The sequence below is a fragment of the Heterodontus francisci genome, chromosome 19 (genome assembly GCF_036365525.1).
Source record: "Heterodontus francisci isolate sHetFra1 chromosome 19, sHetFra1.hap1, whole genome shotgun sequence".
NCBI classification, from domain to species: domain Eukaryota; kingdom Metazoa; phylum Chordata; class Chondrichthyes; order Heterodontiformes; family Heterodontidae; genus Heterodontus; species Heterodontus francisci.
The window spans coordinates 88,900,404-89,044,582 of NC_090389.1; the positions used below are offsets into that span (position 1 = coordinate 88,900,404).

Consider the following 144,179-nt stretch of genomic DNA (forward strand, 5'->3'; position numbering starts at 1 on the left):
TTACTCCCGATGGAGTCTGACCGTAACTGAACACAGTTACTCCCGATGGGGTCTGACCGGAACTGAACACAGTTACTCCCGATGGAGTCTGACCAGAACTGAACACAGTTACTCCCGATGGAGTCTGACCAGAACTGAACACAGTTACTCCCGATGGAGTCTGACCGTAACTGAACACAGTTACTCCCGATGGGGTCTGACCGGAACTGAACACAGTTACTCCCGATGGAGTCTGACCAGAACTGAACACAGTTACTCCCGATGGAGTCTGACCGTAACTGAACACAGTTACTCCCGATGGGGTCTGACCGGAACTGAACACAGTTACTCCCGATGGAGTCTGACCAGAACTGAACACAGTTACTCCCGATGGGGTCTGATCAGAACTGAACACAGTTACTCCCGATGGGGTCTGTCCAGAACTGAACACAGTTACTCCCGATGGGGTCTGACCAGAACTGAACACAGTTACTCCCGATGGGGTCTGACCAGAACCGAACACAGTTACTCCCGATGGGGTCTGACCAGAACTGAACACAGTTACTACCGATGGAGTCTGACCGGAACTGAACACAGTTACTCCCGATGGGGTCTGGCCGGAACTGAACACAGTTACTCCCGATGGAGACTGACCAGAACTGAACACAGTTACTCCCGATGGGGTCTGACTGGAACTGAACGCAGTTACTCCCGATGGAGTCTGATCAGAACTGAACACAGTTACTCCCGACGGAGTCTGATCAGAACTGAACACAGATACTCCCGATGGGGTCTGTCCAGAACTGAACACAGTTACTCCCGATGGGGTCTGACCGGAACTGAACACAGTTACTCCCGCTGGGGTCTGACTGGAACTGAACGCAGTTACACCCGATGGAGTCTGATCAGAACTGAACACAGTTACTCCCGACGGAGTCTGATCAGAACTGAACACAGATACTCCCGATGGGGTCTGTCCAGAACTGAACACAGTTACTCCCAATGAGGTCTGACCGGAACTGAACACAGTTACTCCCAATGGAGTCTGACCAGAACTGAACACAGTTACTCCCGATGGGGTCTGACCAGAACTGAACACAGTTACTCCCGATGGGGTCTGACCAGAACTGAACACAGTTACTCCTGATGGAGTCTGACCAGAACTGAACACAGTTACTCCCGATGGAGTCTGACCAGAACTGAACACAGTTACTCCCGATGGAGTCTGACCAGAACTGAACACAGGTACTCCCGATGGGGTCTGACCGGAACTGAACACAGTTACTCCCGATGGAGTCTGACCAGAACTGAACACAGTTACTCCCGATGGGGTCTGACCAGAACTGAACACAGTTACTCCCGATGGAGTCTGACCAGAACTGAACACAGTTACTCCCGATGGGGTCTGACCAGAACTGAACACAGTTACTCCCGATGGGGTCTGACCAGAACCGAACACAGTTACTCCCGATGGAGTCTGACCTGAACTGAACAGTTACTCCCGATGGAGTCTGACCGGAACTGAACACAGTTACTCCCGATGGGGTCTGGCCAGAACTGAACACAGTTACTCCCGATGGAGTCTGACCGGAACTGAACACAGTTACTCCCGATGGGGTCTGACTGGAACTGAACGCAGTTACTCCCGATGGAGTCTGACCAGAACTGAACACAGTTACTCCCGACGGAGTCTGATCAGAACTGAACACAGTTACTCCCGGTGGGGTCTGACCAGAACTGAACACAGTTACTCCTGACGGAGTCTGATCAGAACTGAACACAGTTACTCCCGACGGGGTCTGACCAGAACTGAACACAGTTACGCCCGACAGGGTCTGATCAGAACAGAACACAGTTACTCCCGATGGGGTCTGACCAGAACTGAACACAGTTACTCCCGATGGGGTCTGTCCAGAACTGAACACAGTTACTCCCGATGGGGTCTGACCAGAACTGAACACAGTTACTCCCGATGGGGTCTGACCAGAACTGAACACAGTTACTCCCGATGGGATCTGACCAGAACTGAACACAGTTACTCCCGATGGAGTCTGATCAGAAATGAACACAGTTACTCCCGATGGGGTCTGACCAGAACTGCACAGTTACTCCCGATGGAGTCTGACCAGAACTGAACACAGTTACTCCCGATGGGGTCTGACCAGAACTGAACACAGTTACTCCCGATGGAGTCTGATCAGAACTGAACACAGTTACGCCCGATGGGGTCTGACTGGAACTGAACGCAGTTACTCCCTATGGAGTCTGACCAGAACTGAACACAGTTACTCCCGACGGAGTCTGATCAGAACTGAACACAGTTACTCCCGATGGGGTCTGACCAGAACTGAACACAGTTACTCCCGATGGAGTCTGATCAGAACTGAACACAGTTACTCCCGACGGGGTCTGACCAGAACTGAACACAGTTACTCCCGACGGGGTCTGATCAGAACTGAACACAGATACTCCCGATGGGGTCTCTCCACAACTGAACACAGTTACTCCCGATGGGGTCTGACCAGAACTGAACACAGTTACTCCCGACGGGGTCTGACCAGAACTGAACGCAGTTACTCCCGATGGGGTCTGACCAGAACTGAACACAGTTACTCCCGATGGAGTCTGACCAGAACTGAACACAGTTACTCCTGATGGGGTCTGACCAGAACTGAACACAGTTACTCCCGATGGAGTCTGATCAGAACTCAACACAGTTACTCCCGATGGGGTCAGGCCGGAACTGAACACAGTTACTCCCGATGGAGTCTGACCAGAACTGAACACATTTACTCCCGATGGGATCTGACCAGAATTGAACACAGTTACTCCCGATGGAGTCTGACCAGAACTGAACACAGTTACACCCGATGGAGTCTGACCAGAACTGAACACATTTACTCCCGATGGGATCTGACCAGAATTGAACACAGTTACTCCCGATGGAGTCTGACCAGAACTGAACACAGTTACTCCCGATGGGGTCTGACCGGAACTGAACACAGTTACTCCCGATGGGGTCTGACCAGAACTGAACACAGTTACTCCCGATGGGGTCTGACCAGAACTGAACACAGTTACTCCCGATGGAGTCTGACCAGAACTGAACACAGTTACTCCCGATGGAGTCTGACCAGAACTGAACACAGTTACTCCCGATGGAGTCTGACCAGAAATGAACACAGTTACTCCCGATGGAGTATGACCAGAACTGAACACAGTTACTCCCGATGGGGTCTGACCAGAACTGAACACATTTACTCCCGATGGGGTCTGACCAGAATTGAACACAGTTACTCCCGATGGAGTCTGACCAGAACTGAACACATTTACTCCCGATGGGGTCTGACCAGAACTGAACACAGTTACTCCCGATGGAGTCTGACCAGAACTGGACACAGTTGCTCCATATGGGGTCTGACCAGAACTGAACACAGTTACTCCCGATGGAGTCTGACCAGAACTGGACACAGTTGCTCCATATGGAATCTGACCAGGGCTCTGTGCAACTGAAGCATCACTTCCTCACTATTGTATTCAATCCCTTTGAGATAAAGGACAACATTCCATTGGTCTCTTTGATTATTTTCTGTACCTGTGCACTGGCTCTTCGTGATTTGTGTACATGGAAACCCAAATCTCTCTGCTCCTGCACAGCTCCTGGTCACTCACCATTCGGAAAATATTCCGATCTGTCTTTCTCAGATCCACAGTGGATGATCTCACACTTCCCCAGTAGCATCTGCCGCAGCTTTGTAACTTCCTGCTTCCAGCTACACAACTTCCTGTTGCTCCTTAGTGTCATCTGTAATTGCAGATATCAAACTCTCTATTCCTTCCTCCAATTCATTATCAATATGGTGAAAAGTTAAGGTCCCAGAACAGATCACTGAGAACATCACTGTCACATCCCACCAATCACAGAGCGGATCCTTTATCCATCTCTCTGTCTCCTGTTATCAACTCATCACAAGATCGCCTCCAATTCCACACACTCTGATTTTTACTAATAACCTCCTGAGTGGAATCTTCCCAAAAACCGACTGGAAATCCAAATTGATAACATCCAGAGATGATCTGCTATCCACAAGACCTCAAAATATTCAACTGGATTAGTCAGACATGATCTACACTTCACAAATTCACGCTGACTCTCTTTGATCAGCTGATATCTACCACAACTGCTCGGTCACACAGACCCTGAGGAGAGATTCCAGTAACAGGAGTAAGTAACTATCAAGAATGAACAGATTTATTGGGTCTTCTGACCTCAATGTTCGTTCAAACTTCCATATTTCAAATGTGGAATTTGTTCAGACTTTCACCTCTGGGTGAATAGATCTTGTGAATGATGCAGTATCTGGGAGTTTGTTACCCGAAATGTCCCCATAAGTTCTCCTTCCTATGAGAAGCTCTCTCCGAACCTGGTTCATTCTCTGGGTCTCTGATCCATGTACACAGGGATTGTAATACAAGGTCACTTCAGACTGCGGGAAATATCTGGTGTTTTTTTCAGCCCAGTTTGATTCCTCTCAGAGCTTTCTCTGACCCCAGTAGTCCATGAGGCAACTGCCCTTATTAAAGGTTGTCCTGGCCTCTCCCTGTTATTGCACCACAAAATATAGGAAGCATATTATTATTGGCCTTGACTTGCATGACTGAGATGATTTCGAATATCAGGAATTTGAGGTCGGGGGAAAGGTTGCCTTTGTTTTCTTTGAACAAGAAGAAGCTTCAGTGTGACCTCATTGAGAGTTTCCAGATTTATGAAGTCAGTCCAAGTAAATAGTTCTCTGCGGCAAAGGATTCACATCACTCGCCCAGCTCGTCAGCACAAGGAAGAGCAAGAAGGGAAGCCCACAGCAAGTTTTTCACCCCAAGCAATAAGTTTGTCGGGCAGGTCATTGAGCTAGGTATTATTAGAGATAAATGTACTACTGGAGAGAGAAGGGATTGAAGAAAATTAGCAGGTGGGGTTGAGGGACATTATGACAAGTGTGGGAACTGTGTACAGATAATCCCCATAACCAACTCTCCAGAAAGTCCCACGAACCCACTCTGTACAATAATCCCCATAACCAACTCACCGGATAGACCCACTAACCCACTCTGTACAGATAATCCCCATAACCAACTCACCGGATAGACCCACTAACCCACTCTGTACAATAATCCCCATAACCAACTCTCCAGATAGGCCCACTAACCCACTCTGTACAGATAATCCCCATAACCAACTCACCGGATAGACCCACTAACCCACTCTGTACAATAATCCCCATAATCAACTCTCCAGATAGGCCCACTAACCCACTCTGTACAGATAATCCCCATAACCAACTCACCGGATAGACCCACTAACCCACTCTGTACAGATAATCCCCATAACCAACTCTCCAGATAGTCCCACTAACCCACTCTGTACAGATAATCCCCATAACCAACTCACCGGATAGACCCACTAACCCACTCTGTACAATAATCCCCATAACCAACTCACCGGATAGACCCACTAACCAACTCTGTACAGATAATCCCCATAACCAACTCTCCAGATAGACCCACTAACCCACTCTGTACAATAATCCCCATAACCAACTCTCCAGATAGGCCCACTAACCCACTCTGTACAATAATCCCCATAACCAACTCTCCAGATAGACCCACTAACCCACTCTGTACAATAATCCCCATAACCAACTCTCCAGATAGGCCCACTAACCCACTCTGTACAGATAATCCCCATAACCAACTCACCGGATAGACCCACTAACCCACTCTGTACAGATAATCCCCATAACCAACTCACCGGATAGACCCACTAACCAACTCTGTACAGATAATCCCCATAACCAACTCTCCAGATAGTCCCACTAACCAACTCTGTACAGATAATCCCCATAACCAACTCTCCAGATAGTCCCACTAACCAACTCTGTACAGATAATCCCCACAAACAACTCTGTGCAGATAATCCCCATAACCAACTCTCCAGATAGTCCCACTAACCCACTCTGTACAGATAATCCCCATAAACAACTCTCCAGATAGGCCCACTAACCCACTCTGTACAGATAATCCCCATAACCAACTCACCGGATAGACCCACTAACCCACTCTGTACAGATAATCCCCATAAACAACTCTCCAGATAGGCCCACTAACCCACTCTGTACAGATAATCCCCATAACCAACTCACCGGATAGACCCACTAACCCACTCTGTACAGATAATCCCCATAAACAACTCTCCAGATAGGCCCACTAACCCACTCTGTACAGATAATCCCCATAACCAACTCACCGGATAGACCCACTAACCCACTCTGTACAGATAATCCCCATAACCAACTCTCCAGATAATCCCCATAAGCAACTCTATACAGATAGTCCCCACTAATCAACTCTATACAGATAATCCCCACTAACCCACTCTATACAGATAATCCCCACTAACCCACTCTATACAGATAATCCCCATTGAGCAACTCTATACAGATAATCCCCTCTAACCCACTCTATACAGATAATCCCCACAAACAACTCTGTGCAGATAATCCCCATAACCAACTCTATACAGATAATTCCCATAACCAACTCTATACAGATAATCCACACTAACCAACTCTATACAGATAACAAAAACAAGAAATGCTGGAAATCTGAAACAAAAACAAGAAATGCTGGAATCACTCAGCAGGTCTGGCAGCATCTGTGGAAAGATAAGCAGAGTTAACGTTTCGGGTCAGTGACCCTTCTTCGGAACTGACAAATATTAGAAAAGTCACAGATTATAAACAGATAATCCCCACTAACCCACTCTATACAGATAATCCCCACTAACCCACTCTATACAGATAATCCCCATAACCAACTCTATACAGATAATCCCCTCTAACCCACTCTATACAGATAATCCCCATTGAGCAACTCTATACAGATAATCCCCTCTAACCCACTCTATACAGATAATCGCCACTAACCCACTCTATACAGATAGTCCCCACTAATCAACTCTATACAGATAATCCCCATAACCAACTCTATATAGATAATCCCCACTAACCCACTCTGTACAGATAATCCCCATAACCAACTCTATACAGATAGTCCCCACTAATCAACTCTATACAGATAATCCCCATAACCAACTCTATATAGATAATCCCCACTAACCCACTCTATATAGATAATCCCCATAACCAACTCTATACAGATAGTCCCCACTAATCAACTCTATACAGATAATCCCCATAACCAACTGTATATAGATAATCCCCACTAACCCACTCTATATAGATAATCCCCATAACCAACTCGATACAGATAATCCCGACTAACCCACTCTATACAGATAATCCCGACTAACCCACTCTATACAGATAATCCCGACTAACCAACTCTATACAGATAATTCCCATAACCAACTCTATACAGATAAACCCCATAACCCACTCTATACAGATAATCCCGACTAACCCACTCTATACAGATAATCCCCATAACCAACTCTATACAGATAATCCCCATAACCAACTCTATACAGATAATCCCCATAACCAACTCTATACAGATAATCCCCATAACCCACTCTATACAGATAATCCCCTCTAACCCACTCTATACAGATAATCCCCATAACCAACTCTATACAGATAATCCCCATAACCCACTCTATACAGATAATCCCCATAACCAACTCTATACAGATAATCCCCATAACCCACTCTATACAGATAATCCCCTCTAACCCACTCTATACAGATAATCCCCATAACCAACTCTATACAGATAATCCCCATAACCCACTCTATACAGATAATCCCAACTCACCCACTCTATACAGATAATCCCCATAACCAACTCTATACAGATAATCCCGACTAACCCACTCTATACAGATAATCCCCATAACCAACTCTATACAGATAATCCCCATAACCAACTCTATACAGATAATCCCCATAACCAACTCTATACAGATAATCCCCATAACCCACTCTATACAGATAATCCCCTCTAACCCACTCTATACAGATAATCCCCATAACCAACTCTATACAGATAATCCCCATAACCCACTCTATACAGATAATCCCAACTCACCCACTCTATACAGATAATCCCCATAACCAACTCTATACAGATAATCCCGACTAACCCACTCTATACAGATAATCCCCATAACCCACTCTATACAGATAATCCCCTCTAACCCACTCTATACAGATAATCCCCATAACCAACTCTATACAGATAATCCCCATAACCCACTCTATACAGATAATCCCCATAACCAACTCTATACAGATAATCCCCATAACCCACTCTATACAGATAATCCCCTCTAACCCACTCTATACAGATAATTCCCATAACCAAATCTATACAGATAATCCCCACTAACCAACTCTATACAGATAATCCCCATAACCCACTCTATACAGATAATCCCGACTAACCAACTCTATACAGATAATCCCAACTCACCCACTCTATACAGATAATCCCCATAACCCACTCTATACAGATAATCCCAACTCACCCACTCTATACAGATAATCCCCATAACCAACTCTATACAGATAATCCCAACTCACCCACTCTATACAGATAATCCCCATAACCCACTCTATACAGATAATCCCCTCTAACCCACTCTATACAGATAATTCCCATAACCAAATCTATACAGATAATCCCCACTAACCAACTCTATACAGATAATCCCCATAACCCACTCTATACAGATAATCCCGACTAACCAACTCTATACAGATAATCCCAACTCACCCACTCTATACAGATAATCCCCATAACCCACTCTATACAGATAATCCCAACTCACCCACTCTATACAGATAATCCCCATAACCAACTCTATACAGATAATCCCAACTCACCCACTCTATACAGATAATCCCCATAACCAACTCTATACAGATAATCCCAACTCACCCACTCTATACAGATAATTCCCATAACCAAATCTATACAGATAATCCCCTCTAACCCACTCTATACAGATAATCCCCATAACCCACTCTATACAGATAATCCCGACTAACCCACTCTATACAGATAATCCCCATAACCAACTCTATACAGATAATCCCCATAACCAACTCTATACAGATAATCCCCATAACCAACTCTATACAGATAATCCCCATAACCCACTCTATACAGATAATCCCCTCTAACCCACTCTATACAGATAATCCCCATAACCAACTCTATACAGATAATCCCCATAACCCACTCTATACAGATAATCCCGACTAACCAACTCTATACAGATAATCCCAACTCACCCACTCTATACAGATAATCCCCATAACCAACTCTATACAGATAATCCCGACTAACCCACTCTATACAGATAATCCCCATAACCAACTCTATACAGATAATCCCAACTCACCCACTCTATACAGATAATTCCCATAACCAAATCTATACAGATAATCCCCACTAACCAACTCTATACAGATAATCCCCATAACCCACTCTATACAGATAATCCCGACTAACCAACTCTATACAGATAATCCCAACTCACCCACTCTATACAGATAATCCCCATAACCCACTCTATACAGATAATCCCAACTCACCCACTCTATACAGATAATCCCCATAACCAACTCTATACAGATAATCCCAACTCACCCACTCTATACAGATAATTCCCATAACCAAATCTATACAGATAATCCCCTCTAACCCACTCTATACAGATAATCCCCACTAACCCACTCTATACAGATAATCCCCTCTAACCCACTCTATACAGATAATCCCCACTAACCCACTCTATACAGATAATCCCCTCTAACCCACTCTATACAGATAATTCCCATAACCAAATCTATACAGATAATCCCCTCTAACCCACTCTATACAGATAATCCCCTCTAACCCACTCTATACAGATAATCCCCACTAACCCACTCTACACAGATAATCACCATAACCAACTCTATACAGATAATCCCCACTAATCCATTCTGCACAGATAATTCCCACAACTAACTCTCCAGATAGTCCCCACTAACCCAGTCTGCACAGATAATCCCCATAACCAACTCACCAGATAGTCTCCACTAACCCACTCTGTACAGATAATCCCCATAACCAACTCGCCAGATAGTCCCCACTAACCCACTCTGTACAGATAATCCCCATAACCAACTCGCCAGATAGTCCCACTAACCCACTCTGTACAGATAATCCCCATAACCAACTCGCCAGATAGTCCCACTAACCAACTCTGCACAGATAATCCCCATAACCAACTCTCCAGATAGTCTCCACTAACACACTCTGTGCAGATAATCCCCATAACCAACTCTCCAGATAGTCCCACTAACCAACTCTGCACAGATAATCCCCATAACCAACTCTCCAGATAGTCCCACTAACCAACTCTGCACAGATAATCCCCATAACCAACTCTCCAGATAGTCTCCACTAACACACTCTGTGCAGATAATCCCCATAACCAACTCTCCAGATAGTCCCACTAACCAACTCTGCACAGATAATCCCCATAACCAACTCTCCAGATAGTCCCACTAACCAACTCTGCACAGATAATCCCCATAACCAACTCTCCAGATAGTCTCCACTAACACACTCTGTGCAGATAATCCCCATAACCAACTCTCCAGATAGTCCCACTAACCAACTCTGCACAGATAATCCCCATAACCAACTCTCCAGATAGTCCCACTAACCAACTCTGCACAGATAATCCCCATAACCAACTCTCCAGATAGTCCCACTAACCAACTCTGCACAGATAATCCCCATAACCAACTCTCCAGATAGTCTCCACTAACACACTCTGTGCAGATAATCCCCATAACCAACTCTCCAGATAGTCCCACTAACCAACTCTGCACAGATAATCCCCATAACCAACTCTCCAGATAGTCCCACTAACCAACTCTGTACAGATAATCCCCATAACCAACTCTCCAGATAGTCTCCACTAACACACTCTGTGCAGATAATCCCCATAACCAACTCTCCAGATAGTCCCACTAACCAACTCTGCACAGATAATCCCCATAACCAACTCTCCAGATAGTCTCCACTAACACACTCTGTGCAGATAATCCCCATAACCAACTCGCCAGATAGTCTCCACTAACACACTCTGTGCAGATAATCCCCATAACCAACTCTCCAGATAGTCTCCACTAACACACTCTGTGCAGATAATCCCCATAACCAACTCGCCAGATAGTCTCCACTAACCCACTCTGTACAGATAATCCCCATAACCAACTCTCCAGATAGTCCCACTAACCAACTCTGTACAGATAATCCCCATAACCAACTCTCCAGATAGTCTCCACTAACACACTCTGTGCAGATAATCCCCATAACCAACTCGCCAGATAATCCCCACAACCAACTCTTTTCAGATAATCCCCAGAAACAACTCGATGCAGATAATCCCCACTAACCACTCTGTATGATAATCCCCACTAACCCATTCTATACAGATAATCCCCACTAACCAACTCTGCACAGATAATCCCCACGAACCCACTGTATACAGATAATCTGCTATTCCCTCACACAGTGATGGGACAGCATCAATAAAATAATAATGGGAAGATTTAAACTGTCTTGTCAATTCTCCATCACCCATTTCATACTGACTCACAGTTTCAGAATTATCCCCTTTATCTCTAAAATTAATGGCCTGACAACAGAAGTACAACCTCAGAAATTAAGCTTCAAAATCACACATTGTCCTAAATTGCTTAACAGGCCATTCATTACAGAATAAAGAGGTACTCTTCGTCTTTAAGCCCTCAGTCCCTGTGGTTCCATAATTAGCCCTATTTTAAGGAGGCCTTTAATTCGCTGTTTGGATCGCACGGAGTCCTTATAGTATCTATTGGACTTTTACTGGAGAGCAAGAGGAGAGGGAATTTCAACAAAATTTGAAATCTGGTTAAAAAATCTGGAAATAAAATGCAGATGTCAGTAAAACTCGCCATGAAGCTGTTGGATTGTCATAAAAACCTAACTGCTTTACTAATCTCCTTTTCGGGAAGGAAACCTGCTGTCCATACCCAATCTGGGCCTATGTGTGACTCCAGGCCCACACCAAGGTGGTTAACTCTTAACTGCCCTTTGAATTGGGTTTACTGCTGCCCTTTAAGAAGTAAGTTTAAGGTTTAAAAAGCATTCCCATTACCAACTTTTCAGGACAACTAGGTGATCGATCATAAACAAACAACACCCACATCTCAGATGGTAGCCTGAGGACTGAGGTTAAGGAGTAATGGGTTTCCCTGAGGTCACAGGTGAAGGGGCAGGAAGAGGCACCCTGACTGGATGGTGAATAGCACTGGCACAGATTACTGGATCGAGGGAGTGATTCTACAGTGCAGTCATCTGATCCAAGGAACAGAAAGCTCCCCCAAGATTAGATTCACCCTCTGAACCACCTCTTGCTGTTTGACAAACACAAACTATTCTGTTTATGTTTGTGCATGGGTTTTATTCCATGTTTATTTCCTGAGGTGCCTGACTCTTGCTGTATCCGATTACTAGTGCCACTCCGATCCCTTGCTATTCTTCAGCTGTGAGCCCGGACTGTGAGTGTCAGGCGGATAGTTAACCACGAGCAGCATCACAGCCAAGACCATTACCCAGTCTGGCCTGTATATGACTTTGGTCCCACACTCTATGGTTCCTTCTTAATGCCCACATAGCAAGTAAACATGGGCCTTGCCTACATTTCCCACATCCCGAGAACAAATATGAAGATCAGGGAACAAAAAAATGTCAGACAGAAAAAATTCAGCAGTTTTTACTACGGTCACAAAATCATCTTATTATCCAACATGTCTGGCAGCATCTGTGGAAAGAGAAGCAGAGTTAACGTTTCGGGTCAGTGACCCTTCTTCGGGTCACTGACCCGAAACGTTAACTCTGCTTCTCTTTCCACAGATGCTGCCAGACCTGCTGAGTGAATCCAGCATTTCTTGTTTTTGTTTCAGATTTCCAGCATCCGCAGTATTTTGCTTTTATTATTATCCAACATGTTGGCCAGCCCTCACAGTTTTCCAATCGAATCAGTGCAATATCTATCCCTCGACAAATACCACTACGAATAACAGATTATTTATCACATTTTTGCTTGTGGGACCTTGCTGTCTGCAAATTGACTGCCACGTCTCCCCACCTTACAACAATGACTACATTTCAAAAGGACTTCAACGGCTGTCAAACACTTTGGGACATCCTGAAGTTGTGAAAGGCGCTATATAAATGCAAATTGTTTGTTTCTTTTTTCCTTTAAGTTTTCCTTTCCCTACCCTTGGGGCACATAGTCCCACTTGCCAACACCTGGTTCAGATCAGCTTACGCAGCACAAAACAGAGACTCAACGTAAAACCTGTGGTCTGTGTGATACACTGATCAGTGACTCCATTTGCTAAGCTCTGGTGAGGGGAAGGCAGGGGGGTGCGGGGAGGATAATATTTTGATTTTGATGTTTGAAGGAATGGTGACTATTACATGGTACAAAATTTCTCTCCTCTTCATCACATTTTATTTCTTCACATGATCTTAATTTATTAATGGATAAGCAGGGTCAGAAACTGCTCCCTTTCAACATTTACTAATTTATTGCAGAAAAGCACAAACAAGTCAGAAAGAAGTGTCAAACGATCTGAAGGTGCAGTTCGAATGGACATAATCCTCTCATTAAAAGAGACCTGTCCGTCTGGAAAGCTGCCACTATGGGGGAGTTTCCGTTCACTCTGCTGTTAAGTAATATTGTGGTAAGCTGGTTGAGAAAAACATCAACAGTGCTCAAGAACTCGGCAGATTTCTGTAGTCATCGAACCATCTTTACCAGGATCTGTATCACAGACCAATGCATCATGGTCAATATATGATCAATATAAGATGGTCAATACAGGATCAATATAGCATCAATACACCACAGCCAATCATAGTCAACACATGGTGATCAAGTTATCACTTTCAATAAATGATCAATACACATGGGTGACCTATTGCTCCAGCATGGACACATAAAGGTAACTTCTAACATCAGAGGAACAGGAAGGTTTTATGGAATAGAGAAAGGCCATTTAGTTCAAGCCGCTTGTATTGATTTTTCTTGACTCCACTTTCTCCCAAAATGCTTCCATCCCTTCTCACTCCAGAAATGCATTCACAGTTGCTTCTTAAATAAAAACAGAAAGTGCTGGAAATAGCAGGTCTGGCAGCATCTGTGGAGAGAAAGAGAGTTAACGTTTCATGTCAGTGACCTCTCATCAGAACTGGCAAAGGTTATAAATGTAATAGGCTTTGAGCCAGTGAAAGGGCGGAAGGGGGAAGAAGAACAAAAGGGAAAATGCGTGATAGGGTGGCGGGCAGGAGAGACGAAATGACAGAGATGTCATGGGATAAAGGCAAAGGGAGTGTCAATGGTTATAAAAAAAGACAAAGCGTTAGTCCAGAGAGAGTGTTAATGTCAGAATAATGAACAACTCTGTCCAAAAGCAAAAACATGAAAAACAAGATTAAGACAGGCACATTGTTCAAAAATAAAACAAAATTAAATTAAATTAAATTAAAAAAGGCAGTCACCGGAAGTATGCAGAGCAGGCAGATCTTGCGCAAGCAACTGGAGGACCGAGCGGAGGTGTTCCACAAAGTGATCAATCTGCTTTTGGTCTTCCCAATGTAGGGACAGCCACACCATGAGCAGCGAATACAGTATACTAAATTGAAAGAAGTACAAGTAAATCACTGCTTCACCTGGAAGGAGTGCTTGGGGCCTTGGATAGTGAGGAGAGAGGATAAAAAGGGTAGGCATTACACTCCAGCGATTGCATGGGAAGGTGTCGTGGGAAAAGGACGAGGTGTTGGGGGTGAAGGAGGTGTGGGCCCCTTCCCCTCCCTCTCAGAACCGCAACAGAGTTCCCCTTGCATTCACTTTCCACCCCACCAGCCTCCACATCCAAAGAATCATTCTCTGCCATTTTCCCCAACTCCAGTGTGATGCCACTACCAAACACATCTCCCCCTCCCCTCCCCTCAGCATTCCAAAGGGACTGTTCCCTCTGCAAAATCCCGGTCCACTCCTCCATCACAAACATGACCCCAAGCGTCCTGTTGCTTGCCATTTTAATTCATCACCCTGCTCCCAAGCCCACATTTCTGTCCTGGGCCTGCTGCAGAAACATAGAAACATAGAAAATAGGAGCAGGAGTAGGCCATTTGGCCCTTCAGCCCTGCTCCGCCATTCAAAAAAGATCATGGCTGATCGTCTAATTCAGTACCCTGTTCCCGCTTTCTCCCCATATCCCTTGATCCCTTTGGCATTAAGAAATATATCTATCTCCTTCTTGAATATATTTAATGACTTGGCCTCCACTGCCTTCTGCGGTAGAGAATTCCACAGGTTCACCACCCTCTGAGTGAAGAAATTTCTCCTCATCTCTGTTCTAAATAGCATACCCCGTATCCTGAGACTGTGACCCCTGGTACTGGACTCCCCAGCCATCGGGAACATCCTCCCTGTATCCAGCCTGTCTAGTCCCGTTAGAATTTTATAGGTTTCTATGAGATCCCCTCTCATTCTTCTAAACTCTAGTGAATATAGGCCTAGTCGACCCAATCTCTCCTCATACGTCAATCCTACCATCCCAGGAATCAGCCTAGTAAATCTTCTTTGCACTCCCTCCATGGCAAGAACATCCTTCCTCAGATAAGGAGACCAAAACTGCACACAATACTCCAGATGTGGTCTCACCAAGGCCCTGTATAACTGCAGTAAGACATCCCTGCTCCTGTACTCACTGTACACTGCAGTGTTCCAGTGAACCTCAACGCAAGCTCGAGGAACAGCACCTCATCTTCCGATTAGGCACTCTACAGCCTTCTGGACTCAACATTGAGTTCAACAATTTCAGAGCATGACTGCCTTTTTAAATTTTGATTTTATTGTTTAACCATGCACTTGTCTTAATTTTGTTTTACATGTTTCTGTTTTCGGACTGAGCTGTTCATTATTCTGCCGTTAACATTCTCTCTGGACTAATGCTTTGTATTTTACTATAACTATCAGCACTCCCTTTGCCTTTGTTTCATGACATCTTTGTCATTTAACCTCTCCTGCCCATCACACACCTTCCTTTTTGTTCTTCTTCCCCCCTTCCCCTTTCACTTGCTCAAAACCTATTACATTTCCAACCTCTGCCAGTTCTGAAGGGTCACAGATCTGAAACGTTAACTCTGTTTTTCACCCTCCACAGATGCTGCCCGCCCTGCTGAGTATTTCCAGCATTTTGTTTTTATTTCAGATCTCCAGCATCTGCAACATTTTGCTTGTATTTATATAGCATCTTTAACACAGTAAAAGCTCCCAAAAAGCACTTCACAGGAGTGATTATCAAACATATGACACTGAGCCAAAAAAAGACATGTTAGGACAGGTGGCCAAAAGCTTGATCAAGGAGACAGGTTTTAAAGAGCATCTTAAAGGAGAATAGAGAATTTAGGGAGGAAAGTCCAGAGTTTTGGGCTCAGGCGGCTGAAGGCCCAGCTGCCAATGGCGGAGTGATGGAAATTGGGGAATGCTCAAGAGGCCAGAATTGGAGGAGTGCAGATATCTCGCAGGGTTGTGAGGCTGCAAAGATAGGGAGGGGCGAAGCCTTGGAAGGATTTGAAAACAAGCATAAGAAATTTTAAAATGAAGGGTTTGCTTAAACGGGAGCCAATGTAGGTCAGTGAGCACAGGGATGATCTGCAAATGAAACTGGATAGGAGTTAGGGCACGAGCAGCAGAGTTTTGAATGAGCTTAAGTTTATGGAGGTCAGAATATGGGAGGCTGGCCAGGAGCGTGTTGTAATAGTCAAGTCTAGAGGTAACAAAGGCATGAATGAGGGGTTCAGCAAATGATGAGCTGAGGCAGTGGCAGAGTCGGGTTGCTATGGAGGTGGAAATAGATGGTCTTAGTGATGGCATGGATATTTGGTCAAAAGCCCATCTTCAGGTCATGAATGACAACAAGGCTGTGAACAATCTGGTTCAGCCTCAGACAGTTGCCAGGGAGAGGGATGGAGTCACTAGCTGGGGAACAAAGTTTGTGGCAGGAATTGGTCTTCCCAATATTTAATTGGAGAAAATTTCTGCTCATCCAGAACATGATATTAGACGTAGTCTGACAAATCAGTGATAGCGGAGGGAGAGGTGGTGGTGAGGTAGAGCTGGGTGTTGTCAGTGTACATGTGAAAACTAACACTGTGCTTTTGGATGATGTCACCGAGGGGCAGCTTGTAGATGAGAAATAGGACGGGACCAAGGATAGATCCTTGAGGGACACCAGAGGTAACGGTGCGGGAGCAGGAACAGAAGTCATTGCAAGTGATTCTCTGACTACGATTAGAAAGATAAGAATGGAACCGGGTGAGAGCAGTCCCACTCAGCTGGACAACAGTGGAGAGGTGTTGGAGGAGGATGGTTTGGTCAACCGTGTCAAAGGCTGAAGAAAGGTAGAGAAGGGCGAGGAGGGAATGTTTACCTTTGTCACAGTCACATAGATGTCATTTCAGTACTGAGGGGGTACAGAAACCTGATTGGAGGGATTTAAGTATGGAGCAAGCTCCCACAAACAGCATCAAGATAAATAACCAGATAATTTGTTATAGTGATGTTGGTTGAGGGAGAAACCTTAGCCGGGACACTGGAAAAAATTCCCTACTTTTCTTCAAAATAATGTTATGGAATATTGCATGATCACCCAAGTGAGCTGATGGGATTTTCAGTTTAATACCTTATCCGAAAGATAGCCCTACGCACAGTGTGGCACTCTCCGAGTACTGACAATGGAAGTGCCAGCCTAAGATTTTGTGCTTACATCTCTGCTACAGGACTTGAACCCATAACCTTGGACTCAGAGGTAAGAATGTACTACTCACTGAGCCACAGCTAACTAAGTCACTAATCCCTCCCTCACTCAGTAATGGTTTAAGCAGCAAAGTACACACTTGTAGTTTTCAAACGGGAACGGGATCAGATCAACCTAGTATGGTTGAATGGTCAAGTTGCTTGAGTGAGATAGTGCATGGCATCCAGTGTCTATGGGTCAGTGGCTTAAAGAGAGAAGGGAAAGAATTTCCATCATGAGGCGTATTTTTGTCTGGATTGTATTGGATGAAATCCTGGGACCAGCCCTTTGGTCTTGATACAATGTCATGAGATAGATTTCTCAGTAACGCAGGGAAACATGGTTGAAAACACTCAAAAGGATTTTGTTAATGAATACACAATGACATTTTAAAAATAAAGATAAAATAAAAATAGGGTTCTCTCTTAAAAGTTAATGCCCCGGTACTATCTGCTGGTTGCAAGGATTTTCCGTGAAATGCTGAAGTGTTGGGTGGAAATTTCAGCTGAATCAGGAACCAACCTGTTGACATCCTGAAATTCATCGAATACCAGCCAACCATCCCCTGCCAGCCTCACATCTCAGCAAGTAATACCTGCACTTCAGGGCAAAAGTTGAGTTTTGGGGACAAGAGGTGGAGCAAAGCTTTGAGTGCTGGATTGTTCTGACCCTCTGAGCTGAAGGCTTTGCTCTCCCCTGAATTTTGGAGGGGATGTCGTTTGTAAGAGCTCCCTTCGCACGCAGGCTGGCTCACCAGTCCCATACAAGCTCCGCACTGCATGCAGAGGGGCCAGCCTTCTTCGCCAGGCCCGGTGCTACTGAATGGTGAATGTGATGGGTGGCTGTCACTACTCACAGAGCTGTCACATGGTGCACACGTTGTGAATTCAGAAATACCAGCATCAACTAAAGCAGACAAGTTGGGTGGAGAATGGTTTCGATCAAAGAGTTGACAACAGAACCACAGACTGAAACACTTGATGCGAAGAAAAGAAAGAAAACATGTTCAAATCTGAAGGTCAATCTCAATTACTGGAAAACAATGGATTAGAAAGTACTTAACAGGAAACCGTTATACAGATTCAGTTCTTTGTAGAAGGTTCGTAAGTCAGGCAAAGGATGAATTACTGGTTGAAGATTAAATATTGAAAGTGTTGGAAAACCAAAAAACAAAATCAGATATAAAAGCAAGAAATGCTGGAAATACTCAGCAGGTCTGGCTGCATCTGTGGAGAGAGAAGCAGAGTTAACGTTTCAGGTCAGTGACCTTTCATCAGAACTGGCAAATATTAGAAAGGTAATAGGTTTTAAGCAAATAAAGCAGGGGTGGGGCAAAAGGTAATCAAAGTGAAGGTGTTGATAGGACAAGGTCACAGAGAATAACTGACCAGAAGGTCATGGAACAAGGCAAACGTTATGTAAATGATGTGTTGAAAGACAAAGCGAGAGTACAGAGAGGGTGTTAATGGCCAGAAAAATGAACAGAAATAAAAACAAGAAATGCTGGAACCACTCAGCAGGTCTGGCAGCATCTGTGGAAAGAGAAGCAGAGTTCACGTTTCGGGTCAGTGACCCTTCATCGGAACTGACAAATATTAGAAAAGTCACAGGTTATAAGCAAGTGAGGTCGGGGTGGGGCAAGAGATAACAAAGGAGGTCTAGATTGGACCAGGCCACATAGCTGACCAAAAGGTCACGGAGCAAAGGCAAACAATATGTTAATGGTGTGTTGAAAGACAAAGCATTAGTACAGATTAGGTGTAAATACACTGAATATTGAACAGCAGCAAGTGCAAACCTGAAAAAAAACAGTGGGTAAGTAAACTGAACAAACTAAGATGAAATGAAATAAATGCAAAAAAAAGGATTGTAAAAAATGTAAAAAAGAATGTAAAAAAAAAGGAAGAAAAAATAACTAAAAGTAAAAATAAAAAGGGGGGCCCGTCATGCTCAGAAATTATTGAACTCAATGTTCAGTCCGGCAGGCTGTAGTGTGCCTAATCGGTAAATGAGATGCTGTTCCTCGAGCTTGTGTTGATGTTCACTGGAACACTGCAGCAATCCCAGGACAGAGATGTGAGCATGAGAGCAGGGGGGAGTGTTGAAATGGCAAACAACTGGTAGCTCAGGGTCCTGCTTTCGGACTGAGCAGAGGTGTTCCGCAAAGCGGTCACCCAATCTGCATTTGGTCTCCCCAGTGTAGAGGAGACCACATTGTGAGCAGTGAATACAGTATACTACATTGAAAGAATTTAATTTATTAATTTTTAAAAAAAATTTAGAGATACAGCACTGAAACAGGCCCTTCGGCCCACCGAGTCTGTGCCGACCATCAACCACCCACTTATACTAATCCTACACTAATCCCATATCCCTACCACATCCCCACCTGTCCCTATATTTCCCTACCACCTACCTATACTAGGGGCAATTTATAATGGCCAATTAACCTATCAACCTGCAAGTCTTTGGCTTGTGGGAGGAAACCGGAGCACCCGGAGGAAACCCACGCAGACACAGGGAGAACTTGCAAACTCCACACAGGCAGTACCCAGAATCGAACCCAGGTCGCTGGAGCTGTGAGGCTGCGGTGCTAACCACTGTGCTGCTGTGCCGTAAATCGCTGCTTCACCTGAAAGGAGTTTTTGGGGCCTGGGATAGTGAGGAGAGAGGAGGTAAATGGGCAGGTATTACACCTCCTGCGATTGCAGGGGAAGATGCCATGGGAAGGGGATGAGATGTTGGGGGTAATGGAGGAGGGAACGATCCCTTCAGAATGCTGACAGGGGAGGGGAGGGGAAGATGCGTTTGTTCATGGCATCACGCTGGAGGTGGCGGAAATGGCGGAGGATGATCCTTTGGATGTGGAGGCTGGTGTGGTGGAAAGTGAAGACAAGGGGAACCCTCTCGCAGTTCTGGGAGGGAGGGGAAGGGGTGAGGGTAGAGGTGCGGGGAATGGGACGGACACGGTTGAGGGCCTTGTCAACCACAGTGGGGCGGAATCCTCGGTTGAGGAAAAAGGAAGACATATCAGAAGCGCTGTCGTGGAAGGTAGCATCATCAGAGCAGATGCTTCGGAGACGGAGAAACTGGGAGAATGGAATGGAGTCCTTACAGGAGGCAGGGTGTGAAGAAGTGTAGTCGAGGTAGCCTTGGGAGTCGGTGGGCTTATAATGAATATTAGTAGACAGCCTATCCCCAGAGATGGAAACAGAGAAGTCGAGGAAGGGAAGGGAAGTGTTGGAGATGGACCATGTAAAGGTTAGAGAAGGGTGGAAATTAGAAGCAAAGTTGATAAAGTTTTCCAGTTCGGGGCGAGAGCAGGAAACGGCACTGATACAGTCATCAATGTACCGGAAAAGGAGTTGGGGGAAGGGGCCTGAGTAGGACTGGAACAAGGAATGTTCGACATATCCCACAAAAAGACAGGCATAACTAAGACGCATGTGGGTACATATAGCAACACCTTTTACTTGAAGGAAGTGAGTGGAGTTGAAAGAAGTGATGTTCAATGTGAGAGCAAGGTCAGCCAGACGGAGGAGGGTGGTGGTGGATGGGGACTGGTTGGGCCTCTGTTCAAGGAAGAAGTGGAGAGCCCTCAAACCGTCCTGGTGGGGGATGGAGGTGTCGAGAAATTGGACGTCCATAGTGAAAAGGAGGCGATTGGGGCCAGGAAACCGGAAATTGTCAAAATGATGTAGCGCGTCAGAAGAGTCACGGATGTAGGTGGGAAGAGACTGGACCACAAATAGAGTCAAAATAGGAAGAAATAAGTTCAGTGGGGCAGGAACAGGCTGAAACAATGGGTCTGCCGGGACAGTCCTGTTTGTGGATTTTGGGAAGGTGGTAGAAGCGGGCTGTCCGGGGTTGCGGGACTATGAGGTTTGAAACTGTAGAGGGAAGATCTCCAGATGTGATGAGGTTAGTGACAGTCCTGTGGACAGTAGCTTGATGCTTGGTGGTGGGGTCATGATCCAGGGAGAAGTAGGAAGAAGTGTCTGAGAGTTGGCGCTGAGCCTGTACAAGGTAGAGGTCGATACGCCAACAACAGCACCACCCTTGTCTGCAGGTTTGATGACAATGTTGGGGTTAGACCTGAGAGAACAGAGTGTAGCAAGTTCAGAGGGGGACAGGTTAGAGTGAGTGAGGGGGGTGGAGAAATTGAGACAGCCCATGTCTCGCTGACAGTTTTCAATGAAAAAATCGAGCAGCTAAGAGACCAGAGGGAGGGGTCCAGATGGAGGGAGAATGCTGGAGGCGAGTGAATGGGTCTGCTGGTCGGGAGGGAGAACTCCCGGTCAAAGAAGTGAGCTCAGAGGCAAAGGCGACGGAAGAAGAGCTCAACGTCATGCAGATCATGAAATTCATTGAGGTGGGGGTGTAAGGGGAACAAAATCAGATACTGGGTCAACTTATCTCACCAATCTTTTCACCCCCTTCAAATGTGTTATTCACATCAGGGTTTGTTTCCACAGACAACAAGGGGCCACCAACATGAGGCACCACTGTCAGGAGAGGAGACAAGCCAGAATTTTTTTTTTAAAAAGCGAATAATATATTTGCAGGAGCTGCTTCCGATTTGTCCAAGCAAAGTGAGGTGAGATTGGGATATGGCACAACACTGAGATTTGGTTAAGGCATAGGTTGCATCCCACCATGCTGGATGGATCTGCTATATGTGATGTGGCAGGAAATTTTCTGCCTTTGGAGAAGGAAGTTTTGCTGCTGTGATACCAAGCCCTGCTTAGACCACATCTGAAATATTGTGTACAGTCCTGGGCACTGCATCTTAGGAAGGGTATATTGGCGTTGGAAGGAGTGTAGTGTAGATTTACTAGACTGTAACCAGAGCTCCAAGAATTAGATTATGAGGAGAGATTCCAAAAACTAGGCTTGTATTCCCTGGAATATAGAAAGTTGTGGGATAATTTGGTTATTTGGCTAGAGCTAAGGTACAAAAATGGTGGAATTACATTTCTCAGTGTAGCCACCAAGTTGTGGAAAGGATGAAGAGGAACAAATTTGCAAGGAAATTACAGAGAGATGCAACAATTATAGAGTAGTTATAATGGAGCAATTTAATTATCCAAACATAAACTGCGATAGTAGTGTGAAGGTCAGAGAAGGGCAAGAGTTCCCATAGTGTGGTCAGGAAAAATTTTCTACAGCAGTATGTTGCTCTTCCAATGAGAAAGGAGGCACTGCTAGACCTGGTTCTTGGGAATGAGCTGGGCCAAGCGGATCAAGTATTAGTAGGAGAACATTTAGAGGACACTGATCATTGTATCACAAAGTTTAGGTTAATTATGTATAAGGACAAAAAACAATCAGAGTAAGAATAACTAACTGGGGGAAAGTCAACTTCAATAGGGTAAGAATGGATCTGGGTAAATAAATTGGAATCAAAAGTTGGCAGGAAAACCAGTAGCTGAACAATGGGCTACCTTCAAAGAAGAGGTAGTTCGGGCACAGTCAAGGTATATTCTCTTGAAGGGGAAAGGTAGGGCAAATAAATCCAGAGCTCCCTGGATGACAAAAAAGATTGAGATGAAGAGGAAGCTGAAGAAGAAAAAGTGTGCATATGACAGATGTCAGGTAGATAATACAATGGATAATCAGGCTGAGTATAGAAGACTCAGGGGGGAAGTGGCAAATAAGAGAAGCAAAGAGAGAGTATGGCAGCTAAAATAAAAGGGAATCCCAAGGTCTTCTATGGGAATATAAATAGTAAAAAGGTGATAAAAGGTGGAGTCGGCCGATTCGGAACCAAATGGGGGATTTACGCATGGAGGCAGGGGGAATAGCTGAGGTATTAAATGAATACTTTGCAAGGAGGTTATGTTGAACTTGTATAAGACACTAGTTCGGCCTCAGTTGGAGTACTGCGTCCAATTCTGGGCGCCACACTTTAGGAAAGACGTGAGGGCGTTGGAGAGAGTGCAGAAAAGATTCAGGAGAATGGTTCCAGTGATGAGGAATTTCAGTTATGAAGATAGATTGGAGAAGTTAAGACTGTTTTCCTTGGAGAAGAGAAGGCTGAGAGGTGATTTGACAGAGGTATTCAAAACCATGAGGGGTCTGGACAGAGTAGACAGAGAGAAACTATTCCCATTGTGAACGGATTGAGAACGAGAGAGCACAGATTTAAAGTATTTGATAAGAGAAGCAAAAATGACATGAGAAAAAACTTTTTCACACAGCGAATGGTTAAGATCTGGAATGTGCTGCCTGAGAGTGGGTGTGGGCCCACACCATCCAATCTAATCTAATCAGCTTGGTGCGGCTGGTATGGGAATGTGAGATGTCTCATTGGCAAAAAAGGGTTAATGCACATCATTGGTACAAAGTAGAGGGAGTTTTTAACTCTCTATCTAACCCTGTTTTTTTTTCCTCTCCACTCTCCTCTCCAGTTCCAGCTCCCACAACCTGCTCAGGTTCACCTGATTCACCTAATTGCACACAGGAATTGCTCCAAACTCTTCAGCCAAACCCATTTTTCTAACCCCCTTTTATGTATCTAAACCCGTTTTTTTTAAAAGGTGGCCTTTATACCCCAGGCCCCTTTTATTATTTTTGTTGAGAGGACCTTTATTCCTCAGGCCCCCTTTATATCCATTTTATAAAATAACTATTAAAACCAGATAGATAAACAAAAACTCAAAATTCCATTTTCGGCATCGACAATGCACTCCAGCCTGTGGTGCCCACCGGTCGTGGAAGGCCTCAAGCGTGCCGGCAGACACCGCATGCTCCCTCTCCAGGGACACCCGGGCGCGAACGTAACCGCGGAAGAGGGGCAGGCAATCAGGGCAGACGCACCCCCCGACGGCCCACAGCCTGGATCTGTGAATTGCCACCTTGGCCAGGCCCAGGAGCAGACCGATGAGGAGATCCTCCTCCCGGCCCGTGCCCCTCCGCACTGGGTGCCCAAAGATCAGGAGAATGGGGCAGATGTGCAGCCAAAACTTGAGGAGCAGCCCCTTGAAATATGCAAACAGGGCCTGCCACCTCACACACTCCGTATATATGTGGAACATGGTCTCGTCCAGGCCACAGAAATTACATGCGGCCTGGGAGTCCATGAACCTGCTTAAGATTCTATTCCACAGGACTGCCCTGTGCAGCACCCTCCACCCCAGGTCCCCGATGTAAAGGGGGAAGACTCCCACGTAGAGAGACCCTCGCCGACAGATGGCAACATGAACCTCCAGGGTGTGCCCGGCCGGCTGATGAGGACAAGAAAGTGGAGAGTGCACAAAAACAGCCCGTACAGGAAACCCCTCCATGCCATGTGGAATGGCACAGAGGGCATTTCCGAGAGGATGCTCAGGTTGTGCGGAACCAGCTCCCGAGGAGGGTTTTGGGGCCTGGGTCCGATGAGCAGTTCCAGCCAAGCGGGGGTCAGCTCAGCTCGAAGAGCTCGGCATTCCTGAGCCCCCTCATCACCAGCGGGGAGGGGTGTCCCAGGGGTTTCGGCTACTCCTCCGCCCATCGGTCTGTCCCCAGAGGCGGCCGCCTGGACAGCTGAGGTGCTCTCCTCCGCAGGTCAATGGGATCTGTGACCGCAAGGAGCATGTCATCAGTGTAAGCCGAGAGGACAACCCGCTTGGCCGGCCTGCGCAAAGCCAAACCTGTCAACCTCCTGCGAAGCAGGCACAGGAAGGGCTCCACGCAGATGGTATACAATTGACCGGACATGCGGCATCCCTGACGCACTCCTCTCCCAAAGCGAAGGGCCGCCGTCAAGGACACATTAACTTTGACTAGACACTCTGCGGCGGCGTATAAAAAATGCGGCCCGAGTCCAAATGCGCGCAGAGTCCCGAAAAGGTATTTGTGATCCACCCTGTCGAACGTCTTCTCCTGATTGAGGGAGAGAAAGGCGACCGACTGACCAGTCCTCTGGGAAAGATGGATCAGGCCCCGGACCAGGTGGATGTTGTCCTGGATGGACCGGCCCGGGACCGTGTAGGACTGGTTGGGGTGGATCATGTGGGCCAGCACGGAGCCCAGGCGGGTAGACATAGCCCGGGCAAAGATCTTATAATCCGTGCTGAGGAGGGAGACCAGATGCCAGTTCTTAAGCAAGCGGAGATTGCCCCTTTTAGGCAGCAGGACGATGCCCGCCCTGCGCCACGAGAGGGGCATCTCCCCGGTCGCCAGGCTTTCCCCCAGGACCCGCGTGTAATCGTCCCCCATGACATCCCAGAACGCCCTGAGGAACTCCACAGTCAGCCCATCCATCCCTGGGGATTTGCCCCTCGAGAGCTGGTGGAGGGCGCCGGTCAGCTCCGCCAATGTGAGCGGAGTCTCCAATCCTTTGGCACCCTCCAGGCTGACCAGCAGCAGGTCCTCCCACAAAACTCCACGCGCGTCCTTGCTGGACAAATCCGGGTGAACAAAGCACGGTAATAAGTACGGACCAGGAGGCCCATTCCCTCCGGATCCGTGATGGAGGATCCGTCGTCGGCCAGCAGCTCGATGATCAGCTTACGTACAACTTACGTACCCCCCTCCATTTGTCCAGCGAGTAGGAGGGTGAGGCGCGGTCCAAATCTTCTGGGATCTGAATCCGCGACCTCACGTACACGCCTCAGGACCTATGAGCTGCAGGTCCCTCAACGCGCCCTTCTTTTTGCATGCCTGCCACAGGGCCGAGTCCGCGACGGCATGACCGAGGTGGGACACAAGTCGAGCACCTCCCTCTCTAGGTGCCCGATCTCGCCTTCCCACCTGTTGGTCGACCTCTTCGTGTAGTCCTGACAGAAGACACAGATGTGAGTCTTGCCCACATCCCAATATAGCCTCAAGGAGTTAAAGCCCCCCGGCGTCCGTCTCCGGTCAGCCCAGAATCAATGGAACGAGTTTCGGTATTGCTCGTCCTCCAGCAGCCGGTTGTTATAGTGCCAGTACGTGGACCCCGCCTGTGTGTGGAGCGGAGTGAATTCCGCCAATACCAGGTGGTGCTACAAGCACGGCACCAACCGCATGGAAGCCGCCGAGACACGGGAAAAGTATGCCTGCGAAATGTTGGCTATGACAGATTGGGAAACGTTACTTAAGGGAATGATGGTGGATAGACAATGGCAAACATTTAAAGAGTGCATGGATGAACTGCAACAATTGTTTATTCCTGTCTGGCGCAAAAGTAAAAGGGGAAAGGTAGCCAAACCATGGCTTACAAGGGAAATTAGAGATAGCATTAGATCCAAGGAAGAGCCATATAAATCTGCCAGAAAAAACAACAGACCTGAGGATTGGGAGCAGTTTAGAATTCAGCAAAGGAGGACCAAGGGATTGATTAAGAAGGGGAAAATAGAGTACGAGAGCAAGCTTGTGGGGAATATAAAAACTGACTGTAAAAGTTTCTATAGGTATGTAAAGAGAAAAAGATTGGTGAAGACAAATGTAGGTCCCTTACAGTCAGAAACGGGAATTTATTATGGGGAACAAAGAAATGGCTGACCAACTAAATGCATACTTTGGTTCTGTCTTCACAAAGGAGGACACAAATATCATACCAGAAATGTTGGGGAACACAGGGCTTAGTGAGAAGGAGGAACTGAAGGAAATCAGTATTAGTAGAGAAATGGTGTTGGGGAAATTGATGGGATTGAAGGCTGATAAATCCCCAGGGCCTGATGGTATGCATCCCAGAGTACTTAAAGAAGTGGCCCTAGAAATAGTGGATACATTGGTGGTCATCTTCCAAGATTCTATAGACTCTGAAACAGTTCCTACAGATTGGAGGGTAGCTAATGTAACCCCATTTTTAAAAAGGGAGGTAGAGAGAAAACAGGGAATTATAGACCAGTCAGCCTGACGTCGGTAGTGGGGAAAATTCGAGAGTCTATTATCAAAGATTTTATATCAGAGCACTTGGAGAACAGTGGTAGAATCGGACAGAGTCAGCATGGATTTACGAAAGGGAAATCATGCTTGACAAATCTACTAGAATTCTTCGAGGATGTAACTAGTAGAGTTGATGAGGGGGAGCCAGTGGATGTGGTTTATTTGGACTTTCAGAAGGCTTTCGACAAAGTCCCACATAAGAGATTAGTGTGTAAAATTAAAGTGCATGGGATTGGGGGTAGTGTATTGCGATGGATAGAAAATTGGTTGGCGGACAGGAAACAAAGAGTAGGAATAAATGGGTCTTTTTCCGAATGGCAGGCAGTGACTAGTGGGGTACTGCAGGGATCGGTGCTAGGACCCCAGCTATTCACAATATATATTAATGATTTAGATGAGGGAACTTTTTTTTTAGAGATACAGCACTGAAACAGGCCCTTCGGCCCACCGAGTCTGTGTCGACCATCGACCACCCATTTATACTAATCCTATACTAATTCCATATTCCTACCACATCCCCACCAGTCCCTATATTTCCCTACCACCTACCTATCCTAGGGGTAATTTATAATGGCCAATTTACCTATCAACCTGCAAGTCTTTGGCATGTGGGAGGAAACCGGAGCACCCGGAGGAAACCCACACAGACACAGGGAGAACTTGCAAACTCCACACAGGCAGTACCCAGAATTGAACCCAGGTCGCTGGAGCTGTGAGGCTGCGGTACTAACCACTGCGCCACTGTGCCGCCCCCCTAAATGTAATATCTCCAAATTTGCAGATGACACAAAACTGGATGGGAGGGTGAGTTGTGAGGAGGATGCAGAGAAGCTCCAGTGTGATTTGGACAGGTTGAGTGAGTGGGCAAATACATGGCAGATGCAGTATAATGTGGATAAATGTGAGGTTATCCACTTTGGTAGCAAAAACAGGAAGGCAGATTATTATCTGAACGGCTACAAACTGAGAGAGGAGAATATGCAGCGAGACCTGGGTGTTCTCGTACACCAGTCGCTGAAGGTAAGCATGCAGGTGCAACAGGCGGTAAAAAAGGCAAATGGTATGTTGGCCTTCATAGCGAGAGGATTCGAGTACAGGAGCAGGGATGTCTTGCTGCAATTATACAGGGCCTTGGTGAGGCCACACCTGGAATATTGCGTGCAGTTTTGGTCTCCTTATCTGAGGAAGGATGTTCTTGCTCTAGAGGGAGTGCAACGAAGGTTTACCAGACTGATTCCTGGGATGGCGGGACTGACGTATGAGGAGAGATTGAGTCGGTTAGGATTATATTTGCTGGAGTTCAGAAGAGTGAGGGGGGATCTCATAGAAACCTATAAAATTCTAACAGGACTTGACAGGGTAGATGCAGGAAGGATGTTCCCGATGTTGGGGGGAGTCCAGAACCAGGGGTCACAGTCTAAGGATACGGGGTAAACCTTTCAGGACTGAGATGAGGAGAAATTTCTTCACCCAGAGAGTGGTGAGTCTGTGGAATTCACTACCACAGAAAGCAGTTGAGGCCAAAACATTGCATGTTTTCAAGAAGGAGTTAGATATAGCTCTTGGGTCGAAAGGGATCAAAGGGTATGGGAATAAAGCGGGAACAGGTTACTGAGTTGGATGATCAGCCATGATCATAATGAATGGCGGAACAGGCTCATAGGGCTGAATGGCCTACTCCTGCTCCTAGATTCTAAATTTCTATGTAGAGGCAGTCGATTCGGGACTCTCCTCCTCCAGATCTCCATGTGAAGGCGCTGGAGTCAGGATGGAGATTCCGCCAGACGTCCACCAAGTTGAGGGAGCTGATCAGTTCCCTCAACTTCTCCACCGATGATTGGCTGCGCTGGGGACCGGAGCGATCCCCCACCTCGAGGGTACAGTTAAAATCCCACCCAAGGATGATGCACTTGCCACTGTCAAGAGAGCGGACACTTCTTCAAAGAAGCGCGCTTGCAACGCGCCGGGCCTGGGTGCATACACGTTCACAAAATGCAGCGGCACGCCAGCCAGGCGAACGGCGAGGTGGAGCAAGCGACCCGGCACAAGCTCCTTGACCCTCAAGATCTCTGGCTGAAAAGTCGGGGCCAACACGATAGCCATCCCACTAGAAAAAGGGGTGAGGTGACTCATGTAGACCCCACCCTACCACTCCAGGAGCCAGGTGGCTTCGTCTCCCGGAACGGTGTGGGTTTCCTGCAGAAAGCTCACCGTATATCTCCCTTCCCTGAGGACTGAGAGATTGTGAAATCTGTGGTGAGACCCCCTGCTGCCGTTGATGTTGAGACTGGCTATGGTTATCTTCATGTCAAAGGTACTTAAAAACCGTCACCGACACCTCACTGTGAGGAGGGAGTGGAAGTGCACCTCGCCTTCCACTCCTCCAGCAACCCATTGTGGAATACATTAAATCGGCGCCTCTCAACCAGTTTCAGGCCGCGCCCTTTCCCGCTTTCTTGAGGGCGGCACAAATGGACTGGATGATCAGCACCAGATTCGACCAACGGCCGAGTGCCAGCTGAACTTTATTGCGGCAACCCCTGCAAGCTGCGAGGAAATCCTGGAGTTCCGCCGTGGGGATGAGAGGACACTCGGTGGGAGGCACGAGGGAGCCCACTGCCTCACTGGTGATGGATTCAAGATCATCCTCTGTGCCCCACACCGAGTCCCCATCCTCTTCCGGGTCGTCACTGCCAGCGGCCGACACACCCACCATACACTGTTGGGCGGACGTCCCGGCCACGCCTGCTGGTCCCGCCTCCTTCATGATCTCACCCCCAGGATCGATGGCAGGGGAGTCCTCTCTGGGTTCATGAATGGAACTGGAGCCTATAGGCGCCGGCGGTTCATGACCCCCCTCCACCTCCGTCCCCAGGTCAGTGCGAGGCCGAGGGAGACGGTAATTGCCAACTCCGGAAATCCAGCCGGAGCCGAGACCGGGGACAGAGAGAGGAGGCCATTTCCCGCTCCGCCGGCACCTGCAGGCCCAGCCGACCGGGCAGCATTTTCACCCGTAACTGGATCAGGTACATCATGGTTGGTGGTGGATTTTGGGTGGGAGGGTCAACCCATTGGGGCCTCGCCCTTCCCTCCATTCAGGGCACCCGACCCAGTGGCAGATGGGAATGCTTCTCCAGGAGCGTCCCCAGGCTCCCCCACCACAGGCAGGGCTCCACTTGCTCCCTCAGGAGGTTCCTCATGTACAGGGATCTCCCCATCCCCTCCATCCTGAGGGGTAGGGAGCTCCTGCCCAGATTTTACAGCCTTGATGGTGGTGGTAGCAGGGGGAACCTGGGGACAAGAACCAGGAGACAGCTCCCCTCCAACAGATGGGCCCTGCACCTCAGAACCCTGTGTTACCTCTGTGAAGGGGTGCCTTCTCCTCTTTTTCCCACTAGGGCGCAGAGGTTCAGAGATCTCCATGTCATCAGAGGCCTCCTCCTCCGCACCCTCCTTTTGTTTGGTTACCCTGAGCCTGAGCGCAGCCCTGGGGCAGGTGGTTTCCCCGGGAGCGAGCCTTGGGCTGAGCTCAGGCTCGGGTTGTGCTACTGTGTCCAAGGGATGCGCCTCTCAGTGTTTATTTTTTCTCCACCCTTCCTCCCCCCAACCCCCCACCGGAGACCGTGAAAACCACTGCCTCTAGAACCGACTAAACGGTATCTGGTGGACGTGTAGGGGGAGTGGGAGTAGGTGCTGTGGCGCCACCCTGGGCTGCCGAGGTGGAGTTGGCAGCCGGGAGGTTGGGGCAGTTCTTACTAACATGCCCCACCCCCTTGCAGACATGACACCGGACCCCATCTGAGGTCCAGAAGACACGGTAGGCCTTCCCCTGGAATTCCACACTGAAGTGGCCCTCCAAAACCTCCTCCCGCCCCAGCTGTATGAATAGCTGACGGCGGAAGGAGTAGACATATCGGAGGCTGTTTTCCCGAAGACCGAGCGGGACTGGGGTGAGCCCCGACCTCACCTCCCCCAGATGGTGCAGGTGGGGTAGGAGGAGCTCACCAGGAATGAAGGGCAGGACGTTGGATAGCATTACGTGCTGCAGTGGCCTCCAGAGGGTCCACTGGCAGGAAAGTCCCACCCACTGTGAGCACCTTACCCAGGGCCAGAGACATCGCCTGCTCGGTCTTCAGGAAGAACACAGCCCTCCCGTACATCTTTGAGGCTGCAACAATGGCCGAGGGGCCAACAACCTCGGCCATTGCCTTTACTCAGGCCTCTATAGACATGTTGGGGTGGGGATAGCTCTTTACCCATGGTTAGATGTTATTAATTTAAAGAGTGACGAGGTCACGTGGGTGGCCACAGAGGCTGCAGCCGCAGAGGTGTTTGAGGGCCCCGCCACCAGTGATGGAGGGCTTGCCATGGGTTCAACAGCCACGCTCACTCCCATTAGTAGGCCCACCAATTACGAAGGTTGCAAGAAAAGAAACAAAAAGCAATAATAATAAACTAAATAATAAATAAATAAATTAGGTGAGAGAATGTTGGTGTGCACGAAAAAGAGACAGGCTGGGAGCGATGGCTTTGCTATGGTATTGTGGTGAGCACAGAAAACAGTCTCTGAGAAACTTCCTGATTTTCTAGTCTTCTGTTCTTCCGATTATGGGAGGCATCTTCACCTGGGACAGCTGAAGGCTGTCGAGGCATTATCCTTCTTCTGTTCTTTCCTTAGCCAGGCAACTCTTGCTGACCCAGGCTGGGCAATTGGGGTGAGGAATGAACTTGCCTGTGTGCTTAGTGAACAATGCACAGCTCCTTTCGGAATTGGCAGGCCCACCCCTTGTTGTTCTGACCTCCAATACAAAGAAAGCTTCAGGTACTTCTCATCCACCTCCAAACACAGCCTGACTGTAAAGTCTCGCAGTAAAAGTTGTTGAAAAAACTGTCGCACTTGCTTGTCCTGTGGCAGCTGCTCTCCCCAGCAGCAGTTCCTCCAATTGACTGATTACAGCACTGTCAGCTCCACCTTGTTGCTGCCATCAGCACTCAGCAATCCAATTAGGCAGCAGTCAACCCAGTTCTGTACCTGTCCTGGGAGTGTTTTATGGGGACGTAGAGGGAGCTCTACACTGGGAAATTGTTCTATTCTGTATATGGACATTTTCACATTGAGGGCACAAATGTTGACAGTATTTTCAGAGAGTTTCTCTTTGTCCTCATTCTTATAATGGAAGGGTTATTTTTGATCACAGAAGGTAAAGCTCAATGTCAGGAGATGGAGCAAATTCTGGGGAAAAGGCCAAATTCTCACATGCAAATTGAATGAGGGGGCGGGTCTCCTGGACGAGGCAGTACTTGAGTAACCAGTCTGCATTCAGGAAATTCCTTGTTGCTGCTTCAGCACTGCCTCACTGGATGTGTGGCCTTCCCTAGCTGAATATCTTCACATGCTATGCAAGAATGCTGCAGTCCTTGTTGTGAAGGCGCTCCCAGGATATTGGCCCAGTGACAGTAAAGGCATAGCCAATATATGTCCAAATCAGGGTGGTGTGTGTGACTTGGAGGTGACAGTGTCCCAATGCACCTCCAACAGTGCAGCACTCCCTCAGTACTGTACTGACAATGTAGGCCTGCATTATGGGCTTTAGTCTCTGGAGCGGAACTCCAACCCATGGCCTTCGGAGGTAGAAGCAGGAGATAGTGTTATACAGTGAGCCACAGCTGCCTCACATTCCCTTGTTTTCTCTCACTGGACAGAAGGAGAGGGATCCAAATGTTGCATAAGCATGTTGTCCAAATATGCAGGATCTTAACACAGAGCAACGAGATTGATGAGTCCACAAGTGAAGCAATGGGAGTTGCTATAAGTTACAAGGAATAGGAGATAAACAAACAGATTTGTGCAGGCAGTAGCTTACATGAGGCCTTAACCAAAATGATGGAGTCAACGTTGAAGAGTTGTGCAACTGCCTTAGAGAGACCTTGGGTTGCTGATTGGTGAACTGAGGTCTCTAGGACCCTGAAGCTGCCCGTCGAGCAACAATGCACAGGAGCAGGAATTCTGTAGGGGTTTGTTGGAGGACAGGACTGCGAAAGGTCCCCAGGGTGGGAGGAGAGAACTGGGGGATGGGGTAGATTGACAGGAGGAACCCCAACTTTGAAAGGGAGAAAAAAAACAGCTCAAGTCAGACAACACAGCGACATGGTTATAAAAACAGAAAGTGCTGGAAATACTCAGCAGGCCAGGCAGCATCTGTGGAGAGAGAAACAGAGTTAAGGGGCTGGAGATTGGCAGCGAGGCAGGGGGGGCTGTCAATATAGCGTGGGAAGACGTTGGGAGGGGACCCTGACATATTCCTGCCACCATGGGATTTTGACAGTGGCGGGAACCTTAACAGCAAGGCGCCCACTAATTGAGTCATTTAAGTGGCCAATTAGGGGCAAATCCCCGCACCCGTGGGCATTTTGGCCACATCGGCAGGGAGGGCTGCCATGTGGGTTGACCGCCAAGTAGACCCTGGGGAGTCTCCCAGTTGGTTCTGGGAAGGAGAAGTGGGGGCGGGGCGGTGCAGTGCCCTCCTTCATGGGTGCTGCATAGTCCACAGTGGCGCCTCCTGGTGTCAATTGCCACCCCCGTGCCTAAATAGGCCACTGGTGCAGCACAAACACCCCCACCACAATCCCCACCACAATTACCGGAGCCTGCCTGCCCAGCCCTCGCTCCCCCCCCAACCACCCTCATCAGTCTTTGAGGGCACCTCAGCCATTAAGGCATCTCATCCTGGAGCTGCAGTGACCCTCAGCAGTGACCACCGCTAGCGTCCTTCACAACGGGGTCCTGCTTTCAACTCCGGTGGCAACACATCAGCCTCTGTATTCTGCCCACCGTTTCAGGTCAATGACCTTTCATCAGACCTGGGAAAAGTTAGAAATGTGATAGGTTTTGAGCAAGTGAGGGGGGAGGATGGGAAGAATAAAAGGGAAGCTCTGTGATAGGGTGGAGAACAGGAGAGATTAAATGACAAAAGCGTTGGTGATGCAAGGCCAAAGGGAGGGGTAATGGGACAAGTAACGAAACAAAAGATGTGTCTAGATGAGGTGTGAATTGCAGAATGATGAACAACTGCTATCAGAAAGCAGAAAACAAAAGAAAAACGAGAGAAAAACTGAAACCTGCAAAGAAAAAGGAAACAAAATTGGGGCAGAGATTACAATCTGAAATTGTTGAACTCAATGTTGAGTCCAGAAGGTTGTAAAGTGCCTAATCGAAAGGTGAGGTGCTGTTCCTCGAGCTTACATTGAGTTATGTTGGAACCCTGCAGGAGGCCGAGGACAGAGAGGTCAGAGCAGGAGCAAGGTGGAGAATTAAAATGATAGGCGACTGGAAGCACAGGGTCATGCTTGTGGACTGACCGGAAGCATTTTCTGTTTTTAATTTAGATTTCCACTGTGAAACGGTTTATTTATGACATAAAAACAAGAAACGCCGGAAATACTCAGCAGGTCTGGCAGCATCTGTGGAGAGAGAATCAGGTTTATTTATAAGTTGCTTTTGCTTAAAGGGAGGTGAAGGCTGAGATCAACAACAGTTGGAAACTCTAAACATGTTTGTACAACATCCCACCAAGGCTTATTTTTACACAGGTCCACACCCAATGATCTAAGGCTTGATCTGCTATTATCCAATACTCATATTCTATTATATTTGCTACATGATGGATTGTGTCAGCTTTGGCTGAGTACTCACATCTCTGAATCAGAAAGTCCCAATCCAGTGATTTCAGTGCATAATCCAGGCTGACACTTCTGGTGTTAGCTCTGAGGGAGTGCTGCACTGTTGGAGGTGCGATCTTTTGGGTGAGATGATAAATCTAGGCCCCGTTTGCCCTCTCAGGTGGGCATAAAAGATTTCACAGGCGTTATTTCAGAGAAGAGCAGGGGCGTTCTCCCTGATGTCCTGGCCAATATTTATCACTAAAACAGATTATCTGATCATTATCCTATTTTTATTTGTGGGAGCTTGCTGTGCGCAAACTGGCTGCTCCATTTCCTACGTTGCAAGAGTGAACGCACTTCAAAAATATTTCATTGCCTGTAAAGCATTTCAGGACGTCCTGATGTGTGAAAGGCTCGAGAGAAATACAAGTATTTCTTACTCAAACACAATCCTTCCTCAGACCACACACTGGGTGTTCACCCTTCCACCTATAAAAACCCAATCTTGGCGGCATCTCATTTGATTCACCTCATTCCCTCTGCTTGTCCCTTAAACTTTACTGTTGTACTGGCTCTTCACCTGGCTTTCTAAACAAACCCTAATCCTATCTCATAGAATCACATAACAGAGAAGGAGGCCATTTGGCCCATTGTAACTATGCTTGCCTTTCAAAGAGCTATCCAATTAATCCCACTCCCCCACTCTTTCCCCGTAGCCCTGCAAGTTTTTCCTTTTCAAGTATTTATTCAATTCCCTGGTTCAAGCTCCTGCCTGTTCACCTTATTCTGTAGTTATGGATAGATGGAGCCCAAATCACTCACTCTAAACTCCAGGGTTTTCACTGCTAAAAATGGACTGCTAGAAAATCTTGTTCCTTCAATTAATTTAAAACAGGCTAAGCTACTGCTGTCATAATAGCAGCCAGTTCCATTATATTGCCTCACTGTTGCTGAACAATATACTTATGTTACCATGTGGTCAGGGGAGCGAGTTCCGGTCTCCCGGGTAATGTTCCTGCTGCTGAGTTAGAGGGCTCTGGGCTTGAACCCCACTGCGATAATCCCGGAGTGGAGACTGGAGCTCCGATCAAAATTCCTGGTTGACATCCAGAGGGGTACTCGTGTCCTGTGGGTGTGAGTGACCCCCGCCCTCTATATAAGAGGAGTGGACACAATAAAACTCTTGTTTTGTAAAGGGCTAAGCCCCCCACCCACTATTAGCTGGTATACAGACAGCCACAGTCATGGAAGGAGCATTCACATGGAGGCCTGTCAGACTGTTAATCAGCCTGTGAATTCTTCCACTGCTCCACACTGTTCCTCGAGGGACGAAATGAAAACAGCAACAGTCTTCACATTCCTCTTACTGTACCTGACCCAGGATAAGTTATTGTATAACTAAAGCTCCATTCCATTCCCTGATTCTATTATCGCTTACCTTGATCAGGACGAAAGTTCTTTTCAAAAGTAAGAAAACAGTTTTACTAGAATTTTGAGAGTACTCGGGATGAGGGACTTCAGTTACGTGGAGAAGCTGGGATTGTTCTCCACAAAGCAGAGAACTTTAAAAGGAGATTTTAAAAAGGTGTTTGAAATTATGAGAGTTTTGATAGAGTAAATAAGGAGAAACTGCTTCCAGTGGCAGGAGGGTCAGTAACTGGAGGTCACAGATTTAAGATAATTGGCAAAAAAACAAAAGGAGGAGACAAGGAGAATTGTTTTTACACAGTGAGTTGTTGTGATCTGGAACGCGCTGCCTGAAAGGGTGGTGGAAGCAGATTCAATAGTAACTCTCAAAAGGGAATTAGATAAATACTCAAAGGGGCAGAGTTCATAGGAATATGGGGAGAGAGCAGGGGAGTGGGACTAATTGGATAGCTCTTTCAAAGAGCTGACACAGGCACAATGGGCCGAATGGTCTCCTGTGCTGCATGAGTCTCTGGGCTGTATTTTATGCAGCCTGCGGGGGATCAGGCACTGGGAAGGAAAGGCGAAGAGCACCCCACCTCGGCTGTTTCGGGGTCCCCTTGCTGTATTTAACGGTGCTCAGACAATTAACTGCCTGTCGTTGGGGTCCCTGTTCCTTTAAGGAAGGGGATCCTGCCTCCCAGAGCTGCCAGCCAATCAAAGGGCTGGAGCACAGCAGTCCCAGCAGTGGCACCAGGAGCGGGACTGCAGGAGGCCGGGGACCAGCGGCAGCCATGGAGACGCGGACTGGAGGTAAGTCCAGTCCTCTGGATATAAAGGCCAGTATTCCATTAGCCTTTTTCATTATTTTAATGATCTGTGTTACTGGACCCCCCCTCCCCCCCCCCCGCAAGTCTCTTTGGATCTCCACTGTTTCTAACTTTTTACTGTTGAGGAAGTTCCCTGTTCGATCCTTTTTGGGTCCAAACTGGATGACCTCACATTTGCCTTCATTGGGCAAAACTGTGGCAAATGGATTTCAATCACTTTATCAATATCTCTTTGTAATTTTGCATTTCCATCTACACTGCTTCCAATGCCGCCTATCTTTGGTCTGAATATTAAAGACCGCCTGATGTCAGGGGTCATGGTGGAGGGGGCCAAAAAATGCCTATGGGAGAGTCCTGCCACGGGCCTCGATGCCAGGAAGGCCTAGCCCAATATTGCCAGCGGCGGTGAGGCCTCATGATGGCCCCCCGTCGCTCGGCGACAGGAGCAAAATTTAAATATATTGAAATAAATGAATTAATTACTTACCCACTCCCACCATCCATTCTGGAGCGATATAGCTGCCAGTGGCCGATGCTCCTGCACCTCCGGATACCCATCCGGGAATCCAATGCTGGACACTGATGGGGACGGGGGCGCAGGTAAGTATTTCAGTGCAGGAGGTGGGGGAGTGGGATCAAACTCATCCGATTGGTGTACGGGATGGTGTAAAGTACATAGTTTATGAACTTTGAGGGAAAGTTCAGGTTCAAAAGGTAAGCATTTTGGGGGTTGGGGAAGAGGGCAAAGAATGAATTATCTGGTTATTGGGGGAGGGTGGTGGGAGAGGGGCTAGAAACATTTACTTAATTTTTTCAAATCTATTTTAAATCACAGTTCCTTTAAAAATATATATTGAGATGTGGGGCTTGAAGCTCTTTAACATTGGTGTCGGCACCTGCGTCATTGTTAGGGATGGACGGCCCGCCCCCTCCATGCCATTGGGAATGGTCGGCCCGCCCCCTCCATGTCATTGGGGATGGTCGGCCCGCCCCCTCCATGTCATTGGGAATGGTCGGCCCGCCCCCTCCATGTCATTGGGGATGGATGGCCCCGCCCCCTCTATGTCATTGGGGATGGACAGCCCCGCCCCCTCCATGTCATTGGGGATGGACGACCCCGCTCCTTGCATGTTATTGTGGATGGTCGGCCCCACCCCCTCCATGTCATTGGGGATGGACGACCCCTCCCCCTCCATCTCATTGTGGATGGACGACCCCGCCCCCTCCATGTCATTGGGGATGGACGACCCCGCCCCCTCCATGTCATTGGGGATGGACGGCCCCCCCCTCCATGTCATTGGGGATGGACGGCCCCGTCCCCTCCATGTCATTGGGGATGGACGACCCTGCCCCTCCAAGTCATTGAAGATGGACGGTCCCCCCTCCATGTTATTGGGGATGGACGACCCCGCCCCTCCATGTCATTGGGGATGGACGGTCCCGCCCCCTCCATGCAATTGGGGATGGACAGCCCCGCCCCTCCATGTCATTGGGGATGGACTGCCCCGCCCCCTCCATGTCATTGGGGATGGACGACTCCGCCCCCTCCATGTCATTGGGGATGGACGGCCCGCCCCCTCCATGTCATTGGGGATGGACGACCCCGCCCCCTCCATGTCATTGGGGATGGCCCGCCCCCTCCATGTCATTTGGGATGGACGGCCCGCCCCTCCATGTCATTGGGGAAGGATGGCCCGCCCCCTCCATGTCATTGGGGATGGACGGCCCGCCCCCTCCATGTCATTGGGGATGGATGGCCCGCCCCCTCCATGTCATTGGGGATGGATGGCCCCGCCCCCTCCATGTCATGTTAAATGAGCCCCCGCACTGAATATCGCAGAGCCCTGTGATGTGCAGTCCACACGGACAGACCGCAATTTTTGAAGCTCACCGCCGCTTATAAATTACAGCCCTTTGTGTCATCAGCAAATTTGGATATGTGGCTTTTTATCCCATCATCTAAGTTGTTAATAAGTACGGTGAATAGTTGAGACTAAAGGCCAACTCGAGTCTGCAAATGAAACCCGATTCGAGTCTGACAGTACCATACCCCACCCAAGCCTGACCCTGCCCGGGTCCTTTCATTTTTTACCATGCCCGACCTGCCCATCAGTTAACCTAGCTTCCGTTTTTCACTTTGTTGCTTATATGCACAAGCTTAAAAAAACTGTAACTAAACAAACTTTCAAGTCCAAAAGGTGCATTAACATTGGAGCCACTTAAAGGAGGTGGTGATAGAGTGTGTCTGACCCATCCCAACCTGACCCCGAATGCCGGAGCTGGAAGAGTGACCCAACCCGAACCCGACACATTGTCGGGTCCCATTGGGTTTGGGTCGGGTAGCCATGCTCTAGATGAGGCCCCAGCACAGATCTTCACAAGCACCATGCTGTCAATTAGAGTACCGACTCATTATCCCTACTCTCTGACTCCTGTTGCTAGGCAGTTTCCGAAGGAGGTCAATAATTTGCTTTCAATTCAAAGAGTTTCAACTTTAACCAACAGTCTCTGATAAGCGACTTTATTAAATGCCCTCTGGAAGTCCACATAAATAACATCCATAGACATTCCCCTGTCCACTATAGTCACCTCTCCAAAAATTCAGTCAGGTTCCACAAGTATGACATTCCCTTTCCAAATCCAAGCTGGCTTTCTCTGATCAGCTGACAATTTCAAAGTGTTCACTCGCCCTATCCTTAATTATAGACTCTAGTAATTTTCTGACAACAGATGTTAGGCTAACTGGTCTATAATTCCCTGGTTTCCCTCTCTCACCTTTCTTAAATCGTGCAGTGACATGTGTAATTTTCCAATCTAAAGGAACAGTTCCTGAATTGAGAGAACTTTGGAAGGTTATAATTAGGGTATCAGCAATGTTCTCACATCTTCCTTTAAACCCAGGGATGGAAACCATCTGGTCCTGGGGATTTATCACTCTTCAGTGTCATTACTGTTACTTTGATTATGTTAATTTGGGTGAGCCCCTGTCCCTGATTCAATATTAGTTTCCTGGGGATGTCTGACATGCTGATCTCCTCCAATACAAAGTAATTATTCAGCATGTCCACTGTTTTATTTTCATTGGCAATATCACCTAAATCAGTTTTCAAGGGGCCCACATTCCTCCTGACCTCCCTCTTTTGCTTAATATAATAGTAAAAAGTTGTTTGTGTTGATTTTGATATCCCTTGAAAGTTTCTTTTCATACTCCCATTTTGTAGCTCTTACTATCTGTCCATTTACTTAAAGAATATAGAGGCACTGGGGAAGGTGCAAAAAGAATTTACAAGGATTGTAACAGATCTGAGAAGTTAAAAGTATCAGGAAAGATTGGGCGAAAGAAAAAGTTGAGAGGTGATCTGATAGAGGTCTTTCAGAATATGAAAGATTTTGATAGGATAGATATAGAGAAGATGTTCCCACTTATGGGGAGTGCAAAACAGGGGACCATAAATATATAAAAGCAAAATACTGCGGATGCTGGAAATCTGAAACAAAAACAAGAAATGCTGGAATCACTCAGCAGGTCTGGCAGCATCTGTGGAAAGAGAAGCAGAGTTAACGTTTCGGGTCAGTGACCCTTCTTCGGAACTGACAAATATTAGAAAAGTCACAGATTATAAACAAGTGAGGTGGGGGTTGGGCAAGAGATAACAAAGGAGAAGGTGCAGATTGGACCAGGCCACATAGCTGACCAAAAGGTCACGGAGCAAAGGCAAACAATATGTTAATGGTGTGTTGAAAGACAAAGCATTAGTACAGATTAGGTGTGAATATACTGAATATTGAACAGCAGCAAGTGCAAACCTGAAGAAAAACAACCTGAAAAAAACAGTGGGTAAGCAAACTGAACAAACTAAGATGAAATGAAATAAATGCAAAAAAAATTGTAAAAAATGTAAAAAGGAATGCAAAAAAAAAGGAAGAAAAAATAACTAAAAATGAAAGTAAACTGGGGGGCTGTCATGCTCTGAAATTATTGAACTCAATGTTCAGTCCGGCAGGCTGTAGTGTGCCTAATCGGTAGATGAGATGCTGTTCCTCGAGCTTGCGTTGATGTTCACTGGAACACTGCAGCAATCCCAGGACAGAGATGTGAGCATGAGAGCAGGGGGGTGTGTTGAAATGGCAAGCAACCGGAAGCTCAGGGTTCTGCTTGCGGACTGAGCGGAGATGTTCTGCAAAGCGGTCACCCAGTCTGCGCTTGGTCTCCCCAATGTAGAGGAGACCACACTGTGAGCAGCGAATACAGTATACTACATTGAAAGAAGTACATTGTGGTTGGGGTGAATAGTATCGATGTATTTAAGAGGAAGCTGGATAAACACATGAGGGAGAAAGGAATAGAAGGATATGGTGATAGGGGGAGATGAAGAGGGGGTGGGAGGAGGCTCGTGTGGAACATAAACATCAGCATCGACTGATTGGGCCGAATGGCTGTGGATTCTATGTAATTTAATGAAACAGTTTTTGTCTTGAGTCCTGATCAAGATTGAAAGGTACCTCAAAAGAAATCATGGCAGATACAACTTTACAATAAAACACCTGTCAAGACAAAGTATACATAGAAATTAATGAGTGTGAGAGAAAACTGCTTTGCATTGTGAAATGATACACCCTAAACCAATTAATATTTAACAGAGTCAGAGAGTCATTTATGGAACAGAAAGAGGCTATTCGGCCCATCAGGTCCATGCCGGCTCTCCATGAAGCAATCCAGTCAGTCCCACTCCCCCACTTGATCCCGTAGCCCTGCAAGTTTATTTCCTTCAAGTGCGCATCCAACTTCCTCTTGAAATCATTGATCATCTCCGCTTCCACCACACTGTGGGCACTGAGTCCCAGGTCATTATCACTCGGTGCGGAAAACAATTCTTCCTCACATTCCTCCTGGATCTCTTGTCCAAAACCTTCAATCTGTGTTCCCTAGTCGTTGTACCATCAGTGAATGGGAACAGTTTTTCCTTGTCCAAATTATCTAAGCCTGTCATAATCTTGTACACCTCTATCAAATCTCCCCTCCATCTCCTTTGCTGCAGGGAGAAAAACCCATCTTTTCCAAACTAACCTGGTAACTAATAATGTTTCTTTCGTATGGGACACTCTTACCAAGGAAAAACAGAACAAGTAGGAGTGTTGCTATTGTGCAGAGGAAAAAGGTGAGAATTTCATTTATATTATGGATCTCTGTCCCCTGTGCTGGCCATGACTCAGTGGGTAGTGCTGTAGCCCTTTGGGCTAGAAGGTCATGAGATCAAACCCTACTCCAGAGTCTTAAGCCCATAATCTAAGCTGCCACTCCCAGTGCTAGCACTGTCAGAGGGGGCAGTACTGAGGGAGTGCTGCACTGTCGGAGGGTCAGTACTGAGGGAGTGCTGCACTGTCGGAGGGTCAGTGCTGAAGGAGTGCTGCACTGTCGGAGGGTCAGTACTGAGGGAGTGCTGAACTGTCAGACATTCAGTACTGAGGGAGTGCTGCACTGTCAAACGGTCAGTACTGAGGGAGTGCTGCACTGTCGGAGGGTCAGTGCTGAAGGAGTGCTGCACTGTCGGAGGGTCAGTACTGAGGGAGTGCTGAACTGTCAGACATTCAGTACTGAGGGAGTGCTGCACTGTCAGAGAGTCAGTACTGAGGGAGCGCTGCACTGTCAGAGAGTCAGCAGTGAGGGAGCGCTGCACTGTCAGAGGGTCAGAACTGAGGGAGTGCTGCACTGTCAGAGGGTCAGTACTGAGGGAGTGCTGCACTGTCAGAGAGGCAGCACTGAGTGAGTGCAGCACTGTCGGAGGGTCAGTACTAAGGGAGTGCTGCACTGTCAGAGAGTCAGTACTGAGGGAGTGCTGCATTGTCGGAGGGTCAGTGCTGAAGGAGTGCTGCACTGTCGGAGGGTCAGTGCTGAAGGAGTGCTGCACTGTCGGAGGGTCAGTACTGAAGGAGTGCTGCACTGTTGGAGGGTCAGTACTGAGGGAGTGCTGAACTGTCAGAGAGTCAGTACTGAGGGAGTGCTGCACTGTCAGAGAGTCAGTACTGAGGGAGTGCTGCACTGTCAGAGAGTCAGTACTGAGGGAGTGCTGCACTGTCGGAGGGTCAGTACTGAGGGAGTGCTGCACTGTCGGAGGGTCAGTACTGAGGGAGTGCTGCACTGTCGGAGGGTCAGTACTGAGGGAGTTCTGCACTGTCGGAGGGTCAGTACTGAGGGAGTGCTGCACTGTCAGAGAGTCAGTACTGAGGGAGTGCTGCACTGTCGGAGGGTCAGTACTGAGGGAGTGCTGCACTGTCGGAGGGTCAGTACTGAGGGAGTGCTGCACTGTCTGAGAGGCAGTACTGAGGGAGTGCTGCACTGTCGGAGGGTCAGGACTAAGGGAATGCTGCACAGTCAGAGAGTCAGTACTGAGGGAGTGCTGCATTGTCGGAGGGTCAGTGCTGAAGGAGTGCTGCACTGTCAGAGGGTCAGTGCTGAAGGAGTGCTGCACTGTCGGAGGGTCAGTGCTGAAGGAGTGCTGCACTGTCGGCGGGTCAGTACTGAGGGAGTGCTGCACTGTCAGAGGGTCAGTGCTGAAGGAGTGCTGCACTGTCGGAGGGTCAGTGCTGAAGGAGTGCTGCACTGTCGGAGGGTCAGTACTGAGGGAGTGCTGCACTGTCGGAGGGTCAGTGCTGAAGGAGTGCTGCACTGTCGGAGGGTCAGTGCTGAAGGAGTGCTGCACTGTCGGAGGGTCAGTACTGAGGGAGTGCTGCACTGTCGGAGGGTCAGTACTGAGGGAGTGCTGCACTGTCGGAAAGTCAGTACTAAGGGAGTGCTGCAGTGTCAGAGAGTCAGTAGTGAGGGAGTGCTGCACTGTCAGAGGGTCAGTGCTGAAGGAGTGCTGCACTGTCGGAGGGTAAGTGCTGAAGGAGTGCTGCACTGTCAGAGAGTCAGTACTGAGGGATTGCTGCACTGTCAGAGAGTCAGGACTGAGGGAGTGCTGCACTGTCGGAGGGTCAGTACTGAGGGAGTGCTGCACTGTCGGAGGGTCAGTACTGAGGGAGTGCTGCACTGTTGGAGGGTCAGTACTGAGGGAGTGCTGCACTGTCAGAGAGTCAGTACTGAGGGAGTGCTGCACTGTCAGAGAGTCAGTACTGAGGGAGCGCTGCACTGTCAGAGAATCAGTACTGAGGGAGCGCTGCACTGTCGCAGGGTCAGTACTGAGGGAGTGCTGCACTGTCGGAGGGTCCGTACTGAGGGAGTGCTGCACTGTCGGAGGGTCCGTACTGAGTGAGTGTTGCACTGTCGGAGGGTCAGTACTGAGGGAGTGCTGCACAGTCGGAGGGTCAGTACTGAGGGAGTGCTGCACTGTCGGAGGGTTAGTACTGAGGGAGTGCTGGACTGTCTGAGAGGCAGTACTGAGGGAGTGCTGCACTGTCGGAGGGTCAGTACTAAGGGAGTGCTGCACAGTCAGAGAGTCAGTACTGAGGGAGTGCTGCATTATCGGAGGGTCAGTGCTGAAAGAGTGCTGCAATGTCGGAGGGTAAGTGCTGAAGGAGTGCTGCACTGTCGGCGGGTCAGTCCTGAGGGAGTGCTGCACTGTCAGAGGGTCAGTGCTGAAGGAGTGCTGCACTGTCGGAGGGTCAGTGCTGAAGGAGTGCTGCACTGTCGGAGGGTCAGGACTGAGGGAGTGCTGCACTGTCGGCGGGTCAGTACTGAGGGTGTGCTGCACTGTCGGAGGGTCAGTGCTGAAGGAGTGCTGCACTGTCGGAGGGTCAGTGCTGAAGGAGTGCTGCACTGTCGGAGGGTCAGTACTGAGGGAGTGCTGCACTGTCGGAGGGTCAGTACTGAGGGAGTGCTGCACTGTCGGAGAGTCAGTACTAAGGGAGTGCTGCAGTGTCAGAGAGTCAGTAGGGAAGGAGTGCTGCATTGTCAGAGGGTCAGTGCTGAAGGAGTGCTGCACTGTCGGAGGGTAAGTGCTGAAGGAGTGCTGCACTGTCAGAGAGTCAGCACTGAGGGAGTGCTGCACCGTCAGAGTCAGGACTGAGGGATTGCTGCACTGTCGGAGGGTCAGTACTGAGGGAGTGCTGCACTGTCGGAGGGTCAGTACTGAGGGAGTGCTGCACTGTCGGAGGGTCAGTACTGAGGGAGTGCTGCACTGTCGGAGGGTCAGTACTGAGGGAGTGCAGCACTGTCGGAGGGTCAGTACTAAGGGAGTGCTGCACTGTCAGAGGGTCAGTACTGAGGGAGTGCTGCACTGTCAAACGGTCAGTACTGGAAGTGCTGCACTGTCGGAGGGTCAGTACTGAGGGAGTGCTGCACTGTCGGAGGGTCAGTACTGAGGGAGTGCTGCACTGTCAGAGAGTCAGTACTGAGGGAGTGCTGCAGTGTCAGAGAGTCAGTAGTGAGGGAATGCTGCATTGTCGGAGGGTCAGTGCTGAAGGAGTGCTGCACTGTCGGAGGGTAAGTGCTGAAGGAGTGCTGCACTGTCAGAGTCAGTACTGAGGGAGTGCTGCACTGTCAGAGAGTCAGGACTGAGGGAGTGCTGCACTGTCGGAGGGTCAGTACTGAGGGAGTGCTGCACTGTCAGAGTCAGGACTGAGGGAGTGCTGCACTGTCGGAGGGTCAGTACTGAGGGAGTGCTGCACTGTCGGAGGGTCAGTACTGAGGGAGTGCTGCACTGTCAGAGAGTCAGTACTAAGGGAGTGCTGCACTGTCAGAGAGTCAGTACTGAGGGAGTGCTGCAAGGTCAGAGAGGCAGTACTGAGGGAGTGCAGCACTGTCGGAGGGTCAGTACTGAGGGAGTGCTGTACTGTCAAACGGTCAGTACTGAGGGAGTGCTCCACTGTCAGAGAGTCATTACTGACAGAGTGCTGCACTGTCAGAGAGTCAGTACTGAGGGAGTGCTGCACTGTCAGAGAGTCAGTACTGAGGGAGTGCTGCACTGTCAGAGTCAGTACTGAGGGAGCGCTGCACTGTCAGAGAGTCAGTACTGAGGGAGTGCTGCACTGTCGGAGAATCAGTACTGAGGGAGCGCTGCACTGTCAGAGTCAGTACTGAGGGAGTGCTGCACTGTCAGAGGGTCAATACTGAGGGAGTGCTGCACTCAGAGTCAGTACTGAGGGAGTGCTGCACTGTCAGAGAGGCAGTACTGAGGGAGTGCAGCACTGTCGGAGGGTCAGTACTAAGGGAGTGCTGCACTGTCAGAGGGTCAGTACTGAGGGAGTGCTGTATTGTCGGAGGGTCATTGCTGAAGGAGTGCTGCACAGTCGGAGGGTCAGTACTGAAGGAGTGCTGCACTGTCGGAGGGTCAGTACTGAGGGAGTGCTGAACTGTCAGAGAGTCAGTATTAAGGGAGTGCTGCACTGTCGGAGGGTAAGTGCTGAAGGAGTGCTGCACTGTCAGAGAGTCAGTACTGAGAGAGTGCTGCACTGTCAGAGAGTCAGGACTGAGGGAGTGCTGCCCTGTCGGAGGGTCAGTACTGAGGGAGTGCTGCACTGTCGGAGTGTCAGGACTGACAGAGTGCTGCACTGTCGGAGGGTCAGGACTGAGGGAGTGCTGCACTGTCGGAGGGTCAGTACTGAGGGAGTGCTGCACTGTCGGAGGGTCAGTACTGAGGGAGTGCTGCACTGTCGGAGGGTCAGTACTAAGGGAGTGCTGCACTGTCAGAGAGTCAGTACTAAGGGAGTGCTGCACTGTCAGAGAGTCAGTACTAAGGGAGTGCTGCACTGTCAGAGAGTCAGTACTGAGGGAGTGCTGCACTGTCAGAGAGGCAGTACTGAGGGAGTGCAGCACTGTCGGAGGGTCAGTACTAAGGGAGTGCTGCACTGTCAGAGGGTCAGTACTGAGGGAGTGCTGCACTGTCAAACGGTCAGTACTGAGGAAGTGCTGCACTGTCGAAGGGTCAGTACTGAGGGAGTGCTGAACTGTCAGAGTCAGTACTGAGGGAGTGCTGCACTGTCAGAGAGTCAGTACTGAGGGAGTGCTGCACTGTCGGAGGGTCAGTACTGAGGGAGTGCTGCACTGTCAGAGAGGCAGTAGTGAGGGAGTGCTGCATTGTCAGAGAGTCAGTGCTGAAGGAGTGCTGCACTGTCGGAGGGTCAGTACTGAGGGAGTGCTGCACTGTCAGAGGGTCGGTACTGAGGGAGCGCTGCACTGTCAGACAGTCAGTACTGAGGGAGTGCTGCACTGTCAGAGGGTCAGTGCTGAAGGAGTGCTGCACTGTCGGAGGGTAAGTGCTGAAGGAGTGCTGCACTGTCAGAGAGTCAGTACTGAGGGAGTGCTGCACTGTCAGAGAGTCAGGACTGAGGGAGTGCTGCACTGTCGGAGGGTCAGTACTGAGGGAGTGCTGCACTGTCGGAGGGTCAGTACTGAGGGAGTGCTGCACTGTCGGAGGGTCAGTACTGAGGGAGTGCTGCACTGTCGGTGGGTCAGTACTGAGGGAGTGCTGCACTGTCAGAGAGTCAGTACTGAGGGAGTGCTGCACTGTCAGACAGGCAGTACTGAGGGAGTGCAGCACTGTCGGATGGTCAGTACTAAGGGAGTGTTGCACTGTCAGAGAGTCAGTACTGAGGGAGTGCTGCACTGTCAAACGGTCAGTACTGGGAGTGCTGCACTGTTGGAGGGTCAGTACTGAGGGAGTGCTGCACTGTTGGAGGGTCAGTACTGAGGGAGTGCTGCACTGTCGGAGGGTCAGTACTGAGGGAGTGCTGCACTGTCAGAGAGTCAGTACTGAGGGAGTGCTGCAGTGTCAGAGAGTCAGTAGTGAGGGAATGCTGCACTGTCGGAGGGTCAGTGCTGAAGGAGTGCTGCACTGTCAGAGAGTCAGTACTGAGGGAGTGCTGCACTGTCAGAGAGTCAGGACTGAGGGAGTGCTGCACTGTCGGAGGGTCAGGACTGAGGGAGTGCTGCACTGTCGGAGGGTCAGTACTGAGGGAGTGCTGCACTGTCAGAGAGTCAGTACTAAGGGAGTGCTGCACTGTCAGAGAGTCAGTACTGAGGGAGTGCTGCACTGTCAGAGAGGCAGTACTGAGGGAGTGCAGCACTGTCGGAGGGTCAGTACTAAGGGAGTGCTGCACTGTCAGAGGGTCAGTACTTAGGGAGTGCTGTACTGTCAAACGGTCAGTACTGAGGGAGTGCTCCACTGTCAGAGAGTCAGTACTGACGGAGTGCTGCACTGTCAGAGAGTCAGTACTGAGGGAGTGCTGCACTGTCAGAGAGTCAGTACTGAGGGAGTGCTGCACTGTCAAACGGTCAGTACTGGGAGTGCTGCACTGTTGGAGGGTCAGTACTGAGGGAGTGCTGCACTGTTGGAGGGTCAGTACTGAGGGAGTGCTGAACTGTCGGAGGGTCAGTACTGAGGGAGTGCTGCACTGTCAGAGAGTCAGTACTGAGGGAGTGCTGCAGTGTCAGAGAGTCAGTAGTGAGGGAATGCTGCACTGTCGGAGGGTCAGTGCTGAAGGAGTGCTGCACTGTCAGAGAGTCAGTACTGAGGGAGTGCTGCACTGTCAGAGAGTCAGGACTGAGGGAGTGCTGCACTGTCGGAGGGTCAGTACTGAGGGAGTGCTGCACTGTCGGAGGGTCAGGACTGAGGGAGTGCTGCACTGTCGGAGGGTCAGTACTGAGGGAGTGCTGCACTGTCAGAGAGTCAGTACTAAGGGAGTGCTGCACTGTCAGAGAGTCAGTACTGAGGGAGTGCTGCACTGTCAGAGAGGCAGTACTGAGGGAGTGCAGCACTGTCGGAGGGTCAGTACTAAGGGAGTGCTGCACTGTCAGAGGGTCAGTACTGAGGGAGTGCTGTACTGTCAAACGGTCAGTACTGAGGGAGTGCTCCACTGTCAGAGAGTCAGTACTGACGGAGTGCTGCACTGTCAGAGAGTCAGTACTGAGGGAGTGCTGCACTGTCAGAGAGTCAGTACTGGGGGAGTGCTGCACTGTCAGAGAGTCAGTACTGACGGAGTGCTGCACTGTCAGAGAGTCAGTACTGAGGGAGTGCTGCACTGTCAGAGAGTCAGTACTGAGGGAGTGCTGCACTGTCAGAGAGTCAGTACTGACGGAGTGCTGCACTGTCAGAGAGTCAGTACTGAGGGAGCGCTGCACTGTCAGAGCATCAGTACTGAGGGAGCGCTGCACTGTCAGAGATTCAGTACTGAGGGAGTGCTGCACTGTCAGAGGGTCAGTACTGAGGCAGTGCAGCACTGTCGGAGGGTCAGTGCTAAGGGAGTGCTGCACTGTCAGAGAGTCACTGAGGGAGTGCTGTATTGTCGGAGGGTCATTGCTGAAGGATTGCTGCCCAGTCGGAGGGTCAGTACTGAAGGAGTGCTGCACTGTCGGAGGGTCAGTACTGAGGGAGTGCTGAACTGTCAGAGAGTCAGTATTAAGGGAGTGCTGCACTGTCGGAGGGTCAGTACTGTGGGAGTGCTGCACTGTCGGAGGGTCAGTACTGAGGGAGTGCTGCACTGTCAGAGAGTCAGTACTGAGAGAGTGCTGCACTGTCAGAGAGTCAGGACTGAGGGAGTGCTGCCCTGTCGGAGGGTCAGTACTGTGGGAGTGCTGCACTGTCGGAGTGTCAGTACTGAGGGAGTGCTGCACTGTCAGAGAGTCAGTACTGAGAGAGTGCTGCACTGTCAGAGAGTCAGGACTGAGGGAGTGCTGCCCTGTCGGAGGGTCAGTGCTAAGGGAGTGCTGCACTGTCAGAGAGTCACTGAGGGAGTGCTGTATTGTCGGAGGGTCATTGCTGAAGGAGTGCTGCACAGTCGGAGGGTCAGTACTGAAGGAGTACTGCACTGTCGGAGGGTCAGTACTGAGGGAGTGCTGCACTGTCAGAGAGTCAGTACTGAGAGAGTGCTGCACTGTCAGAGAGTCAGGACTGAGGGAGTGCTGCCCTGTCGGAGGGTCAGTACTGTGGGAGTGCTGCACTGTCGGAGTGTCAGGACTGACAGAGTGCTGCACTGTCAGAGGGTCAGGACTGAGGGAGTGCTGCACTGTCGGAGGGTCAGTACTGAGGGAGTGCTGCACTGTCGGAGGGTCAGGACTGAGGGTGCTGCACTGTCGGAGGGTCAGTACTAAGGGAGTGCTGCACTGTCAGAGAGTCAGTACTAAGGGAGTGCTGCACTGTCAGAGAGTCAGTACTGAGGGAGTGCTGCAGTGTCAGAGAGGCAGTACTGAGGGAGTGCAGCACTGTCGGAGGGTCAGTACTAAGGGAGTGCTGCACTGTCAGAGGGTCAGTCCTGAGGGTGTGCTGCACTGTCAAACGGTCAGTACTGAGGGAGTGCTGCACTGTCGAAGGGTCAGTACTGAGGGAGTGCTGAACTGTCAGAGAGTCAGTACTGAGGGAGTGCTGCACTGTCAGAGAGTCAGTACTGAGGGAGTGCTGCACTGTCGGAGGGTCAGTACTGAGGGAGTGCTGCACTGTCAGAGAGGCAGTACTGAGGGAGTGCTGAATTGTCAGAGAGTCAGTACTGAGGGAGTGCTGCACTGTCGGAGGGTCAGTACTGAGGGAGTGCTGCACTGTCAGAGAGGCAGTACTGAGGGAGTGCTGCACTGTCAAACGGTCAGTACTGAGGGAGTGCTGCACTGTCGAAGGGTCAGTACTGAGGGAGTGCTGAACTGTCAGAGAGTCAGTACTGAGGGAGTGCTGCACTGTCAGAGAGTCAGTACTGAGGGAGTGCTGCACTGGCGGAGGGTCAGTACTGAGGGAGTGCTGCACTGTCAGAGAGGCAGTACTGAGGGAGTGCTGCACTGTCAGAGAGGCAGTACTAAGGGAGTGCTGCACTGTCGGAGGGTCAGTACTGAGGGAGTGCTGCACTGTCAGAGAGGCAGTACTGAGGGAGTGCTGCACTGTCAGAGAGGCAGTACCAAGGCAGTGCTGCACTGTCGGAGGGTCAGTACTGAGGGAGTGCTGCACTGTCAGAGAGGCAGTACCAAGGGAGTGCTGCACTGTCAGAGGGTCAGTACTGAGGGAGTGCTGCACTGTCAGAGAGGCAGTACTGAGGGAGTGCTGCACTGTCGGAGGGTCAGTACTGAGGGAGTGCTGCACTGTCAGAGAGGCAGTACTAAGGGAGTGCTGCACTGTCGGAGGTTCAGTACTGAGGGAGTGCCGCACTGTCGGAGGGTCAGTACTGAGGGAGTTCTGCACTATCAGAGAGTCAGTACTGAGGGAGTGCTGCACTATCAGAGAGTCAGTACTGAGGGAGTGCTGCACTGTCAGAGGGTCAGTATGGAGGGAGTGCTGCACTGTCGGAGGGTCAGTACTGAGGGAGTGCTGCACTATCAGAGAGTCAATACTGAGGGAGTGCTGCACTATCAGAGAGTCAGTACTGAGGGAGTGCTGCACTATCAGAGGGTCAGTACTGAGGGAGTGCTGCACTGTCGGAGGGTCAGTACTGAGGGAGTGCCGCACTGTCGGAGGGTCAGTACTGAGGGAGTTCTGCACTATCAGAGAGTCAGTACTGAGGGAGTGCTGCACTATCAGAGAGTCAGTACTGAGGGAGTGCTGCACTGTCAGAGGGTCAGTATGGAGGGAGTGCTGCACTGTCGGAGGGTCAGTACTGAGGGAGTGCTGCACTATCAGAGAGTCAATACTGAGGGAGTGCTGCACTATCAGAGAGTCAGTACTGAGGGAGTGCTGCACTATCAGAGGGTCAGTACTGAGGGAGTGCTGCACTGTCGGAGGGTCAGTACTGAGGGAGTGCTGCACTGTCAGAGAGGCAGTACTGAGGGAATGCTGCACTGTTGGAGGTGTTGCCTTGCAGATGAGTTGCTAAAACGATGTCATGTCTGCCCCCTCAGGTGGATGTGATGTATAAATCCCACAGCCACTATTTGAAGAACAACAGGGCAGTTCTCCTTGTGTGCTGGCTAGTATTTATCTCCAAATCAAAATAGCTAAAAACAGATTATCTGGGTCATTAATCTCATTGCTATTTGTGGGAGTTGGCTGTGAGCATATCGGTTCCTTCGCCTCTCTGCATTTGCACTTCTGTGGCTGTAAAGTGCTTTGAGATGTCCAGAGGTTGTGAAAGACACTGTATAAATTTCTTCTATCTAATTATTTTGTCATGCAATTTGCTTATCCATAGTGCTAGCACAATAACAAATAAAGGAGCTATATTTTGAGAATTCCTCTTTCACACGGTGCAATATTTGTCGAGTGACAAAGTGAAAGAAAGCAGAATGCTTATTCTGGTTCATTCTGTGACCTCAGATCAACCAAGCAGTCCAGCGCCGCACTGTTTGAAGTGTAGTCACTATTGTTCTGCAGGGAACTGCGGCAGTCAATCTACGCACAGGAAGATCCCACAAACTGCAATGTGATAAAAGAGTGGTTGATCTGATTTTGATGGAGTTGATAGAGGGAGCATTGTTTTGCCCAGGACACTGGAAGAACCCCCCCTCTCTTGTGAGCAACATTGGAGCATTACAAACAGGTGGAGGCCATTCAGCCCCTCCAGCCTGTCCCACCATTTAATTAGACCATGGCTGATCTGTACCTCAACTCCATTTACGCGCCTTTCCTTTTACTTCACAATATCTATCCATCTCAGTGTCGAAAGCTCCAACTGACCCCCAACATCAACAGCTTTTTGGGGGAGAGAGTTCCAGATTTCCACTCCCCTTTGTGTGAAGAAGTGCTTCCTGACATCATCCCTGAACGGCCTGGTTCGAATTTTAAGGGTTATTTCCCCTTTTTCTGGATTCTTCTATCAGAGGAAATACTTTCTTGTATTTATCCAAGCGAATCCCTTTACCATTTGAAATATCTCAATCAGACCACTCCTCAATCTTTGAAACTCAAGGGAACACAAACCTAGCCAACGCAACATCTGCTCATAATTTACCCCTCTAAATCTCTGCTTGCCATGTGATGGGATCTTTTACACCTGCCTGGGCAGATGAACAGTATCGTTGAAAGATGGCACCTCTGAAGGTGCAGAACTCCCTCAGTACTGTACTGGGAATGTCAGTCTTGTTTCTGTGCTCAATCCCTTGACTACAGTGTGACCCACAATTCTGTGACTCAGAGGTGAGAATGCTACCAACCGAGCCAAGCTGACAAAGAACCAATGTGTGAACCAACAGCTTGGGAGCCTGGGTTTGGGTCCCAGTGAGGTGGAGTCCACCCAAAATGCCATCTACCCAATAAGGACATGAACCTGTTTGGATTTTCAGGATCAGGCCACTAACTGAGGCCAGACAATCAACCCTCTCCAACTCCCATCTGCCCCCTCCTCCCTCCCTTACAGGCCCACTTCCCAGCAACACTTAATTTGTAGGCCCCACAGTGACTGGGAGTGGAAGTGGACAGGTCCGGTGTGCCTGTCCCACGGCTTGCTGGTTGGAGTCATACCTAGCGCAAAGGAAGATGACTGTGGCTGTTGGAGGTCAATCATCTGAGCTCCAGGACATCACTGCATGAGTTCCTCAGGGTAGTGTCCTAGGCCCAACCATCTTCAGCTGCTTCATCAATGACCTTACTTCAGTCATAAGGTCAGAAGTGGGGATGTTCGCTGATGATTGCACAATATTCAGCACCATTCGTGACTCCTCAGATACTGAAGCAGTCCATGTAGAAATGCAGCAAGACCTGGACAATATCCAGGCTTGGGCTGATAAGTGGCAAGTAACATCCGCGCCACACAAGTGCCAGGCAATGACTATCTCCAACAAGAGAGAATCTAACCATCTCCCCTTGACATTCAACGGCATTACCATCGCTGAATCCCCCACTATCAACATCCTGCGGGTTACCATTGACCAGAAACTGAATTGGAGTAGCCATACAAGTACCGTGGCTACAAGAGCAGGTCAGAGGCTAGGAATCCTGTGGCGAGTAACTCACTTCCTGACTCCCAAAGCCTGTCCACCATCTACAAGGCACAAGTCAGGTGTGTGATGGAATACTCTCCACTTGCCTGGATGGGTGAAGCTCCAACAACACTCAAGAAGCTCAACACCATCCAGGACAAAGCAGCCCGCTTGAATGATATCCCATCCACAAAGATTCATTCCCTCCACCACCAACGCACAGAGGCAGCAGTGTGTACCATCTACAAGATGCACTGCAGCAATGCACCAAGGCTCCTTAGACAGCACCTTCCAAACCTGCAACCTCTACCAACTAGAAGGATAAGGGCAGCAGACACATGGGAACACCACCACCTGCAAGTTCCCCTCCAAGTCACACACCATCCTGACGTGGAACTATTTCGCCGTTCCTTCACTGTCACTGGGTCAAAATCCTGGAACTCCCTTCCTAACAGCACTGTGGGTGTACCTACCCCACATGGGCTGCAGTGGTTCAAGAAAGCATCTCACTACCACCTTCTCATGGGCAATTAGGGATGGTCAATAAATGCTGGCCTGGCCAGTGACGCCGCATCCCCATTAACGAATAAAATAAAATTGCCATTTTTCATGTGAGTGGCCTCAAAATGGCTCCTGTTGCTCAGGTGTTAAACGGCCCCCTAAGCCTCCAACATGACAGGCAAAAGGCATGAGCTCTTTACGTGTTGAAAGTGCAAGTGGTAATGGCCAAGGTATCACTGTGCAGTGTCCCTGTGACATGGTGTTCAAGGGCCTAAACCCTATCTGTGTGATTGGTTTGCCATGAGGTGCTCAGGAAAACCAGGCCTACATGGAACCTAACAAGTGGCTCTTAACAGGATCATTACAGACCGCAAGCATCCAGGTGCTTGACTGTTGTACCCTGTGACACCCATCTCTACCTCACTGCCAGTTCTCCCAACTCCTCCACTGTCTCTAAATTATCAGACTGCTTGTCTTACATCCAGTACTGAATAAGCAGAAAATTCCTCCAATTAAATTTTGGGAAGACCAAAGCCATTGTCTCTGGGCCCTACCACAAACTCCATTCCTTAACCATTGACTCCATCCCTCTCCCTGGCAAATGTCGGAGGCTAATTGCAACCTTGGTGTCGTACTTGACCTCGCCATCACCAAGACTGCCTAGTTCCACATCCGTGGGCCCTACTTCGCCCCTGCCTCAGCTCATCTGCTGCTGAAACCCTCAGCCATGTCTTCGTTACCTCTAGACTTGACTATTCCAACAGACTCCTAACTGGTCTCCCACATTCTACCCTCCGTAAACTTGGGGTCATCCAAAACGCTGCTGCCCGTGTGCTAAATTGCACCAAGTCTCATTCTCCCATCACCCCCTGTGCTCATTGACCTACATTGGCTCCTGGTTAAGAAACATTTTGATTTTTAAAATTCTCATCCTTATTTTCCAATCCCTCCATGACCACACCCCTCTCTGTCTCATTAATCTCCTCTAGCCTCACAACTCTCCGAGATCTCTGCACTCCTGTAATTCTGGCCTCTCGTGTATCCCTAATTTCAATCACTGCACCCATTTGCAGCCGTGTTTTCAGGTGCCTAGACCTTAAGGTCTGGAATTTCCTCCCTAAATCTCTCCGTCCCTCTCTCCTCTTTTCAAACACTCCTTAAAACCTACCTCTTTGACGAAACTTTTGGACATTAGTCCAAATATCTCCTCATGTAAATTTGTTTGATAACGCTCCTGTGAATCACCTTGGGATGTTTTATGTGAAAGACCCTATATAAATGCAAGCTGTTGATATTATTGTGGGGGGAGTCCGGAACAAGAGGGGACAATCTTAAAATTAGAGCAGGCCTTTTTGGGGGCGATGTCAGGAAGCACTTCATCACACAAAGGGGAGTGAGAATCTGGAATTCCCTTCTCCAAAAGGCTATGGATGCTGAGAGTCAAATTGAAGCTTTCAAGACAGAGATCCTATGTGAATATCATAGAATGATACAGTACAGAATGAGGCCATTCGGCCCATCGTGCTGGTTCCAGCTCACTGGATACAGAAAGAGGCCATTCGGCCCATCGTGCTGGTTCCAGCTCACAGGATACAGAAAGAGGCCATTCGGCCCACCGTGCTGGTTCCAGCTCACTGGTTGAGCTAGCCAATTACCCATTCCTAGTCCTCCTGCTCTTTCCAAATAACCCTGTAAAGGTTTTACATTAAATATTTAGCCACTTGCCTTTGGAACTTATTATTGAAGCTGCTTCTCCCAACTTTTCAGGAAGTGATTTCTCATTCACAACAACTCATCGTGGATGAGTGGCGCAGTGGTTAGCACCTCAGCCTCACAGCTCCAGCGACCCGAGTTCAATTCTGGGTACTGCCTGTGTGGAGTTTGCAAGTTCTCCCTGTGTCTGCGTGGGTTTCCTCCGGGTGCTCCGGTTTCCTCCCACATGCCAAAGACTTGCAGGTTGATAGGTAAATTGGCCATTAGCAATTGCCCCTAGTATAGGTAGGTGGGGATGTGGTAGGAATATGGAATTAGTGTAGGCTTAGTATAAATGGGTGGTTGATGGTCGGCACAGACTCGGTGGGCTGAAGGGCCTGTTTCAGTGCTGTATCTCTAAAAAAAAAACTAAACGCTAAAAAAAAAATCTATTTCCTCATCTTGCATCTGGTCCTTTCCCAATCTAGTCACTGATCCTCCTGTCGGCAGAAACACTTTCTCCTTATTCACTTATTTGCGAGTTTAAAAGTAACTTTACCAAAACTTTTGTTTGAGATAAAGATAGTTATATTCAAGGAGATGTTACTCTTTCTTGGTTTTCCTTCCACCAGACTGTATCACATTAGTGTGCAGTCAAAAGGAACTGTAATGAGGACAGTAAGTCTCATAAACAGGACACTGACACAGAATTACTTGGCAAGGTTGTAAGGGGTTGACCATAAACGGTGAGCAAGACCGCTCCATCTCGGCATTTCGAGACAGCAATGATAGGGTACGATAGCACAATGGTGATGTCACTGAACTAGTAATTCAGAAGCCTAGGCTTATGCCCTGGGGACATGGATTTACATCCCACCACAGCGGCTGGGGAATTTAAATTCAATTAATTAAATACATCTGGAATAAAAAGTTAGCATCAGGAATAACGACCATGAAACTCCCAGATTGTTGTAAAAACCCATCTGGTTCACTAATATCCGTTAGGGAAGGAAATCTGCTGTCCTTACCTGGTCTGGCCTACATGTGACTCCGGACCCACAGTAATGTGGATGTGTCTTAATTGCCCTCTGAAATGGCCCAACAAGCCACTCAGCTGTATTCAAAAAGGGTGCTCATCACCACCTTCTTGAGGGCAATTAAAGATGGGCAATAAAATGCTGGCCTTGCCAGTGAGGCCCACATCCTGGGAATAAATTAAAAGGAATAGTGGCTGAAGGATGCTTTATATTGCTCTCTGTTTTCTATTGCCTTTTTAAAGGTGCAAACTCTTGCTGGGGCACCCATTCTTAATGTGTAAGTCTAGACAGTGGGTGGCAGCAGACTATTCAGCTGTGAGAGCATCGTGGTCGATACCGGCTCCTGTCCTGGCTCCAGAATCATTGCACTCATCACAAAAATAAAGATTGTCTTGTCATTTATCTCATTGCTGTTTGTGGGATCTTGCTGTTCACAAAATGGCAGCCGCATTTTCTAATATTACAACCGCAACTGCAGTTCAAATGTATTTCATTGGCTGTAAGGCACTTTGGAACATCCTGAGGACATGAAAGGCGCTACAGAAATGCAAGTTCTTTCTTCCTTTACTGGATAGCATTAATAGAGAGGGAACGCCACCTGATTTGTCCCATCAGAAGCCCGGGGTAATAAATGATCCCAAACATCTTCATCGACTGGAATTAGCAGACTCAGCACCTGCAGAAGGAATATAAATTTAGGAACATTTAGATTTCGGACGATGAAAGACCAAGGTCTATCTAGTTCATCCTCCACAATCCTGGTAGTCATGTGACACAATACGATAGAGTTGTTGACTTATCACAGCTTTGGAAATCATCAGCCCAAAGTCACCTGTTCCTCCCAAGCACGCTACACTCACCACACGCCATGTCTCAAATTACTCAAATACTGGATCCCAAAATGTTATTTTCTAAAAGAAATCTCCCAAATTTGCATTTGACTGAATCAATATTAACCTCTCCACTGTCTCCCTAGAGAGCCCTCTCCATAGATTGACCACTGCCCGGGTCATAGGAACATAGGAGCAAGAGTAGGCCATTCAGCCCTTCGAGCCTGCTCCACCATTCTAGATCATGGCTGACCTTCTACCTCAACGCCATATTCCCGCACTATCCCCATATCCCTTGGTCATTCACAAGTAGAAATCTATCAATCTCTGTCTTGAACTTACTCAGTGATTGAGCTTCCACCACTCTCTGGGGTAGAGAATTCCAAAGATTCACCACCCTCTGAGTGAAGAACTTCCTCCTCATCTCAGTCCTAAATGGCTTGCCCTTTATCCCGAGATTGTGTCCCCTGATTTTAGACCCCACAGCCAGGGGAAACATCCTTTCTGCATTGCTTTTACCAACCAATCTTTCAAGGAATTCTCTGACCAAGAAGTAAAGATTGCTGGCACAAGGGTTTTCCACCTCACTGCCTTTAGTGCCATCGCACTGGGTCAGTCCGGCTGTGCTGTCTTATGTAATTCTGTATAATGATTCTCAGACTATGCTCCTAATTCTAACAGAATGTCAACTGGACTCCTGACCCAGATACAGGCATGAGTTGTAGTAGATGGACTGTAGCCAAGAAGTCATGAAGACCTACAGTGATGAGCACTAGTGGCTCAGTGGACGGCACTCTTACCTCTGACTCACTAGGTTCTGGGTTCAAGCCCCACTCTTCGGTTTGACTACAGAGGTCCAGGCTGGAACTCCAGTGCAGTACTGAGAGAAAGTCATGCTGATGAGACCTTAAACCAAGATGTCCATATGCTTGCTGTGGTAGATGTAAAAGATCCCATGATGTTATTTTCAGGAAGAACAGTGGAGCTATCTTGGGGCCATTATTCATCCCTCAATCAACATCACAAAAACAGATTATCTGGTCATTATCACATTTCTGTTTGTGGGATCTTGCTGTGCGCAAATTGGCTGCCACAGTAGTTTCATGATCACCATTTCTTATACTCGCACTTTATTCCAGATTTATTTATTTATTTAATTAAATTCAAGTTCCCCAGCTGCTTTGGTGGGATTTGAACTCATGTCTCTAGCTCATTAGTCCAGGACTCTGGATTACTAGTTCTGTAAGTAGCCATTATATTACCATTCCCAATTTACGTGGGCAGCTCCAGCGATGGGGAGTGGGGTGAGACTTAAATGCGCAGCCTTGTGATTCAGAGGCAGGTAATGCCAGCTGATCCCAGTGGCACACTTGGCAAACAATTCTCACACTAAGAAACATCAACCCCCTTTTATATTAAAAAACAACTGCACAGCAGGTCTGCAGGGTATAGGGTCAGGGAAGCAGGCTGTCAGAACTGAGCCTCTGGAATGTGAGTGTGTGGAAACACTGATGGGCCCAAAATATAAAGACCAGCATTTCAAATACTACTGCCATTGTCTAAATACTCGGAAGGTCTTAGGGAACATGTTGTGGCTTGAACATAGAATGAAGAATAGTCCTTTGTTCGCAGATGGATTATAGTTCAAACGGCTGCTTGTCCAACACATTGAAACAGGGCCCCTCTAGTGCAAAATGCTACTTCTGAGCAGACACCTTTACGAAAATGTTGTGGATTACAAACAAACAGCAGCCCAGACTAAAGTCAAGCTTCAAAAATTGAAGTGGCCTCTCTTTTATTTTCCAGTCATCTGGCAGGTTTTCAAAGAATGCATTCAGACAGACCGCTGACCAAATTTGGTGCAGTGGCACTCACTGGACAAGACTAAGGCCAACAACTGTTTAATTCAATCATTGAAGGCTGAGCAAAGTTCCCCACAGCAGGTCACACATACTCAACGCTTAACATCAGCCTACGCCAGACAAACAGTTCTTCATCGCTATAATGCCAGGTCTCATATCTCTCCTGCGGTCTAACAGTCTGAAACTTTGGGCTCTAAAATGGGGCATGTGGGCGTTCAATATGGTGGGCATGCCGTTGGCACCCACTGACAGCCAGAAGTATGCATGCCATAGTGGGTGACAACAGATAAAGAGGCATCATGGGCCTCCTTGCATTTGCAGCGAGTCAGTAGGGCACCTAGCGCCTGTTTGAGTCCCCCCTCACTCCGTGCAAAAATTGTGCTGCCTCGCATGAGGCTGGTTGAGTTCATTAAAAACCTGGCTTACATGAAGCCTGCCTGGTCTTCCTTAGAGAGAGCACTGCAGGACCCACCAGAAAGGTAACTTTTTAAAGAAAGAAAGAACTTGCATTTCTATAGTGCCTTTCACGCCCCTCAGGACATTCCAAAGTGCTTTACAGCCAATGAGGTGCAATCACGGATATTATGCATGAAATATGGCTGTCAATTTGTGCACAGCAAGATCCCACAAACAGCAATGTGATAATGGTCAGATAATCTGTCTATTATTAGCGAGGGTAGGGATTGGCCAGGACAACAGGACAACGGGGAGAACTCCCCAGCTCTTCTTTGAATACCGGCCGTTGGTCCTCCAACCTGGGAGGGCAGGTAGGGCCTCGGTTTAACGCTTCATCTGAAAGACGGCACCTCCGACAATGCAGCACTCCCTCAGTACCACACTGGGAATGTCAGCCTGGATTGTGGGCTCCCGTCTCTGGAGCGGGGCCTGAAGCCACAACCTTCTGACTCAGAGGTGAGAGATTGTGCGACCCACTGTGACATGTCTCACAGCTGAAATAAAGACCATTAGGGATTAGGGAGAGGAAAATGGATCCAGATCCTCAAAAATCAGATATAAGAAGCCTATTTAACTTGGCCTGCTGGCACAGGCCTCGAGAACCTAGACTAATCATTAACAAACCTCAAGGGATTGGAAGAAACCTTTTCTGTCACAGATTACTTCAGCTGGAACAGATCCACAGCAGATGCTGGATGAGATTTGGACAGTTAACTAGGAGCTGCATCTTACCCTTTCCATTCCAGCATCCTCACAACCCCCAAACCCCCACGACAAACAAACCCCAACACCCCCCCACACAAACAACCCCCAACACCCCCCCACAAACAACCCCACCCACACAAACAAACCCCAACCCCCCCCCCATAAACAACCCCCAACACCCCCCCACAAACAACCCCACCCACACAAACAAACCCCATCCCCCCCATAAACAACCCCCAACACCTCCCCACACAAACAAACCCCAAGCCCCCCCCACAAACAACCCCCAACACCCCCCCACACAAACAAAACACAACCCCCCCCCACACAAACCCCAACCCCCCCCCCATAAACAACCCCCAACACCTCCCCACACAAACAAACCCCAAGCCCCCCCCACAAACAACCCCCAACACCCCCCCACACAAACAACCCCCAACCCCCCCCACAAACAAAACCCAACCCCCCCCACACAAACAAACCCCAACACCCCCCCACACAAACAACCCCCAACCCCCCCCACAAACAACCCCCAACACCCCTCACACAAACAAAACCCAACCCCCCCCCACACAAACAAACCCCAACACACCCCGACACAAACAAAACCCAACACCCCCACACAAACAACCCACAACCCCCCCCCCCACAAACAACCCCCAACACCCCCCCCACAAACAAACCCCAACACCCCCCCCCACAAACAACCCCCAACTCCCCCCCCCACAAACAACCCCCAACACCCCCCCACAAACAACCCCCAACCCCCCCATAAACAACCCCCAACACCTACCCACACAAACAAACCCCAAGCCCCCCCCACAAACAACCCCCAACACCCCCCCACACAAACAACCCCCAACACCCCCCACACAAACAACCCCCAACACCCCCCACACAAACAAAACCCAACCCCCCCCCCACACAAACAAACCCCAACACCCCCCCCATAAACAACCCCCAACACCTCCCCACACAAACAAACCCCAAGCCCCCCCCACAAACAACCCCCAACACCCCCCCACACAAACAACCCCCAACCCCCCCACAAACAACCCCCAACACCCCCCACACAAACAAAACCCAACCCCCCCCACACAAACAAACCCCAACACACCCCGACACAAACAAAACCCAACACCCCCCAAAAAACAACCCCCAACACCCCCCCACACAAACAAAACACAACCCCCCCCCACACAAACCCCAACCCCCCCCCCCATAAACAACCCCCAACACCTCCCCACATAAACAAACCCCAAGCCCCCCCCACAAACAACCCCCAACACCCCCCCACACAAACAACCCCCAACCCCCCCCACAAACAACCCCCAACACCCCTCACACAAACAAAACCCAACCCCCCCACACAAACAAACCCCAACACACCCCGACACAAACAAAACCCAACACCCCCACACAAACAACCCCCAACCCCCCCCACAAACAACCCCCAACACCCCCCCCACAAACAACCCCCAACACCCCCCCCACAAACAAACCCCAACACCCCCCCCCCCACAAACAAACCCCAACACCCCCCCCACAAACAACCCCCAACTCCCCCCCCACAAACAACCCCCAACTCCCCCCCCACAAACAACCCCCAACACCCCCCCACAAACAACCCCCAACCCCCACACAAAAAAGCCCCAACACCTCCCAACAAACAACCCCCCAACACCCCCCCCATAAACAACCCCCAACACCTCCCCACACAAACAAACCCCAAGCCCCCCCCACAAACAACCCCCAACACCCCCCCACACAAACAACCCCCAACACCCCCCACACAAACAAAACCCAACCCCCCCCACACAAACAAAACCCAACCCCCCCCACACAAACAAAACCCAACCCCCCCCACACAAACAAACCCCAACACCCCCCCCCATAAACAACCCCCAACACCTCCCCACACAAACAAACCCCAAGCCCCCCCCACAAACAACCCCCAACACCCCCCCACACAAACAACCCCCAACCCCCCCACAAACAACCCCCATCCCCCCCCCACAAACAACCCCCAACACCCCCCACACAAACAAAACCCAACCCCCCCACACAAACAAACCCCAACACACCCCGACACAAACAAAACCCAACACCCCCCAAAAAACAACCCCCAACACCCCCCCCACAAACAACACCCAATCCTCCCCCCACAAACAAACCCCAACCCCCACACAAACAACCCCCAACCCCCCCCACAAACAACCCCCAACACCCCCCCCAACAAACAAACCCCAACACCCCCCCCAACAAACAAACCCCAACACCCCCCCAACAAACAAACCCCAACACCCCCCCAACAAACAACCCCCAACACCCCCCCACAAACAACCCCCAACCCCCACACAAAAAAGCCCCAACACCTCCCAACAAACAACCCCCAACACCCCCCACACAAACAAAACCCAACCCCCCCACACAAACAAACCCCAACACCCCCCCACACAAACAAACCCCAACACCCCCCCACACAAACAAAACCCAACACCCCCCAAAAAACAACCCCCAACACCCCCCCCACAAACAACACCTAATCCTCCCCCCACAAACAACCCCCAACACCCCCACCACAGAAACAACCCCCAAACAACCCCCCACAAACAACCCCCAACCCCCCCACAAAAAAGCCCCAACCCCCCCACAAACAACTCCCAACCCCCCCACAAAAAAGCCCCAACACCTCCCAACAAACAACCCCCAACATCCCCCACCAACAATCCCCAACACACTCCCACAAACAACCCCCAACACCCCCCCCACCCCACAAACAACCCCCAAGCCCCCTACAAACAACCCCCAACCCCCCCACAAACAAACCCCAACATCCCCCACAAACAACCCCCAACACCCCCCCACCCCACAAACAACCCCCAAGCCCCCTACAAACAACCCCAACCCCCCCACAAACAAGCCCTAACATCCCCACAAACAACCCCACAACCCCCCCCCCCCCACACAAACAACCTCCAACCCCGCCCCCCCAGAGAAGATGTAGAGAAGATATTTCCACATGTGAGATGAGACCAAAACTGGGGGTCATAAATATGACAGTCACTAATAAATCCAAAGAGGGAATTCGGGAGAAACTTCTTTCCCCAGAGGGTGATGAGAATGTGGAACTCACTACCACAGGTAGTGGTTGAGGTGAATAGTGTAGGTACATTTACGAGGAAGCTGGATAAACACATGAGGGAGAAAGGAGTGGAAGGATATGGTGATAGGGGGAGATGAAGAGAGGTGGGAGGAGGCTCATGTGGAACATAAACACTGGCACGGAGCAGATGGGCCGAATGGCCTGTTTCAGTGCTGTAAATACAATGTAGTACATCTGAATAGAAGACCATTCTGCCATTCGAGCCTGTGCTCATAGCTGTCGTGTGTAACATTTGTTCCTCAACTTTCTGTTCATGGAGACCCAACCCTGAAAGGCACTGTCTCTCTTTTCCTAGATCCAATACATTTTTACAAAGTGTCGGCACCCAAACCTACAATCAGCACTGCAGAGATTAAAATAAATTATTTCAGATTATAGCCCAGACTGATTTGATACGACTTTTCTGCAATAGGGACAGAAATCCCTCAAACTGAGCTGAGATTTGCTGAAGCTGAGAAGCAGGGTGTTATGAAGCCAGAGTATGACTGCCAATTAATCAAATTGCACATAAGTTCCTGTCCCAAAAGGACTCCACCCAGTCACATTAATAATTAGTGTAAACTAAAGGTAGGGTTCTATTTTTAATCAGGGGCCATATTTTCCTTTTCACAAAAATGAAGTTAAATACGATTTGGACCTGTCTTTTTTCAATGGTTTGTTTTTGTTTTGGTGTCTTCATGCTCTGCCTTTTGATAGTGTGAGCTATCAAAGGATTGGTAGGTTGATTAGCAGTCTGACAGGCAGGGAATAGGGCCTTTAACGACCTAAAAACATCACCAAGGTGCCTCACAGAGGTGTCAGCGTTCAAAAATTGATACCCAACCCCGTAAGGAGACATCAGGACTGAAAGCTTGGTCAAAGAGGTAGATTTTAAGAGTGTCTTAAAGGAGGAGAGCGAGGCAGAGAGATGTAGGGAGGGTCCAGACAACTGAAGGCACAACCACCAATGGTGGAGCGATTATAATCGAGGATGCTTAAAAGGTCAGAATTGGAGGAGCTCAGAGATCTCGGTGGGGTTATAGGATTGGAGGAGGTTACAGAGGTGGGAGCAGTGAGGCCACGGAGGGATTTGAAAACAAGGATGCGAATTTTAAGATCGAAGTGTTGCCGAACTCGGAGCCAGTGTCGGTCAGCAAGAACATGGGGTGATGGGTAAATGGCATTGGTGCGAGTTAGCATTGCCAAAGTTATTTTGTTGAATTTTAAGCTCTGTCCTTACTTCTCTTTTTTAATTGTTCTCGGGATGTGTGCATCGCTGGCCAGGCCAAAATTTATTGCCTATCCCTAGTTGCCCTGAGAAGGTTTTGATACAACTGAGTGTCTCACTGGGACTCTTCAGAGGGCAGTTAAGAGTCAACCATATTGTTGTGGGACTGGAGTCACATATAGACCCAGACCGGGTTAGGACAGCAGGTTCCCTTCCCCAAAGGGACATTAATGAACAAGTTAGGTTTTTATGACAATCAAACAGCTTCATGCTCAGCTTCAGCCCTCAAATCTTTATCTTCCCTACCTCTCTCCTCCTTTAAGACATTGCTTAAAACCTACTTCTTTGGCCAAGCATTTGGTGACCTGTCCCATGGAGATATTTTCTTTCCTTGTGCCATCCCATAAGCGGGGATAGAATGTAAGGATAATGCGTGCGTTCTCCCCTTGACAGGATGTAAACTGGTGGTGTCTCCGTACTGAGGCCTCAGCTTTTTCCCATTATAAATGACTTGGATGAAGGAATAGGGAGCAATACAACTATGTTTGTCAATGACACCACGTTAGATGTTAGTCAGTTAATAGTGTAGATGGGAGCAGAAAGTTGCAAAGGGACATTGACAGACTAAGTGAGTGGGCAAAACTGTGACAGATGGAGTTCAGTGTGAGGTTATCCACTTTGATTCAAAGAAAGACAGATCAGAGGAATTTCTAAATGCTGAGAAGTTGGGAACTATGTTGTACAGAGAGATTTAGGGGTCCAAATACAGAAATCAGTAAAAGCTAGTGGACAGGTACAAAAAATAATTTAAAAGGCTAATGGAATGTTGGACTTTATCGCAAGGGGGCTGGATGACAAAGGGGTGGAGGTTATACTACAGTTCTATAAAGCTCTATATAGACCCCAATTCTGGGCATCGCATCTCAGGAAGGATATATTGGTCCTTGGAGGGGGTCCGGCTCAGATTCATCAGAATAATAGAGGCTAAAGAGGTTAAAGTATAAGGACAGGTTGCATAGACTAGGCTTGTATTTCCTCAGCTATAGATTCAGGGTTGTTCTAATTGACGCGTTTATGATGATTAAAGGGGTTAATAGGTGTAGTGTTGCGCTGTTGCCTTACATCATCATTACAAGCTTTATATTCAGATTCAACACAAACACGAGTTATTACATGATCTCAGGTCCAGGTCTTTTCCTCACTGATGCACATACTCTTTGCAATCCATGTGTTGGATCTGTCTCTCAAAATGGTGTCTGTTCCTTATATATGTCTGATGATGTCATCAGTTGCATCAGTGCCTTGATCTCTTAAAGGTACAGTTTCTTAAAGGTGAAGTTACCACTACACTACATTATAATAGGGTCAATAGAGAGAAACTATTTCCTATGACGGGGTAGTCCAGAAAAAGACAGAATAATGTTAAAATTAGAGCCAGGCTGTTCAGGAGTGATGTCAGGAAGCACTACTTCACACAAAGTGCAGTGGAAATCTAAAACACTCTACCCCAAAAGAACAAAGAACAAAGAACAGTACAGCACAGGAACAGGCCATTCGGCCCTCCAAGCCTGCGCCGATCTTGATGCCTGCCTAAACTAAAACCTTCTGCACTTCCGGGGCCCATATCCCTCTATTCCCTTCCTATTCATGTATTTGTCAAGATGTCTCTTAAACATCGCTATCGTATCCAGGCACTCACCACCCTCTGTGTAAAAAACTTGCCTCGCACATCCCCTCTAAACTTTGCCCCTCGCACCTTAAACCTATGTCCCCTAATAACTGACTCTTCCACCCTGGGAAAAAGCTTCTGACTATCCACTCTGTCCATGCCGCTCATAACTTTGTAAACCTCTATCATGTCGCCCCTCCACCTCCGTCGTTCCAGTGAAAACAATCCGAGTTTATCCAACCTCTCCTCATAGTTAATGCCCTCCAGACCAGGCAACATCCTGGTAAACCTCTTCTGTACCCTCTCCAAAGCCTCCATGTCCTTCTGGTCGTGTGGTGACCAGAATTGCATGCAATATTCTAAGTGTGGCCTAACTAAAGTTCTGTACAGCTGCAACATGACTTGCCAATTTTTATACTCTATGCCCCGACCGATGAAGGCAAGCATGCCGTATGCCTTCTTGACTACCTTATCCACCTGCATTGCCACTTTCAGTGACCTGTGGACCTGTACGCCCAGATCTCTCTGCCTGTCGATACTCCTAAGGGTTCTGCCATTCACTGTATACTTCCCACCTGCATTATACCTTTCAAAATGCATTACCACACATTTGTCTGGATTAAACTCCATCTGCCATTTCTCTGCCCAAGTCTCCAACCGATCTATATCCTGCTGTATCCTCTGACAATCCTCATCACTATCCGCAACTCCACCAACCTTTGTGTCGTCCGCAAACTTACTAATCTGACCAGCTACATTTTCCTCCAAATCATTTATATATACTACAAACAGCAAAGGTCCCAGCACTGATCCCTGCGGAACACCACTAGTCACAGCCCTCCATTCAGAAAAACACCCATCCACTGATACCCTCTGTCTTCTATGACCGAGCCAGTTCTGTATCCATCTTGCCAGCTCACCTCTGATCCCGTGTGACTTCACCTTTTGTACCAGTCTGCCATGCGGGACCTTGTCAAAGGCTTTACTGAAGGTTGTGGATGCTTGGGGGGGGGGGGGAGAGGGGGGGAGGGGGGGAGAGGTAGTCAAAGATAAAATTCAAAACCAAGATCGATAGATTTTTGTTGGATAAGGGTATTAAGAGAGATGGTGGCATAGTGGTAATGTCCATTGGACTAGTAATCCAGAGGCCCAGGCTAATACCCTGAGTACATGGGTTCAAATGCCACTATGGCAGCTGGTGGAATTTAAATTCAATTAATTTTTTGATTCAATTGGTTAATAAAAAATCTGAATTGGAAAGCTAGTCTCAGTAATGGTGCAATAAAACTATAATCGATTGTTGTGAAAACCCATCTGGTTCACTAAAGTCCTTTAGGGAAAGAAACCTTCTCACCTACAAATGATTCCAGATTCATAGCAATGTGGTTGACTCTTAACCAAGCTACTCAATTATCAAGGGCAATTAGGGATTGGCAACAAATGCTGGCCTGTCAGTGACGCCCGCATTCCATGAAAGAATGGGGAAAAAAACAATGTGGGTGGTTTGAGTTATGATACAGATCAGCCATGATCTAATTGAATCGCAGAATAGCCTCGACGGACTGAATGTCCTCGTCCTGTTCATATGTTTTCTAATTTACTAGGTCTGTTGAATTAAATTTCAATTGGTCATGGGGTGTTTTGAACTCAGGACTGTAAGGATTACACTACCTCACCCTGGAATATCATCAATGTCACTGATTGTCCCACTGCCCTGATCTCTGGCTCAACAAGACGGATTTCCATGCAACACCATATTCGAGGAAAGCAAGGCACAGCAAGAGAGACAGTGTTCAAAAACTGTCGCTAGGCAATTTGTCGTATTTGGTCAGCTCCACCCGAGTTAGTCACAAAACATTGTTAACAGACCCCCAACTTACACATGGCATGTTCTTTACATTGCCCTCTCACAGAGTGGCGTTCAACCTTTGCGAGAAAGGTTCAGTAACATCGGAGCTTACTCTTGTTTTATTAGTTGACAGCTTCCCTCACTTGAAGCTCATTAGTGAACCAGTTGGGTTTCCACAAAAATCTAGCTGATTTGATGTTTATATTTTGCGGCAGCAACCTCCAAATTGCCTGCTTTTTGAATGAGATTTCTCAGTTTGTCTTGGTGGGATTTGAACTCCTGTTTACTTGCATTTCTATAGCACCTTTCACAACCTCAGGACATCGGAGTGTGTTTTGCAGCTAACAGCGTAGTCACCATAGCACTGTAGGAAATGTGGCAGCCAAGTTGCGCATAGTAAGATCCCACAAACAACAATAAGGTAATTACATGCTGTTAATTGATTAAAGGTAAGCTGTTTTTATTTTGTGATATTGGTTGAGGGATAAATGTTGGGAAGAACACCAGGAGGGATTCCCCTGCTCTTCTTCGAAATAGTGGCTGTGGGATCTTTTATGTCCACCTGAGACGGCAGATGTGGCCTCGGTTTAACAACTCAACCAAAAGACAGCACCTCCAACAAAGAAGCACTCACTCATTTCTACACTAGGAGTGTCAGCCTGGAATATGTGCTCAAGTCCCTGGCCTTGAGCCCATGATCTTTCTACTTAGGAAGCAAGAGAGCTATGTCCTGAGCTGTCCACTAGACCACAGTACCATTGCAGTGAATTCTAAATCAAGAGCTTTTATCAAGGGGCTCCCAACAGTTAATGCTCATGGGATTTGGGGATTGAGGATTAGTAGGGATTGAGGATTGGTTAACGGACAGAAAACAGAGATAGGAATAAAAGGGTCATTTTTGACTTGGCAGGTTGTAACTAGTTGTCTGCTGCAAGTATCAGTGCTGGAGTCCCAGCTATTTACAATCGATATTAATGACTTAGATAAGAGTTTTGAGAGTAATGTATCCAAGTATGCTGATGGTACAGAGCTAGGTGAGAAAGTAATCTGTGAGGACACAAAGAGGATACAAAGGGATATAAACAGATTGAATGATTGGACAAGAGCATCACAGATGGAGTATAATGTGGGGAAATGTGAAATTATTCATTTTGGTAGGAAAAGTGGAAAAGCACAAGATGAGAGACTGGGAAATGTTGGTATTCAGAGGGAGCTGGGTGTCCTTGCACAGGAATCACAGAAAGTTAGCATACAGGTACAACAAACAATTAGGAAGGCGAATGGTATGTTGGCCTTAATTGCAAGAGGGTTGGAGTATAAGAGTAAAGAAGTCTTACTGCAATTAAAAAGGGACTTGGTGAGAGTACACCTGGAGTACCGTGTATAATTTTGGTCTCCTTACCTAAGGAAGGATATGGAGCGAAGCTTCACTAGACTGGTTGCTGGGATGAGGGGCTTGTCCTGTGAGGAGAGATTGAGTAGAATGGGCCGATATTTCTTGGATTTTAGAAGAGGATTCTCATTGAAACATATAAATTTCTGAAGGGGTTTGACAGGGTAGATGCTGAAAGGCTGTTTACCCCCCGGCTGGAGAGTCTAGAACTCGGGGACACAGTCTCAGGATAAGGGGTCAGTCATTGAGGATTGAGATGAGGAGAAATTTCTTCACTCAGAGGGTTGTGAATCTTTGGAATTCTCTACTTCAGAGAGCCATGGATGAACAGTCGAGGAGTGTATTCAAGGCTGAGATTGATAGATTGTTGGGCACTAAGGAAATCAAAGGACATAGGGATTGAACAGGAGAGTGGAGCTGGTAGAAGTCAGCTGTGATTGTATTGATGGTGGAGCAGGCTCGAGGGGCTGTATGGCCTACTCTTGCTCCAACACAGGGATTTCCAAAAGCATGCTTAACTGTTAGAAAGCCTGAGGCAGATCTGTGCTTTTAATTCATTGTTTTTCCTATGTGGGCATCACTGGCAATGCCAGCACTTATTACCCATCCCTGATCGCCCTTGAGATGGTGGTGGTGAGTTGCCTCCTTGATCCGCTGCAGTCTGTGTGAGGTAGGTACTTGAACCCATAACCTTCCCACTCAGAGGAGAGGGCAAGAAGCTACTCACTGAGCCACAGCACTGGGTGAGGGAGCTAGAGTAACACAGCTTCATTCTCTGTCACTGGTAATGTTCACCTCTGGCATACTTGCAAGGAGAGTCAGCAAGTGGGTTGTGCGCTGTACCTTTAAATAGAGCATCTGTACAGTAGAATTGGCAGTGCAACTCTTGTCATGTGAGTACTTGGAGCCAAAGCATCTGACTAGCTCGATGCCAAGGAAGGAGATTAAGCTGAAAATAATTACAAGCTCAAAAAAAAAGGAAGCTAGCACAACACGAATGACACTTGTTCTGTTTGTAGTCTAACTAGTCAGACCGGATCATTGTGCCATGAACAGTTTTAGCAAACAGACTTTGTCGGGTTTTTTTTCTGGCAAATCGAATTTGAGCTGGGTTTAGTTTATATGATCACGCATGGCCACAGGACTTCCTGGTCCTGCTGCTGGTGGAGTCACATGACTGAGTTTAACGTGCCTTCCTCTAATCACTGGTTTGGCCATGTTCCCTCTGTATTTAACCCATCACAATTGCCAAAGAAAGGAAGCCAAATGCATGCTTGCTGGCACTGGGGTCATTTATTTTGTGAGTGTTTTATTTTCTTCCTGACTTTTCATGGGATGCAGGATTGCTGGGTATTGGGGTACCATGTGACATGTTTCCCGATTCAACCACTCCCCAAGTGTGATCCTAAACTGGATGTTACATAACCACCCCCTTCCCCCACCAACTTGTTGGAGGCTTCCTGAAACCTGGAAACATCTGTACAAATGGCAAGAAAGATACGGCAAAGATACAGACTTTCAGGAAGAAATAGTCCTGCCAGAAGAGGGAAAGCAAAGAGTTCGCCCTCCATACCTCAACCTCCATACCTCACCCTCCACACCACACCCTCAATACCTCATCCTCAGCACCTCAAACTCGACACCTCACACTCGGCACCTCTCACTTGATACCTCAAAAGCAAAATGCTGTGGATGTTGCAAATCTGAAATAAAAGCAGAAAATGATGGAAATACTCAGCAGGTCTGTCAGTATCAGTGGAGAGAGAAACAGAGTTAACGTTTCAAGTCAATGACCGTTCATCAGAACTGAGAATAATCAAAAATGTAATAGGTTTTGAGCAAGTGAAAGGGGTAGGATGGGAAAAACAACAACAGGGAAAGTCTGTGTTAGGGTGGAAGACAGGAGAGATTAAATGACAAGAGATAGTGGGGCAGAGCCAAAGGGAGTGGTAATGGGAAAGGTAAAGAAACAAAAGATGTGTCTTGAGGAGGTGTGAACTGCAGGATAGCAGCCGTCCAAAAGTAAAGTAAAGGAAGAAAAGAAACAAGAAGAAAAAAAGAATCAGAGTGGATTTGTTAAGGACAAATCGTGTTTAACTAATCTGCTGGAGTGTTTAACAGACTTGTGAGCAAAGTTATAGCTCATGGAATAAATGGGACAGGAGCAACATGGATACGGAATTGGCTGAGTGACAGGAAACAGAGAGTAGTGGTTAATGTATGTTCTTCGGGCTAGAGGAAGGTTTGCAGTGAAATTCCCCAGGGGTCAGTGTTGGGATCCTTGCTTTTCCTGATAAATATGAATGACTTAGACCTTGGTGTACAGGGCACAATCTCCAAATTTGTGGATGATATGAAACTTGAAAGCATTGTGAACTGCGAGGAGGATAGTGCAGAACTTCAAAAGGACATAGACAAGTTGGTGGAATGGGCAGACAGGTGGCAGATGAAGTTCAATGCAGAGAAATGTGAAGTAATTCATTTTGGTATGAAGAACATGGAGAGACAATATAGAATAAAGGGTACAATTCTAAAGGGGGTGCAGGAGCAGAGGGACCTGGGTATATATGTGCATAAGTCATTGAAGGTGGCAGGACAGGTTGAGAGCGCAGTTAATAAAGCATACAGTATCCTGGGCTTTATTAACAGGGGCATAGAGTACAAGAGCAAGTAAGTTATGTTAAAATTGTATAAAACACAGTTTCGGCCTGAACTGGAGTATTGCGTTGCACTTGAGGAAAGATGTGAAGTGTCATGCTAGGCCCCCACCTGCCAAGAATGAGGCACATCAACTTTGTTATGAACATTGATTTTTAACTGTTATTGGAGCAAGGAAATAACATGTTAAACAGATCAGCTGTGGCCTGAAAACAAATTTACAAACTAACAGACATTGAAGGTGAGGAAGTGCAATCCAGGGCCTGCTAAGGAGGATACAACCCACAAGGGTCAGGACTGGTTAAACCAGCTGGTCACATGACTACCTGGCTGTTCCAGTGTTTTCTTTTGAACTGGCACAGAGAGTTTGAAGGCAGAAAATTTGTTTACTCCTGGACTCAGAAGCTCTCTCCTGTCTGCTCCCATCTCTTTCTCACAAGCCTCTGAATCCACTGAAGACACATGAACCCCAACTCAGAAAAGTCTCCAACAGCGAACAAGGTTTAAGAAAAATACTGGGCCCCAACAAAAAGCAAGATGTACCTACAATCAAGGACTCTACAGTGAGCTCAAAGAACCGTAATAACAACACTTCAGATAGTGCCTCAAACTTTTCCATTTTATTTTTCTTCTGTTCTTTTCTGTCTCTATTTGCATGTGTGTATCTCACATGCATGCTAGTGTGGGCGTGTCATGTATCCATGGGTGTCAACCGAATTAGAGTTTAAATTCAAGTTTAATAAATTTCAACTTTTCTTCTTTAAACCTAAGAAAGCCTGTTTGTGCTGGTTTATTTGCCTTATAATTGGAAAGCGGTGAACAAGGATTCACCAAGAAGGAGCTAAAACACAGTGTGTTTAAGATTAAACCTTGTTACAGTAAGACCAGGTGAAGGCTGAGAGGGACACTTAGACCCCTTTCTCACCTGGTCGTAACAGAAGGCATTGGAGAGAGTGCAGAAAAAATTCAGGAGAATGGTTCCAGGGATGAGGAACTCCAGTTATGTGGATAGATTGGAGAAGTTAGGAGTGTTTTCCGTGGAGAAGAAAAGGCTGAGACGAGGTTTGATAGAGGTGTTCAAAATCATGAAGGGTCTGGAGTAGATAGGGAGAAACTGTTCCCATTGGTGGAAGGATTGAGAACCAGAGGACACCGATTTAAGGTAATTAGTAAAAGAAGCAATAGTGACATGAGGAAAAACTTTTTCACGCATCGAGTGGTTAGGATCTGGAATGCACTGCCTGAAAGTGTGGTGGAGGCAGATTCAATTGATGCTTTCAAGAGGGAATTGGATTATTATCTGAGCGGCACAAGGTAAATTGCTCTTTTGGAGAGGCAGTGCAGACAGGATGGGCTGAATGGCCTCCTTCTATGCTGTAACAATTCTGTGATACAGTGAAAATGGGCACAGAGGCTACGGTCTGAAATTGCTGAACGCAATGTTGAATCGGGAAGGCTGTAAAGTGCCCAGTCGAAAGATGAGGTGCTGTTCCTTGAGCTGTGTTGAGCTTCATTGGAACACTGCAGCAGGCCAAGGCCAAGGACAGAAAGTTCAGAGTGGGAGCAAAGTAGAGAATTGAATTGAAAGGCGACAGGAAGCTTAGGATCATGCTTGTGAACTGAATGGAGGTGTTCCACAAAGCAATCACCCAGTCTGCGTTTGGTCTCCACATTGTAGAGGAGGCCTTGATTGCTGACACTGGGCACCTCACACCTCACACTCTAAGTGTAACACTCTGGATGTTACACTCCAAATATTTGGCTCCAGCATTCACACTCCAGATGTTTTGTTTAAGACATGATACTTCAGTTGACACAGCTAAAGCCTGACTTCCTTTCTTCTCGGGTACCCCACCCTCACAAACCCTAACCATTCAGCACTCCTTGACCTTTCTGCCACTATCTCAGGCTTGACTCCCTCTTTAGCAATCCTACACCTTCCCTCTGTGCTTCTATTAGTATCCTCAGAAAGGCCCATCGTGGCATTTGTCACTACTTCCTAACAAGCAGAAACCCCAATTGTCCCATCCTCCCTCCCTTTCCACCCTGCATGCCTGACAGGGGCTATAATCCTGTCAACCTCCTTCCTGTCCCTCTCATCTCTCCCACCTTTGTCCCCCTGGGCTCTGCCAGTGATAGGCTATCACTGTATCTCTGCATCTCCCTCCAGAATATCTGTTCGTGAACAATGTCCTCGCCATCCATCAGCTTATTGTGGGTGTTTGCAACAACAGCATATCCTTGAGGGGCGATGACACCTCTCCCCTTAATGAAGCTTCCCCACCTGACTATAGCTTCCACCACTTGCCCCATTCAAACCATTGCTGTGGTGGTATAGCCCTTATCTCTAACATCACACTTTGCTCTGTCCCCCTACTCCTCTGAACATGTCACCTATGAGTATCTCATCTTGTTCCATCCTTTGCACCTCTGATTTCAAATCCTTCTTTTCGACCATCCACCCAAATATCATTTCAAAATTCTCACTGCGACATCTTTACTGCTTTTGTCCCTCTGTCTCAGCATTGAGCGACGTCTCAGTCTCAGTAACTTCAACCTCCATCTCAATTCATCTTGTTCTCTCTCCCCTGAGTTCATTGCCTTCATAGCTACCCTAAATCTCTCCCTCCATATAAACTCCCCTCTCCACATACATGACCACTACCTCAATCTTGCCAGCTCAGGAAGATATTGATTAACTGGTCAGGTGGGCAGAAAAGTGGCAAATGGAACTTAATCCGGAAAAGTGTGAGGTGATGCATTTTGGGAGGTCAAACAAGGCAAAGGAATACACGATTAATGGGAGAATACTGAGAGGTGTAGAGGAAGTGAGGGACCGTGGAGTAAATGTCCACAGATCCCTGAAGGTAGCAGGACAGGTCGATAAGGTGGTTAAGAAGGCATATGGAATCCTTTCCTTTATTAGCCGAGATAAGAGCAGGGAGGTTATGCTGGAACTGTATAAATCATTAGTTAGGTCACAACTTGAGTACTGTGTGCAGTTCTGGTCACCTCATTACAGAAAGGATGTAATTGCACGAGAGAGGATACAGAGGAGAGTTATGAGGATGTTGCCAGGACTGGAAAAATGCAGCTATGAGGAAAGATTGGATAGGCTGGGGTTGTTCTCCTTGGAACAGAGAAGACTGAGGGGAGATCTGATTGAAATGTACAAAATTGTGAGGAGTCTGGATAGAGTGGAGGTGAAGGGCCTATTCACCTTAGCAGAAAGATCAGTGATTAGTGGGCACAGATTGGTAGAAAGATTAGAGGGGAGATGAGGAAAATATTTTTCACCCAGAGGACGGTGGGGGTCTGGAACTTACTGCCTGAAAGGGTAGTTGAGGCAGAAACCCTCAACTCATTTAAAAGATGTCTGGATATGCACCTCAAGTGCCATAATCTACAGGGCTACGGAGCAAGTGCTGGAAGGTGGGATTAGTCTGGGTGGATCATTTTTCGGTCGGTGCAGACACGATGGGCCAAGTGGCCTCTTTCTGTGTCGCAAACTTGCTATGATTCTACATGGTCTTGTAACTGCCAGCGTAACTATCACTGTTAAAATAGTCTCTCATTTCGTGTATTACTGTCCACCAACTTCCCTCTTCCCCCTCCCTCCTTCTGTCTCTGCCCCAGAAGAAACTCTCCCTCTAGTCAATTACCGCTGTATTTTCAATATCCCAACTATCTCACCCTAGGCCCACAATTCATCACAAAGTTGTGCAGCTACTGATCTGCTCAACCACACCCTCACCTCCACCTAATCCTCAATAAAACCATTACTCTCTCTCACTCTGGCTACCCCCCTGGTACGGCCTTCATTTCCGCTCCCTTAAATCCAAGGGAGACAGACTTCAAAGGATATGAGGGACAACTGATTTAGCTATTCACGGCTAGATCTGGCTGGACCACATAAAACACTATCAGATCCTGCTCTCGTCTGCTAAAATTGCTCACTGTTCTAGGATCACCCTGGAATGCAAAGATAACCCCCGGCTTCTTAAACCGTCTTCTTAAAGGGAATCCTAAAGTTTTCTAGAGAGATATAAATAGTAAAAGGTAGGTATTACAACCAGGTGAGAAAGAGGTCTCGGGTTCCCTTTCAGCCTTCACCTGGTCTTACTGTAACAGGGCTTTATTTTTAAACACACTGTTTTTAGTTCCCCCTTGGTGAATCCTTGTTCACCGCTTTCCAATTATAAGGCAAAGAAATCAGCACCAATAGGTTTTCTTAGGTTTAAAGAAGAAAGATTTAAATTTATTAAACTTAAACTCTAATTTGATTGACACCTCCGGATACACGACGCAGCCATGCTAGCATGCATACGCAATACTCACATGCAAGAGACAGAAAAGAGATGAAAAAAGATAAGGTGGAAAGGTTTGAGGCAATATCTGAAGAGTTGTTGTTACGGTTCCTCGAGCTTACTGGAGAGTCTTTGATTGTAGGCAGATCCTACTTTTCACTGGGGCCCAGTATTCTTCTTAAACCTTGTTCGCTGTAGGAGACTTTTCTCTCTTGGGGTTCATGTGTCTTCAATGGATTCAGAGGCTTGTGAAAAAGAGATGGGAGCAGACAGGAGAGATCTTCTAAATCCAGGAGCAAACAGCTTTCTTCCCAAACTGTTTGTAGCAATTCAAAAAATGCAAGTTGCTCAGCAGGTTAGTCATGTGACTAGCTGGTTTAACCATGTCTGTTTGTGTATTCAGCCATCTTAGCAGTCAAACTAGAATGTGAGCTCCCCCACCTTCAATGTCTGGTGATCAAAAGTCCATTGTGGGTTGAATGTCAGGTAATGGCTGCTTTATCCTTCCAAACACTAACTGTTAATATGCAAATGTACTTTGTAGCCATGACTGATCTATTTAACAAGACTTCTTCACTCTAGTAACAGTTTAAAATCAAAGTACATGCCAAAATTAATGTGCCTCATTCTTGGCAGATGGGGGCCTAGCATGACAGTGGTAAAAGGAGGAGTGGGGCCAATTAGGGACCAGAAAGGGAATTTACACATGGAGGCAGAGAGCATAGCTGAGTTATTAAATGAATACTTTGCATCTGTCTTTACCAAGGAAGAAGATGCAACCCAGGCAATGGTGAAAGAGGAGGTAATTTAGAAATTAGAAGGGTTTAAAATTGATAAGGAAGACGTATGTGACAGGCTATCAGTACGTAAAGTGGATAAAGCACCAGGATCGGATGAGATACATCCAGTGATACTAAGGGAAGTGAGGGTAGAAATCGCAGAGACACTGGCCATAGTTTTTCAGTCTTCCTTAGACTCGGGTGGTGCCAGAGGATGGGAGAATTGAAAATGTTACACGCTTGTTCAAAAAAAGGTGTAAAGAAAACTACAGGCCAGTCAGTTTAACTTCAGTGATGGGTAAACTTCTAGAAAAAATAATTCAGGACAAAATTAATAGTCACATGGACAAATACGGGTTAATTAAGGAAAGCCAGCATGGATTTCTTGAGGGAAAATCATGTTTAACTAACTTGCTGGAGTTTTTTGAGGAGATAACAGAGAGGGTTGATGAGGGCAATGCTGTTGATGTGGTGAACATGGACTTTCAAAAGAGGTTTGATACAGTGCCACACAACAGACTTCTGAGCAAACTTGTAGCCCATGGAATAAAAGGGACAGTAGCGACATGGAGATGGAATTGGCTGAGTGACAGGAAACAAAGAGTAGTGGTTAATGGATGTTTTTTGGGCTGGAGGAAGGTTTGTAGTGGAGTTCCCCAGGGGTCAGTGTTGCGACCCTTGCTTTTCCTGATATATATTAATGACCTAGACCTTGGTATACAGGACACAATTTCAAAGTCTGCAGATGATACAAAACTTGGAAGCATTGTGAACTGTGAGGAGGATATTGTAGAACTCCAAAAATCCAAAAGGATTTGGTTGAGACTTGGTTGAGGGAAGGGCATGATTGGCAACTGAATATCCCAGGATATCGATGCTTCAGGCGGGATAGAGAGGGAGGTAAAAGGGGTGGAGGAGTTGCATTACTGGTCAAAGAGGATATCACAGCTGTGCTGAAGGAGGGCTCTATGGAGGACTCGATCAGTGAGGCAATATGGGCAGAACTCAGAAATAGGAAGGGTGCGGTAACAATGTTGGGGCTGTACTACAGGCCTCCCAACAGTGAGCGTGAGATAGAGGTACAAATACAAATGGAAAGATGTAGGAGCAACAGGGTGGTGGTGATAGGAGATTTTAATTTTCCCAACATTGACTGGGATTCACTTAGTGTTAGAGGTCTAGATGGAGCAGAATTTGTAAGGAGCATCCAGGAGGGTTTTCTAGAGCAGTATGTAAATAGTCCAACTCGGGAAGGGGCCATACTGGACCTGGTGTTGGGGAATGAGCCCGGCCAGGTGGTTGAAGTTTCAGTACGGGACTACTTTGGGAATAGTGATCACAATTCCGTAAGTTTTAGAATACTCATGGACAAAGACGAGAGTGGTCCTAAAGGAAGAGCGCTAAATTGGGGGAAGGCCAACTATACCAAAATTCGGCAGGAGCTGGGGAATGTAGATTGGGAGCAGCTGTTTGAAGGTAAATCCACATTTGATATGTGGGAGTCGTTTAAAGAGAGGTTGATTAGCGTGCAGGAGAGACATGTTCCTGTGAAAATGAGGGATAGAAATGGCAAGATTAGGGAAACATGGATGACAGGTGAAATTGTGAGACTAGCTAAGAGGAAAAAGGAAGCATACATAAGGTCTAGGAGGCTGAAGAAAGACAAAGCTTTGAAAGAATATCGGGAATGTAGGACCAATCTGAAACGAGGAATTAAGAGGGCTAAAAGGGGTCATGAAATAGCTTTAGCAAACAGGGTTAAGGAAAATCCCAAAGCCTTTTATTCATATATAAGGAGCAAGAGGGTAACTAGAGAAAGGATTGGCCCACTCAAGGACAAAGGAGGAAAGTTATGCATGGAGTCAGAGAAAATGGGTGAGATTCTAAACGAGTACTTTGCATCGGTATTCACCGAGGAGAGGGACATGACGGATGTTGAGGTTAGGGACAGATGTTTGATTACTCTAGGTCAAGTCGGTATAAGGAAGGTGGAAGTGTTGGATATTCTAAAAGGCATTAAGGTGGACAAGTCGCCAGGTCCGGATGGGATCTATCCCAGGTTACTGTGGGAAGCGAGAGAGGAAATAGCTGGGGCCTTAACAGATATCTTTGCAGCATCCTTAAACACGGGTGAGGTCCCGGAGGACTGGAGAATTGCTAATGTTGTCCCCTTGTTTAAGAAGGGTAGCAGGGAAAATCCAGGTAATTATAGACCGGTGAGCCTGACGTCAGTGGTAGGGAAGTTGCTGGAGAAGTTACTGAGGGATAGGATCTATTCCCATTTGGAAGAAAATGGGCTTATCAGTGATAGGCAACATGGTTTTGTGCAGGGAAGGTCATGTCTTACCAACTTAATAGAATTCTTTGAGGAAGTGACAAAGTTGATTGATGAGGGAAGGGCTGTAGATGTCGTATACATGGACTTCAGTAAGGCATTTGATAAGGTTCCCATGGTAGGCTGATGGAGAAAGTGAAGTCGCATGGGGTCCAGGGTGTACTAGCTAGATGGATAAAGAACTGGCTGGGCAACAGGAGACAGAGAGTAGCAATGGAAGGGAGTTTCTCAAAATGGAGACCTGTGACCAGTGGTGTTCCACAGGGATCCGTGCTGGGACCACTGTTGTTTGTGATATACATAAATGATTTGGAGGAAAGTATAGGTGGTCTGATTAGCAAGTTTGTAGACGACACTAAGATTGGTGGAGTAGCAGATAGTGAAGGGGACTGTCAGAGAATACAGCAGAATATAGATAGATTGGAGATTTGGGCAGATAAATGGCAGATGGAGTTCAATCAGGGCAAATGCGAGGTGATGCATTTTGGAAGATCCAATTCAAGAGTGAACTATACAGTAAATGGAAAGGTCCTGGGGAAAATTGATGTGCTGAGAGATTTGGGTGTTCAGATCCATTGTTCCCTGAAGGTGGCAACGCAGGTCAATAGAGTGGTCAAGAAGGCATACGGCATGCTTTCCTTCATCGGACGGGGTATTGAGTACAAGAGTTGGCAGGTCATGTTACAGTTGTATAAGACTTTGGTTCGGCTACATTTGGAATACTGCGTGCAGTTCTGGTCGCCACATTACCAAAAGGATGTAGATGCTTTGGAGAGGGTGCAGAGGAGGTTCACCAGGATGTTGCCTGGTATGCAGGGCGCTAGCTATGAAGAGAGGTTGAGTAGATTAGGATTATTTTCATTAGAAAGACGGAGGTTGAGGGGGGACCTTATTGAGGTGTACAAAATCATGAGAGGTATAGACAGGGTGGATAGCAAGAAGCTTTTTCCCAGAGTGGGGGATTCAATTACTAGGGGTCACGAGTTCAAAGTGAGAGGGGAAAAGTTTAGGGGGATATGCGTGGAAAGTTCTTTACGCAGAGGGTGGTGGGTACCTGGAACGCGTTGCCAGCGGAGGTGGTAGACGCGGGCACGATAGCGTCTTTTAAGATGTATCTAGACAGATACATGAATGGGCAGGAAGCAAAGAGATACAGACCCTTAGAAAATAGGCGATATGTTTAGATAGAGGATCTGGATCGGCGCAGGCTTGGAGGGCCGAAGGGCCTGTTCCTGTGCTGTAATTTTCTTTGTTCTTTGTTCTAAATAGACAAGTTGGTGGAATGGGCAGACAGGTGCCAGATGAAGTTCAATGCAGAGAAATGTGAAGTGATTCATTTTGGTGGGAAGAACATGGAGTGATAATATAGAATAAAGGGTACAATTCTAAAGGGGTGCAGGAGCAGAGGAACCTAGGTGTATATGTGCAAAAGTCATTAAAGTTGGCAGGACAGGTTGAGAGAGCGGTTAATAAAACAGACAGTATTCTGGGCTTTATTAATAGGGGCATAGAGTACAAGAACAAGGAGGTTATGTTGAACTTGTATAAGGCACTAGTTCGGCCACAGCTGGAGTATTGCCTCCAGTTCTGGGCGCTGCACCTGAGGAAAGACGCGAGGGCATTAGAGAGAGTACAGAAAAGATTCAGGAGAATGATTCCAGTGATGAGGAATTTCAGTTATGAAGATAGATTAGAGAAGTTAGGACTGTTTTCCTTGGAGAAGAGAAGGCTGAGAGGTGATTTGATAGAGATATTCAAAATCATGAGGGGTCTGGACAGAGTAGATAGAGAGAGGCTGTTCCCACTCAAGAAAGGATTGAGAACGAGAGGGCACAGATTTAAAGTATTTGGTAAGAGAAGCAAAAGTGACATGAGGAAAAACTTTTTCACACAGCGAATGGTTAAGGTCTGGCCTCTAACTGACCAGTGAGCAGGATTCCCGCAGGAATAAGGCCTTAAAGGGACAGGCCAGGCCAGCACTTCAACATCATCACCATGCTTCAGACCTCACACTATCTGTGAGCAAAGCCACAGATAAACAAGCCATCTATTTACTTTTAATTTAAATTAAGCTTCCGATCTCGTCCTAGACACACTCCATTCCCACTGCACCCTCACTGCATTGACAGTAATAACCATCACTACGGATGCCACCTCTGGGGGTGTATTCCTGGAGGTTTCATCACATGACCACCCACCTGAAACCACCCCGCCCCACATTCCCACCATTGGTCCCTCCACCAGGCGCCCTGCCTTCTCCGTTGACAATTGGAAAGCAAACTCTTTGTTACCCAGTTGGATGATTCTTGAGTGTAAGTGAAATAGCCATTTTCCCCTAGTTCCGATATTTTTATGTCGAGCAACAATGTTCAAAGAAAACAAAACAATTTTGTTTAAGGCCCCCCCTGCCCCCCAACCCCATGATTTATTTCCTGGGGGTTTCTTCCTGGGACCATCTCAGAGATTTTCAATTCCTGGAAACTCCAGGGCAATCCTGGAGCATTGTCAACCCCTAACCGCTCACTTATCATTTCCCACTCCACCATTCTATCCCAGCAGCACAAGACTCTGGAATTCCTTACCTCCCTCCATCTCCTCTTTCCCCTTAGAAATGAACACTCGTGGAAGACCCCAATGCTTGATTATCCTGCCCCCAGTTCTTTCCTTGTTTTACCCATGGTGCCATGGTGACCTCTAGGCCTGGATCCAAGCCTGGGATTGTCTGTAGCACATGGCCTCTGAACAATGGCACTTTTCAGTGTGATTTGTGTCACATTAGCAAGGCCAGGAAAAAGGAATTGTAGAGCGATGCACACTGATGGTGTGTTTGACAAGAAGACAGAAAGGAACAAGGACGAGTATTTTTTTCCTTATTTGGCTGTAACTATAGTTTTCTTACAAAGCTTTGAAACAAATTTTACAGGCATGTTATTTCGAAGCAGGAACCTGTCTCTGTGTGTATTGTGCGTGGCACTTGGCTCATTATCTATTTGACTTCTAGAAACAATTAATTAATTGAAGGATAGACTGTTCCAATTTCACAGCATTTAATCCTGTGAGTTTTCTTCCAGTGTAATGCGTGAACTTTTCTTCAACAAACGCTGGTCAGGTCAGTCAGCATTGTGAAGACAGCAGACAAGTTAATGTTTCTGGTACAGACTCTGCATCTGAAACAGCTGAGATTGGAACTGAATGTTTTTTAAAACTCATTCTCAGGATGTGGGCACTGCTGATAAAGTTGGCATTTATTGCCCTTCCCTAGTTGCCTTGACAAGGTGAGCATTCGTCTTGAACCACTGGGAGTGGTTTGATACAAACCGTGCATGTAAGGAAGCGGGGAATCACTCATGTTGGTGTGGGACTCAGTAAGAATGACAGAACCATGATACCAGCACACCCTGCAATCCACCTACTGAAGGTGAAGACCCTTCTCCACAAAATACTGAGAAGACTGTCTTTTGAACAATAACAAAGAACAAACAACAGTACAGTACAGGAACAGGCCATTCGGCCCTCCAAGCCTGCGCCGATCTTGATGCCTGCCTAAACTAAAACCTTCTGCACTTCCGGGGTCCGTATCCCTCTATTCCCATCCTATTCATGTATTTGTCAAGATGCCTCTTAAACGTCTCTATGGTACTTGCTTCCACCACCTCCCCCGGCAACAAGTTCCAGGCACTCACCACCCTCTGTGTAAAGAACTTGCCTCGCACATCCCCTCTAAACTTTGCCCCTCTCACCTTAAACCTATGTCCCCTAGTAACTGACTCTTCCACCCTGGGAAAAAGCTTCTGACTATCCACTCTGTCCATGCCGCTCATAACTTTGTAAATCTCTATCATGTCACCCCTCCACCTCCGTCGTTCCAGTGAAAACAATCCGAGTTTATCCAACCTCGCCTCATAGCTAATGCCCTCCAGACCAGGCAACATCCTGGTAAACCTCTTCTGTGCCCTCTCCAAAGCCTCCACGTCCTTCTGGTAGTGTGGCGACCAGAATTGCACGCAATATTCTAAGTGTGGTCTAACTAAAGTTCTGTGCAGCTGCAACATGACTTGCCAATTTTTATACTCTTTGCCCCGACCGATGAAGGCAAGCATGCCGTATGCCTTCTTGACTACCTTATCCACCTGCGTTGCCACTTTCAGTGACCTGTGGACCTGTACGCCCAGATCTCTCTGCCTGTCAATATTCCGAAGGGTTCTGCCATTTACTGTATACTTCCCAACTGCATTAGACCTTCCAAAATGCATTACCTCACATTTGTCCGAATTAAACTCCATCTGCCATTTCTCCGCCCAAGTCTCCAACCTATCTATATCCTGCTGTATCCTCTGACAATCCTCATCACTGTCTGCAACTCCACCAACCTTTGTGTCGTCCGCAAACTTACTAATCAGACCAGCTACATTTTCCTCCAAATCATTTATATATACTACAAATAGCAAAGGTCCCAGCACTGATCCCTGCGGAACACCACTAGTCGCATCCCTCCATTCAGAAAAGCACCCTTCCACTGCTACCCTCTGTCTTCTATGACCGAGCCAGTTCTGTATCCATCTTGCCAGCTCACCTCTGATCCCATGTGACTTCACCTTTTGTATCAGTCTGCCATGAGGAACCTTGTCAAAGGCTTTACTGAAGTCCATATAGATAACATCCACTGCCCTTCCTTCATCAATCATCTTTGTTACTTCCTCAAAAAACTCAATCAAATTAGTGAGACACGACCTCCCTTCACAAAACCATGCTGCCTCTCGCTAATAAGTCCCTTTGTTTCCAAATGGGAGTAAATCCTGTCCCGAAGAATCCTCTCTAATAATTTCCCTACCACTGACGTAAGGCTCACCGGCCTATAATTTCCTGGTTTATCCTTGCTACCTTCCTTAAACAAAGGAACAATATTGGCTATTCTCCAGTCCTCTGGGACCTCATCTGTAGCCAATGAGGATGTAAAGATTTCTGTCAAGGCCCCAGCAATTTCTTCCCTTGCCTCCCTCAGTATTCTAGGGTAGATTTCATCAGGCCCTGGGGACTTATCTACCTTAATGCTTTGCAAGACACCCAACACCTCCTCCTTTTTGATAATGAGATGACTGAGACTATCTACACTCCCTTCCCCAGGCTCATCATCCACCAAGTCCTTCTCCTTGGTGAATACTGATGCAAAGTACTCATTTAGTACCTCGCCCATTTCCTCTGGCTCCACACATAGATTCCCTTCTCTGTCCTTGAGTGGGCCAATCCTTTCCCCAGTTATCCTCTTGCTCTTTATATACATATAAAAAGCCTTGGGATTTTCCTTAATCCTGTTTGACAAAGACTTTTCATGACCCCTTTTAGCCCTCCTGACTCCTTGCTTATGTTCCTTCCTACTGTCTTTATATTCCTGAAGTGCTTCGTCTGTTCCTAGCCTTCCAGCCCTTACAAATGCTTCCTTTTTCTTTTTGACGAGGCTCACAATATCCCGCGTTATCCAAGGTTCCTGAAACTTGCCAAACTTATCCTTCTTCCTCACAGGAACATGCTGGTCCTGGATTCTAATCAACTGACGTTTGAAAGACTCCCACATGTCAGATGTTGATTTACCCTCAAACAGCCGCCCCCAATCTAAATTCTTCAGTTCCTGCCTAATATTGTTATAATTAGCCTTCCCCCAATTTAGCACCTTCACCCGAGGACTACTCTTATCCTTATCCACAAGTACCTTAAAATTTATGGAATTATGGTCACTGTTCCCGAAATGTTCCCCCACTGAAACTTCGACCACCTGTCCGAGCTCATTCCCCAATACCAGGTCCAGTACGGCCCCATCCCTAGTTGGACTATCTACATATTGTTTCAAGAAGCCCTCCTGGATGCTCCTCACAAATTCTGCCCCATCCAAGCCCCTAGCACTAAGTGAGTCCCAGTCAATATAGGGGAAGTTAAAATCACCCACCACTACAACCCTGTTACCTTTACATCTTTCCAAAATCTGTCTACATATCTGCTCCTCCAACTCACGCTGGCTGTTGCATTGTTTGGGAATAACTATTGTCGAGGACATTGCGGAGAACGGCCAGCTCTTCATTGAGATAGTGGCATAGAATCTTTCATGCCCACCTGAGAGGGCAGTCTGGGCCTTGGTTTAATGTTGATGTGAGCTGTTGTAGCTGTGATTCTGATGCCAGTCCTGACTCAGTGGGTATCACTCTCTCTCTCACCTTGGAGTCAGAACATTGAGGATTTGATGTTCCCACTCCAGACAATTGAGCCCATAATCCAGACAATCACTCCCGGTGCCATACTGAGGGAGTGCTGCACCATCAGCGGTGCCATCTTTTGGAAGAGTCATTAAACCAGGACCCCGCCTACCCTCTCAGGAGGACATAAAACATTCCATGGGCACTATTTCAAAGAAAAGCAGGACAGGTCTCATGGAGGGATTTGAAAACGAAGGTGAGAATTTTAAAATCGAGATGTTCCTGGACTGTGAGCCAATGTAGGTTAGCGAACAACAGGAGTGATGGGTGAACGGGACTTGGAGTTAGTATATGACAGCAGATTTTGGGTGAGCTGAGGAAGCATCTTGGGATATTATGCTGTATTAGAGGTGCTATATAAATGCAAGTTGTTGTTCTAAGAGATTGCCAGGGACACCAGTCAGTGTAGAGACATCTCCCAAAATATTTTAAGATTATAAAGCCATTCACTACTTGGCATGTTGCCTTCAATGTTGCTGGATTCTGTTTTAAGACAAGAATCAGCAACAACAACTTGCATTTATATAGGGCCTTTAATATAGTAAAACATTCCAAGGTGCTTCACAGGAGCATAAATCAGACAAAAATTGACACTGAAGGAGATATTAGGACTGGCGACCAAACGCTTAGTCAAAGAGGTAAGTCCAAAACAGGGTCTTCGAGGAGGAGAGGGGGGGGGGTTTAGGAAGGAAATTCCAGAGCTTAGGGTTTAGCCAGCTGAGGGCATAGCTACCAATGGTGGAGCAATTAACATTGAGGATGTGCAAGATGCCAGAGAAATGCAGAGATCATGGATGAGTATAAGGCTGGAAGAGGTTACAGAGATAGGGAGGAGCAAGACCTGACAACAATTGAAGATGTACAAATAATTGGTAACATTTGAAAGATCTGAAAAGAGGCAATGGGTTTTGGAGGTGAATGGCATGGGAACCAGCTGTGAACAAATTACCTCATCTACCATCACCGTCTGCCAATAACTAGGACACATAAAACCTCATTCTGCCCTCACACAGGAACGAATATTCTGACTAGTTCCCTGGGTTCTTGCCAACTCCACAAATATTTTCAGTTTTTCTTCATTTCACAAAGTGGGATCAAGTTGACTTTCATGATTGAGTTCTTTGATGAAGTAACAGAGAGGGTTAATGAGGGTAGTGTGGTTCATGTTGTGTAAATGGACTTGCAAAAGGCATTTGATGAAATACCACATTACAGACGTATTAGTAAAATTAAAACCCATGGGAATAAAGGCACAGTGGCTTGAGGATCCAAAACTGGTGAATTGGCAGAAAGCAGTTTTTCAGACTGGAAGGGAGTATGCAGGGGTGTTCCCAGGGATCGCTGTTAGGACCACTGCTCTTTTTGATATGTATTAATGACCTGAATGTGGTTATACAGGGAATAATCTCAAAGTTTACAGATGATATAAAACTCAGCAATGTAGTAAACAGTGAGGAGGATGGTAACAGAATTCAGAAGGATATAGACAGACTGATGAAATGGATAGACACATGGCGGATAGAATTGAACGCAGAGAATTGTGAAGTGATACATTTTGGAAGGAAGAACGAGGAGAGGCAAAATAAACTAAATGGTACAATTTTAAAGAGGGTGCAGGAACAGAGAGACCTGAGGGTGTTTGTACACAAATCTTTGAAGGTGGCAGGACAGGTTGAGAAGTCTGTTAATAAAGTATACGGGATCCCGGGCTTTATAAATAGAGGAGTAGAGAACAGAAGCAAGGAAGTTATGGAAAACATTTATAAAACATTAGTTAGTTTCCAACTGGAGTATTGTGATCAATTCTGGGCTGCACACTTTAGGAAGGATGTCCAGGCCTTGGAGAGGGTGCGGAGGAGATTTACTGGAATGGTACCGGGAATGAGGGAATTCAGTTAACTGGACAGACTGGAGAAGCTGGGATTGTTCTCCTTAGAGCACTGAAGGTTAAGAGGAGATTTAATAGAGATGTTAAATTATGAAGGGTTTCAATAGAGTAAGGTAAAGAGAAACCGTTCCCACTGGCAGGAGGGTCGGTAACCAGAGAACACAGATTTAAGGTGATTGGCATAGGAACCTGAGGTGACAGGAGGAAACGTTTGTTTTTTACACAGTGAGTTGTTGTGATCTGGAACGCGCTGCCTGAAAGGGCGGTGGAAGCAGATTCAATAGTAACTTTCAAAAGGGAATTGAATAAATACTTGAAGGGAAACATTTGCAGTGCGATGGGGAAAAGAGTAGGGGAGTGGGACTAATTGGATAGCTCTTTCAAAGAGCCAGCACAGGCACAATGGGCCAAATGGCCTCCTCTGTGATTCTATGAAATCTAGTCCAGATTGATGGGTCAATGGTCTCCTAACTTTTACCTTGCTTTCCTGAAACAAGTTTCGGTGCTTTGCATTGAGCAAGGATTCATTTTTTTTGAGCCTGTCCTGTAAACCTTCTTTTGGGCCTCCTTATCTCGAGAGACAATGGATACGCGCCTGGAGGTGGTCAGTGGTTTGTGAAGCAGCGCCTGGAGTGGCTATAAAGGCCAATTCTGGAGTGACAGGCTCTTCCACAGGTGCTGCAGAGAAATTTGTTTGTTGGGGCTGTTGCACAGTTGGCTCTCCCCTTGCGCCTCTGTCTTTTTTCCTGCCAACTACTAAGTCTCTTCGACTCGCCACAATTTAGCCCTGTCTTTATGGCTGCCCGCCAGCTCTGGCGAATGCTGGCAACTGACTCCCACGACTTGTGATCAATGTCACACGATTTCATGTCGCGTTTGCAGACGTCTTTATAACGGAGACATGGACGGCCGGTGGGTCTGATACCAGTGGCGAGCTCACTGTACAATGTGTCTTTGGGGATCCTGCCATCTTCCATGCGGCTCACATGGCCAAGCCATCTCAAGCGCCGCTGACTCAGTAGTGTGTATAAGCTGGGGATGTTGGCCGCTTCAAGGACTTCTGTGTTGGAGATATAGTCCTGCCACCTGATGCCAAGTATTCTCCGAAGGCAGCGAAGATGGAATGAATTGAGACGTCGCTCTTGGCTGGCATACGTTGTCCAGGCCTCGCTGCCGTAGAGCAAGGTACTGAGGACACAGGCCTGATACACTCGGACTTTTGTGTTCCGTGTCAGTGCGCCATTTTCCCACACTCTCTTGGCCAGTCTGGACATAGCAGTGGAAGCCTTACCCATGCGCTTGTTGATTTCTGCATCTAGAGACAGGTTACTGGTGATAGTTGAGCCTAGGTAGGTGAACTCTTGAACCACTTCCAGAGCGTGGTCGCCAATATTGATGGATGGAGCATTTCTGACATCCTGCCCCATGATGTTCGTTTTCTTGAGGCTGATGGTTAGGCCAAATTCATTGCAGGCAGACGCAAACCTGTCGATGAGACTCTGCAGGCATTCTTCAGTGTGAGATGTTAAAGCAGCATCGTCAGCAAAGAGGAGTTCTCTGATGAGGACTTTCCGTACTTTGGACTTCGCTCTTAGACGGGCAAGGTTGAACAACCTGCCCCCTGATCTTGTGTGGAGGAAAATTCCTTCTTCAGAGGATTTGAACGCATGTGAAAGCAGCAGGGAGAAGAAAATCCCAAAAAGTGTGGGTGCGAGAACACAGCCCTGTTTCACACCACTCAGGATAGGAAAGGGCTCTGATGAGGAGCCACCATGTTGAATTGTGCCTTTCATATTGTCATGGAATGAGGTGATGATACTTAGTAGCTTTGGTGGACATCCGATCTTTTCTAGTAGTCTGAAGAGACCACGTCTGCTGACGAGGTCAAAGGCTTTGGTGAGATCAATGAAAGCAATGTAGAGGGGCATCTGTTGTTCACGGCATTTCTCCTGTATCTGACGAAGGGAGAACAGCATGTCAATAGTCGATCTCTCTGCACGAAAGCCACACTGTGCCTCAGGGTAGACGCGCTCGGCCAGCTTCTGGAGCCTGTTCAGAGCGACTCGAGCAAAGACTTTCCCCACTATGCTGAGCAGGGAGATTCCACGGTAGTTGTTGCAGTCACCGCGGTCACCTTTGTTTTTATAGAGGGTGATGATGTTGGCATCGCGCATGTCCTGGGGTACTGCTCCCTCGTCCCAGCACAGGCATAGCAGTTCATGTAGTGCTGAGAGTATAGCAGGCTTGGCACTCTTGATTATTTCAGGGGTAATGCTGTCCTTCCCAGGGGCTTTTCCGCTGGCTAGGGAATCAATGGCATCACTGAGTTCCGATTTGGTTGGCTGTATGTCCAGCTCATCCATGACTGGTAGAGGCTGGGCTGCATTGAGGGCAGTCTCAGTGACAGCATTCTCCCTGGAGTACAGTTCTAGGTAGTGCTCAACCCAGCGGTCCATCTGTTTGCGTTGGTCAGTGATTATGTCCCCCGATTTAGATTTGAGGGGGGTGATCTTCTTGATGGTTGGCCCAAGAGCTCTCTTCATGCCATCATACATTCCTCTGATGTTTCCGGTGTCTGAGGCCAGCTGAATATGACTGCATAGGTGTTGCCAGTAGTCGTTTGCGCAACGCCTAGCTGTTCTTTGTGCAGTACTTCTGGCTGCTTTAAGTGCTGCGGATGTTAAATCGCTGGGGGCTTTCTTGTAGTTCAAAAGTGCAATGCGCTTAGCGGCTATGACAGGTTCCAGCTCTTCATTATGAGATTGAAACCAGTCTGCATTTCTCTTCGCACTTTTGCCGTAGGTGGTCAAAGCTGACTCATAGATGGCGTCTCTGATGTGGGCCCACTTGGTCTCAGCATCCCCTGTGGGAGTGTTTTGAAGGGCTGTTACAAGTGAATTTAGAAATTTTTGTAACAGCTGTGGGTGAGAAATTCTGCTCGTGTTGATGCGCGGGTGGCCCTTCTGCTTGGAATGATGCAACTTCTTTGGTCTGAGTCTAACCTTGCTGCACACCAGGGAGTGGTCGGTGTCGCAGTCCGCACTGTGGAAGCTGCGTGTGATTTGAACACTGTTTAAGGCGGCTCGCCTTGTGACAATGAGGTCTAGCTGGTGCCAACGACGTGATCTTGGGTGCCTCCATGAAACCTGGTGACAGGGTTTAGTGTGAAAGAACGAGTTGGTGATGCAGAGGTTATGATAGGTACACAACTCAAGCAGTCTCTGCCCGTTCTCATTCATCCTTCCAACGCCATAGCGCCCAAGGCAGGAGGGCCATGAGTCATGGTCGGCCCCAACCCTGGCATTAAAGTCCCCCAGCAGGAATAGGTGTTCGGTGTTGGGGATGCTGCTAATGATGTTATGGAGTTGTTCATAGAACTGGTCTTTAGCTTCAGGTGCGGAACAGAGTGTTGGAGCATAGATGCTGAGTAGGTGTACTGGACCAGAGGTGGTGAGCAGTCGGATGGACAGTATGCGTTCCGAGCCATTTGAGGGAGGCTCTATCATGCTGAGCAAGGAGTTTCTGATGGCGAAGCCCACTCCATGCTGTCTTGGTTCTTCAGGATCCCTGCCCTGCCAGAAGAAGGTGTAGTCTTGCTCTGCTAGAGAGCCACTCGCGGGGAGGCGAGTCTCCTGAAGTGCTGCAATGTCCACATTGAGTCTACTGAGCTCGTTGTTAATGATGGCGGTCTTCCGAGAATCGTTGATTTGTGTAAGGTCTTCCGACAGGCCAGGACACATAGTTCTGACGTTCCAGCTTGCAAAGCGAAGGGCTGGTACCCTGTAAACCTACAGAGCATAAAACTGTCAATCATCAGGCACCATCTCCCAATACATAAACAATCTCACCCAAAGGCGCTGGTCTGGGAAATGATAAAATGCAACAGGACGGGATGGTCTTGTGAGCTTAAGGTTAATGATAGAGGGAGTTTTACTCTGTATCTGACCCATTTTTTCCGCTTTATATGCATGTTAAATAAATACGTTACTTAAAAACAGATAAATAAAACAAAACTCAAATTAAAATGCCATTTTCTGCAACTATGATGCATAGCAGCCCCTGCGATGCCCACCAGTCGCAGAAGGCCTCAAGCCAACCAGTGGACACCGCATGCTCCTTCTCCAGGGACACCCGAGCGCGAACGTAACCTCGGAAGAGGGGCAGGCAATCAGGGTGGATGGACCCCCCGACAGCCCGCAGCCTGGGCCTGTGAATTGCCACCTTGGCCATTCCCAGGAGCAGACTGACGAGGAGATCCCACCCCCCTCCGCACCGGGTGCCCAAATATCAGGAATGTGGGGCTGAAGTGCAACCCAAACTTGAGGAGCAGCCCCTTCAAATACTCAAAGAGGGGCTGCAACCTCGCACACTCCATATATACATAGAACACGGACTCCTCCAGGCAGCAGAAATTACAGACATCCTGGGAGTCCGTGAACCTACTTAAAAGTCTAATGCACGGGACTGCCCTGTGCAACATCCTCCACCCAGGTCCCCGATGTAAAGGGGGAAGACTCCCGCGTAAGAGACCTCCACCAGGGTTTCCCCTCGCCGCCTGATGGCAACACGGACCGCCAGGGCATGTCTGGGCGACCGACAAGGGCGAGGAAGTGGAGAGTGTACAGGAGCAGCCCACACAAGAAACCTTTCCAGGCGGTGTGGAATGGCACGGAGGGCATTTCTGAGAGGCCGCTCAGGTTGTGTGGGACCGGCTCCTGAGGTGGGTTTCGGGACTTGGGTCTGATGAGCCATTCCAGCCGAGCGGGGGTCAGCTCAGCCAGGAGCGCTCCACACTCCCAAGCCCCCTCGTCACCCGCACGGAGGGATGTCCCTGGGGCTTCGGCTACTCCTCCACCCATTGGTCTGTCCCCAGCATCAGCCGCCCGGGAGTGCCTTGACTGGAGGCGACCATGTTCCAGACTCGGAATAGATCCCGGTAAAAGACAGGCAACTCCCTCAGAGAGCCGCGGCTAACGGACTCCACCGGGAGCTACGTGTCGTCTTGAAGGCAGTGACACTGGCGGAAAAAATACATCGCCAGCGCACACCATCTGGGAGGACGCTCGACGTACAGGTATCTCTGCAGGGTCCAAAGGCGGAGAGTCGCAGCCTGGGTGTGGATGCACACAAGCAACTGGCCACCCTCCTCAATCGGGAGACTCAGGACCGCGGCAGAGACCCAGTGTTTCCTCTTGCCCCAGAGGAAATCGACGAGTTTCTTCCGGATCTTGGTGGCAAATACAGGGGGCGGGGCCAACGTGACCAACCGGTACCACAACATGGAGGCCACCAGTTGGTTTATGACCAGCACTCGGCCCCTGTAGGAAAGCACTCGGAGCAGTCCTGTCCAGCACACAAGCCGAGTGGTGAATTTTGCCTCCAACTCCTGCCAGTTTGCCGGCCAGGCTTTGTCAGCAGGGCTAAGGTGGACTCCCAGATAGAGGAGGTGCATGGTGCTCCACGCAAAAGGTGTTAACGCCTTTGGCAGGGAGTCCACCCGCCACTGACCCACCAGGAGCCCAGAACATTTCTCCCAATTGATCCTCGCGGAGGACACAGCAGAAAGATCTGCTGGCAGTCGCACATCCTCCGCAAGTCAACGGGATCTGTAACCGTGTAGAGTACGTCATTGGCGTAAGCTGAGAGGACGACCCGCATGCCCGGCCCGCGCAGAGCCAATCCTGTCAACCTCCTGTGAAGCAGGCACAGGAGATGTTATATAATTGTCCGGACATGGGGCATCCCTAACACACGCCTCTCCCAAAGCGAAGGGGCCTGGATGATCAGCGCCAAACTTGACCACCGGCCGAGGGCCAGTTGAACTGCAACCCCTGCATGCCGCAAGGAAGTCTCGGAGTTCCGCAGTGGGGATGAGAGGAGACTCGGTAGGAGGCATGAGGGAGTCCACCTTCTCATTGGCGATGGATTCAAGCTCGTCCTCCGTGCCCCACACCGAGTCCCCACCCTCCTCCGGGTCGTCACTGCCAACGGCTGACACACCCACCACCCACTGTGGGGCGGACATCCCAGCCGTGCCAGCTGGTTCCGCCTCCGTCATGATTTCACCCTTAGGATCGATGTGGAAGCAGGTACCATAGAGACGTTTAAGAGGCATCTTGACAAATACATGAATAGGATGGGAATAGAGGGATACGGACCCCGGAGGTGCAGAAGATTTTAGTTTAGGCAGGCATCAAGATCGGCGCAGGCTTGGAGGGCCGAATGGCCTGTTCCTGTGCTGTACTGTTCTTTGTTCTTTGATGGCGGAGGAGTCCTCTCTGGGTGCTTCTAGGGAACTGGAGCCTATGGGTGCCAACCGTTCAGGACCCCCCTCCGTTTCCGTCCCTTGGCCAATAAGCGGCCCAGGGGAGCCAGTTGTTCCAGCCTCCGGAAATCCAGCTGGAGCCGGGACGGGAGGCGGAGAGAGGAGGCCATCTTGTGCCCTGCCAGCACCCACAAGCCCAGCAGACGGGGCAGTATGCAAATTTGCCTCCGGATCGGGTACATCCTGGGTGGCAGCGTCAGGCTGCTGGGAGGGTTGACCCTCACAGGTCACGCCCCCACCCAGGACACCCGACCCATCGGCTGAAGGAGAGATTTCTTCCGTGTGGTCCACAGGCTCCCCCACCACAGGTGGGCTCCCTCCTCCCTCATCGGGAGTTGCTAAATTAACAGGGGCTTCTCTCCCCACTCCTGAGGGACAGAGGTTTGCTGCTTATAGCTCGAGGTCCTGATGCTGCTGGTGACAGGGGGAGCCCGAGGACCCACGCCAGGAGATGGACCCCACAATTCCTGGCCCTCTTCAGAGGAGGGGCACCTCCTCCTTCTCTTATTCTGGGAGAGGTGAGGAGGCTCATAGACCTCCATCTCATGAGAGGTCACTGCTTCTACCTCCGCATCCCCTGCCCAGATTCCTTGGGCCCGAGCTCAGCTGTGGGGCAGGTGGGGTCCCCGGGTCAGGCTTAGAGCTGAGCTCTGGCTCAGGATGTTTTATTTGTATCCAGGCTGCGCACCTTCGGGTTTTGATATGCACCGCACCTTCCTTCCACCTGGATGGGTCTCTCCCTCCCCACTGGAGGCCGTGAAAACCACAGCCTCCGGAACCGCCTGAGCGGCAGTTGTTGCAGGTGTCGGGGGAGGTTCAGCGGTGCAACCCTGGGCCACCGAGGTGGAGTTGGCAGCCCGGAGACGGAGGCCGCTCTTATGAACATGTCCCACTCCGTTACAGCATGGCACCATGCCCCGTCCAAGGTCCAGAAGACACGGTAGGCCGCTCCCTGGAACTCCATATTAAATTGGCCCTCTGTGACCTCCTCCTGCGCCAGCTGCATAAATAACTGGCGGCGGAAGGAGTATACGTGCCGGAGGCTGTTCTTCCAAAGACCGAGCGGGACTGGGGTGAGCCCTGTCTTCACCTCCCCCAAATGGTGCAGTTTGGGGGGGAGGAGCTCACCAGGAATGAAGGGATGGACATTCGCCAAAGTGACCCACTGCACAGTGGCCTCCAGGGGGTCCACTGGCAGAAAGGTCCCACCCACAGTGAGCCCCTTGCTTAGGGCCAGGGACACCGCCCGCTCGATCCTCAGGAAAAACACAGCCTTCCCAGACATTTTAGCGGTAACAACAATGACCGAGGGGCTGACAACCTCAGCCATTGCTTTCACGCATGTCTCTGTTGTCATGTTGGGGTGGATTATGCTCTTGACCCCATGTTTTGATGTTATCAGTGCAAACGGTGACGGGACAACAGGTGCAGCTGCAGCAGCCACAGCAGCATACGTGTGAGAAGGCCCCGCCACCAGTGAAGAAGGGTTTGCCATGGGGTCACAGAGCCACGTCCACCCTAACAAACAAATGAAATGACAGTTTTTTTTAGAACTTTAAGCAGTATAATTGGGGGGGGGGGGTGGTGGGGGTGGGAGTTTCTATAATTTCCAAGATCCACCTCTCCAAAATAACTTTCATGTCTTTGCTCTTCACTGAATAGAAACATTCCACACTTGTAAGTTGTAAATCCTTCAGCTCTCTGCTCTCTCCTCTCCAGTTGCAGCTCCCACCAGCCTGCACAGGTGCAGCTGTTTCGACTGATTGCACACAGGAAGTGCTCCAAACTCTCCAGCCGATCCCGTGCTGTACCTGCCCTGGGAGTGTTTGATGGGACATTGTGCACTTGAAAGGCACAATGCTCTATTCTCCAACACAAACATCCCTCACCTCTGGAGCACAAAATTCACTCAGGACTTGTTATCCTTCCAGAGGGCAATGTTGACACACCAGGAGATATCATCAACCCACATCCCCTGCTGAGATGGGGTTTGTTGCTTCACTTCCTGAAACTGGCTGTTTGTTTAGTTGTCTTAGTCTGAGAACTCAGACTTGGTGCCCAGCCTGTGCAGCAAGAGTTTTATGAGGTGGGTTCTGTCTCTTGCTGCCAGAAAATTCTGTCCAAACAGTTCAATTTTCAGGTCTCCAGTCTGCCATTCTTCAGCCAGTTCCCCAAACCTTGAGAACAAGGGTTCCTGTCACACAAACAGAGGAGCTACAACCCTCTTCTTGGCTCATTCTATGTTTCTCAAGCTATCATTTCCAGAATAAGATTGAAAGTAGTTCTCAGCCAGTCTCAAATGTTCATCAATCTCTTTTAAATGCCTTGTTTTGTTTTCTTTATTTTCGTCCGTCAATTAAATCAGCGACAGAGTGACTTGGTCACAATCCTGGGATAACAGAATGGCTCGGCAAGATTATGCTGTGGAAACCAAATTCCAAGTTTCTCCTCACACCCAACCCAAGGTCGAGCCGCTGTGCTACATTGAATTAATTAGGGAGAAAGAGCACAGAAATAGGCCATTCGGCCCAACAGGTTGATGCCAGCATTTATACTCCACACTAGCCTCCACTACCAACAACCACCATCCACCCCCACCCCCCCCCCCCCCCACCCCCGCAACTTCATCTCACCCTATCAATGTTCAAGAATGTTGGCCTTTATCTCAAGCGGATTGGAATTCAGTAGTGAGTAAGTAATGGTCCAATTGTACAGAGTCTTGGTTAGATCCCATCTGGACTATTGTATTCACTTCTGGGCACTGCATCTCAACAAGGATAGATTGGCTCTTGGGGGGGGTGGGGGGGTGGGGGCACAGCACAGATTCACCAGAAAGGGTTAAATTGTGAGGGCAAGTTGCATAAACGTGGCTTGTAATCCCTTGAGTTTAGACGGCTGAGAGGGTGATCTGATCGAGGCCTTTAAAGGATTAAGGTATTTAAGAGGGGAAGACACGGAGAAACTATTTCCTCTGATGGGAGAATCCAGAACTTTAAAGTTAGTACTTCATTGGCCGTAAAGTACTTTGGGACATCCTGAGGTCATGAAAGGTGCTATAGAAATGCAAGTCTTTATTTGTTTCTTTTACCCACCTTTGCTCCATATCCCTCGATACCCCTTACCCAAGAAAAATCTAATGATCTCAACCTCGAAATTTCCAATTGATCCCCAGCATCCACAGCTTTTTGTGGGTGGGAGTTCCAGATTTCCACTCCCCTTTGTGTGAAGAAGTGCTTCCTGACATCACCCCTGAACGGCCTGGCTCGAATTTTAAGGTTCTGCCCCCTTGTTCTGGACTCTCCACCAGAGGATACAGTGTCTCTCTATCTACTCTGTGAAGTTCCTTTACCATTTTCAATACCTTGATTAGATCATCTCTCAACCTTCAGAACTCAATGGAATACAAGCCATGTTTACGCAACCTGCCTGCATAATTTTATTCCTTTAAGCCCTGGTCACGGAAGGAAATAGAGAGATGGATTTAAAAGCAAAAATGCCTGAACATCAGACCAGCTCAATGAAACTTCCTTGTTTTCAAACCCCTCCATGGCCTTGCCCCCTCACTACCCGCCCCCCACCCCCCATCTCTGTAACTTTCTCCATCCAACCCTACAAACCTCTGAGATCTCTGCGCTCCTCCAATTCTGGCCTCTTGAATATCCCCGATTTTAATCGCTCCACCATTGGCGACCGTACCTTCAGCTGCCTGGGCCCCAAGCTCTGGAATTCCCTCCCTGAACCTCTTCACCTCTCTACCTCTCTCTCTTCCTTTAAGACCCTCCTTAAAACTGACCTCTTTGACCAAGCTTTTAATGGCCTGTCCTAATATCTCCTTATGTAGCTCTGTGTCAAACTTTGTTTAGTAATCAGTCCTGTGAAGTACCTTGAGACATTTCTACCACATTACAGGTGCTATTTAATAGAAGTAAGGCAAAGCGCTTTTAAGAAAGAGCAGACTCCGCTCCTGATCAGCTGATTCAGCAGTTCAGACTGGCCACCAAACTGCCACAACCTCAGTTACATAACAGGAATAGCAGAAGTCAATGATGAAGAAACAGCAATGACATTGAAGACAAAAAGTTCAGCTCTGTGTAGAGAGCCCAGTGACCTGCTGCACCAGAGAGTTGTTTCCTACCCTCCCCCACGGCATTCAATAGAACACTCACTTCCTCCTCCAGACATAGTCCTAACAACAACAACAATTTGCATTTATATAGCACCTTTAATGTAGTAAAATGTCCCTAGGTGCTTCACAAGAGCATTATCATTTGAAACTTGAGCCACATGAGATATTAGGTCAGATGACCAAAAGCTTAAAGGAGAGAGAGGTAGAGAGATGGAGAGTAAAGGCCTGCTCGGGTCTGCAAATGAAACCCGACCCAAGCCCGATAGAACCACATCCGACCCGACCCCGACCCCGACCCAGCCTGAGTCCTTTGACTTTGTCCCGCGTCCGACCCGACCCGATCCCACCCGACCACTGGAATATAATCCCATGTCTAATATTTTTATAACTATAAACAAAAGTGTTCAAAGAAAAATTTAAAGCCGATATTTATCCTTCAAACAGATTATCTGATAATTTATTTCATTGTAGTTTGTGGGATCTTGCTGTGCACAAATCGGCTGCTACATTTCCTACATTACAAAGGATGAAAAACTTGCATTTATAAAGCACCTTTGATGACTTCAGGATGTCTCAAGGCAGTTTAGAGATAATGAAGTAGTTTTTTGAAGTGTAGTCACTGTTGTAATGTAGCACAGCAAGATCCCCAAAACAACAAAATGATTATGATCAGGTAATCTGCTTTCACGATGTTAATTGAGGGACAAACTTTGGGCCAGGGAGAATTTCCCTGCTCTTTTTTGAAATTGTGTCTGCCTTGACAGCAGACAGGGCCTTGGTTTGATGTCTCATCTGAAGGACAATACCTTCAACAGTGCAGCGCTCCCTCAGTACTGACCCTCCGACAGTGCTGCACTCCCTCAGTACTGACCCTCTGACAGTTCAGCACTCCCCCAGTACTGACCCTGTGACAGTGCAGCGCTCTCTCAGTACTGACCCTCTGACAGTGCAGCACTCCCTCAGTACTGACCCTCCGACAGTGCAGCACTCCCTCAGTACTGCCCCTCCGACAGTGCAGCACTCCCTCAGTACTGACCCTCCGACAGTGCAGCACTCCTTCAGTACTGACCCTCTGACAGTGCAGCACTCCCCCAGTACTGACCCTCCGACAGTGCAGCGCTCTCTCAGTACTGACCCTCTGACAGTGCAGCACTCCCTCAGTACTGACCCTCCGACAGTGCAGCACTCCCTCAGTACTGACCCTCTGACAGTGCTGCACTCCCTCAGTACTGCACTGGGAGTGTCAGCCTAGTTTGTTGCACTTAAACCCTGGAGTGGAACTTGAACCCACAACCTTCTGACTGAGAGGTAAGAGAGCACAATCAACTAAGTCGCAGCTGGTACCTAAACTGACAGCACCCGCTATATATCCAAAAAATACTGCAATAGCTGTAAAGTACTTTGAAATGACCTGAGGTTGTTTTACTGTGTGTCCTACACATGACCCCACTGTATGTAACTGTCATTTAATGCCTTCAAGAGAATTAGGGATAATTTTTTAAAATCTTATCTTCATCTGATGTTAGATATCTGGAAGATGTTTTCACTTGTGTGGGGAGTCCAAAACTAGGGATCAGAAATATGAGACAGTCACTAATAAATCCAATGGGGAATTCAGGAGAAACGTCTTTACCCAGGGAGTGGGGAGAATGTGGAACTCGCTATCACAAGGAGTGGTTGAGGTGAATAGTATCGATGCATTTAAGGGGAAGCTGGATAAACACACAAGGGAGAAAGGAATAGAAGGATATGGTGATAGGGTGAGATGGAGAGGGGGTGGGAGGAGGCTCGTCTGGAACAAGAACTCCAGCACAGAGCAGAGGGGCTGAATGGCCTGTTTCTGTGTTGTGATGCAGTTATGGTTGTAAATCACTCATGGTTTTCTTTAAAACACAGAGAATTGCAAATCAGCAACCGTATGAACACAAGGTAGCCATTTTGTGGTAAGCTGGCATGTGAAGGACCAGACTAAGAGAATTAGGCCCACTGACCTCATGTGCTCTTTGAGTTTTTCTCATCAGCCTGAAGCTTTATGTTGCTTGTTGATTGATGGGCCAGTACCAGTGTACAAAAGGTTAGGGAGTCAGCCTAAATCATTAGGTCCCCTTTCAAGTACAGAGAAGCGAGTTGTGTTAGCAAAATAGTTTGGTTTTATGAGACTGTCGTGAATGAAACAGGAAACTAAGCATCGACAAGTGAAATCTTCCTTTTAACCCTGGACTCTTCCAAGATCACAGGAGCTTTGTAATCAATCAGGAACTGAGAAGATTTTAGTCATTAGGGTTTCAATCAATGTCTCTGTTCGTTATGCGCTAATAGAAATGTTTGTGTCCACTGTTTGCAAATGACCAAACAATCCAACAGTCTTGTTAACTGTTAGAGTTCTGATGAAAGGTCACAAACCTGAAACGTTAACTCTGTTTCTCACCACACAGATGCTGCTGGACCTGCTGTGCTCTTCCAGCATTTTCTGTTTTTATTATTGTCTTGTTAACTTATTGGTTTCGGTGTAAAGTTCTGAAAATTTGTCATAAATGCATTGGGCGGAATTTTACGCTGCCCCAGCGGGTCGGATGGTGGCGTGGGGGCGGCGTAAAATTGAGCGGCAGGCTCTGGGAGGCCTAACCGCCCGATTCCGCCTCTGACCATGTTTACGGAGGTCCGGCGGGGGGGTGCTGGGGGCGTGAGAAGCAGCCCGCCCACCCAAGGCCAATCGACTCTTAAGTGGCCGCATAATGGCCACTTAAGGGCCCTCGTCCGCCTCCACGGGTATTTTACCCATGGCAAGCGGGTGTGTTGGGGACGTGAAAGGCTGTCCAGCTATAGCTGCCGGCCTGTCCGCACCCCGGTGGGGGGGGGGCCTGGCAATCAGGCACAGGGTGCCCGATTGAGGGCCACCCCCGCCTCCCAACCCAACCCCAGGATCCAAGGATCCAAGGCGCCCCCAAACAACCACCCTAGCCTCACCAGAGTTCCGATTTGGTTGGCTGTATGTCCAGCTCATCCTGTGCTGTGGTTCGAGAAGAAGGCACATCATCTCAGGGCAACTAGGAATGGGCAATAAAATGTAGACTTGCCGGTGCTGCCCACATAGCTCTTAGTGATTTGTGTACATGGAAACCCAAATCTCTCACCATTAGGAAAATATTCCCATTTGTCTTTCTCAGATCCACAGTGGATAACCTCACACTTCCTCACATTGAACTGAATCTGCCACAGTTTTGGCCACTCACTGAATCTATCAATGTTGCTTTGCAACTTTCTGCTCCCATCTACACAACTTCCTGTTCCTCCTATCTTAGTGTCAGCTGAAAATGTGGATATAAAACTCTCTATTCCTTTATCAAGTCATTAATAAATATGCTAAAAAGCTGAGACCCCAGAACAGATTCCTGAGTACACCACTTGTCACCTCCCTCCAATCTGAAAATGTTCTCTTTATCCCTATTCCCTGTCTTCTGTCCTCTCAACCAATTCCCAAACACCATTGCAATCCACTTCCTTGGGCTCTAACTTTTCTAATAAACTCTTGTTCAGAACCTTTTAAATGTTCTTTTTTTATTCATTCATGGGATTGGGCGTCGCTGGCTAGGCCAGCATTTATTATCCATCCCTAATTGCCCTTGGGAAGGTGATGGTGAGCTGCCTTCTTGAACCACAGTAGTCTGTGAGGTGTAGGTACACCCAAAGTGCTGTTAGACAGGGAGTTCCAGGTTTCTGACAGTGAAGGAACGGCGATATAGTTCCAAGTCAGGATGGTGTGTGGCTTGGAGGGGAACTTGCAGATGGTGGTGTTACCATGTGTCTGCTGCCTTTATCCTTCTAGATGTTAGAGGTCGTGGGTTGGAAGGTTCTGTCGAAGGAGCCTTGGCAAGTTGCTGCAGTGCATCTTGTAGATGGTACACACTGCTGCCACTGTGTGCTAGTGATGGAGGGAGTGAATATTTAAGGTGGTGGATGGGGTGCTGATCAAGCGGTCTGCTTTGTCCTGGATGGTGTTGAGCTTCTTGAGTGTTGTTGGAGACACACTCATCCAGGCAAGTGGAGAGTATTCCATCACACTCCTGACTTGTGCCTTGTAGATGGTGGATAGGCTTTGGGGAGTCAGGAAATGATTTACTTGCTACAGAATTCCCAGCCTCTGACCCTGTTCTTGTAGCCACAATACTTATGTGGCTGGTCCAGTTAACTTTCTGGCCAATGGCAACCCCAAGGATATTGATGGTAGGGGATTCAGTGATGATAATGCCTTTGAATGTCAAGGGGAAATGGTTAGATTCTCTCTTGTTAGAAATGGTCATTGCCTGGCACTTGTGTAGCACAAATGTTATTTGAAACTTATCAGCCCAAGCCTGAATGTTGTCCAGGTATTACTGCATATTGACACGGGCTGCTTCAGTATCTGAGGAGTTATGAATGTTGCTGAACATTGTGCAATTATCAGCAAATATCCCCACTTCTGACCTTATGTTGGAGGGAAGGTCATGATGAAGCAACTGAAGATGGTTGGATCTAGGACACTACCCTGAGGAATTCCTGCAGTGATGTCCTGGGACTGAGATGATTGACCTCCAACAACTACAACCATCTTCCTTTGCACTTAGGTATGACTCCAATCAGTGGAGAGTTTTCCCCCTGATTCCCATTCACATCATTTTTGCTAGGGCTCCTTGACGCCATACTTGGTCAAATGCTGCCTTGATGTCAAATACTGCCTCTCATCTCTCCTCTGTAATTCAGCATTTTTGTCCACATTTGGACCAAGGCTGTAAGGAGATCAGGAGCTGAGTGGCCCTGGCAGAACCCAAACTGAGCTTCTGTGAACAGGTTATTTCTGAGTAAGTGCCGCTTGATAGCACTGTCAATGACACCTTCTATCACTTTGCCGATGATAGAGAATAGACTGATGGGGCGGTAATCACTGGATTGGATTTGTCCTGCTTTTTTAGGATAGGACAACCTGGACAATTTAATACATTTATTTTTTTATTTAGAGATACAGCACTGAAACAGGCCCTTCGGCCCACTGAGTCTGTGCCAACCATCAATCACCAATTTATACTAATCCTACATTAATCCCATTACCCTCTCACATCCTCACCTTCCCTCAATTTCCCTACCACCGACCTATACTAGGGGCAATTTATAATGGCCAATTTACCTATCAACCTGCAAGTCTTTGGCTGTGGGAGGAAACTGGAGCACCCGGCGAAAACACAGGGAGAACTTGCAAACTCCGCACAGGCAGGACCCAGAATCGAACCCGGGTCGCTGGAGGCTGCGGTTCTAACCACTGCACCACTGTGCCGCCACATTGTCAGGTAGATTCCAGTATAGCCGATGTACTGGAACAACTTGGCTAGAGGTCTGGCTGCTTCTGGAGCATAAGTCTTCAGTACTACAGCCAGGATATTGTCAGGGCCCATAGCCTTTGCTCTATCCAATGCCTTCAGTCATTTCTTGATATCATAGGGAGTGAATCAAGTTAACTGAAGACTGGCAACTATGATGCTGGGGACCTCAGGAGGAGATTGAGGTGGATCATCCACTCTTCACTTCTAGTTGAAGATGGTCGCAAATGCTTCAGCCTTGTCTTTTGCACTGACTTCCTGGGTTCCACATCATTGTTTGTGCAGCTTCCTCCTCCCAGTTAGTTGTTTAATTGTCAATCACTATTCATGACAGGATGTGGCAGGATTGCAGAGCTTTGATCTGATCTGTTGGTTGTGGGATCGCTTAGCTCGGGCTATCGCATGCTGTTTCCACCGTTTAGTGTGCATGTAGTCCTGTGTTGTAGCTTCATCAGGTTGACACCTCATTTTGAGGTATGCCTGGTGCTGCTCCTGGCATGCCCTCCTGCACTCTTCATTGAACCAGGGTTGATCCCTTGGCTTGGTGGTAATGATAAAGTGAGGGATATGCCGAGCCTTAAGGTGAAAGATTGTGGTGGAATGCAATTCTATTGCTGCTGAAGGCCCACAGCGCATCATGGATGCCCAGTTTTGAGCTGCCAGATCTGTTCTGAATCATTACCATTTAGCACAGTAGTAGTGCCACACAACATGATGGAGGGTTTCCTCAGTGTGAAGATGGGACTTTGCCTCCACAAGGATTGTGCGGTGGTCACTCCTACCAATACTGCCATGGACAGCTGCATCTGCAAAAGGTAGATTGGTGAGGATGAGGTCAAGTAGGTTTTTCTCTCTTGTTGGTTCCCTCAGCACCTGCTGCAGGCCCTGTCTGGCAGTTATATCCTTCATTGTTAAATGCCTTCTGCGAGTCCATGTTGGATAGAATTACATAGAATATAGAACACAGAAACAGATATTCAGCCCAACCAGTCCATCCTTCGTCATCTCACTCTATCAGCACAACCCTCTATTGCCTTCTCCCTCCTGTATTTATCTACCTTATAAAGGAAGAAATAATGATAGCTTGTCAGAAAGGTACAGTGATAATTATGGTGGATTTTAACCTACGTATAGACGGGTAAAATCAGATGGGCAGAGGTAGCCTAGATGAGGAGTACATAGAATGTTTTCAGGATAATTTCTTGAAACACGTTCTGGAGCCAACCAGAGAGCAGGGTATACTCGACCTGGTATTGTGCAACAAGATAGGATTAATTAATGACCTCATAGTTAAGGCACCCCTAGGTAGCAGCGATCATAATATGATTGAACTTTACATTCAGTTTGAGGGAGAGAAGAGTGGGTCCAAGACAAGTATTTTAGACTTAAATAAGGGCAATTATGAGGGCATGAAAGCAGAGCTAGCTAAAGTGAACTGGCAAATTAGGTTAAGGGATAAGCCAATAGAGATGCAGTGGCAGACATTTAAGGGGATATTTCAGAATACACAGAATAAATATAATTCAACGAGAAAGAAAAATTCCAAGGTTGGGACCTGCCAATCGTGGTTAACTAAAACAGTTAAAGATAGTATCAAACTTAAAGAAAAAGCCTATAATTGCGCAAAGATGGGAGGTAGGTCAGAAGATTGGACAGAATATAAAAAACAGCAAAGAATAACTAAAAGACTGATAAGGAAGGTAAAATTAGGGTAGAAGAGAAAGCTAGCTAGAAATATAAAGATAGATAGTAAGAGTTTCTATTGATATTTTAAAAAGAAAAGAGTTAACAAAGTGAGTGGTTAGTCCTCTAAAAAGTGAGTCTGGAGAATTAATAATGGATAATAAGGAGATGGCAGATGAATTGAACAGATATTTTACATCGGTCTTCACTATTGAGGATACAAGTAACATTCCAGTATTACCTGTAAGTCAGGAAATGGAAGGGAGGGAGGAACTCAAGAAAATTACAATCACCAGGGAAGTGGTACTGAGCAAATTGTTGGAGCTGCGGGCTGACAAGTCCCCGGGTCCTGATGGACTTCATAAGAACATAAGAACTAGGAGTAGGAGTAGGCCATTCAGCCCCTCGAGCCTGCTTCGCCATTCAATACGATAGTGGCTGATCTCATCTCTGCCTCAACTCCATTTTCCTGCCCGTTCTCCATAATCCTTCAACCCATTACTAATCAAAAATCTGTCTATCTCCTCCTTAAATTTACTCAATGTCCCGGCATCCACCTCACTCTGGGGTAGTGAATTCCACAGACTCACGACCCTTTGAGAGAAGTAATTTCTTCTCATCTCAGTTTTAAATCTGCTACCCCTTATCCTAAAACTATGACCTCTTGTTCTAGATTACCCCACCAGAGGAAACATCCTCTCTACGTCTACGTTGTCAATCCCCTTAATCATCTTGTATACCTCAATTAGATTTCCTCTCATTCTTCTAAACTCCAGAGAGTAAAGGCCTAAACTGCTCAATCTCTCCTCATAAGACAAGCCCCTCATCTCTGGAATCAATCTAGTGAACCTCCTCTGAACTGCCTCCAATCCAACTACATCCCTCCTCAAGTAAGGGGACCAAAACTGTACGCAATACTCCAGGTGCGGTCTCACTAATGCCTTGTACAGTTGCAGCAACACTTCCCTACTTTTATACTCTATTCCTTTAGCAATAAATGCCAAAATTCCATTTGCCTTCCTTATTACCTGTTGCACCTGCAAACTAGTTTTCTGCGATTCATGAACGAGGACACCCAGATCCCTCTGCACCGAAGCACTCTGAAGTTTCTATCCATTTAGATAATAATTTGCCTTTCTATTCTTCTGACCAAAATGGATAACCTCACACCTATCCACATTGAACTTCATCTGCCAAATTTTGGCCCATTCACCTACCTATCCATATCCATTTGTAAATTTCTTATTTCTTTATTGCAACTTACTGTCCCACCTATTTTAGTATCAGATGCAAATTTGGCTATAGTACCTTCTATCCCTGCATCCAAGTCATTAATATGGATTGTAAATAGTTGGGGCCCGAGGACCGAACCCTGTGGCACCCCCTTAGTTACATCTTGCCAACCAGAAAAAGACCCATTTATCCCGACTCTCTGTTTTCTGTTGGTTAGCCAATCCTCTATCCAAGCTAATAAATTGCCCCGAACCCCATGTGATCTTACCTTATGTATTAACCTTTTGTGCGGTATCTTATCAAATGCCTTCTGGAAGTCCAGATATACTACATCTACAGGATCCCCATTATCCATTTTACTTGTTACATCTTCGACGAACTCTAGAAAATTATCCAAACACGATTTACCCTTCATAAAACCATGCTGACTCTGATGGATTGCATTTTGGCTTTCTAAATGTCCTGTTATTATTTCATGGGGTGGCTAGTGAAATAGTTGATGCATTAGTTTTAATTTTCCAAAATTCCCTAGATTCGAGGAAGGTCCCTTTAGATTGGAAAATAACAAATGTAACTCCTTTATTCAAAAAGGGAGGGAGACAGAAAGCGGGAAACTACAGGCCAGTTAGCTTAACATCTGTCTGAGGGAAAATGTTAGAAGCTATTATTAAAGATGTTATACTTAGAAAAATTCAAGGTAATCAGGCAGAGTCAACAAGGTTTTGTGAAAGGGAAATCATGTTTAATCAATTTATTGGAGTTCTTTGAGGGAGTTACATGTGCTGTGGATAAAGGGGAACCGGTGGATGTATTGCACTTAGATTTCCAGAAGGCATTTGTTAAGGTGCCACATCAAAGGTTATTGCAGAAAATAAAAGCTCATGGTGTAGGGGGTAACATATTGGCATGGATAGAAGATTGGCTAGCTAACAGGAAATACAGAGTAGGCATAAATGGGTCATTTTCTGGTTGGCAAGATGTAACGAGTGGTGTGCCACAGGGATCTGTGCTGGGACCTCAACTTTTTACAATTTATACAACTGACTTAGATGAATGGACCGAAGGTATGGTCACTAAATATGCTGATGACACAAAGATAGGTAGGAAAGTAACTTGTGAAGAGGACATAAGGGGGCTATAAAGGGATATAGATATGTTAAGTGAGTGGGCAAAGACCTGGCAAATGGAGTATAATGTAGGAAAGTGTGAAATTGTCCACTTTGGCAGGAAAAAAGACAGAAGTGCAAGGAGAGAGCCAACTGTATACCAGCCCCGACAACCAATTTTATCTGCAGCCCCTGTGGAAGAGTCTGTCACTCTAGAATTGGCCTTTATAGCCACTCCATGCGCTGCTCCACAAACCACTGACCACCTCTAGGCGCTTACCCATTGTATCTCGTGACAAGGATTTTTTTTTATTTCCAAAATATACTTTATTCATAAAATCTGTAAAAAATACATTACAAAACAGTTTCAAAAGCACAAAGTCAAACAATACAAAGAGTGCAAAGGAGATCAGTTTCCTTCAGTACAGGAGCGGCACAGTGGCGCAGTGGTTAGCACCGCAGCCTCATAGCTCTAGGGACCCGGGTTCGTTTCCGGGTACTGCCTGTGTGGAGTTTGCAAGTTCTCCCTGTGTCTGCGTGGGTTTTCTCCGGGTGCTCCGGTTTCCTCCCACAAGCCAAAAGACTTGCAGGTTGATAGGTAAATTTTTTTTTTTTTTTTTTTAGATTAGAGATACAGCACTGAAACAGGCCCTTCGGCCCACCGAGTCTGTGCCGAACATCAACCACCCATTTATACTAATCCTACACTAATCCCATATTCCTACCAAACATCCCCACCTGTCCCTATATTTCCCTACCACCTACCTACACTAGTGACAATTTATAATGGCCAATTTACCTATCAACCTGCAAGTATTTTGGCTTGTGGGAGGAAACCGGAGGACCCGGAGAAAACCCACGCAGACACAGGGAGAACTTGCAAACTCTACACAGGCAGTACCTGGAATCGAACCCGGGTCCCTGGAGCTGTGAGGCTGCGGTGCTAACCACTGCGCCACTGTGCCGCCCTAATTGGCCATTATAAATTGTCACTAGTATAGGGAAATATAGGGACAGGTGGGGATGTTTGGTAGGAATATGGGATTAGTGTAGGATTAGTATAAATGGGTGGTTGATGTTCGGCACAGGCTCGGTGGGCCGAAGGGCCTGTTTCAGTGCTGTATCTCTAATCTAATCTAATCTAAAGGAGTGAGTTGCCTCACAACCCTTTCATTTCATTTGACATGCCATGTACTTTTTACAGAAAACAAATATTTTCTGGCTGCAGTTCGAGGGGTTTCCCATGGATCCAGCCCCTCAGTTCAGCTTGGCGGAGGGACCTTACACTGTGGTCTTTCCCCATTGAGCCTTTGCCGCGGCTGCCCCAAGCTTTAGTGCATCCCTCAGCACGTAGTCCTGGACCTTGGAATGTCTAGTTCACAACATTCGGTCGTGGACAACTCTTTGCGCTGGAAGACCAGCAAGTTTCGGGCAGACCAAAGGGCGTTTTTCACCGAATTGATAGTCCTCCAGCAGCAGTTGATGTTTGTCTCGGTGTGCGTCCCTGGGAACAGCCTGTAGAGTACAGACTCCTGTGTTACAGAGCTGCTTGGGATGAACCGCGACAAAAAACACTGCATCTCTTTCCACACCTGCTTTGCAAAGACACATTCCAGAAAGAGGTGGGCAACCATCTCTTCCCCACCACAGCCACCACGAGGGCATTGTGCATAGGGGGTGAGACTCCGGGCGTGCAGGAAGGATCTGACGGGGAGGGCTCTTCTCACCACCAGCCAAGCTACAACTTGGTGCTTGTTTGAAAGTTCTGGTGATGAGGCATTCCGCCAAATGACTTTGGCAGTCTGCTCAGGGAAACATCCAACAGGATCCACCATCTCCTTTTCCCGTAGGGCCTTGAGGACATTCCGTGCAGACAACTGCCTGATGGATCGGTGGTCAAAGGTGTTTTTCCGCAGAAACTTTTCCACGAAGGACAGGTGGTACGGCACGGTCCAACTGGATGGTGCGTTCCGCGGCAATGTGACCAGGCCCATCCTTCGCAACACCGGGGACAGATAGAACCTCAGCACGTAGTGACACTTGGAGTTTGTGTACTGGAGGTCTACACACAGCTTGATGCAGCCGCACACGAAGGTAGTCATCAGGATGAGGGTGACGTTGGGTACATTTTTCCCGCCCTTATCAAAGGGTTTGAACATCGTGTCCCTCTGGACCCGGTCCATTTTGGATCCCCATATGAAGCGGAAAATGGCTCGGGTGACCACCACGGCGCAGCAGTGGGGTATGGGCCAGACCTGCGCCACGTACAGCAATAATGTGAGCGTCTCGCACCTGATGATCAGGTTCTTACCCACAATGGAGAGAGATCGCTGCTCCCACGTGCTCAGCTTATGGTGTATCCTGGCTACTCGCTCCTCCCGGGTTTTGGTACACGCCCCGGCCCCTCCGAACCATATCGCCAGCACCTTCAGGTAGTCTGACCGGACGGTGAAGGGGACAAAGGATCGGTCAGCCCAGTTCCCAAAGAACATGGCCTCGCTCTTGACGTGGTTAACTTTGGCTCCCGAGGCCAGTTCGAACTGGTCGCAGATGCTCATCAGTCTGCGCACGGACAGCGGATCCGAGCAGAAGACTGCGACGTCATCCATGTACAGGGAGGTTTTAACCTGAGTGCCTCCGCTGCCTGGGATTGTCACCCCTCTAATGCTCGCATCCTTCCTAATAGACTCAGCAAAGGGTTCAATACAGCAAACAAACAAAACGGGTGAGAGGACAGCCCTGTCTGACTCCAGATTGCATCGGGAAACTTTCTGATTCCCACCCATTGATTGAAACTGCGCTACTGATGTTTGTGTAGAGCAGTTTGATCCAATTGCAGATTCCCTCCCCAAACCCCATTTTTGGAGAGCACGTCCATCATGTAGGTGTGCGATATCCTGTCAAAAGCCTTCTCCTGGTCCAAGCTGATGAGGCAGGTGTCCACCCTCCTGTCCCGTACGTAGGTGATCGTATCCCTGAGTAACACAAGACTATCGGAGATCTTCCTGCTGGGTACAGTGCAGGTCTGGTCAGGGTGAATCACCAACTCCAGAGCAGACTTGACCCGACTGACGATGACTTTGGACTGAATCTTGTCGTCAACATTAAGCAGTGAGATGGGCCGCCAATTTCTGATTTCCGCCCTCACCCCCCTTCTGCTTGTAGATGAGGGTGATGATGCCTTTCCTCATGGACTCTGACATGCTGCCGGCCAGGAGCACACTCTCGTATACTTCCAGCAGGTCCGGGCCGACCCAATCCCACAGGGCCGAATACAACTCAACCGGTAAGCCATCGCTTCCGGGAGTTTTACTCGTCTTGAAGGACTTGACAACCTTTGTCAGCTCGTCCAGGGTTAACGGCTTGTCCAGTCTCTCCCTCATGCTGTCATCTAAGACCTCTGTGATAGATGACAGTAAGGACTGGGAGGCTCTGCTGTCTGTGGGCTTCACGTCGTATAGCCCAGCATATAAGGATTTGCTGATCCTTAGTATGTCAGACTGCGAAGACGTTACTGAGCCATCCTCTTCCTTCAGGCTGCTGATAACAGAGCTCTCTCTGTGTACCTTTTGGAATAAGTAACACGAGCATGTCTCATCCTGCTCAATGGAGCGGACTCTGGACCGGAAGATGATCTTGGAGGCGTCTGTGGCAAAGAGCGAGGCTCGCTGGCTCTTCACCTCATGGAGGTCCTCCTTGACCTCGACCCCCATCGACTGCAGCCGGAGCAGATTTTGCATACCTTTCTGGAGTCGGGACATTTCCCTCTGTCTCTCTCTCACCCTCTGAACACCTTTGAAGATAAAGAACCTCTTGATGTTCTCCTTTATCGCCTCCCACCAGTGAACTGGAGACTCAAAGAGGGGTTTCATGGTTCTCCAATCTTTGTAATCCCTTTTGAGTTCCTCAATGTTCTCTGGGGTTAGCAGTGTAGCATTGAGCTTCCACATCCCCCTGCCAACCTGCTGGTCGTCCTGTAAGTGACAGACAGCCAGGAAGAGGCAATGGTCGGAGAAGAACACCAGCTTGACGTCGGTGGATCTGACCGTGACAGCACGGGACACAAACAGGAAGTCAATCCTGGAACGGACAGACCCGCCCGATCTGACTAGGTGTATCGACGCTGCGCTCCATCTGCAGGTTTGCTGAAGACGTCCTGCAGTTTGGCATCTTTAACTGTTACTATTCGGAATCTGGACGTAGCGTCCAGTTTGCTGTCGTCTCTGCCGGATTGTCCAGCTGCATCGATGATGTAGTTGAAGTCACCGCCTCGGATGACCGGCCTGGATGTCGCCAGCAGCAGTGGGAGCTGCTGGAAGACGGTCAGCCGCTCACTGCATTGAACCGGGGCGTACACGTTGATCAACTGGAGCGGAGCATTGTGTACATTACATCTGCTACGAGGAGGCGACCGCCCACCACCTCCTTAACTTCGGAGATGGTGAAGTTACCTCCCCGCAGCAGAATATCCAGGCTGGAGGAATGGGAATCATTACCCCCTGACCAGATTGATTGTCCGTGTGACCACCATCGCGACCACTGCCTGTAGGTGCTGAGGTGTGGGATTCCACACTCCTGCAGAAACAGTAGGTCGGCTTTGACCTTGGCGAGCAAATGCAAGTTTGAAACACATCGTGTAGTGGATTTAATGCCACGCACGTTAATTGAAGCAACCCTTATACCCATTTTTAAGTTAGTTGTTGCTTCCCACCCTATTTGTCCTTGCTAGACCCAGTCCTTTGGTATGTTCCTGCATACCATGGTGTACGCAAGCTGTTTCACGTTCGTTCGGCTCAGAAACTCCTCCTGGTTTCTCATGCAGGGTTTGTTCCGCTGAGGTGACATCGGGGGGGGGGGGGTCTTGGAGACAGCAAGGATTGGGCTGTCCTCTGCTGTTGCTTCCTCCTCGAGAACATCACTGCTCCCGGCTTCCTGGAGCTGGAGTGCATCAGACGTGTCGTTGCCCTCGGTGTCCCGGAGCTGGGATGCGCTGGGCATGTCGCTGGGCTCGGTGCCTTGGGTTTGGGATGCACTTTCAGTGCCCGGGGGCTTCATCTTCCAGCTCCTTTGAGTTCTGTCGTTTCTTTTGTAGGTGCCGTCGTTCCGACACTTCCTCGTCCAGTGAGGAGGAGCTGCTGTAGTCTGTCTCAGACGGTAGCCTCCTCCTGCCACTGGTTTGGGTGGTGGCCTGTTCCGCTTTTGGAGGTTTCTTCTTTGTAGTTTTCCTTTGTACCACTTGCCACTGACCTGTTTGTCCATCTGCTGCCTCATCCTCCATTGATTCTGTCTGTGGAGGAGGGGTTTCCGGGTGCAGGGTAGGTGCTGGGTCGCTGGTTTCAGCTACCTCCCCTTCCTTCTTCTCAGGTGGGCTTTCCTTGCTGGGGAGAGGGTTGTTTGTCTCCTTCCCAGCACCCGACGCATTCGTTGTTCTTTCTCCTGACCTTTCCCTTGGACCATGCCGCCTGAGCATAGCTGAGGCAGCGTTTGGGGCAGGTTTTGTAGAGGTGGCCTGCCTCACTGCACAGGTTGCAGCACTTACTCTGTTTACAGTCCTTGGTCTGGTGGCCTTCCTTCTTGCAGTTCTTGCAGATGACTGTGCTGCAGTTAGCTGCCACATGACCAGATTTGCCACAGGTGCGACAAACTCTGGGCTGCCCCGCATAGACTAAGAAGCCTCGATTTCCCCCGATAGCGAAGCTGGAGGGAGGGTGGATGATGGCTCCATTGGCATCGACCTTCAAGGTCACCTTGACCTGCCGCTTACTTGTCCAAATCCCAAATGGGTCCCTGACATCAGTGCTGCTGCCGGCCACCTCGACGTACCTGGTGAGGAAGGTGAGTACATCCACGACAGGAACATGGGGGTTGTAGAGGTGAATTGTCACCACCCGGTCACGTTGTGACGGCAGCGTGGAGAGCGGTTCCACTGTGAGAATGGACAGCGGCGCCTGGTTTCCCTTCTCCTTGAACACATTCAGGAACTTGCTGCATCCGCCACATTCTTAAACGTCACATCGAAATATCCACTGCTGGGGAAGTCCTGCAGGCGGTAGATGTCTGCAGCTTGGAATCTACAGCAATCAATGAGGATTCTCCGGATGAAGAAGGTGCGGTCAAACGGTGCACCTCCCTCCTTATCCTTCACAACCACCCGAATGGTGTTGCGCATTCCCTGGCCTGAAGCTCTAGAATAGGTTATAGCCATTTGCTCAAAAAGTACCCAGGACAGGATCAAAGGCCACTGGTCATGGTTTCTCCCCTGCGAGACAAGGAGGCCAAAGAAGAAGATAATCTCTCAGTTCTGGTGCCATCCTGATAAAACTTTTTTTGCACTCTCTCCAGTGGCTCTATATCCTTTTTATAATATGCTAACCAGAACAGTGCTCAATACTCCAAGTATGGTCTAACCAAGGTTCAATACAAGTTTTGCATAACTGCTCTACTTCTCATCCATTGATAGATTGACAACCCCATCGACACTTTCCGATCCACCATGCTGATGAACTGAAAATAAATACATCAACATCAATCAGATATGACCTACCCTTCTGAGGGAGTGCTGCACTCTTGGAGGTGTCGTCTTTCGGATGAGGTGTTAAGCTGAGGCCCTGTCTGCCCTCTCAGGTGGAATTAAAAGATCTAACAGCCACTATCTAAAGAAAAGCAGGAGAGTTCTCAGTCTGCTGTCCAACATTATTCTCTCAAGCACCATCCCGAAGAGACAGTGACTGGTCATTTTGGTCATTACTGTTTGTGGGATCTTGCTGTGTGCAAATTGGCACAGCACTTCCTACATTGCAGCACTGCTATTCCTCTCTGGTACGAAAATAAGCAAAACAGACTTCAACAGTTCCATAAAAGCAAAATATTGCAGCTGCTGGAAATCTGAAATAAAAACAAGTAATGCTGGAAATACTCAGCAGCATCTGTGGAGAGACCAGAAGGTCATGGAACAAAGGCAAATGGTATGTTAATGGTGTGCTGAAAGACAAAGCATTAATACAGAGAGGGTGTTAATTGACAGAAAAATGAACAGCCCTGGCTCCAAGTACAAACATGAAAAACAAGTAGGTAGGCACAGTAGCAACAAACTCAACTAAAATATAATAAACAAATAAAAAAGAAAAAATAACTACAAATAAAAATAAAAAGGGGGGGGGGGGGTCCCTGTCCTGCTCTGAAATTATTGAACTCAGTGTTCAGTCCAGCAGGCTGTAGTGTGCCTAATCAGTAAATGAGATGCTGTTCCTTGAGTGTTGATGTTCACTGGAACACTGCAGCAATCCCAGGACAGAGATGTGAGCATGAGAGCAGGGGGGAGTGTTAAAATGGCCAGCAACCGGAAGCTCGGGGTCCTGCTTTTGGATTGAGCGGAGGTGTTCCACAAAGCGGTCACCCAGTCTGCGTTTGGTCTCCCCATTGTAGAGGAGACCAGGTAAATGGGCAGGTATTACACCTCCTGCGATTGCAGGGGAAGGTGCCATGGGAAGCGGACGAGGTGGTGGGGGTAATGGAGGAGTGGACCAGGGTGTCGCAGAGGGAACAATCCCTTCGGAATGCTGACAGGGGAGGAGACGGGAAGATGTGTTTGGTAGTGGTATCACACTGGACGTGGTGGAAATGACGGAGGATGATCCTTTGGATGTGGAAGCTGGTGGGGTGGAAAGTGAGGACAAGGGGAAACCCTGTCACAGTTCCGAGAGGGAGGGTAGAGGTGCGGGAATTGGGCCGGACACGGTTGAGGGCCCTGTCAACCACAGTGGGGCGGAATCCTCGGTTGAGGGAAAAGGAAGATATATCAGAAGCGCTGCCGTGGAAGGTTGCATCATCAGAGCAGATGCGTCGGAGAAGGGAAGTGTCGGAGATGGACCATGTAAAGGTGAGAGAAGGGTGGAAATTAGAAGCAAAGTTGATAACGTTTTCTACTTCTGGGCGGGAGCAGGAAATGGCACCGATACATCAATATACCGGAAAAAGAGTTGAGGGAGGGGGCCTGAGTAGGACTGGAACAAGGAATGTTTGTCATATCTCACAAAAAGACAGGCATAACTAAGACCCATGCGGGTACCCATAGCAACACCTTTTACTTTAAGGAAGTGAGTGGAGTTGAAGGATGCTACGGCCTGCCGGACTGAACATTGAGTTCAATAATTTCAGAGCACGACGGGCCCCCCTTTTTATTTTTATTTTTAGTTCATTTTTCTTTTTCTTTGTTTATTTTATTTCAGTTTGTTTAGGTTATCTCTACTGTGCCTACCCATTTTTTTTCATATTTGTGCTTGGGGCCAGGGCTGTTCATTTTTCTGTCCATTAACACCATCTCTGCACTAACGCTTTGTCTTTCAACACACCATTAACATACCGTTTGCCTTTGCTCCACGACCTTCTGGTCAGTTATTTTCTGTGACCTTGTCCTATCAACACCTTCTATTTTGTTATATCTTGCCCTACCCCCACTTTACTTGCTTAAAACCTTTTACATTTCCAATATTTGCCAGTTCTGAAGAACGGTCACTGACCTGAAACGTTAACTCTGTTTCTCTCTCCAGAGATGCTGCCAGTCCTGCTGAGTATTTCCAGCATTTCTTGTTTTTATTTCAGATTTCCAGCATCTGCAGTATTTTGCTTTTATTGCACAATTACACGGTTGTCTTATAAAGGCTGACTAGACATTGTATGGAATTTAAGTTAAACTATTTGATGGATGCACAAAGCTATGAATATGTGTGAAGAGTGTGACTGAGTGATTGGAGGAGGTTGCTCCTGCTAAACAATTGTGCTATCTAGTTGTTTTTTGGAGAATGGGTGAATCACCGGTTAAAGAGAGAAGGGACCACTAATGTCATGCATTCTTACATCATCTTTCAGATGAGATGTTAAACCAAGTTCTCACCTGCTTCTTCAAGTGGAAAGAAAATCCCTCGGCACTACTTTGAAGAAGAGCAGGAGAGTTCTGCCAGTGTCTCGTGCCATCAGCAAGATCAGCTATTTCCGCCTCTGTAACAGCGCCCGACTCCACCCCGTTACTGTTGCTGAAACTCTCATCAATGCCTTCATTACCACCAGACTTGGCTATTCCAATGCACTCCTGGCTGGTCTCCCACATTCTACTCTCCATCCAAAAATCTGCTGCCCTTACTCGCATGAGGTACCAACACCCATCATCCCCGTGCTCACTGACCTCCACTGGCTCCTGGTTAAGCAATGGCTCGATTTTAAAATCCACATCCTTGTTTTCAAGTTCCTTCACATGTTTTATCTGTTTACTTCTCCCGTTACTCCTCCCTTTGGCAACAAACCCGCAACAAGGGCTGGTTTGAGACCTGCTCAGCTGAGATGATATCTGTCATCGATGCAAAAAACAAAGCCTACATTATGCACAACATAAACCCAAATGCCCAAGACACTGCATGACCTGAAAGTAGCCAAGTCAGTCGTGCAAAGGATGGGGAGACACTGCGCAAACACTGGATCAGCTTGTGTCAAGAAATCCAAACTGCATGTGACAAAGGAAATCTGTGAGCTATGTACAAAGAGATCAAGAGGGCTCTTGGCCCCGCCATTACCAAAGTTGCTCCCCTGAAGTCAGTGGATGGTGAAGTACTCACCGACAGAAGTAAACAGATGTCCCGCTGGGCTGAACACTACTGTGAGCTGTACTCCTGTGATTCGGACATCTCTGAGTCTGCACTCAATGCTCTCTTGCAACTTCCTGTCATGGATAAGTTGGATGAAGAACCTTCATCACTGGAGCTCGAGAAGACCATAGACCGCCTAGCAAACAGAAACGCACCTGTCAAGGACGGGATCCCAGCCAAACTGCTCAAGCACAGAAAGCCCCATCTATTGCCACACCTTTATAACCTTCTCCTTCTTTGCTGGAAAGTAGGCTCCGTTCCACAGGAGATGCATGATGCCACAATCATCACAATACAAAAACAAAGGTGACAGAGAAGACTGCAACAACTACAGGGGCATCTCACTCCTTAGTGTCACAGGGAAGATTTTTGCTAGAGTCATACTTAAAAGACTCCATTTACTCGCAGACCGGGTGTACTCGGAAGCGCAGTGCAGTTTCCCTGCCGGCATATCTACAGCGGATATGATCTTCTCCCTACACCAGCTACAAGAGAAGTGTAGGGAACAGAGTATACCCCTTTACCTTACTTTTGTAGAACTCGCTAAGGCATTTGACACTGTCAGCAGGGCAGGGCTCTAGATGATTTTAGGAAAATTGGCTGTGCACTGATGCACCTCAGTCTCATTCACTCCTTCCAGGACAACATGTACTGCACTGTCCAGTTTGATGGCTGCATTTCCGACAGTTTCAGAGTGAAGAACGGAGTGAAACAGGGTTGTGTCCTCATCCTCACTCTGTTTGGCATCTTCTTCTCCGTGCTCCTGACCTTTGCCTTCCCTGCAGATATGGAAGGTGTCTACTTGCACACCCGGTCAGACGGCAAGCTCTACAATCTATCAAGGCTGAAAGCGAAGACAAAAACACATCACGTCCTGATCAGAGAACACCTCGACACTGATGATGCTGCACTAGTCGTTCACACGGAAACTCAGCTACAAAGACTCCTGGATTGTCTCTCCCATGCCTGTAACTTGTTCTCCTTGACTATAAGTGTCAAGAAAACTGTAGTCATGGGACAAGTTGTTGCATATCTGCCCCTTTTCACACTAAATAACGAAATAACACTAATAACAAGTGGTGAGCAAATTCTGCTACCTTGGCTCCATGGTGACAGACAATCTGTCCCTTGATGCAGAGCTCGATACACGCATAAGGAAAGCAGCTACCACCTTTGGCCGACTTGCAAAATGCGCATGGAATAACACCAAGCTGACCCTTAGGACCAAGCTGATGGTTTATAAGGCCTGTGTTCTCAGCACCTTGCTGTATGGCTGTGAAACATGGGAGACTTACAGCTATCAGGAAAAGAAGCTCAATAATTTCCATCTTCACTGTCTGCGGTGCATTATGGGTACATCCTGGCAGGACAAAAATCACTGACCTGGCGGGGGAGAGTGGCCTTTGATCATACAGGTGCTATTTTTGTGTTTTTTGGGGGGGTTTCAGTGCATTTTTTATGGCATTTTGCCCTTTGGCATCGGAGATCTACCGTGGTTGTTGTTTTCCTGTTGGTTGGGGTTTTAATGCCTGTCCCAGGAAAGCTTCAAGCAAAAAATGGCTGCAACCAACACCAGAGCTCCAGGCCAGTGGGTGCGTAACACCGTAAGGGTGACGGTGAAAGATAGCGAAGGAGGTGTACCCATCGACCGCGCCTTCTTCATGAAGAAAATCCTGAACGAATGCTGTCGATTCCAAGCTGCAGACATCTTCTGCCTGCAGGACTTACCCAGCAGTAGCTATTTCAATGTGACGTTCAAGAATGTGGTGGGATGCATCAAGTTCCTGAAGATGTTCCAGGAGAAGGAAACCAGGCGCCGCTGTCCATCCTCACGGCAGAGCCACTCTTCACGCTGCCATCGCAACATGACCGGTTGGTGACAATCCACCTCTACAACCCCCATGTTCCTGTCGTGGATGTACTCACCTTCCTCGTCAAGCACGTCGAGGTGGCCGGCAGCAGCACTGATGTCAAGGACCCCTTTGGGATTTGGACCAGCAAGCGGCAGGTCAAGGTGACCTTGAAGGTCGATGCCAATGGAGCCATCATCCATCCTCGCTCCAGCTTCGCTATCGGGGGAAGTCGAGTCTTTCTTGGTCTACGCTGGGCAGCCCAGAGTTTATCAGACCTGGTCATGTGGCAAATCTGGTCATGTGGCGGCCAACTGCAGCACAGTCGTCTGCAAGAACTGCAAGAAGGAAGGCCACCAGACCAAGGACTGTAAACAGAGTAAGAGGGAACCGTGGTTTACTCAAGAAGTTGAAGCACTTGCCAAGAGGAAGAGGGCGGCTTATGTTAGGATGAGACGTGAAGGCTCAGTTAGGGCGCTTGAGAGTTACAAGCTAGCCAGGAAGGATCTAAAAGGAGGGCTAAGAAGAGCAAGGAGAGGACACGAGAAGCCATTGGCGGATAGGATCAAAGAAAACCCTAAGGCTTTCTATAGGTATATCAGGAATAAAAGAATGATAAGAGTTAGAACAGGGCCAATCAAGGATAGTAGTGGGAAGTTGTGTGCGGAATCAGAGGAGATAGGGAAAGCGTTAAATGAATATTTTTCGTCAGTATTTACAGTAGAGAAAGAAAATGTTGCCGAGGAGATTACTGAGATACAGCCTACTAGCCTAGATGGGATTGAGATTCACAAGGAGGAGGTGTTAGCAATTTTGGAAAGAGTGAAAATAGATAAGTCCCCTGGGCCAGATGGGATTTATCCTAGGATTCTCTGGGAAGCCAGGGAGGAGATTGCAGAGCCGTTGTTGTTGATCTTTATGTCGTCATTGTCGACAGGAGTAGTGCCGGAGGACTGGAGGATAGCAAATGTTGTCCCCTTGTTCAAGAAGGGGAGTAGAGACAGCCCTGGTAATTATAGACCTGTGAGCCTTAGTTCGGTTGTGGGTAACATGTTGGAAAGGGTTATAAGAGATAGGATTTATAATCATCTTGAAAAGAATAAGTTCATTTGCGATAGTCAGCACGGTTTTGTGAAAGGTAGGTCGTGCCTCACAAACCTTATTGAGTTTTTCGAGAAGGTGACCAAACAGGTGGATGAGGGTAAAGCCGTGGATGTGGTGTATATGGATTTCAGTAAGGCGTTTGATAAGGTTCCCCACGGTAGGCTATTGCAGAAAATACGGAAGTATGGGGTTGAAGGTGATTTAGAGCTTTGGATCAGAAATTGGCTAGCTGAAAGAAGACAGAGGGTGGTGGTTGATGGCAAATGTTCATCCTGGAGTTTAGTTACGAGTGGTGTACCGCAAGGTTCTGTTTTGGGGCCACTGCTGTTTGTCATTTTTATAAATGACCTGGATGAGGGTGTAGAAGGGTGGGTTAGTAAATTTGCGGATGACACGAAGGTCGGTGGAGTTGTGGATAGTGTCGAAGGGTGTTGTAGGGTACAGAGGGACATAGATAGGCTGCAGAGCTGGGCTGAGAGATGGCAAATGGAGTTTAATGCGGAGAAGTGTGAGGTGATTCACTTTGGAAGGAGTAACAGCAATGCAGAGTACTGGGCTAATGGGAAGATTCTTGGTAGTGTAGATGAGCAGAGAGATCTTGGTGTCCAGGTACATAAATCCCTGAAAGTTGCTACCCAGGTTAATAAGGCTGTTAAGAAGGCATATGGTGTGTTAGCTTTTATTAGTAGGGGGATCGAGTTTCGGAGCCACGAGGTCATGATGCAGCTGTACAAAACTCTGGTGAGGCCGCACCTTGAGTATTGCGTGCAGTTCTGGTCACCGCATTATTGGAAGGATGTGGAAGCTTTGGAAAGGGTGCAGAGGAGATTTACTAGGATGTTGCCTGGTATGGAAGGAAGGTCTTACGAGGAAAGGCTGAGGGACTTGGGGTTGTTTTCGTTAGAGAGAAGGAGGAGGAGAGGTGACTTAATAGAGACATACAAGATAATCAGAGGGTTAGATAGGGTGGATAGTGAGAGTCTTTTTCCTCGGATGATGATGGCAAACACGAGGGGACATAGCTTTAAGTTGAGGGGTGAAAGATATAGGACAGATGTCAGAGGTAGTTTCTTTACGCAGAGAGTAGTAGGGGCGTGGAACGCCCTGCCTGCAACAGTAGTAGACTCGCCAACTTTAAGGGCATTTAAGTGGTCATTGGATAGACATATGGATGAAAATGGAATAGTGTAGGTCAGATGATCGGCGCAACATCGAGGGCCGAAGGGCCTGTACTGCGCTGTAATGTTCTAATTCTAATTCTAACCCGTGTGGTGGGGTAGGCCACCTCTACAAAACCTGCCCCAAACGCTGCCTCAGTTACACACAGGCGGCAAGGTCCAAGGAAAGGCTGGAGGAAGAAACGGTGAACGTGCCTCGTGCTGCAAAGGAGACAAGCAACCCTCCCCACAGTGAGGAAAATCCGTCTGAGAAGGAGAGGAAAGGGGAGGCAGCTGCAACCAGTGACCCAAAACCTACCCTGTGCTCGGAAACCCCTCCTCTACAGACAGAATCAATGGAGGAGGAGGCAGCAGATGGACAAACTGGTCAGTGGCAGGTGGTACAAAGGAAAACCACAAAGAAGAAACCTCCAAAAAAGGAACAGGTCACCACCCAAACCAGTGGCAGGAGGAGGCTACCTTCTGAGACAGACTATAGCAGCTGCTCCTCAACAGACGAGGAAGGGCCGGAAAGACAGCACATGCGTAAGAAATGGCAGAACACAAAGGAGCTGGAAGAGAAATCCCCCCAGCTCTGCGGCACTAAAGCTGTGACGGGCCCAGAATGCCCCAACTCCAAAGCGCTGATCCCAGCGAGATGCCCAGCGCACCCCAACTCTGGGAGACCAAGAGCAGCGAAGCGTCTGGCACACTCCAGCTCCAGGAAGCCAGGAGCGGAAACACATTGAGGAGGAACAGAGGGGAAAGACACCACCAGCAGAGGACAGTCCAAACATCACTGCTTACAAGAGCCGCCCCCCGCCCTTCCCCCCCCCCACCCCACCTACTGATGTCACCCTAGCGGCACAAACCCCCATGAGTGACCAGAAGGGTTTTCTGAGCCCAATGAATGAGCAACAGCTTGTGCACACTATGGGTATGCAGGAAAATACCCAAGGACTGGGACGAGTAAGAACACACCTGGTGTGATAAGCAACATCCAGTTTTAAATGGGTGTAAAGAGTGCTTCTATTAACGTGCGTAGCGTTAAATCCACTATGCGAGGGGTTTCGACCTTGGACTACCTCGCCAAGGTCAAAGCCGACCTGCTATTTCTGCAGGAGTGTGGAATACCACACCTCAGCAATTACAGGCAACGGTCACAGTGATCCGGCAGAGACGACAGCAAACTGGACGCTACGTCCAGATTCCTAATAGAAACAGTAAAAGATGCCAAGCTGCACGACATCTTCAGCAAACCTGCAGACGGAGCGCAGCGTAGATACACCTGGTCAAGATTGGACAGGTCTGCCTGTTCCAGGATTGACTTCCTGTTTCTCGGAGAAGACTCGGAGGGCCGAGTTCCGGACCGGTAAGTATAATAAACTTACCTCGGGGATTCGCGGCCTACATTCTCGGAGAAGACTCGGAGGGTGGAGTTCCGGACCGGTAAGTTACCTCGGGTGGGGGAAAAAAACTGAAAAACTGACATCACAGGAAAGCTGTGACCTGATTGGCTGGTAGGGAATCTGTATCGAATTTGAAAATAAAACTGATAAAAATTGATTAAAACACTAATTAACTAATTAATAAGTAGAGTAACTAAACCAGAGGGAGGAGATTACTGTATTTAGATAGCATTTAATATTTATTGTAGAAATTTAGCACTAGGGACCACATAGTTAATTGTAACATAATTTAGTAAGGATTTAATAAGTATTTATTTATTTTATATTAATTAACTAATTAGTGCTAGAAATGTCAGTTAGAGGGGTGAAGTGCTTCACCTGTGAGATGTGGGAGGTCCGTGACGCTTCCAGCGTTCCGGACGACTACATCTGCAGGAAGTGTACCCAGTTGCAGCTCCTCACAGACCGCATGGATCGGTTGGAGCGGCAACTGGATGCACTTAGGAGCATGCAGGTGACAGAAAACGTCATAGACAGGAGTTTTAGAGAAGTGGTTACACCCAAGGTGCAGGCAGATAGATGGGTGACCGCTAGAAGGGACAGGCAGTCAGTGCAGGAATCCCCTGTGGCTATCCCCCTCTCTAACAAGTATACCGTTTTGGATACTGTTGGGGGGGGTGGGGGGAAATGGCCTATCAGGGGAAAACAGCAGCAGCCAGAGCAGTGTCACCACGGCTAGCACTGTTGTTCAGCAGGGAGGGACAAAGCGCAGAAGAGCAATAGTTATAGGGGACTCTATAGTCAGGGGCACAGATAGGCACTTCTGTGGACGTGAAAGAGACTCCAGGATGGTATGTTGCCTCCCTGGTGCCAGGATCAAGGATGTCTCTGAACGGACAGGGGCATTCTGAAGGGGGAGGGTGAACAGCCAGAGGTTGTGGTACACATCGGTACCAATGACATAGGCAGGAAGAGTGAGGAGGTCCTGCAGGGGGAGGTTAGGGAGTTAGGTAGTAAGTTAAAAAACAGGACCTCGAGGGTTGTAATCTCTGGATTACTCCCTGTGCCACGTGCCAGTGAGGCTAGAAATAGGAAGATAGTGCAGCTAAACATGTGGCTGAGCAGCTGGTGTAGAAGGGAGGGTTTCAGATATCTGGACCATTGGGCTCTCTTCAGGGACAGATGGGACCTGTACAAGAAGGACGGGTTGCATCTAAACTGGAGGGGCACAAATATCCTGGCTGCAAGGTTTGCTAGCGTCACTCGGGAGGGTTTAAACTAGTGTGGCAGGGGAGTGGGAACCAGAGCAGTAGGACAGCTGGTGAAGTAAATGAGGAGGATATAGTAAATAAGGCCAGTAGGACTAAGAGGAAGAGCAGGCAGGGAGATGTTGCTGAGCACAGTGGGACTGGTGGTCTGAAGTGCATTTGTTTCAATGCGAGAAGTATAACAGGTAAGGTAGATGAACGTAGAGCTTGGATTAGTACTTGGAAATATGATGTTTCTATTACAGAGACTTGGTTGAGTGAAGGGCAGGATTGGCAGCTAAATGTTCCAGGCTTTAGAAGCTTCTTGCGGGATAGAGGGGGATGTAAAAGGGGTGGGGGAGTTGCATTACTGGTTAAGAAGAATATCACAGTTGTACTGCGGGAGGACACCTCAGAGGGGTCGTGCAGCGAGGCAATATGGGTGGAGCTCAGGAATAGGAAGGGTGCAGTCACGATGTTAGGGGTTTACTACAGGCCTCCCAACAGCCAGCGGGAGGTAGAGGAGCAGATATGTAGACAGATTTTGGAAAGATGTAAAGGTAACAGGGTTGTAGTGGTGGGTGATTTTAACTTCCCCTATATTGACTGGGACTCACTTAGTGCTAGGGGCTTGGATGGGGCAGAATTTGTGAGGAGCATCCAGGAGGGCTTCTTGAAACAATATGTAGATAGTCTAACTGGGGATGGGGCCATTCTGGACCTGGTATTGGGGAATGAGCCCGACCAGGTGGTCGAAGTTTCAGTGGGGGAGCATTTCGGGACCAGTGACCATAATTCCATAAATTCTAAGGTACCTGTGGATAAGGATAAGAGTAGTCCTCGGGTGAGGGTGCTAAATTGGGGGAAGGCTAATTATAACAATATTAGGCAGGAACTGAAGAATTTAGATTGGGGGCGGCTGTTTGAGGGTAAATCAACATCTGACATGTGGGAGTCTTTCAAACGTCAGTTGATTAGAATCCAGGACCAGCATGTTCCTGTGAGGAAGAAAGACAAGTTTGGCAAGTTTCGGGAAGCTTGGATAACGCGGGATATTGTGAGCCTGGTCAAAAAGAAAAAGGAAGCATTTGTAAGGGCTGGAAGGCTAGGAACAGACGAATCCCTTGAGGAATATAAAGACAGTAGGAAGGAACTTAAGCAAGGAGTTAGGAGGGCTAAAAGGGGTCATGAAAAGTCATTGGCAAACAGGATTAAGGAAAATCCCAAGGCTTTTTATACGTATATAAAGAGCAAGAGGGTAACTAGGGAAAGGGTTGGCCCACTCAAGGACAGAGAAGGGAATCTATGTGTGGAGCCAGAGGAAATGGGCGAGGTGCTAAATGAGTACTTTGCATCAGTATTCAACAAAGAGAAGGACTTGGTGGATGATGAGCCTAGGGAAGGGAGTGCAGATAGTCTCAGTCATCTCATTATCAAAAAGGAGGAGGTGTTGGATGTCTTGCAAAGCATTAAGGTAGATAAGTCCCCAGGGCCTGATGGGATCTACCCTAGAATACTGAGGGAGACAAGGGAGGAAATTGCTGGGGCCTTGACAGAAATCTTTGCATCCTCATTGGCTACAGGTGAGGTCCCAGAGGACTGGAGAATAGCCAATGTTGTTCCTTTGTTTAAGAAGGGTGGCAAGGATAATCCAGGAAATTATAGGCCGGTGAGCCTGACGTCAGTGGTAGGGAAACTATTAGAGAGGATTATTCGGGACAGGATTTACTCCCATTTGGAAACAAATGAACTTATTAGCGAGAGACAGCATGGTTTTGTGAAGGGGAGGTCGTGTCTCACTAATTTGATTGAGTTTTTTGAGGAAGTGACGAAGATGATTGATGAAGGAAGGGCAGTGGATGTTATCTATATGGACTTTAGTAAAGCCTTTGACAAGGTCCCGCATGGCAGACTGGTACAAAAGGTGAAGTCACATGGGATCAGAGGTGAGCTGGCAAGATGGATACAGAACTGGCTCGGTCATCGAAGACAGAGGGTAACAGTGGAAGGGTGCTTTTCTGAATGGAGGGATGTGACTAGTGGTGTTCCGCAGGGATCAGTGCTGGGACCTTTGCTGTTTGTAGTATATATAAATGATTTGGAGGAAAATGTAGCTGGTCTGATTAGCAGACGACACAAAGGTTGGTGGAGTTGCGGACAATGATGAGGATTGTCAGAGGATACAGCAGGATATAGATCGGTTGGAGACTTGGGCGGAGAAATGGCAGATGGAGTTTAATCCGGACAAATGTGAGGTATTTTGGAAGGTCTAATGCAGGTGGGAGGTATACAGTAAATGGCAGAACCCTTCGGAGTATTGACAGGCTGAGAGATCTGGGCGTACAGGTCCACAGGTCACTGAAAGTGGCAATGCAGGTGGATAAGGTAGTCAAGAAGGCATACGGCATGCTTGCCTTCATCGGTCGGGGCATAGAGTATAAAAATTTGCAAGTCATGCTGCAGCTGTCCAGAACCTTAGTTCGGCCACACTTCGAATATTCCGTGCAATTCTGGTCGCCACACTACCAGAAGGACATGGAGGCTTTGGAGAGGGTACAGAGGAGGTTTACCAGGATGTTGCCTGGTCTGGAGGGCATTAGCTATGGGGAGAGGTTGGATAAACTCGGATTGTTTTCACTGGAACGACGGAGGTGGAGGGGTGACATGATAGAGGTTTACAAAGTTATGAGCGGCATGGACAGAGTGGATAGTCAGAATCTTTTTCCCAGGGTGGAAGAGTCAGTTACTAGGGGACATAGGTTTAAGGTGTGAAGGGAAACGTTTAGAGGGGATGTGCGAGGCAAGTTTTTTACACAGAGGGTGGTGAGTGCCTGGAACTTGCTGCCAGGGGAGGTGGTGGAAGCAAGTACCAGCGAGACGTTTAAGAGACATCTTGACAAATACATGAATAGGGAGGGAATAGAGGGATATGGGCCCCGGAAGTGCAGAAGGTTTTAGTTTCGGCAGGGATCAAGATCGGCGCAGGCTTGGAGGGCCGAATGGCCTGTTCCTGTGCTGTTCTTTGTTCTTTGTGTCCCGTGCTGTAACGGTCAGATCCACCGACATCTTCTCTGACCACTGGCTCTTACTGGCCGACTGTCACTTGCAGGATCACCAGCAGGTTGGCAGGGGGACATGGAAGCTCTTTGCTACACTGCTAACCCCAGAGAACATTGAGGAACTCAAAAGGAATTACAAAGGTTGGAGAACCGTGAAACCCCTCTTTGAGTCTCCAGTTCCATGGTGGAAAGCGATCAAGGAGAACATCAAGAGGTTCTTTATCCTCAAAGGGGTTCAGAGGGCAAGGGAGAGACAGAGAGAAATGTCCCGAATCCAGAAAAGAATGCAGAATCTGCTCCGGCTGCAGTCGATGGGGGTCGAGGTCAAGGAGGATCTCCAAGACGTGAAGAGCCAGCGGGCCTCGCTCTTTGCCACGGAGGCTTCCAGGATCATCTTCCAGTCCAGAGTCTGCTCCGTTGAGCAGGATGAGATGGGCTCGCATTTCTTCTTCCAAAAGGTACACAGAGAGAGCTCTGTGATCAGCAGCCTGAAGGAAGAGGATGGCTCGGTAATGTCTTCGCAGTCCAACATACTAAGGATCAGCAAATCCTTTTTCTGCCAGGCTGTACGACATGAAGCCCACAAACAGCATGGCTTCCCAGCCCTTCCTGTCATCTATCACGGAGGTTTTAGATGGCAGTACTTGGGAGAATCTGGACAAGCCGCTAACTCTGGACAAGCTGACAAAGGCCACCAGGTCCTTCGAGACAAGTAAAAATCCTGGAAGCGATGGCTTACCAGTTGAGTTGTACTCGGCCCTGTGGCACTGGGTCGGCCCAGACCTGCTGGAAGTATACGAGAGTATGCTTCTGGCTGACAGCATGTCAGAGTCCATGAGGAAAGGCATCATCACCCTCATCTACAAGCAGAAGGGGGAGAGGACGGAAATCAGAAATTGGCGGCCCATCTCACTGCTTAATGTTGACTACAAGATTCTGTCCAAAGTCATCGCCAATTGAGTCAAGCCTGCTCTGGAGTTGGTGATTCACCCTGACCAGACCTGTACTATACCTGGCAGGAAGATCTCTGATAGTCTCGCGCTACACAGGGATACGATCGCCTATGTATGGGACAGGAGGATGGACACCTGCCTCATCAGCTTGGATCAGGAGAAGGCTTTTGACAGGATATCACACACCTGCATGATGGACGTGCTCTCCAAAATGGGGTTTGGGGAGGGAATCCACAATTGGATCAAACTGCTCTACACAAACATCAGTAGTGCAGTCTCAATCAATGGGTGGGAATCAGAAAGTCTCCCGATCCAATCTGGAGTCAGACAGGGTTGTCCTCTCTCCCCTGTCTTGTTTGTTTGCTGTATCGAACCTTTTGCTGGGTCCATTAGGAAGGATGCGGGCATAAGAGGTGTGGCAATCCCAGGCAGTGGAGGCACTCGGGTCAAAGCCTCCCTGTACATGAACGACGTCACCGTCTTCTGCTCGGATCCACTGTCCGTTCACAGACTGATGAGCATCTGCGACCAGTTAGAACTGGCCTTGGGAGCCAAAGTAAATCGCGGCAAGAGAGAGGCCACATTCTTTGGGAACTGAACTGACCGATCCTTTGTCCCCTTCACCATCAGGTCAGACTACCCGAAGGTGCTAGGGATATGGTTTGGAAGGGCTGGGGTGTGCGCCAAAACCTGGAAGGAGCGAGTAGCCATGGTACACCTTAAACTGAGCACGTGGGAGCAGCGAACTCTCTCCATTGTGGGTTAAGAACCTGGTCATGAGGTGCGAGGCGCTCACGTTGTTGCTGTATGTGGCGCAGGTCTGGCCCATACCCCACTCCTGCACCGTGGCGGTCACCCAAGTCATCTTCCGCTTTATCTGGAGATCCAAAATGGACCGTGCCCGGAGGGACACGATGTTCAAACCTCTGGATAAAGGGAAAAATGTACCCAACGTCGCCCTCATCATGATGCGGCTGCATCAAGCTCTGCGTAGAACCCTCGGACACAAACACCAAGTGTCACTACATGCTGAGGTTCTATGTGTCCCCGGTGTTGCGAAGGATGAGTGACTATAATATGATAGAATTTTAAATTATGTTTGAAAGTGAGGTAGTTCAATCTGAAGCCAGTGTCTTAAATTTGAACAAAGGAAATTATGAAGGTATGAGCGGCAAATTGGCTGAGGTGGATTGGGAAAATACTTTAAAAGGTATGACAGTATATAGGCAATGGATAGTCTTTAAAGAATCATTACATAGTTTACAGCAACTCTACATTCCTTGAAGACACAAAAACCCCAAAAAGAAAAGTCAGTCACCCGTGGCTAACAGAGGAAGTTAAGGATTGTATAAGATTAAAAGAAAATGACTATAAAGTTGCCAGAAATAATAGTAAACCTGAGGATTGGGAGGATTTTAGAATACAGCAAAGGAGGACCAAAAACTGATAAAGAAAGGGAGAATAGAATATGGATGTAAACTAGCAAAAAACATAAAAACGGACTGTAAAAACCTTTATAGGTTTGTAAAAAGGAAATGTTTGGCTAAGGCAAATGTGGGTCCATTACAGGCAGAGTCAGGAGAATTTATAAAATAAAAACAAGAAATGCTGGCAATACTCAGCAGGTCTGGCAGCATCTGTGGACAGAGAAGCAGAGTTAACGTTTCAGGTCAGTGACCCTTCATCAGTTCTTTGTGTCTGTCTTCACTGAGGAAGATACAAGAAATCTCCCAGAACTAGTCATCCAAGGGATTAGGGGGAATGAGGAATTGAAGGAAATTAGTATTAGTAAGAAGGTTGTATTGGAGAAATTAATGGGGCTGAAGGTTGATGAGTCCCCGGGATCTGATATTCCACATCCCAGAGTGTTGAAAGAGGGAGCTATGGAGATAGCAGATGCATTGGTGATCATCTCCCAAAAATCTATAGATTCTGGAACGGTTCCTGCAGATTGGAAGGTAGCAAATGTCACCCCACTATTTAAAAAGGGAGGGAGTAAACAGGGAATTACAGACCTGTTCGCCTCACATCAATAGTTGGGAAAATGCTAGAATCTATTCTAAAGGATGTGATAAATGGACACAAAAACAAGAAATGCTGGAATCACTCAGCAGGTCTGGCAGCATCTGTGGAAAGAGAAGCAGAGTTAACGTTTCGGGTCAGTGACCCTTCTTCGGAACTGACAAATATTAGAAAAGTCACAGATTATAAGCAAGTGAGGTGGGGGTGGGGAAAGAGATAACAAAGGAGAAGGTGCAGATTGGACCAGGCCACATAGCTGACCAAAAGGTCACGGAGCAAAGGCAAACAATATGTTAATGGTGTGTTGAAAGACAAAGCATTAGTACAGATTAGGTGTGAATATACTGAATATTGAACAGCAGCAAGTGCAAACCTGAAAAAAAACCTGAAAAAAACAGTGGGTAAGCAAACTAAACAAACTAAGATGAAATGAAATAAATGCAAAAAAAGATAGTAAAAAATGTAAAAAAGAATGTAAAAAAAAGGAAGAAAAAATAACTAAAAATGAAAGTAAAATGGGGGGCTGTCATGCTCTGAAATTATTGAACTCAATGTTCAGTCCGGCAGGCTGTAGTGTGCCTAATCGATAGATGAGATGCTGTTCCTCGGGCTTGCGTTGATGTTCACTGGAACACTGCAGCAATCCCAGGACAGAGATGTGAGCAGGGGGGAGTGTTGAAATGGCAAGCAACCAGAAGCTCAGGGTCCTGCTTGCGGACTGAGCAGAGATGTTCCGCAAAGCGGTCACCCAGTCTGCGCTTGGTCTCCCCAATGTAGAGGAGACCACACTGTGAGCAGCGAATACAGTATACTACATTGAAAGAAGTACAAGTAAATCGCTGCTTCACCTGAAAGGAGTGTTTGGGGCCTGGGATAGTGAGGAGAGAGGAGGTAAATGGGCAGGTATTACACCTCCTGCGATTGCAGGGGAAGGTGCCCTGGGACGGGGACGAGGTGGTGGGGGTAATGGAGGAGTGGACCAGGGTGTCGCGGAGGGAACGATCCCTTCGGAATGCTGACAGGGGAAGGGAGGGAAAGATGCGACTGGTAGTGGCATCACGCTGGAGGTGGCGGAAAGGATAAATGGACACTTGGATAATAATGATCTGATTGGGTATAGCCAACATGGATTTATAAATGGGAAATCATGTATGACGAACCTGTTGGAGTTTTTCGAGGATGTTACTAACAGAATTGATAAAGGGGAGTTGGTGGACGTGGTATACTTGGATTTTCAGAAGGCTTTTGATAAAGTCCCCCACAAAAGGTTTCTTAGCAAAATTAAAGCACATGGGATAGGAAGTAATATATTGGCATGGATTAAGGATTGGTTACACGTGGGCAGGACCGGGACTGATATTCTAGGGGGAGTATTTGCTAGAGTGGTTGGGGAGGGTTTAAACTAAAATGGTAGGGGGATGGGAACCTTTGCAAGGAGTCAGAGGAGGGGGGATCAAAGACAAGAACAAAAGACAGTAAGGGGAATAAGAAAAGTGATAGGCAGAGAAATCAAGGACCAGAATCAAACAGGGCCACAGTGAAAAATAGTGGGAAGGGGACAAGTAAAGTTAAAAAGACAAGCCTTAAGGTTTTGTGCCTTAACGCGTGGAGCATTCGCAATAAAGTGGATGAATTAATCGTGCAAATAGATGTAAATGGGTATGATATAATTGGGATTACAGAGACATGGCTGCAAGGTGACCAGGGATGGGAAATGAACATCCAGGGGTATTCAGTATTTAGGAAGGACAGACAAAAAGTAAAAGGCGGTGGAGTTACATTGTTGGTTAAAGATAAAATGAATGCAATAGTGAGGAAAGATATTGGCTCTGAAGATGTGTAATCTGTGTGGGTAGAGCTGAGAAACTCTAAGGGGCAAAAAACGTTAGTGGGGGTTGTATATAGACCCCCAAACTGTAGTGGTGATGTTGGGAATGGTATTAAACAGGACATTAGAGACACATGCGATAAAGGAACATCTGTAATTATGGATGACTTTAATCTGCATATAGATTGGGCAAATCAAATAAGTCACAATACCGTAGAGGAGGAATTCATGGAGTGTATACAGGATGGTTTTCTGGAAGAATATGTTGAGGAACCAACGAGAGAACAGACCATCCTAGACTGGGTATTGTGTAATGAGAGAGGAGTAATTGACAATCTAGTTGTGCGAGACCCCTTGGGGATGAGGAACCATAATAAGATAGAATTCTTTATCAAGATGGAGAGTAACGTAGTTGATTCTGAGACTAGGGTCCTGAATCTTAATAAAGGTATGAGGTGCGAGCTGGCTATGATGGATTGGGAAATGTTATTTAAAGGGATGTTGGTGGATAGGCAAAGGCAAACATTCAAAGAGCGCATGGATGAACTGCAACAATTGTTTATCCCAGGGCACCTTCCCTTGCAATCGCAGGAGGTGTAATACCTGCCCATTTACCTCCCCTCTCCTCACTATCCCAGGCCCCAAACACTCCTTTCAGGTGAAGCAGCGATTTACTTGTACTTCTTTCAATGTAGTATACTGTATTCGCTGCTCACAGTGTGGTCTCCTCTACATTGGGGAGACCAAGCGCAGACTGGGTGACCGCTTTGCGGAACATCTCCGCTCAGTCCGCAAGCAGGACCCTGAGCTTCCGGTTGCTTGCCATTTCAACACTCCCCCCTGCTCTCATGCTCACATCTCTGTCCTGGGATTGCTGCAGTGTTCCAGTGAACATCAACGCAAGCTCGAGGAACAGCATCTCATCTACCGATTAGGCACACCACAGCCTGCCGGACTGAACATTGAGTTCAATAATTTCAGAGCATGACAGCCCCCCACTTTAATTTCATTTTTAGTCATTTTTAGTTATTTTTTCTTCCTTTTTTTTTGCATTCCTTTTTACATTTTTTACAATCTTTTTTTGCATTTATTTAATTTCATCTTAGTTTGTTCAGTTTGCTTACCCACTTTTTTTTCAGGTTGTTTTTCTTCAGGTTTGCACTTGCTGTTGTTCAATATTCAGTATATTCCCACCTAATCTGTACTAATGCTTTGTCTTTCAACACACCACTAACATATTGTTTGCCTTTGCTCCGTGACCTTTTGGTCAGCTATGTGGCCTGGTCCAATCTGCACCTTCTCCTTTGTTATCTCTTGCCCAACCCCCACCTCACTTGTTTATAATCTGTGACTTTTCTAATATTTATCAGTTCCGAAGAAGGGTCACTGACCCGAAACGTTAACTCTGCTTCTCTTTCCACAGATGCTGCCAGACCTGCTGAGTGAATCCAGCATTTCTTGTTTTTGTTTCAGATTTCCAGCATCCGCAGTATTTTGCTTTTATTATAATTGTTTATCCCTGTCTGGTGCAAAAGTAAAACGGGAAAGGTAGCCAAATCATGGCTTACAAGGGAAATTAGAGATAGCATCAGATCCAAAGAAGTGGCATATAAATTCGCCAGAAAAACAACAGACCTGAGGATTGGGAGCAGTTTAGAATTCAGCAAAGGAGGACCAAGGGATTGATTAAGAAGGGGAAAATAGAGTACGAGAGCAAGCTTGCAGGGAATATAAAAACTGCCTGTAAAAGTTTCTATAGGTATGTGACAAGAAAAAAATTGGTGAAGACAAATGTAGGTCCATTACAATCAGAAGCAGGGGAATTTATTATGGGGAATAAAGAAATGGCTGACCAACTAAATGCATACTTTGGTTCTGTCTTCACAAAGGAGAACACAAATATCATACCAGAAATGTTGGGGAACACAGGGTCTAGTGAGAGAGAGGAACTGAAGGAAATCAGTATTAGTAGAAAAATGATATTGGGGAAATTGATGGGATTGAAGGCCGATAAATCCCCAGGGCCTGATAATCTACATCTCAGAGTACTTAAGGAAGTGGCCCTAGAAATAGTGGATGCATTGGTGGTCATCTTCCAAGATTCTATAGACTCTGAAACAGTTCCTACAAATTGGAGGGTAGCTAATGTAACCCCACTATTTAAAAAGGGAGGTAGAGAGGAAGCAGGGAATTATAGACCAGTCAGCCTGACATCGGTACTGGGGAAAATTCTAGAGTCCATTATCAAAGATTTTAGAGCAGAGCACTTGGAGAACAGTGGTAGAATCGGACAGAGTTAGCATGGATTTATGAAAGGGAAATCATGCTTGACAAATCTACTAGAATTCTTCAAGGATGTAACTTGTATAGTTGACGAGGGGGAGCCAGTGGATGTGTTTTATTTGGACTTTCCGAAGGCTTTCGACAAAGTCCCACATAATTAAAGTGCATGGGATTGGGGGGTAGTGTACTCCGATGGACAGAAAATTGGTTGGCAGACAGGAAACAAAGAGTATGAATAAATGGGTCTTTTTCCGAATGGCAGGCAGTGACTAGTGGGGTATCGCAGGGATCGGTGCTAGGACCCCAGCTATTCACAATATATATTAATGATTTTGATGAGGGAACTAAATGTAATATCTCCAAATTTGCAGATGACACAAAACTGGGTGGGAGGGTGAGTTGTGCGGAGGATGCAGAGAGGCTTCAGGGTTATTTGGACAAGTTGAGTGAGTGGGCTAATGCATGGCAGATGCAGTATAATGTGGATAAATGTGAGGTTATCCACTTTGGTAGCAAAAACAGGAAGGCAGATTATTATCTGAACGGCTATAAACTGAGAGAGGGGAATATGCAGTGAGACCTGGGTGTTCTCGTACACCAGTCGCTGAAGGTAAGCATGCAGGTGCAACAGGCGGTAAAAAAGCCAAATGGTATGTTGGCCTTCATAGCGAGAGGATTCGAGTACAGGAGCAGGGATGTCTTGCTGCAATTATGCAGGGCCTTGGTGAGGCCCCACCTGGAATATTGTGCGCAGTTTTGGTCTCCTTATCTGAGGAAGGATGTTCTTGCTATAGAGGGAGTGCAGCGAAGGTTTACCAGCCTAATTCCTGGGATGGTGGGACTGATGTATGAGGAGAGGTTGAGTCGGTTAGGATTATATTCGCTGGAGTTCAGAACAGTGAGGGGGATCTCACAGAAACCTATAAAATTCTAACAGGACTTGACAGGGTAGATGCAGGAAGGATGTTCCCGATGGTGGGGGAGTCCAGAACCAGGGGTCATATTCTAAGGATACGGGGTAAACCTTTCAGGACTGAGATGAGGAGAAATTTCTTCACCCAGAGAGTGGTGAACCTGTGGAATTCACCACCACAGAAAGCAGTTGAGGCCAAAACATTGTATGTTCTCAAGAAGGAGTTAGATATAGCTCTTGGGGCAAAGGGGATCAAAGGATATGGGGGGAAAGCGGGAACAGGTTACTGAGTTGGATGATCAGCCATGATCATAATGAATAGCGTAGCAGGCTTGAAGGGCCAAATGGCCTACTCCTGCTCCTATTTTCTATGTTTCTCTGGTTAGCAGGCAGAAAGCAGATAGTGGGAATAAAAGGGTCATTCTCACATTGGCAGGTTGTGACTAGTGAGGTACCGCAGGGATGAGTACTTGGGCCCCAGCTGTTTACAATATATATCAGTGATTTGGATGTGGGGACCAAATATAATATTTCCAAGTTTGTAGATGACACAAAACTAGGTGGGAATGTGTGTTGTGAGGAAGATGCAAAGCAGCTTCAAGGGGATTTGGACAGACTTAGTGAGTGGGCAACAACATGGCAGATGGAATAATAATGTGGAAAAATGTGAGGTTATCCACTTTGGTAGGAGGAATAAATGTGCAGAGTATTTCTTAAACGGTAAGAGATTAGTAAGTGTAGATGTACAAAGGGACCTGGGTGTCCTTGTCAATAAGTCACTGAAAATTAACATGTAGGTGCAGCAAGCAATTAGGAAGGCTAATGGTATGTTAGCCTTTATCGCAAGAGGATTTGAGTACAGAAGTAGTGAAGTCTTGCTTCAATTGTATAGAACCTTGGTTAGACCGCACCTGGAGTACTGTGTGCAGTATTGGCCCCCTGACCTTGGGAAGGATATTATTGCCCCAGAGGGAGTGCAACGAAGGTTTACCAGACTTGTTCCTGGGATGGCAGTACTTTGAAGAGAGATTGGGGAAACCGGGCCTGTATTCAATAGAGTTTCGAAGAATGAGAGGTGAACTTATTGAAACCTACAAAATACTTAAAGGAATAGACAGGCAGGTAAAATGTTTCCCCTGGTTGGGGAGTCTCGAACCAGGGGCACAATTTCAAATAAGGGGAAGCCACTTAGGACAGAGATGAGGAGAAATTTCTTAACTCAGAGGGTTGTAAACCTTTGGAATTCTCTACCCCAGAGGGCTGTGGAAGCTCAGTCATTGAGTATTTTTAAGCAGAGATTGACAGATTTCTAAATACCAATGACATAAAAGGATATGGGGATATGTGGGAAAAAGGCATTGAAGTGGATGATCAGCCATGATAACATTGAATAATGGAGCAGACTCGATGGGCTGAATGGCCTACTCCTGCTTCTATGTGCCTATGTTCCTATGTATGCCCTCTGAGCTTCAAAGCCCTTGAAGTGGGGTTCGGAGGCACTGCAGAGAGTCTTGTTGCCAACAAGATTGCAGAGAGCTGGGAGAGAGGATTAAGGATTCGGATTTCCATTGAATCAAACATGATCAATCTTATTTTATTTAATTGGGTGTGTGTTGGACCTTTATGCCTGGCAAAATGTGGAGTAGAACAAAAAACAACAAAGCAGTGCCAGAGAGGCAAAGGAGACGTTCAGGTCATGAGCTGATTTCCTTTTACAGGTCATGACTCACTGTGGGTGTGGTTCCTTCTGCATTGGCAAGCTTCCAGTGCCTTGTTCAAGATCCCATCATTCAGCACCAATCAGAGACTCTGCTCGCTGCCAGCTTATTCTCAAGAAGGTGACTTTCAAGACAAAAGCAGATCTTAGCAGTCAGTGCAATAGGCTGACACATTACCTCTGTACTGGGGGAGGTGCCCTGTCTCGGACGAGAGGTTAAACTGATGCCTCATCTTCCATCTCAGGTGGAAGTATCAGATCCCACGGGGCAGCCTCAGATTAACGACATAGTTTACAGTGCCAGCTTGGATTGTGTGCTAAAGTCTCTGGAGGGGAACATGAACCAAGAACCAGAACACGTTTTGCTTTCAGTCTTGTTCTTCCACAACCATTCCGATCTTTTACCTCTCTTCCCACCCATTCCTCCCCAGCCAACACACCATACTGGGAGGCTAGTGGGACCTGTGGGGAGAGACCGGCTGACCAGCTGCCTGCTCGCTTCACATAGCCTTTAACAGCACAGAGGGTGCTTTACTCTGTCTCTAACCCTGTTTTTTTCCTTCCTTTTTTTAAGGTGGTCTTTATACCCCAGGCCCCTTTTAATGCATTTTATGTCGAGGGGGCCTTTATTCCTCAGGCCCCTTTATATACATTTTAAAATAACTTTATTAAAATCGAATAAATAAACGAAAAACTCAAATTAAAATGCCAATCTCGGCGTCGATGATGCACTCCAGTCCCTGCGGTGCCCACTGGTCGCAGAAGGCCTCAAGCGTACCAGCAGACACTGCATGCTCCTTCTCCAGGAACACCCGGGCACGAAAATAACCGCGGAAGAGGGGCAGGCAATCGGGGAGGACGGACCCCCCGATGGCCCGCAGCCTAGACCTGTGACTTGCCACCTTGGCCAGGCCCAGGAGCAGACCGACGAGGAGATCCTCCTCCCAGCCCACGCCCCTCCGCACCAGGTGCTCAAAGATCAGGAGCGTGGGACTGAAGTGCAGCCAGAACTTGAGGAGCAGCCCCTTCAACTATGCAAACCTCACACATTCTATATACACGTGCAACATGGATTCGTCCAGGCTGCAAAAAGTACATGCAGCCTGGGAGTCCGTGAACCTACTTAAAAGTCTATTGCACGGGACTGCTCTGTGCAACACCCTCCACCCTAGGTCCCCGATGTAAAGGGGGAGGTCTCCCGCGTAGAGAGACCTCCATCGGGGATTCCCCTCGCCGCCAGATGGCAACGCGGACCGCCAGGGCTTGTCCGGCCTTGCTGATGAGGGTGAGGAAGTGGAGAGTGTGCGGGAGCAGCCCGTACGGGAAACCCCTCCCCGCCGATTGGAATGGCACGGAGGGCATTTCCGAGAGGCAGCTCGGGTTGTGCGGGACTGGCTCCCGAGGAGGGTTTCGGGGCCTGGGTCCAATGAGCAGTTCCGCCAAGCGGGAATCAGCTTGGCCGGGAAGCTCTGTACTCCTGAGCTCCTTCGCCACCCGCACTGAGGGGTGTCCCGGGGGCTTTGGCTCCTCCTCCACCCGCCAGTCCTTCCCTGGGGCCCGCCGCCCAGACAGCTGAGGCGCTCTCGTCAGCCAGCGGGGGAGCACCCTGACTGGAGGCGACCATGTTCCAGTCTCTGAATAGGCCCCAGTAAAAGACAGGCAACTCCCTCAGAGAGGCGCGGCTAACGGACTCCACCGGGAGCTGCGTGTCGTCTTGAAGGCAGTGACACTGGTGGAAAAAATATGTCGCCAGCGCACACCATCTGGGAGGACACTCGACGTACAGGTATCTCTGCAAGGTCCGAAGGCGGAGAGTCGCAGCCTGGGTGCGGACGCACACCAGCGACTGGCCGCCCTCCTCGATCGGGAGACTCAGGACCGCGGCAGAGACCCAGTGTTTCCTCCTTCCCCAGAAGAAATTGACAAGCTTCTTCTGGATCTTGGTAGCAAATGCAGGGGGCGGGGCCAAAGTGACCAACCAGTACCACTGCATCGAGGCCACCAGTTGGTTTATGACCAGCGATCGGCCACTGTAGGAAAGCACTCGGAGCAGTCCTGTCGAGCACCCCAGCCAAGTGGTGACTTTCGCCTCCAACTCCTGCCAGTTTGCCGGCCAGGCTTCCTCAGCGGGCTTAAGGTGAACTCCCAGATAGAGGAGATGCGTGGTGCTCCACTCAAAAGGTGTCAACTCCTCTGGCAGGGAGTCCACCCGCCACTGACCCACAAGGAGTCTGGAACATTTCTCCTAATTGATCCTCATGGAGGACGCCCCAAAAAAGGTCTGCTGGCAGTCGCGCATCCTCCACAAGTCAATGGGATCTGTGACTGCGAGGAGCACTTCATCGGCGTAAGCCGAGAGGACAACCCGCATGGCCAGCTCGCGCAGAGCCAATCCCGTCAATCTCCTGCGAAGCAGGCATAGGAATGACTCCACGCAGATGGTATACAATTGGCCAGACATGGGGCATCCCTGACGCACTCCTCTCCCAAAGCAAAGGGGCGCCGTCAAGGACCCGTTAACTTTGACCAGACACTCTGCGGCTGCATATAAAAGTTGGACCCGGGCCACAAAATGCGGCCCGAGTCCGAATGCGTGCAGAGTCCCGAAAAGGTAATCGTGCTCCACCCTGTCGAACGCCTTCTCCTGATCGAGGGAGAGAAAGGCGACCGACTGACCAGTCCTCTGGGAAAGATGGATCAGGTCCCGGACCAGGTGGATGTTGTCCTGGATGGACCGGCCCGGGACCGTGTCGGACTGGTCGGGTGGATCATGTGGGCCAGCACGGAGCCCAGGCAGGTAGACATAGCCCGGGCAAAGATCTTATAATCCGTGCTGAGGAGGGAGACCGGACGCCAGTTTTAAAGCAGGCGAAGATCGCCCCTCTTCGGCAGCAGGACGATGACCGCCCTGCGCCACGAGAGGGGCATCTCCCCAGTCGCCAGGCTTTTCCCCAGGACCCGCACGTAATCGTCCCCCAGGACGTCTCAGAACATCCTGAGGAACTCCACGGTCAGCCCATCCAGCCCCAGGAATTTGCCCCTCGAGAGCTGGTGGAGGGCGCCGGTCATCTCCGCCAATGTGAGCGGAGCCTCCAATCCTTCGGCGCCCTCCGGGCTGACCTGTGGCAGGTCCTCCCACAAAACTCTGCGTGTGTCCTCGCTGGACGGAACCGGAGAGAACAACGCACTGTAATAGGTACGGACCAGGAGGCCCATTCCCTCCGGATCCGTGATGGAGGATCCGTCGTCGGCCAGCAGCTCAACGAGCTGCTTACGGACCCCCCGCCATTTTTCCAGCAAGTAGAAGAAGGGAGAGGCGCGGTCCAAATCTTCCAGGATCTGGATCCGCGACCTCACGTATGCGCCTCGTGACCCTATGAGCTGCAGGTCCCTCAGCGCGCCCTTCTCTTTATACGTCTGTCACAGGGTTGGATCCGTGACGGCATGACCGAGGTGGGACTCCAAGACGAGCACCTCCCTCACTCGGCGCCCGATCTCGGCTTCCCACCTCTTTGTCGACCCCTTCGTGTACACGGATGTGAGTCTTGCCCAAATCCCATCATAGCCTCAAGGAGGGGAAGCCCCCCTGCTTCCTTCTCCAGTAGGCCCAGAATCGACAGAACGAGTCCCGGAATCGCTCGTCCTCCAGCAGCCGGTTGTTAAAGTGCCAGTACGCGGACCCTGCCTGCGTGCAGAGTGGAGTGAACTCTGCCCACACCAGGCGGTGGTCCGAGCACGGCACCAGCCGCATAGAGGCTGCCGAGGCGCGGGTGACGTACGCCTGCGAAAAGTAGAGACTGTCAATTCGGGACCCTCCCCCTCCAGACCTCCACGTGAAGGCGCTGGAGTTGGGATGGAGATTCCACCAGACATCCACCAAGTTGAGGGAGCTGATCAGTCCCCTCAACTTCTCCACCGACGCTTGGCCGCACTGAGGATCAGAACGATCCCCCACCTCGAGGGTGCAGTTAAAATCCCCCCCCGAGGATGATGCACTCACCGCTATTGCTAGAGCTCAAGAGAGTGGACACTTCTTCAAAGAAGTGCGCTTGCAACGTGCCGGGCCTGGGTGCGTACACGTTCACAAAGTGGAGCGGCACGCTACGCAGGCGAACGGCGAGGTGGAGCAAGCGGCCCAGCACTAGCTCCTTGACCCCCAAGATCTCCGGCTGAAAAGTCGGGGCCAACAAGATAGCCACCCCATGAGAAATAGGACTGAGGTGACTCATATAGACCCCACCCTGCCACTCCAGGAGCCAGGTGGCTTCATCTCCTGGGACCGCGTGGGTTTCCTGCAGAGTTTGCAAGTTCTCCCTGTGTCTGCGTGGGTTTTCTCCGGGTGCTCCGGTTTCCTCCCACATGCCAAAAGACTTGCAGGTTGATAGGTAAATTGGCCATTATAAATTGCCCCTAGTATAGGTAGGTGGTAGGGAAATATAGGGACAGCTGGGGATGTGGTAGGAATATGGAATTATTGGCACAGACTCGGTGGGCTGAAGCGTCGGTTTCAGTGCTGTATCTCTAACTAAAAAAAGCTCACCGCGTATCTCCCTTCCCTGAGGACTGAGAGATTGTGAAATCTATGGTGAGACCCCCTGCTGCTGTTGATGTTGAGGCTGGCTATGGTTATCTTCATGTCAAAGGTACTTAAAAACCGTCACCAACACCTCACTGTGAGAAGGGAGCGGAAATGCACCTGGCCCTCCACTCCCCCAGCAACCCATTGAGGAACGCATTAAATCGCCACCTCTCAACCAGTTTCATGCCCGCACCCTTCCTCACTTTCTTGAGGGCGGCACGGACGGACTGGATGATCAGCGCCAGATTTGCGGCAACCCCTGCATGCTGCGAGGAAATCCCGGAGTTCAGTCGTGGGGATGAGAGGAGACTCGGTGGGAGGCACGAGGGACTCCACCACCTCACTGGCGATGGAATCAAGGTCGGCCTCCGTGCCCCGCACCGAATCCCCATCCTCCTCCGGGTCATCACCACCAGCGGCCGACACACCCACTACACACTGTGGAGCGGACGTCCCGGCCGCACCAGCTGGTCCTGCCTCCGTCACGTTCCCACCCCCGGGATCGATGGCGGAGGAGTCCTCTCTGGGTTCTCCTGTGAAACCGGAGCCTATGGGCGCCTACGGTTCCGGATCCCCCTCTACCTCCGTCCCCAGGCCAATGAGCGGTCCAGGTGAGACAGAAGTTCCCAACTCTGGAAATCCAGCCAGAGCCAAGACTGGAAACAGAGAGAGGAGGCCATCTCCTGCCCCGTCAGTGCCCACAGACCCAGCAGATGGGGCAGCATTTTCAATTATAACTGGGTCGGGTATGTCCTGGTCCAGAGTGGATTTTGGCTGGGAGGGCAGACCCTTTGGGGCCTTACCCTCCCCTCCACTCAGGGCACCCGACCCAGTGGCAGAAAGGGAGGCGTCCCCAGGCTCTTCCATCACAAGCAGGGCTCCACTTGCTCCTTCAGGAGGGGCTGCATGTACAAGGGCCTCCCCCTCCCCTCCATCCTGAGGGGCAGGGAGCTCCTGCCCAGGCTTTGCAGCCTTGATGGTGGTGGTGGCAGGGGGAACCTGGGGGTCTGAACCAGGAGACAGCACACCTCCAACAGATGGGCCCTGCCCCACAGGGCCCTGAGTTACCTCCATGGAGGGGTGCCTTCTCCTTTTTTTCCCATTAGGGCGCGGAGGCTCAGAGACCTCCATGTCATCAGGGGCCTCTGCCTCCGCACCCTCCTTTTGCCTGGTCACCTTGGGCCTGAGCCCAGCCCTGGGGTAGGTAGATTTCCCGGGAGCGGGCCTTGGGCTGAACTCAGGCTCGGGATGTGCCACGAGGACATGCTTCTCAGCATTTAATTTTCCTCTGTGCCTTCCTTCCACTCGGACGGGCACTCCCCTCCCCACCGGAGGCCGTGAAAACCACAGCCTCTGGCACCAACTGAACGGTGTCAGGTGGAGGTGTAGTGGGGGTGGGAGGAGGTGCAGCGGTGCCACCCTGGGCTGCCGAAGTGGAGTTGGCAGCCTGGAGGTTGGGGCAGTTATTACAAACATGCCCCACTCCTTTGCAGACATGGTACCGCGCCCCGTCCAAGGTCCAGAAGACGTGGTAGGCTGTCCCCTGGAACTCCACATTGAAATGGCCATCCGTGACCTCCTCCCAC

At 48.3% G+C, this 144,179-nt stretch overlaps 1 long non-coding RNA gene across 1 annotated transcript; it reads right to left on the reverse strand.

Annotated features, from left to right (window-relative positions):
* Positions 1 to 13,679: 13,679 nt before the first annotated feature.
* On the reverse strand, positions 13,680 to 59,029 carry LOC137380429 (uncharacterized). The gene is made up of 3 exons (XR_010977021.1): positions 58,834 to 59,029; positions 58,260 to 58,337; positions 13,680 to 14,249 (listed from the first exon to the last, which is right to left on the reverse strand). It is a non-coding gene; the product is annotated as an uncharacterized lncRNA (long non-coding RNA).
* Positions 59,030 to 144,179: the final 85,150 nt, after the last annotated feature.